This window comes from Miniopterus schreibersii (genome assembly GCF_964146895.1).
Source record: "Miniopterus schreibersii genome assembly, chromosome: 4".
In the NCBI taxonomy this organism is placed as follows: Eukaryota; Metazoa; Chordata; class Mammalia; order Chiroptera; family Miniopteridae; genus Miniopterus; species Miniopterus schreibersii.
In genome coordinates, this window is record NC_138105.1 from 13,611,366 (window position 1) to 13,728,932 (window position 117,567).

Below are 117,567 nucleotides of genomic sequence, written 5' to 3' on the forward strand. Positions count from 1 at the left end.
AGTCCTGTTAATTAGCAATTTTACAGGTTAAGACCCTAGTGAAATAATCAAATCCAGGTCATGACATACCAAGTCCATGTAAGTTTTATGGCATATAATGTGTTTGAGCTAAGCACTAAGTAACCCAGATGTGATTGTGTGTGTGATGCGTGTCTATGCATGTAACATAAACACAGATCGGCTGGTGTTCCCTCTTTTTAGCTTTGTTACAATCACAGTATGTGTAAGATTAACAGAAAAAATAGATTATACTCTTGACATGCACTTTTCTAAACATTTATTCATGTGGTACACTGACACCAGGACCCTATGAAGGAATGAGACAGGGATCTTTTTAAGCTGGGAGGTAAGAATGCAGAGCGGCTGGGGATCAGAGGTGAAGCTTCCCGGTGCAGTGCGCACGGCACGTTGAGAGGATGCCAGGAGCGTTAACTGTCAATATGTTCATATAAAAAGGCAAAAACAAGAAAATAAAAATCAGCTTCTTGCTACAAAGCAGAAAGATATTGCTGAGACTGAGCACCAACATGGTTCTTTACAAATCCCGGCCCTTTGACACTGCAAATAATTTATTATTATCTTCAAGTCTCAAAACTGTGATATTTAAGACTTAAAGTCAACTTTTTTTGGTATCAAATTACATTTGCTGCTGCTTTTAAGAACAGGTTTTTTAAAAGTTTTTATAAATTATGTAACATAATCATATACAATCCACATATAGAAAAAGGGCTGGTTTATTGTAGTTCAAATACATAAACTGAACATTCAAACATCTTAAAATTAAACTTTAGAAACAAAAGTTTAACATTCAAACAGGAGTACAGTTTACAGGGAACACCCAGGAAGGTCATCTGTTGCCTAATCCAGAATATCGATAAAGATCACTTAATGGTGAACGTGTTTAACCAGCAGTTCTAGTCTGGCCTACATGTTAGTTAGGCCGTGGTTCCATACCTGAGAAGAAATTCCTAATAAATCTTCTCTTAGGCTAAACAAGACTTGGCCTCTAATTCAGAGGGATAATCAAAGCACATACGTGAACAAATAAAACTAAAGTGTTCTTTAGAGACAAAGGTAAAAGTATGTCCATTATAATAATCTTAACCTCTGGAAGATAAGAATTCAATTTTCAGTGTTTTCTCTTTTACCCGCTTTAAAAAAACAAAATCAAAACAAACCCCAACTTAGGTTTTCTTGGAGTCTGTGGTGTTTGTATCTTGCAAGTTCAAACCACAAATGCTCTTACATCTTGCATGTATAACACTGCTAGAAGGAACGTCACCAAGTCACTGACTTCCACACCTCATAAAGGGATGATTTTTAGCTTCAGGAGTTTAGATTTACTAGAGACAGCCTATATTTGAGTATGTATGTCAATCATGCCACACAAAGAAAAGCATAAATATTTCCAAAGTGTTCTCTGTTCAGCAACTGTTCACGAATGCTTCTCCTTCTGTTCGTCAGATGGTTTTGCAATAGTTTGACTAATGCACATACATGTAAAAAACCTGAAAATTGGCTCATGCAAGCATTTTGAATTAATAGATACCCCTGTGGAAGAGTATGCAGAATTATTTTGTTGATCGCCTGGTGGGCTCTGACGCTGTGGGAGGTGGGGGTGGGCCCCGGCGGTCCAGGTCGTCCACATACGCCACGATCAGTTTCCGCCTCTCCTCCGGCACACAGTCTAGTACTAGATACCGTTTGTCGTTCTGCAAAATTTTTTCTACATCTTTCAGGTGCTGATCAGATTCCTGGATTAGCTTTTTGGATCTGAAATAAGAAAAGAAGTCCAAGAATTACTGACTGCTGTTCACAGGCCTTGAAGATATGAGCTGGAAATGTCCATCTAGTTCCTAATTGTGTTTCCACTTTTTTTTTTTTTTAAGAAAAATTTCACTGCAATGGTCACCTTTGTAAGTCACCTCAGCAAAGACTCCAAGGAGTGAAAGGGCCTCAGAAGCTGAATTACCCTCCCACCCCTACTGGTGGTCCCTCCAGACCAGGGCTGAGGGTGGGTGGGTGAATCTTGCCCGTGCTGTACCTGTTCTGTGGATGAACAGAGGACTTCAGTCTGCGGGGCTGCCAATCCCAGCATCTTTCACAAGCTTTCACTTTCACATCTTTCACTAAATTAACTACAAAAATGTAGAAAGAAGTCTTACTTCACATCTAATTTAAAAGCCCAAGCTGATGCAAAACATTAAGGATCCTGACCAAAAAATCCAATGACAAAATACCTAAAAACCACACCCTCAGCACTACCTAGCCTCCCGTGCGCATACCCTTCATTAAGATGCTTTGAATTTCTCTTAACGGAAGAAAAGCTGGAGCATGGACCAACAATGGTTTCCTGCACAGGTTACTACTCAACGTCAGATCACTCTCCTGATAAGAATCGCTGGGGAACGACGGGGTATGTTACAGAGAAATCTTGTTTTAAAGCTCTGAGTTTATAATCTAAAATTTTTACTTAAAACTATCCAGCAAACTGGTTTCCTCTGAGAAAAAAATGTTTCTGCTGAGCTTAGATGACTTCAAGCTTCAGAACGTTCAGCAACACTGAGCAGGCTCCAGAGGAGGCAAAGATAACTGATAGTGAAGGATTATTTAAAAGTCTCTTCACGAAACACAATCCTTACATAATTGGGGGCACTCCTAAAAAAGCACTGAAGTGAAAATAGAAGTCTGTTTAAAAAATGGATGGGTAACACAAAATAAGAACTGACATCTGGGCCCTTTCTTTAAAAAAAAAAACCAAAAAAAAAAAAACCAAAAAAAAAACCAGTAAGGTACAGGTGGGCTGGCCATCTTTGGCCTCTGATACAAGTTGGCTGCTGTTGCTGCTTCTTAAAAGTTAATAATGTCAACATGTGTGTGAATGCCAAGTACGCCTTGGCCATTAGCGTAAGGACTAGTAAAGACAGTGACTGCGGACATGAAACATCCCACTGCACACACCTGTATGTTATAAATTTGGTCTCTTTCAGAAGCGTCCTGAAGTCAGCTTTGGCAGTGATGTATTTGTCTCTGATGTATTCTTCGAATTCTCTTTGTTTTTTCTGAAAAAGACAATAAGATTAGAAAAAAAAAAAAAAGCCCACTAATTCCAAAATTAATATCAATCATTTATAAAACCAGTAATTTGTAAGTCACATCATAAACTAGAAAATTCTAAAAAAGCCAATAAGGCAAAAAGGTACATTTATCTGTGTTCAAATAACATTCATTAAAATACAAAATCTGCAATATACATTCGTAAGACAAAAAAGAAGAATGCAGAAGCATATAGAATAGTAGTTGCAGTTGAAACAGGGGCTTGCTCTAGGCTCCACAGTGCTGAGGGTTTGACAAGGCTTTTCCTTTTCATCTTCATAATAAGCTCAAGTAGTAGAAACTTTTATAAATAAAAAGATGTGCATTTCTTGTAGACTGTATTTCTATCTTCAAGCCCAAAGACACTAATGTGGTATAGCTTATGGACATACCAACTGTAACATTCAGAACTTAAGTTACACTGAGCATTTAGCTTTCCTAGTAATAGTTATGATAGGTATAAACTCTTCTGGGCTAAAAAAAAAAAGACTTCACTATCGATTCTAAACAATCAGAAAAGTTAGAAACTGAGACTGGATCTCTCAGCTATGAGCCCACCACTCCTAACCAAGACCCGTGTATTTCATGGTCCATGCATCTAAAACACAACTCAATAGCACTTGAGAAGAATACTAATCTGTGGGTTTCTGGGCTCTACTAAAGAAACCATCCAGGAAAGGAGGATGGTGGGGAAGAGAGCAAATGGAAAGCCGAGGGATAAGATGGATATAGTAAGCCATACTTTTCTTGACATCGCTCACTACTGCAGACCCTCATAGAGCTTGTTCCTACACAGGAGTCAGAGAGCACCAGAGCAGGGAGCAGCTCACAAACTCCATGCACGAGGCTCCTCCTCCCGAGTCTCAGGAGCACACGAGAACTAGAGATCACGCATGGTGTTCTGCTGGCGTAGCTTATGAGTCAGGCGCTTTGACAGCCTGGGACCAACGACCAGCCTGAACATACCCCTCTAGTGGAACCTGACTGTGCAATAAATTAAAGCCATGGCTTCATTAAATCTCTGAAATCCCAAAACACAGGTTTAACACCAAGGATTTTTTTTTTAAGTTTCCACTGTGCTGTACCGTTAACAAATCATGCAAGAAAAAAAATTATGAACTTAAAATCATCAGCTTAATTTTGCTGATTAAGCACCCAATTAATATTTATAAAGTGACAATAAAGCTCAGACAAAATCCTCTTACCCTGTCACTGGAGGAGAACTTAATGCACCGAGGATCTTCCTTGATGATTTTTTTTACTTCTTTCCATGTGGATGTTAAGGTAATCTTTGAAAAGACAAGACAATAAAAACATAAATACAGCTCATGTTTACGGAGGGGTCAGACTGCAGCAGGTATGGAACATAACATTACTCACTGCCCTGAGAGCCCCTGCAAGGCCAAAACGTAACTGGATTAGTTAGGGACAGGGAAGCAGCTTTAACTCCACAGGTTATTTTCATGGCCACACTTTCAAGGTGGTCTAAGACAATCTCCTACAATCCCTGTACCTCCAGGGGCCATACTATACCTTCTGAAGAAACCATCCCCCAAAGACAACAGGTAAACAGGAGCAAAACTTGGACAATAGAGTATACACACTGCCAAACACGGGGGATATGGCGCCACATTGAAAATGGAGCCAAAGAAGGAATTGATTAAATCTATTATCGGGAGGGATCCATGACCACACACAGCTAAGGACATTCTGAAGAGCCTCAGGAGCAGGTATGATCTTAACAACTACAAAAGGAAGTAATTTTTAAGTAGTAAAGATACCATCAACATTTTTACTTGGAAAAAAAAAAATCATAGAAGTGTCATAACCTATGAATTCCAGTAATGGATCTAAAGACCATGACACTAATCAGGTCAATGTTTTACTTTCTGGAATATTATTTTTAAATCCTCACCCAAGGATATTTTTTCCGTTGCTTTTCAGAGGGGTGGGGGGACAGGACGGACAGACAGACAGACATCCATGTGAGAGAGACACACTGATTGGGGATCGAGCCTGCAACTGAGGTACGTGCCCTTGGCTGGAACAGAACCCGGGACCCTTTAGTCCATGGGCCCATGCTCTAACCACTGAGCAAAACTGGCGAGGGCTACTTTCTGGAATTATTAACAAAGATCCGTGTAGATTAAAATAGGAAAAATAAGAGACTCTTACTGCGGAAGTTTCATCCAGAAGTTGCCTAAAGTGCTCCCTCTTCTTTTTGGTAAGTGCTTCAATGTGTTCGTTAAAAAGCTTCTCTTTCTCCTCTCTCTCCAACAAGGATCCGGACTCCCAGCGGTGATCTTTTCGGAGGGTCCTCCGAGTGTCCGACCAGGACACATCTGAAGAACGAACCTGAAACAGAGAACCGCAGCCATCACCAGACTTATCTTTTCAGACTTCAGCGATAAAGGCTCACTTGTTTAGGAACCAGACACTTAACAAAAGCAGCTGCTGGTGACTTCACCTTAGTTAAGGGTTCACTGAAAACCTGCTGCTTTAGGCCTCAATTCTCACCTCCCAGAGCTCACTAAGCTATCGAATACGAGTTCAGAGGTGAATGATGGAGAAGCACCTCATCAGCCATGGCCCCTCTCTCCACAGTACTCGGGCACGCTATTTAACATCTTATCAACTTCTAGAAGAGGTGGATACAAATAAACCAGGAAATACATTGTCTTATCGGAGCACCAAATAGCTCACAGGAGGGGAAACCCTTCTCAACAAATCGTGAGCTCAAATTTGTACTTATTAGCTACATGCTGAAGTGACACTTCCAGCACAAGCAAGAACTGCCTTGGTGATGACAACCAGGTAACAGACAACCAGCCAGGTCTAGCTGGCTCACCAGCCAGTGGAAAGGCATGCTTCACTGCTGGTAGCAGCATCAGCAGTAAGTCCCACTGCTGCCAATGCTAAGAAATATGGGAGCTAAAAAGACTGAAAGGTAAGAAAAAAGAAAAATGTCAGAACATATATTTAGCCAACATTTATCAAGCATCTGAATATGTGTCAGGTAAATACTATGCTGAGCACTGGGAATACAAAATAAGATGCTATCCCTTTCTTTAAAGGGCTCACGTTTTTAGGGAAGATAGGTATGTAAGTAAACAACGGCAATAACATGGAGTAAGTGCTGCAGATGTCTGTGCTGAGCGCAAGCGTAATAAAGCAACAGTGAGACCAGACCTGCCCAGATGGATCGGGATCAGCCTCACAGACAAGATACTTGAGTGTGCTCTTAAAGAACGAGGAAGTTTGCCGCAGTGGTGGGATGTTTCCAAGCATTCCAGGTGGAGGGACTGGCATGAGCAATGGCAGGACTTGTTAAATGTAAGTATGGTTCATTAAAAGTTAAGTTCAGCAAGGCTAGAGCCTAATCAGGGGACGAGAGAGGAAACCAAAGCAGATAAGGTAATATGAAGGTAGGGGAGGTCAAGGAACAAAGTCTTTTATATCATGCTAAGGAGACTGATTTGTTTTTTTGTTTTTTAAATTGGTTTCAGAGAGGAAGGGAGAGGGAGAGAAACATCAATGATGAGAGAAGACCAATGATCAATCGAATGCCTCCTGAACACCCCCTACTAGGGATTGAGCCCACAACTCGGGCATGTGCCCTGAAGGGATTAAACTGGTAACTTCTTGGTGCCTGTGACGATGCTCAACCACTGAGGAACACCAGCCGGGCTCAATTATTATTATTATTTTAAATATGCCTTTATTGATTTCAGAGAGAGGAAGGGAGAGGAAGAAACATCAATGATGAGAGAAGATCATTGATCAATCAGATGCCTCTTGCACACCGCCTACTAGGGATCGAGCCCACAACCCGGGCATGTGCCCTGACTAGAAATTAAACCATGATCTCCTTGGTTCATGCATCGACACTCAACCACTGGGAACCCCAGCCAGGCAAGGAGACTGATTTTATATGTTGGCAACTGCCAAGAGTAAGGAGGACCTTGACCTTCCACAAACACTAGGGAGAGTCACAAAATCAGATCTGCCTTTCACAAAGATTTCTGTTGCTGCAATAAAGATGAATTTGGGGAACATAAAGGCAGGGAGAGAAATGAGGAAATGGCTCCAGCTGTCCAGAGAAGAGAAAGAGGAAACTAAAAACTAATCAGCAGAAGCAAGGGAAAAAATCTGAAGACCCGACAGGAGTGATCTGAAGGCAAGCCCACTGACAGAAAAACAGTAGGAAAGATGACGACCAAGAAGTGGAAAAAACAAACAGAAGAGCAGGGCAGTCTGGGGTATTCACTGTAGGAACAACACACCCTACATATCTCAACAACCCTGGGTAATGCAGAAGTATTTCCAGGAAAGTTTCAGGGTATCTCCTGGGTTCAGCACCCTTCTAGTCCTACTTCTCAAACCATCTACATGGACAATAACTGGTTATTACAATTATGACCCTAAATCATCAACAAAAAGGGTAAATGATGCCCTGGTTTGTGTGGCTCAGCTGGTTGGAGCACTGTCCCAAGCACTGGAAGGTCACAGGTTCAATTCCTGGTCGGGGTGTGTATGGGAGGCAACCAATCGATCTCTCCCCCTCTCCCCCCTTCCACCCCTTTCCTTCCTCTCTAAAATTAAAAAAAGAAGGGAAGGGGAGTAATTGTGTTCAGCATACTTTGTTTCTTACTATGGCCTGGAAATGTCACTTTAAGATGACTTCCATCGAGACCAATAAAAATAAAACTCTGACACCAAATGATTACGAATTTTCATACATACAAATCATCTCACTTCTGAAAATGTTAAATAACTAGGGTTTGCCTATTTCAACAGGGCTAATGCCAAGTACTCAATTTTAAAATACTTTATAAATAACTTACCGAATTGTATCCCTCAGAGTCAATGTAAAGACTATTACAGTGTTCACTATGAGGTAATGTAACACGCAGTAGCACACAGCAAAAACAGAAGAGGAATGAATACCATGTCAGACAGAAGCGCCTTGAAGTTCTGGATCGCTTCTTCCCGTTTGTGCTGCTCTCTCTCACGGTCTATTTCTTTTGTTTGTTCTGACCGAGCCTTCTGAACCTCTCTCTCTCGTTCCCGAAGGCTGGCCTCAATGCGGGCTTGCCTTTCAAGCTCCTTTTCTTTTTCAGAGTCTAAATTCTGTAAAAATAAAATTATATTATCCTTTTTACCAACTGCATTAAAATGTTTCCACAAAATAACCAAGTTTGCCTAATACAAAATTCCAGACCGACTCTTTACCAAGAATACTGTATACCTAAACTCTGTACCTCACTTTCAAATCAACTACCAGACATTCTTACGTTATAAGAATATCAACAAGAAAAATTCCAAACCCCCAAACAGCAGTGAGTACCATTACAATGCAATTAAAGAATTTATTCCAAGGTTACAGGTCAAGTAAACCCAACAGTTGGTTACCTTGGCTATTTTTTCAATGTACTGCTTGAAAAGGTCCTCTCTCATCGATGAACTATCCACTGCTTTGTACCGTGGATCACCTTCCACTTTGTCTTTTACTTTGCTCCATCGAGACTGACTGTCCAGGTGATGATTAGACAATAGCTCAAAGAAATCCGATTTAATCTACATTTCACAACAAGATGAAGGGAAAACATTGAGAAATTCCTCATATCTAAATGCTTACAACTAAAAAAACCTGTTCACTTACCTTAAAAATGAGAATAACTGTTTAAAAGCACTTATTTAGGGTAGAATACGTTTTAGCAAAAGAGAATGTCAGAACTGCTCTTTCATGAGAAATATAAAAATCAGCACACATATAGGCTGTCATTTACAATTTACCAAAGTCAAGATAAACCATATTCCCTAATAAAATTCAAATATAGAAAAAAATTTTATGTTGTTTATAACATTTGATCTCAGAACTGCTAAGTTTTCAGAAGGAATATGAATTTGCATTTCTTTTCAGCTAAGAATCAGCTTATAAACTGACAGTTTATGTTAAAATACTTTAACATAAATCTGGTAAGAATGATTGATTTTTAAAAGTAGATGCATATGTCTGGCTGGGCATGACTCAGCGTTTGAGCATTGACCTAGGATCCAGGCGATCAGGGTTCGATTCCTGGTCAGGGCACATGCCCGGGTTGCGGGCTGATACCCAGTCGGGGGCGTGCAGCAGGCAGCCAATCAATGACTCTCTCATCATTGATGTTTCTATCTCTCTCTTTCCCTTCTCCTTTCCTCTCTCCGAAATCAATAAAGATATATTAAAAAATTAAAAAATAAAAATAGATGAATAAAATTTTTGTTAAAATCAACAGAGGAACTTAGAAATAGTTGAGCACAAAGAGCGAGTCTTATTCATTACAAACCTGAAACTACTGTCAAATGTCTAAAAACAAAAAAAATAAGTTAAATTTTTATATTTCAGTTTTTAAAGAGAGCAATGGTTTTTTTACCCTTATATACAAGAAAATTATAAAAATTATGTTGGTCATAATTAATTAATCATTACTTTAAAAAAAAAGCCTGCATTCAAATTTCCTGTATATTTTAGCCACTAAACATATATGCCTTTACCATTACACAACTCAGAATATGTTAATGAAAGAACATACTTAACAACTAAGTACCAAATTAGTAACACTATACCAAAGGTATTAAATATTAATCCTTTAGTATCAAAATATGCAATACTTAGAAACCCTCTCCCAAACTCTATTTATAAAAAATTTTTAGATAGGGAAAGAAAGGGATAAATGAGGCATTTATTTTTATGCACCTTTGAGGACTGTTTTAAAATTTAGTCTCATCTAAATTATTTTGTGCTCCTCCCAGGGAAGATACACAAGGCAGCCAAGGCAATTCTGCAGAGGATTCTGACCATGTCAAGAACCTCTTCTCCCCACAGAGATTAAACATGCTGCCTTCCCTCCAACCAAGGAAATGAGAAATTAGAATGGAATCAGAACTGTACATGTGTGGGAACAAAATAAATGAAATCATTCTTTCTGCCGATTCCAACCTGTCTCATTTCCTCCTATAACCTCATCTCTCCTATTAGAGGATTAAAAGGGAGGTTGATGTCCTTTCTGGAAAAAACACTTGTAAGGTTATAAGAAACCGTTCCTACCTTAGAGAATTTTTAAAATGACAAGAGCTAATTGGCTGTGGAGTTCTCTACTCAACTTGGCTCTTGTCTTTGTTTGGATTAATGAGAAATACTCATAAACTGAGCATCTGCAGACAGTGATAAAGAAACTACTTGATGTAGTGATATAAGGTAAATTTACTGTTCATCTTGTCCACTGTGTATCTGACATGAGGGACACCAAATTCCTAGATGTGTGTGATAACTAAAAGGCAAAATTTATAAAATTCATGTTAAATAAAAACATGCAAGATTTATCAAATAGGAATCTTTCTAAGCCATAGGAATTTATATTAACTTAAAATAATTTTCAAATATTAAACACAAAGCCTAATAAGTCAAAATTATCAAAGTTTTAAAAATGTGTGATGTATAGCCAAAGCAAACTTTAAATAAAACTCTTTCTCCAAATGTGAAAGTGCCTTACCATCTAGGCTGTTTAATTTAACAGGGAGAAAGAGTCTCCTTAGCCTTAACTACTATAACAAAAACACTCAAACTGTCCAACAGGAAATTTGAAAGAGGGAAGAGAGAAAAATGCCAATTTCATAAAAAAAACTTCATTATGTGCAACTCCAAGTGTGTTGTTCCAAAAGGTAATCTGAACCACAACTTTATAAAAATTGGTTAGAATAATAAATAAATTATAATAAACAAAAACTTTAGGGGAGCTACTTTGGCAAACAAAACAGTCTAATAAAAATAGAGTTTGGGGGGCATTTTTTTAATAAAATGGAAAATACCAGTGAAGGCTATATGAAAATAATTATACCCTTTAGCTTGAAAATGCCTACTGAAGGAAAACAAAGGATTTCACCAAAAGTCAATGTCCTCCACAGGCTTTTGGTTCAGCAAGTAGTTTAAACTTTTACTATGCAGCTAATGATTTGATTAGAGAATTGCAAAACAAGGAAACTCCAATATAACAGCATAATACCGGTACTGATCTTACTCTTCAATTATACACAGTTAAAATGGGATTAAAAAAACTAAACAAAAAAAACAACAGTATAAACAATATACTTCGTAAGAATATACAGTGAAAGTAATGAAGAATGGGATAAAACTTCACTGAACCAAAAACACTTCTCAGGATGTGAATATAAAATATACTATATTTAAACCCTTAAAGAGTTCTGCTTTCATGGCCTAGCTAGCGATTAATTTTGCATTCTTTAAATTGGCTTTGAAAGTTTTACTTTATTTTTAAATGTAGTAATGGTACAAAGCCAAACCTATAATTTAGAGAATTAAAATTTTACAACCAAAAGAAAATAAAGCTGAATATATTCGGGTTATTTAGATGTAATGTCTACTTAATTTCTTATTTTAATTAACACACTCTGGGCACAACTCTCATCACTTCATAGGGAAAAAGACTTAAAAAATGTAAAGTACCAGAACTGTGAGAGGCTAAAGTCACCACACAGAGAGATACCAATTCTTTCCTCACTATGGAATCCCATACTATGTTGCGTATCAGTGATTGACAGCTGTGAGACTGAACTGTCAGGCTGCACAGCACAAAACCGTAAAGTCTATCCACTTGTTATAAAACAGAATATATAAAATAGTTACATAAAAAAGTGTTTAGGGAGAAAAAAATTAGTTATAAATGCAAAGAGAAAAACATTCAACTGGTATAAAAGCAAGCACACAAATCATACAATCAGTATCAATCATCTATTTACTCGGTTTTCTTTAATCAAATAAGTTATTACTGAAGTCAAAAGCAGCAAACAGTTTATTAACATGTTTCTAATATACATACAGTGTTTAAGTAGGATTCAATTTTGCACATTTCCTCTGAAAGGCATAGTCATTTTACAAAATACAATGTTAACACTGAAATAATTCTGGAAAAATCTACTTCTGAAGCCCAATGAATCAGGAAATTTCAGATATTTCTGACAAAATTGTTTCATCTAATACTGTTGCTGTTTTCAGTGAAAGAGGATTCTTCCCAGCAAGAGTAGTATTACTTCCCTAACTATTTAATTGAATCTCTAATATTTTAACTTCCCGGAACAAGAGGCAATTCTAAATGTCAAGAATGATTAGGTTTCAGAGGTTTTCCCTCCATTCACGAAGCATGCGGGGACACTAAGGGCAACGGCTCACGCACCACTGGAGCCATCTCCCTACCCATCGGCCTCCCCAGTGGTGAGCTCCTCTCCACTCCCGACACTGCTATCAAATGACATTTGGAATTCATTAATCTTTAATCGCTGACCTTTAATTCTGATAAGCAATAATTTATATGTAAGACATGTTTACTAAAAGATTAGAAAGTCACTAAAATGCTTTTAGAGGGGGGGAAAAAAAGATAAAGAAGGTTTTGAAACTTAAATGTTACCACCTATAAAAAACCTTGAAATCTTAGCAGGCACTTAGCTGGCCAGGGACTAGACAGGCCTATCCAGTTCTGGGTTTACTGGACATCTCAGTATTAATAAAAATTTAAAGCAACCCTATGTAGTTTAGTGAAGCTACTAAAAATAAACATTATGGAAGTAAAGTGATAGACTATACACATATAAACAATTATAAAGCTGAACAGTAAATGTGGGTCCTGTTACTTATGCTCATGAGTGAGACTAGAAACACAGCACCAGCTATCTCTTCCCATTCACACTCCCATCGATCACGCCACTGGAACTAAAACCACCTTACCTTCTCACCTCTGGTCTTCGAATCTTCTTTCTCTTTCTTCCTTGCCGCTGCCACAAATTCATTAAACAAGGCTTCTCGATCTTTCATCTTTTCAATTGCTTTGAATCTTGAATCCTTAGCATGCTTGGCTGCAAATTCACTAAAAGTTGCTCTGTAACAAAATGGCAAGTGTGCTAACTGTGGTAGGGCAATTTCTGCTTGTAGAAGGTACAGCAGGAGATACTATTTTTCCAGCAAGAATGTGTGCCAAAGAGACACCGAGTCCCAGTATCTGCTTAAACAGTAAGAAATGAGCTACAGAAAGGAGGAAAAAGGTCTGAAGGGTGAGAACGTGGTTAGGGATTTGTTTACTATCAGAATGGTGGAAGAAGGCTCCACACATCAAGAGCAAAGAATATGTGTGCTTCAAGAGACTTAAGAGCTCATCTTGTTTCATCCTCAGATGAGGCTGAGTCCTGCTTCTAGCCATGATGGAATAACTTTTGTTGAATTAGCTCTACTTCCATAAGCAACTATAAAACAGGACAAAATACAGAAGGAAACTGATTTAAAGCAGTGGACAACAGGTAGAGTAAAACTGAGGTAAGCCCCACTGCCCTCTGTGTCAGGTCAATCTCCCAAGGTGCAGAGAGCTGCTGTCCAGAGTACGAAGGTCCCAATGAGCTAGAAGCAGCAAAGATCAGAGTTTGGGTGCTAAAATGCCAGAAAAAGAAGCCATAGAGAGGGTGCCCCAAAAGAAAACCACAGAGGGTTCCTCATGAGTCCACAGTCAAGGCTGAGCTGAACAAGAGCAAAAAAAGACCACCCCCTCTACCAAGCTGCTACATGGTTAAGGGCAAAAGAGAGAGCCCAGAGACTGAAAACTGCTGTGGGGAGAAAACAGTATTAGGACAACAAAGCTCAAAAGATCCAGAAGGGATGCCCAGCCGGGCGTGGCTCAGCAGTTGAACATCAGCCTAGGATCCAGGCGATCGGGGTTCGATTCCCGGTCAGGGCACATGCCCGGGTTGCGGGCTCAATCAATGACTCTTTCATCATTGATGTTTCTATCTCTCTCTCTCCCTCTTCTTTCCTCTCTGAAATCAATAAAGATATATTAAAAAATAAAAAATTTTTAAAAAATTAAAAAAAAAAAAAAAAAAAGATCCAGAAGGGAGAACAAAGTTGGAAGGTTAAGAGAAATACCCATGGATCCAGTTTCTGAGATCCACACTAACGAAACATAAAATCAAACCTAAAATTACTGTGATGAGCCAGTAACTGAACTGCCTGCTAAAACAAGAATTCACACTCTTTAGAGAAAGATAACAAACTCGAGTCTCTACCCATTATTCACAATTTCCAATATTCAATTAAAAATTACTAAACATACAAAGAAACAAGTGATCCATAGGGGAAAGAAAAAAAAACAAACAAACTTAAAAGCAAATAGAAACCAAACCCAAAATACCCACATGATGTTCTAGGTAGACAAATACTTTAAAACTATTTAATTACATTGAAAGAATTAAAGAAAAATAGGTTCAAAGAATTGAAAACATGGTCAATGAACAGGAGTTTGAGCAGAGATATGGAAAATATAAAAAAGAAACTGACAGTAAAAATTCACTTGGTGGGCTTAACATGAGAGCAGAGATAGTAGAATAGAGTCAGTAACTAGAAATTAGAGCAGTAACAATTATCTAATCAAAAGAGGACACATAAAAAAATATTGGAGCCGCCGGGCGGGTGTCGCTAAGTGGTTGAGCATCGACCTAGGATCCAGGAGACTATAGTTCGATTCCCGGTCAAGGCACATGCCCAGAGTGTGGGTTCACTCCCCCATAGGGGGTGTGCAGGAGACAGCCAATCAATGACACTCTCATCACTGATGTTTCTCTCTCTCCCTCTCCCTTCCTCTCTCTGAAATCAATAAAAATATATTTATAAAAATATATACATATTGAAGGAAGGGGGAGAACAGCCTCAGGAACATGTGAGATAATATCAAACACGTTAATATATGTTTAATTAGAATCCTAAATGAGAAAAAAGTGAATCAGGACAGAAAAAATACTAACCAAAAACTCCAAATTTAATGAAAAACATCAGTGTATAGATTCAAAAAGCTCAGCAAACACCAAGCAGGCTAAATACAAAGATGAGGTGTATGAGAGCTAATGAGGAAAGGTATAAAAAAAGAAGTTTCTCCATGAATAAAAGGCATTTACAAAGTTTTCATAAATTTGTCTATATTTTAGTATCTGAAGCTTTTACCTTATATAATAAGAACTTACTCTTATAATAAACATTCTTATATTTAGCATGTTTTTCGAGGGGACAAATAAAAGCAAATTAAACAAGATTATAGCCTTTAATTATAAAGAAAAACTGGCTGGTTAACTTCAGAATTTAAAACATCATCTGAAGCTTAGAAGTACCACTCACAGCTAGCATGGGCTATTTTTAAGCTTTGCTAACCAAAGTCAGATTCTAATAATCTTTTATAGGCAACTGATATTACTCACGATATCTAATTTCATTAAGTCAATATTTTTAATGATAGGACATATCACAAACCTAGTGTGAATATGTAACTATAATGAAATTCTAAGGTAAAATAAAAGTGTAGCCCAGAAAAGGCAGAGCATGTAGTCCATTAAATGTTTTCTTTTCATAATAAATCAAGCATTTTGCTTTATAATTTTAGGACAGAAAAAGTAATACTATGATTAAAGAAAAAATCTTTTTAAAAATGAAAAATTAATGTGTAAAAATGAGAATTCAAATTATTTTACACTTATTTATATTAATTATAATAAGTAAAATAATATGTTTTATCACAACAGACTAAAAGGAAGTTTTAGCATTAAGTGCCCATGGAGATGATTTATTTGACTCATCTCTTAACTCTAAAAATCACTACTTTGTAACAGACATGGTATAAGAGTCCTTTTTATTTTGCAGGGTAGGTGGATATTGGTTGGTGGTAAGGGATCGGGAAGATTACAATGATCAGGAATTGACCTGAAATTTCTATTAATAAAGAAAAAAGACACAGAAGAGACAGGCACTAAAGTTAAGTAATTCTCCCCAGTTATTCTTTCCCTTGGAATAAATTCCAGTGCTTTATATCTATAAAATATACTGAAGAATTTTGTGATAGTAGTCTTTTCCCAATTCAGAGAAATTTAGGTCAATGGACAGTATTTTCTCAATTTTAAGTTATTCCTCATTTTCTACTACTTACCAAAATTGGTCAAGTAATTCTCTCTATGCCAGCATTAAATATATCCATATAGCGATACACCACAATGCCCAAGTGCTAAGACTTCTAGTTATGTGCCTGATGGATTTATTTTCTGGAAGTAACCTGCAAAGTTCAGATCACTCTAACAATTCTATCTGCTCCAAAAGAACATCAGGAGGGCACTGAGATACAGCACAACTTAATTCGTCAAATCCACAAAAGGAAAACACCTTTGGAATCTCATTTATTCCCAGGTCCATAAAGCGTTTTAATAAATAGTTACATTTTGCTGAATCATTTGAAAATAAGCTGCAGACACCATGAGACTTCAGCTATAAGTATTTCAGCATGCATTTCTTGAGTAAATCCTTTCTCTCCATAACTACAATACTCAAGAAAAATTACTGATTCTCTAACATCCTGTAATAACAGTCCATGTTCGAATTTCATCAACTGCCTCCAAAAATGTCCTTTACAACCGAGTCTCGACCACTGTGACCCATGAACTCACCCTCTGGATTAAGAAAAAGCCCGAGCCCCACTGGAGGGATTGAAACTCTACAACCCCTGAATCAGGAGTATTACATTCTCCATAGCCACAACTCCTCTACTGGTTTTATTTTCTGAAATTTGTATTAATGCTACAGCAGGTTTCTATTCATATTTCAAATATCAAATGGTAACACTAAATATACTTTCTCAAACAACATAGTTCCACTGACAAAAATAACTGTTTAAACAAGATGAACGTTTATAAAAAGTACCACTTAACCCAGAGACTCCATGAGTCTACTCTATAGTTTTAGAAATTCTCCACATTCTGAGGTATTCACAACCACCTACTACCACAACTAAGGCATAAATAAAAGCACCTCTCCCTGCCTGGACTCTTCTGTGTAACATACAATCTAGCTGAAATTCCATATTCACTTGTTCAAGTTACCTAATTTGCTTATGTCATACTTTCCCTATCTGTAAAATAGGTTATGATATGGGTACCTCAATCATATTGGCTGTTTTAAATATTGAATGAGCTAATATGTGTGCATGTACATAGTTACACACACACACACACACACACACACAAGCACTACAGATGCATGCACCAAAAATACCCAATAATTGATGCTATTATTATTACTACAATGCTAGGCACATAAGTTTAAAATGTCTCCTTTTCTTCAGCTCATTACATATAATCAGCACTAACAACTGAAAACATCAGATAAAACCATAACCTAGACACTCAGAAAACTGAAAGGTCCTTCACTTCAATCAAAATAATGTCCCTGCTCCGCAATTTATCACGTGTAAAACTTTAGGAAGATGGGGATGGATTTTCTACGATCTGCCAGTTTCTAGAAAAGATTTGATCCCACAGAAACACATCTGAAACAAAGGTGCCCTTCTGAAAACCAATGCCTCTCACAGAGCCCCAGGGATTCCTCAAAGGAAATATATTGGGAATGAAGATTAGAAAGGCAGAAACCAGTGACCAGATGAGACTTTCACATCCAAATCGCCAAAAGATCATTTAAATATAGATATGTACGTTTTTAACTGATTTTAGGAGAACACACGCTGCGACAGCCAACAGTAAGAGAGTAAGGAAGCACGTACCTGGGATTAAATTTCGCTTCCTCCATCATCCTTTTGAAATCTTCCTTGGCTTGCATTATTTTGTTTTTCTTTTCCCTGCGTTCTTCCTCTGCCCTGGTCTTTACATACTGATCAAATACCTATCACAAAAATACACCAAGTTGGCAAGTTAGTCTTTCATGTAGGTAACTTAATTACCAAACTATGAAATCTATAAACCTATCATAGGAAAAACGTAGGTAATTCAATTATATGCACATTACCACTAGCAAGTCTCACTTTGAAGCTTCAGCTGACAGCATTACAGAAGCACACAACCCTCTGCTCAGGCTCCCAGGATAGAAAAAAGTTAAAAGCCCCTTTAATTTTTATTTTCCCCAATTACAAATTGAACATGTTTCTTTAAAAAATTTCAAGCAATTTATAAATGTTTATGAAATTGCAATCCTCCAAATCCCTTCTAGAAAAACATTAACAGTATGGAATCTTTAAATTTTATTTCTGTGCTTCTCTTTAAGATGTTATTTTCATTAAAATAACCACGCTTTACATCTATTCTATACTGTCTTCCCACTTAATGGTGTAAAGTCAAGGATAAACTGAATATGCACATCTATTTCCTGCCTTCTACAAACACTAAAAAAAAAAAAAAAAAATCACAGTAGAGGAATTTCTTTTTTAAAGTCACAATCAGAACATGGAAACAAGAAAAAGAGGAACAGTGACTCTGGACGTTGAAAAGCAGATGGACAAGTGGTAAAGGATTTGACATGAGAAAGCAGACCTTAAACCAGCAGTCAAGAAAAAAAAGGAATTAGGAACCATTTTTTTAAAGCTTAGTTTATGAATCCTCTCATGAAAAATCTGCACGATCACTGCAGATAAATTCACTGAAGAATATTTGCTGCTTCTGTTGTCCCACCACCAGCTCACTTTTTGCAGCACCAACACTGGCCTCTGCCGGGCGACTCTCTTCATCCTGTTCCTGCGCTCCTTTCTGTTTTCTTGAGGTCGTCGTCTTCTCATACAGGCCAGGACTTGCAAGTCTATGTTTGTGTTCACTTTTCTTTGCATAATCCAAGGAACTATAAATTATGCCAAAGCCAACTGTCCTGCCACCACCAAAATGGGTTTTGAATCCAAATGCAAATATGGCATCTGGTGTGGTCTTACACATTTTGGCTAGTTTTCCCTGAATTTCTGTCTTGGGTACTGTTGCCTTCCCAGGGTAAAGGATGTTGATCACCATTTGTTTCCACTGAAGTAGCCTGTTGGTGATGAATGTCCTGGTCGAGATAGTTCCTGTGCTATTCACGATGGAGGGTGATTTTCAAGCAGCCAGGGAGGAAAATGAACCATTTAATCAGAGAATCTTCAACAGCTCAGGAATTGGTGGCACCAGACGCCCATGGAAGTGAGAGTGGGGGTATCTCACCACAATAAGGCTGGCTAGGACGTGGTACAATCACTAGGTCCCCCTTGCCAGGTTTGGGTACCTGGGGGCAAGCACGTATTCTCTAAGGGCTGGCAAATCAGCTCTGCTGGCCAAATCTGGCCTGCTGCCTGTTTTTATACAGCCCAAGAATAGTTTCGACATTTTTTTCTTAATATATCTTTACTGATTTCAGAGAGAGGAAAGGAGAAGGAGAGAGAGAGAGAGAAACATCAATGATGAGAGAGTCATTGATCGAGCCCACAACCCGGGCATGTGCCTTGACCAGGAATCGAATCCCAATCGCCTGGATCCTAGGTCAAAGCTCAACCGCTGAGCCACACCCCGGCCAGGCAGTTTTGACATTTTTAAGTGGTTGGATAGAGAAATAGAAAATTTCATGATAAGAAAACTAAATGAAATCCAAAATTCAGTGTCCATGAAGCTTTATTTGAACAGTCATATTCCTTGCTTTACATATATCTACGGGTGCTTTCACACAACAGCAGTTACACAATTGTGACAGAGACCACATGGTCCACAGAGCCAAGATATTATGACTCTTTATGTTAAAAATTTGCTGATCCCCCTGGTGGGGTGGGCTCAGTTGGCTGGAGTGTCATCTCGTACACCAAAAGGCTGTAGATTAAATCCCCAGTAGGAGCGCGTACAGGAGGCAACTGGTGAATGTTTCTCGCCCCCTCCAAATCAATAAAAACAAATCCTTTGTGAGGATTAAAAAAAAAAAATTGCTGATCCCTGCTCTAGAAGGTATAACAGTATCTCTGAACTTGGGAGAACATCAATTAGAAAGGAGGCATACCACACTGAGAACATAGGTAATTAAGTAAACATTTACACGCCAAATATTACAACACACATCTCCCAGGACCAAAGCAGCAGGAACTGTGAGCTCCAGCCAGATAACTGGAAGTTCTTATCCAGAATCTGGCCAGCCCCAAAATTACTTGCTCCAGGGTATCCTTAACAGACCAGGCTGAATCACCCTACAACAACAAACTCGTAGAAACTAAAAGATGACAGAAGTAGTAAAAGATCTAATTAAAGGGTTAGACAATAAAGGTGAAAAAATCATCCAGAAAGTTCAAACAGAAAACAGAGGTAGAAAAAGAAAAGAAACTGAGGACTAGCCCAGAAAGGCACAATCTGTCCCAGAAGGAAAAAAAAAGGTTAGAAGCAAATAAAAAAAAAGAAATGCAAGAAAATCTTCCAGAATTGACAGGTATTGTTTCCACATTAAAAAAGCCAGCAAGTCCAGCACCACAGGACTTTCCACCCAGGTACATAACCACCGAGAAATTTCACACCACTGAAGACTAAGGAAAGATCCTACACGCTCACACAGAAGGAGAAATGAACAAACAAGTCCGTATACAAAGGAACAGGTCAAAACAACACTAAAAACTAGAAGTAAAGCAATGCCTTCAAAATTCTGAAGAAAAAAATTCCCAACCTCAAATTCCTTAGCCAGCCAAACAATTTCAAATAAGACTACAATAAACACGTTTTTAAATATGTTAAGGCCTCAAATATTTATTTCCTATACAACGGTCTCTCAAGAAGCTACTATAGGGATAGAATGCATTAAAACAGAGTAAACCAAGAAAGAAAAGACTTATGATGTAGGGAAGAGGTCAACTCCCCCACTTGCCCTCCCCAAAAAAACCAGCCAGGTGAAGGAAATTCCCCAAGATAATGGTAAAGAGCTGTCATCCTCAAAAATGGCAGCTGTACACCAGATGTGGACGGCAACCAGTCCAGATGGAAGCAAGTCAGAAGGCTCAGGAATATCTTCAGGAAGATTAAACTGGGGCAACACTAGTATTTTTCCTAATGTATCTCATAGAATTATCTGGCTCTTTAAATATGTACATACATGTGCATATCTCTGGAAAAGACAAAAAATGTTTCTTTAAAATACCTTAGACATCTTTCCAGGTCAGTGCATATATAACCACAAATTTCTAACAGCTACACAGAAATATCTGTAATTATCTCACCAGTCCCCTGCTAGGCATGTAGGTCACTTCCAATACCTTCTAAATACAGCACTGCAGTAAACGAGGAAGTATTTGCATGCTGATGGGAGAGCCGTTTCCAATCCCTCTCTCCTTTCTCAGCAAATACTTTCCTACTTGTAAAAAGTTCCTTTCAGAAGTTAGAGAAAAATTCACACCCCATACCAAAGTTAGGAATCATTCTCTGAGAACATCGCACAGAAAATCAGGTGTTCCGTTACGCTTCTAAATTTCTCCTAATTATGTGTCACGCCTCCCAATACACCTGGCTTTATGGTCTCCATTTTCAGCAGTTATTTTTGTAACATTAACTCATGAACAAAATGTTATAAAAGTCATTAAGTTTTAAAAACAATTCCTAATCTAAGTTCACATGTATAGGCATAATCAAAAAAATATGTACATACTAAAGAGCTATATTGTGTAATTCTCAAGGCAGCTTCTGGGGTACTGGTAATATTCCATTTTTTCTTTTTCTTAAAACCACTTTACCGAAGTATAACTGACCTACAAAAAGTTGTACATGTTTAACTTGATGAGTCTGGAAATAAATATACATCTGTGAAACCATCACCACAAGCTATGTCATAAACACACCCATCACCTCCAAAAGGTTCCCCCTTCCCTCATTATTTTGCATGTGATGACACTTAGCATAAATTCTATCCTCAGCAGAACTTTCAGTATACAATACAGGAGTAACTAAAGGCCATATGCTGTACAGAACTCTACAACTTAGTCACCTTGAATAACTGTTTTCCTTTCCTGAGCTAGGTAACTACATGGTATGTTCACTTTGGGACACTTCACTTATGATTTTTCAACTTTTCTATATGTATCCTTTTCTTCAAAGTATAAGTTTACAAAAATATGGGTGTGATACTGTCATATAATTTAAATATATATATATTTGGTCTTTGAACTGCTGACCATTGTTCCTAAAGACCCCTGCAATTTCCTAAGTGATTTTTTTTTCCTATTCCTGAGACAGATAAAGGTGAAAAGAATAGTCTTTTGGCCTGATCAGTGTTACTTAGTGGATAGAGCATTGGCCCTCGCACTGAAGGATCTCAGGTTCGATTCCCAGTCAAGGGCTTGTACCTGGGTAGCAGGTTTGATCCCCAGCCCAGACTGGGGCCAGTGCCGGAGGCAACCAATTGATATGTCTCTCTAATCTATGTTTCTCTCTCTCCCTCTCTCCCCTTGCCCCTCCCCTTCCACGCTCTCTAAGAAATCAATGGAGAAAATATCCTGGGGTGAGGATTCACAAGTCTTTGTTATTCATAACAAGTCCCTTTCCACCATACCTAAATTTATGTTAATGAAGTGATTTCCAGGAAGCCTATAGATAGCCACAGGATGGGGGCTGGTTGCTAGGAACTGACCCAGTGATCAGTGAGGTGAAACATTCAGTCCACCCTCAACTTCCTGGAAGGGGGAGGGGCTAAAGCAATAATGGTCAATGATTTAATCAATGGTGCCCATGTAATACCTCCACAAAAATCCTAACCAAAGGGGTTCAGAGAGCTCCTGGGTTCATGAACACATCAGGTTCTAGGAGGACGGCATACCTCCACTCCACAGGGGCAGATCTCACCCTTTGTTTCGCATCATCTATTGTTCATCTGTACCCTTATGATATCCTTTCATTATATAATGCTCCAGTCAACAGAACCAACCATTTCCCTGAGTTCTTTCAGCAAATTAACAAACCCAAAGAGAGGGTCCTGGGAACCTCTAAAATGTAGCCAAGTTAAACAGAAGTGTGGGTAAGCTAGGGACCTATTACTTGCAATTGGTGTCTAAAGCAGGGTCACTCTTGTGGGGCTGAGACCTTAATCTCTGAGATCTGATGCCAATGCCTGGTGGACAGTGTCAGAATTCAATTTAATTGCAGGACGTCCAACTGGTGTTGGAGAACTGGTTGGGCGGGGGGGAATGTACACACTTAATGTCCAAGTATTCAGTGTGTAGAGGAATTGTTTTTACTTTTCTGTAGGTCACCATTATTTGATTCTCACATCAATATAATTCAATTTACAATTTGATACTGACTCAGTAAACAGTGCCTAAACAGTTGCCAATCATGAGTAATTATATTGGTAATGTATTACCATACTGTAACAGTCAATCTTATACAGCTATGAACAATGTACACTATGGGAAAATACTTTTATTTTAAATTTTGAAAGTTAGCATTACTTCTCCCAAACTGGAGCTTAACATCCTGCATGGAAATAGTCTGGTTATTTTGAAAACTGTCACACATTTTAATTTGTCAAAACAAATAAAAATGTCACTGATCCAAGGTAAAATGAAATGATGGGAAGAGACTTTGCTCGGGCGATGGGTGCACAATACAGTGTGTAGATGGTGCTCTGAGTTGTACACCTGAAACCTGTATGGTTTTGTGAGCCAATGTTACCCCAATAAATTCTATGAAAAAGATTAAATAAGGAAAATCGTAAATTAAATCTTACGGTAACAACTATGCAAACATCCTTTATGATGATGTAAATGTATGTCTACAGGTAACTAAAAAAGGGCAAACCTGAGAGACAGTAGTTTACCGAGGCATTTCCAATGACACTGCTAATTTTTTAAAATCAAAGCGCAAATTTCAGATATGAAGTCATCAAATGCAAGTATGTAATCTAGCACTTAACTGGCTTCTCCTTGATTTTATACTCCCAAGAGAATACTTCACACAAAGTACTGAAAAGTATACATATTAAACTCAAATGTTAACTTCTTTCTCATTTCTTACACTCCACTTGTAAGAAAAGAATTCTAAGTAGAGTTTTTATCTAAAATAGAATAATACTGGCCCTGGCCGGTGGCTCAGTTGGTTGGAGCATCATCCTGTGCACGAGAAGGTTGTGGGTTCGAGTCCCAGTCGGGGCACGTGCCTGGGTTGCGGGTTCAACCTCCAGTCGGGGCCTGCAGGGGAAGCAACCGAAGTTTCTCTCTCACATCTATGTTTCTCTCTTTATCTCTCCCATCCTCTCTAGAATTGATAAAACATATCCTCAAGTGATTAAAAAAAATAGAATAACGCTTAATACTTTTTTGTTTTTAAGTGTAACTCTAGTAAAAAGGTAACACCATCAACTTACAAAATGTTTCCAAACTTGAGAATATGTATTTGTAATTTCACTCAGTCAGAAACTGTAACACTCAGTGCCATATATATATATATATATATATTTTAAATATATCTTTATTGATTTCAGAGAAAGGAAAGGAGAGGGAGAGAGATAGAAACATCAATGATGAGAGAGACACTGATCGAGCCCACAACCCGGGCATGTGCCCTGACCGGGAATCGAACCCCGATCGCCTGGATCCCAGGTCGACGCTCAACTGCTGAGCCACGCCCGGCCGGGCACCATAAATATTCTTAAGTCATAAAAATTTTGAGGTCTTCAAGGATATTTAGATTAAGCATTGTTCTAGGAACTACTTAGAGCAATGCACAAGACAAAGCTCCTCCCCTCACAAAATTTATATTCTGCAGAAGGAAGAGACAGATGGTAAGATAATTTTAGACAATAGGAACTATGAAAGCTATGAAGGTAGTAAAGAAGCAAAGAGACAGGTTAGAAGGAAAAACATTCCAGGCAGAGGAAACAGAAGGTAGCAGAATGTGCCTGACTGGCCTGTTCAAGGCATAAAAAGGCCAATGTGGCTAGAATTAATAAATTTAAGAAAAGAGCTTCAAAAAGTATACAGGCATAAGTGTATGTACAAGCCTACAGGCCATAATAGTTTCATTTTATCCAAAACAAAATGGAAGCACTGAACAGATTTTAAGCAAAAGAACACTGCCTTATTTTGTAACTTAAACTTCAAAATTAGTCTGGCTACTGTGTGGAAAAAGAACTTCACTTTGGAGGAGCAAAAATGGAAGACAGCAAGAGCAACTGGGGGCTACACAGACAACGAAAGCTGATCATGGTGGCTTGGAATAGGGTGTGAGTGGGTTAGATTTAGAGAAGTTTTTGGAGGTGGATTTCCTGATAGACTTGAAGTATACAGTGAGGACAGGTAAATAATTAAGGTTGATTTACGAATTTAAGAATTAAGGTTCTGATAGAGCCATAACTCAGGTTAGACTGAGTCCATCACACACTAATCGTTTGTGTTTTTGGTGTGTATTTTTTAAGACTACTGTGCTTGAAATGCAGATGATGCAGATATATTTGGAAAGTCATTTCTTTCTATTACAAGTACTAACATATATGTCTGGCACACTGTAAATTTCCTCCTCATAAGAAGTCTACAATTAGACCTACATGCAGAATGACACAAACTGTGTACGGAATTATTCCAACCATTAAATTATAAATATGGAAGATGGCACTACTGCTACCAAATGAAATCTTGTAGCTCAACAGCACTATAGCAAGTGATTCAATATCCTCATCGTTTTAGAGAGATCAGTGTTGGGGTAATCCAGGTAATTCAGAAATTATACAAATCGGAAGTGTGCAATGCTTTAGAGGAAGAAGCAATCACCACACGATGATATGTGTTACTGAATCATCATGGTAATAAATGGCAACAAAGCAACTCTAGATCAGCAGAAAACCGTAAGTGTCCATCATTTCTCTAAGTCTATGGCGAAAAGACATTTTAAGAGATGACACTCAGATGTGGACTTTGTGTGGAGTGTGTGAGAGACATAACCATGCCTTCAAGAATTTTCTATCCACAGCACAGATGCACTGATACGAAACGGTCAGGAAGGCTCTACACCAAAGTGCTCGGTGCTGGCTCTATCTGTTGGTTTGAACTGTAAGTGCTCTTTTTTCCCTTTTTATTCGTCTATACTTGGCTATTTTCCTACTCCAAATCGCATCATCTGTGTAATAAAAAACTTAATAAATGCATTGAAAATGAATTTTGAAACCTTCTTAGATATAACCTCAGTGTGTACGAGGCATAAGGATAAAATGTTCATGAGGCAAAGCTGCGTCCATAAGGGCAAAAATATGCAAGTCCTGAGGCAGAAGCGTCCACACGGGAAGGCTGACTGTGCTCTAAGATATGAGACTGTGTTTAAAGTACTGTGTTGGAAAAGAAAAGAGATACTTTAGTCCTTACAATTTAAACTTACACTGGCACGTGACACACGTTTCTTAAATAATGTTATTTTCCTTTTACCTGTTTCCGCTCTTTAGGGTTGAGAAGTAAGTACCGAGGATCAAAAACTATCTTGTGCAACTCCTTCTCCCACGTCGAAAATGCAGACACCTTTAACATAAAAAATGTATTGCCCTTCATAATTAAGTTGGCTTTAAAAACATAAAGGTCATATAATTTTGCTTGAAATCTACAGGACATCTGCTTAAAAAGGAGACATAATAAAAATCATCCTGAAGTTTCCATCACTAATAAATGACAAGCAGTGGGAGGTGAGCAAAAGCAAATTTCCACACTAATTGGCTCTGAACATTTCTATATTATATAGAAATAACACACACCTAATTACTCATTAACATAACCACTACTGTGTGACATTTTAAAATCAGTACATCAGAAAAAGCCTTGAAGATCTGTATTTTGCTTTCTCGTATTTGCTCCAATCTTGTGAACAATGCTGTGGTTTAAAATTGCACAATTTTACTTATTCAAACACGTCTGTAAATATAACCAAAAGGAATCCCTTCTCAATTAAGCTTCATTACTAGTAAGGTCATAAAGTGCCAGCTCTCCTTTACCAAAAGCCACTGTGGAGACAGTCAAGGAAGCATTGCATACGCCTTACCTACCCCGAGCAGTCAGCCACTCTGCAACATTAATACTCCTCTTACATTACTCACCAAGATTTAATGACCCAATAAATGTTAAATGTTATTTGTACTTAAAAGGACAGTAAATGGCATTAAGTTAAACAGTATATAATGAGCCAAGAAAATGGCTGTTTGAAAAGATACAGTAATCTGATAGGCTTCCCTTATCCCCACCCCACAACATAAGCACTAACCTTAGATTTGACCTTTTAGCAAGACATATTTATATTACTTATACAAAACAGAAATATCTCCCCCAAAGATTGTTTTCTGACCCCTCTCTCTAGCAGCATGTCCTTGAACTGCTTCATTCGGGCCTCCAGAGGGACAATGGCCCTTTCTCGGGCAGCTTTAATTTCAGCTTCCATTGCAGCTTCTTTGTCTGAATCAATGTCTTTATTATCGTCTCTCCTATAAAAAATAAAAGATAAGGCATCAACTGACAAAATATTAGTAAGAAATCTTACTAAAATCTTAAAATAAATGGAATATTCAAGACTCACTAGTGAGCAGCATATTTTTGGCAAAAACAAATTATACCGAGGGTATCAAATGAACTCTAAAGGACAGGCAACTTTCACTTTAATAATAAAGTTACAATAAGCTTCCAATGTTACAATGGCTACATTGTAAGAAAAAGTACATACTTTCACTCTCCCTGACAGTAGGTGATATACAAAATGAACTACCTTACTTAAAAAAAAGACACACACAAAAAAACACTTATCTCACATTGCAGTCAAACTCTACTTGTTAGAATTAAACAGTATAGAATATAATTTTTAGTTCTTGAAATGCTATAGGAAAAACAGTATTTTCTAAAATGTTTTATATTATAAATGCATAAAGTATTTTTAACTCTAATAAAAATTGGTATTAAGTCTTAGTAGTCTCAAATATTTATTTTGAAAATAAAATTAAAATATCTGCAAACTTGGCCAAGTGGATATGTGAGATATATATACCTTACCTACCTGACTTTTTTTTTACTCACTTTCTGGGTGATAAGTTGAGATTTAAGTTGAAGAACAGGTCCCAGAGAGCAACATAGGCCCAGGAGTAGTTAGGTGGAATTAGAACTGTTCATCAATGACTAAACTAATTCTCATTCCTCAAAAAATGCACCTCAGGGCTAAGGGCAACCCTGCTGCTGCATGGTACTTAAGGGAGATTGTGAACATGAAATTGAGTCACCTCTCAAACATCTACACTATGAAGAAAGCCCATTCATGTGAATAATTAAAAAAAAATTAAGTAATTCAATCATAGCTGGGTGTGTTTGAGCAGATCATCCTTCTTAAATATGATCTACTAAGTATAAAAATAATGGTTCAGATTTCCTACATAAACTTAAGGGAATTGGGAAAACAGAACATCAGAAAATTCCAAAGTGAAGATAGCCAAGGAGACTAAATGAAACTAAGGCTAACCCTCAAATAAGGTAAAGGAGAGGTAATTAACAACTTGGGGAATGAATCAAAAGCTCTAACAGAAGACATAATCCGTGACCTGCAGGAACTTAGCGAGATAGTCTGTGACCTACGATATGCACAAAACAAACAGGTAAAAGCAATTTGCCAAACAATATACCCTCTTATAATAATTTATTTAAGAACTATTTAAATAGTTAAAAAGTTAAAAGACATCCAAGAAATATAACTAATGAAAACAAATAACCTTTAGAGAATTACACGGAATGAAAATGTCACAATACAACTATCACTATCTATCTCAGTAAAAGAAATAAAGAGAAACTAAGCCAGGAAAAAGAGGCTTTTAGCTTTGTACCTAAATAGAGAAGCTCGGGCAATCCACATAAAGGACTTCTTTGACATTCTCCTGATAAAAGCAGTTAAAAACCTTACAGAGTTGTCTACAAGAACAAACAATTAAAAACAACCTAAAAGTTTAACATTGTAGGAACATCCAAAATTATGGTACATCAACAGAACGAATACAGTCATTATAATAACTAAGAAAACAAATATCTTATTCTAGATTTTTAAAAAGAGAACACAAAATCAGTTGATTACAACTAATAAAAATATTTATACATTTCGTCAAGAATTAAAAAGTCAACTGCAAAAATGAAAATAACTTACTATGGTTGATTATGAGTGACTTTCTTTAATACTTTAATTTCTTTAACGTTGTCAATAAAGACATTTTAAAAAAACATGCCCTTGATAGGGGCCGTGTTACTGGGGGTACGGGGGCATAATTTGGCTGCATTCAACCTGTCCTTTTCAGACAAGGGCTATGATAAACCAGTCCCTAATGCCTTCAAACTTTCCTTTCTGCTGCTAAATAATAGTCCCATTTCCCCCCACCCCCTTACACACACAAACACCCTAGAGCCCACCCTTCCACCCCGTAATTAGTAACATTCATATTTTACCCAACTCCAGAGCACTGGCCAAGCACTCCACTTAATAGCACCCTCTTTCTCTGAGAACACTTTCTAAGCTCATGAGTTCTCTCTTCATTAGGTAAAATGACCAGACTCCAGGACTAGGGAAGTGACAAGTACGTAAAAAGAGAGAGAAGTCTGTGTCTGTATTTATAATATTCCTGAAATGCTGTCTGTTGGGGTCTATTTTAGGGAAGAAATTTATTGTCTATAAAACACAGGCCCAATGAATGTCTGAAAATAACTTATCAACTAATTCCTAAAATGTCATGTGGCTTCATAATATGTATCTGAATAACCAAATCTTTTGCAAATCTAGCAACAGAAGGGACACCATTTCTACATTCTAAAGCAAAGCCTTTTAGTATCAGGCTTAAGACAGCATTCATTTCTGTCTGCTAACAACATACACATTACCTGTCCCCAACCATGAACTGACTGTGACCTAATCAGCTTTTAAAAGCTATAATCTAACTGAATTACATAAACTGTATTACTTACTTCCGTTTTTTGGCTTTAACTGGTTCATCTTCGTTAAGTTCTTCCATTAATTCTTGCTCTTCTTTAACTGTAAGGTAAAATTTAATTAACCTCTGTCAGAATACAAATAAGCAAGCAACAACTGAAATATTTAAGTGTGAGTCCTTCTGCTAACCACTACCAGAATACTTGTTCTAAGAGTTATTACAAAGAAGCTGCAATTGACAGTTAGTTCACTTACTTGCACTCATAGAGAACTGCCACTTTTGGATGGACAGCATTGTCGGAGTTGGGTGCCCTGGCAAAAGTATTTCAAATATTATGATAGTTATATGCATATATTACACAGTCTTCTTTAAAAAAATTACTGTTTATATAATATATCCATCCCCTAACATGCACTCCTTTATAAAACACAAAACAAAGCATGGTAATTCTATACTTTCTCTATTAATCCCACCTTTACATTAAATATTCACTTCATTTGAAATGAATCTCTGATGCACATACTTATCAAATAAATAGACTATTTGAAAACAGACTCATAAGAACTTTTTTGGCATGATTCAATACTATGGTTACAGTTATAAAGTATTGTCAATATCACAGCTATACAATAGATATTGCTGTAGGGGGAAAAGCTGATGTCTAGTATTCTTAGCACCAGATAGGATAGTTTGACCGATTTAGAAATCACTTGTAAGCAGAAAATGTTAGTACCACACACATACAATCCATGAAGACTTCTCCATCATCACAAATGACAGATATTAGGGGTTGCTTCATCTGAAGTATGTATTAAATGATTCATCTATCATGCTTCTACAGTACATGGGGGGATTCTATACAAACACAATTACATCAATACAAGAGCAAACTACCGATAAAATATATGCCATGAAAATTATTTACAAATATTTGTCTTCATTATATATACTGAAATGCTGTCTGACACAAGGTAGATGAAAGGCAATCTCTTCATAAGATTTACATGCCTCTATATTCTGGGTTATGTATAAGGCTTACCTTCCCCAAATTTCATCTACTTCAAGACTAATAACAAGCTTCTGTATTTTCACAAAATCTTGTGGTTTTGTATTTTGCAAAGTTTTAGTAAACAATAAAATATTTTAAAAATACAGAGTTTTGATTTCAGAAAATATATTACTTATCACAAAAGGTGCTAAAAGGCTCACTGAAGGTCTGTTTTAGCACTACCAGTAAATATGGAACAGCATCAGTGGCACCAACACATCCTGCATTAAATGAAATCTTGACATGGACAAAATGGAAAACAACTATGCATATATATATATATATATATATATATATATATATATATATATATCTTACAAAAAAGTAATTTAACCCAAATTCTGTTTTTTATCTCTATCACTGAACTCAAACTAGCATAGCAGTCTAATTTCCATTTCTCAAATTTCTTATGTCCCTTGAAAACAAAGATTTTTTTCTAAATGGCCTCACATCACCTGCTGAAATAGTAAAAGAAAGTTAACATTAGAGGATAAATTCCTCAATTGAAACTTACTTAGCTTCCTCAGCTCTTCCATTCCTCTTTTATGAGGCGGCTCCTGAATAATTTTGTCAACATCTGCCCTTCCAATGAGATCATCAGGCCGGTCCCACATAGAAAGACGGGTGGTAGGGTTATAAAAGAAGACCCGCTCATCACCAGTCCAAACAACACACCTAAGAATTGATTCAAGCACAAGCACCTTATGTTATGGAACACATTGTACAGCAAGATCTTTTACTGCCATCCTTTCAAAAGGGATGGTGGTGGTGAAGGGAAGGACACGTCTATATTACTAATAGTTATTTATAGGGAACCAAACATGGCTTTTAAGAGGAGAAGAGAGCTGACTGGCTACGGTTAAAACAGCAGTTTCATATATTGAGAAAACCAGGAAAAGCAAAACAATTTGTGATCAGTTTAAAATGCTCAGACACTTGGTCTGGCAAACTCAAATCGAGAATGCTACATTTGAAACTATCACAAAGGATGTGTTTCATGGCAACAATAATGCAAGTAAGCAGTTCTAAAGCTAAACAACATACCATAGCACCCAACCTATTACATACTTTTTAATATTTCTTACCAAACTAGAATTACTCAAATGCAACTTTCTATGAAGCCTTTATATCTGATTATATTTGGTATAAAAAATAAAGAGAAGCCCTTCACCATGGCTGCCTCCTCCACCTCTCCCCAGGAGAACCCTGGGCAGAACACAGTGGACAAAGACAGGAAAAGAGACCACAAGTAAGCAGCACATACAGCTATGGCGCTGCAGCCCACTACAGCTCGCCGGTCCTGTTAATTACAACCAGACACTCCGACAAAACAGAAAATAACAATTATGTGAGGACTGTAAAGTTTTTTTTAAAAAAAAGGACAGAAGTATGGAGGAGTCAAAATTTAGAGAAGCAACTGCAAGGATATAAACTTCCCACTTCTCTTCCCCCAAACCTCCGCCTGCGGGTGGCCCCTGGTCGCACAGTGGCATGAGGCAGCAGCACAGGCAGCTGAGGCTGCCATCGAAACCAGGTCTTTCAGGCCAGACAATCAAGTCAATCAACAGCTGCCAAGCCCAAGGTGACCTAGAAATTACCAAAAGCTCTCTGGTTGAAATAATCAAAGACTTTAAAGCAGCAATTATAATAATTAGGCTTCACGAGATAAAGAAAAACAAATTTGAAATGCGTGAAAAGATAGGCATTCTCAGCACAGAAGTGGAAACTGTAAAAGAAAAAGGAGAATAAGAATAGCCTGGCTGGGCGTGGCTCAGCGGTTGAGCATCAACCTAGGATCCAGGAGATCGAGGTTCGATTCCCAGTCAGGGCACATGCCCGGGTTGCGGGCTCCATCCCCAGTAGGGGGCGTGCAGGAGGCAGCCGATCAATGACTCATCATTGATGTCTCTGTCTCTCTCCCTCTCCCTTCCTCTCTCTGAAATCAATAAAGACATATTTAAAAAAAAAAAAACAGAAATGAACAGAAGTGAAATTAAATTTCTCTGGATTGGCTGAAGAGCAGAATGGTGATAACAGAGGAAACGATCAGTCAGCAAGCAGATCAATAATTACCCCATCTGAAGACCAGGACAAATGCACACTGTCTGGGGATAAATAGAGTCTCAGAAACCTACGGGACTACACCAAAATGCCACACACACACAGGACTGGGATCCCAGAAGGAGAGTAGGACAGTGAGCAGAAAAAGTTTCAAGGCATAATGGCCAAAAAAGCAGCTGCAAATCGGGTAAAGATCTAACTATTAAAAAGATGTGTGACCCCCAAACAGGGTGGTGCAACTGGAACTCTCATACACTGCTGATGGAAATTTCAAAATGGTAGGACCACTTTGGAAAGCAATTGGGCAGTTTCTTAGGAAGTTAAGCATATATACCAAACCAAGTAATTCAGGCACTGCATTCCCAGTTATTTACCTAAGAGAAAACAAAACCATATACCTACACAAAGACTTATACAAGAATGTTCATAGCAGTTTTAACTGTAATTAATTTGGGCTATATCCACTTTTTGGCTACTACGAACAGGCAACTATCTAGGCATGAAAGGGCTCAATATTGGAAACAACCCACATATGCATCAATAGGTGAATGGATAAACTGTGGCATATCCAAACAAAGGCATGCTACTCAGCAATAAAAAGGAACAAGCTATTGATATAGTCAACAACATGGATGAGTCTCAAAATCATTATTGCTCAGTGAAAGAAATCACACAAGTCAGTCACGAAGGCCACATATTATATGAAATGTCCAGAATAAGCAAATCTAGACAGAAAGCAGACTAGAGCCTAGGTCTGAGGGAGTTCACAGGAAATGGAAAGTGTTAATGAGCATTGGGTTTCCTTTTGGGGTAAAGCAAACATTCTAAAATTGATAATGGTTATGGCTGCACAACTCTATGAATATATTAAAAATTAAGTTGTACATTTTAAATGAATGAATTGTATGGGGTGAGAATTATCTTGATAAAGCTGTCATATTTTTAAAAAGAAACTGGGCAGAAAAAGTATATACTGTATGACTCCTGATATAAAATTCTATACAATGCAAAGTAATCTGTAATAGAAAGCAGAGAGATGCTTAGGGATGGGGGAAGAGGGAAGGAAGGACTACAAAGGGAAAGGGACACAAGAAAACTTTTGGGGATACTAGAAATGTTTATCATCTTTTTTAACATATCTTTACTGATTTCAGAGAGAGGAAAGGAGAGGGAGAGAGATAGAAGCATCAGTGATGAGAGAGTCATTGATCGGCTGCCTCCTGCACGCCCCCGACTGGGGATTGAGCCCGCAACCTGGGCATGTGCCCTGACCGGGAATCGAACCCGGATCGCCTGGATCCTAGGTCGACGATCAACCGCTTATCTTGATTATCAATGTTTATCTTGATTGTGGCAATAAACTTGAAATACGTGCAGTGTATTTTACTTCAACTATGCCTCAATGACAAATAAAAAGAGAAAATGTATAATGGACTACTAAACCAAAATCTTTTGTGGAAATAAACTACTTTTTGGTGTGTGTGTCATTAAACATAACCAAAAACTAAGGCTTACTGATTCTAAAGAATACAAAATGCTCCTTATTTTGATTCCTCTTTGCCCTTCATTTTAAAAGCAGGGGTGGGGGAGGCGAGTGTTATACCCTTTCATCCAAATATTCAATGCAGAATTCTTTTCAAGAGTTCCCATTACAATCATTCTGAGACACTTACGCCATTTTGTTAGATGTTTAACTTTATTGGGGAAGAAAACTAAGTCTAAGTTTTCCATGCAGTTTGATCCATACTAACAATGGTAACTACTTTAAGATGGAGATGCTCTTCTAACTCATGTGAGCTTCAAAATAAATAAGCATGCTAACAGTGCCAATGGTATTAGTGGTCAATATGGAGTATGAAGCTGTTAGGACACTTCAGAATTAATAGAAAAACTACGGACAAAGAATTCTTGTGTCACGAAACTGCCATGTGTTAATACGCATGATAAGGTGCTTAGGGGTGAAGTGTACCGATATGTGCAACTTTTAATGTATCAAAAAAATAAGACTGACTGGCAGATGCATTTAATGATGGACAGATAAGTCACAAAGTAAATATAAAGTATTAAATATAGGATCAGGGTAGTCAATATATAGTGTTCACTGTTCTAGAAACATTCTTTCAATGTTTCTGTACGTTTCGATTTTTTCATAATAAAATACTGAAAGTAAAATGCTTTGGAAAGAAAAATAACTATAGAAACAGCATAAAAGTAAATAAATACTCTGCCACTCTCAGTAAATATAAAACTGACTAGAAGTTCAAAGGTGAATTTTTCATAAGTTAAAACCCAACATAGACTACAGACAAAGCATGGCAAACACAGGCAGGCCACACTTTGTATGCGACTATAAAAGTAAATGCAAACTAAAGCAGTGTGATACAATTTTAGTAAGCAATGGAAAAAAATTACAATTGGTCTGTAACCTTTAAAAAAAAAAAGTAAAACTAGCCTGGCCAGTGTGGCTCAGCAGTTGAGCATCGATCTAGGATACAGAAGATCAAGGTTTGATTCCCGGTGAAGGCACATGCCTCGGTTGTGGACTCGACCCCCAGTAGGGGGCGTGTAGGAAGCAGCCAATCAATGACTCCCATCATTAATGTTTCTATCTCCCTCTCCTGCTCCCTTCCTGTCTCAGAAATCAATAAAGACGTACTTAAAAAAAAAAAAAAAGGTAAAACCAATGCCATGAAATGCCAGAAAAAAAAATCCCAACATAGGTAAGGGAAATAAAGTAACTTGAAGAGAAACATTTGAAGAGATCAAGAGATAGACTAATAAAAATTAGATTCTCCTAATGAAGTGGCATACCCTGCCTTAGCTGAACAATCTGTTTAGCTTCAAGTTAGCACTTACCCACTTTATAAGAAATAGCAAATAACTAGGGATTAAAGTCATACTGATAGTACAATCCACTGATAAAACCTGGAAAGTAACAGGGTCAAGTGATTGTTATCTTTCACGTACAAGTTTCCCCTGCTATTTGACAGTAGAGTGTTCCTATGAAACCTTTTATAAGCTGAAATTGTGTAAAACAAAGAAGCAATTATCAATAATTTTTATGGAAAAAATTTTGAGCATTCCTAGACCCAAAACTCAAGAGATGCCATGAGCAAAACACTTAATTACATCTAGTTTTACATGAAGTGTAACACCCTTATGAGCTCTCTTGGGCTTTTCTGATACCTTAGGACACAGCATGCTAACAGATGCACAAAACAAATAGAGCTAAAGTACAGGTGCTCACAGACACAGTTCAAAGCTACGGCAGCTTGATGCTGAGATGCTGACTGTATCTCCTGGGAAGAGCTTGACAGGGCCACTCTAGCTGCTGGTGGTGCACCCTGCCTCTGTAAGAACTTGCTGCAAAAAACCCCCACTATTTTTGCTTTTCACCTTTTTTCATAAAAACAAAAATCCTGTTCAGATTTCTTTCGGTTAGTGAAAACAGGTACTAATGTAGGTCTTTCCTAAAAGCAAAGTGGCATAAGATGAACTTTCAAAAAGTGGGGACTACCTGTATTTAGATGGACTGTAATAGCACTAAAAACATCTAGTTGCTTTTTGATGGGTGGGAGAGGAAATGGGGATGCTTCTAAGAAAGACACAGAACCTAGAAACTTATCAATAAAAAGATCAATAAATTTGCCCTCATCAAAATATACAATTTATGTATATAAAAAAAAAATCAACAGATAAAAGAGAAATTGTAATACATGTAAAAGTCTCCCATATATCAAGAAACCTAGGAATATATTTTTTTGAATACAGACTGTTTTCATTACTTTGACTTAGGAACCAACTAACTATTTTGCATAATTATTTTTTAAATGAGCCTGTGTATCGCTTGGCCGGGCGTGGTTCAGCGGTTGAACATCGACCTGGGATCCAGGCGATTGGGGTTTGATTCCCGGTCAGGGCACATGCCCAGGTCAGGGGCGTGCAGGAGGCAGCCGATCAATGACTCTCTCATCATTGATGTTTCTCTCTCTCTCCCCCTCTCCCTCTCTCTGAAATCAATAAAGATATATTTAAAAAAAATAAAAGTAAATGAGCCTGTGTATCAAATTGGTGAAATAACTATATAGAAAACAACTATTCCAAATGCCTTTAAAACACAATTTTACTATATATCCCTAGAGTAATATATCCTAAACATAAAAATAACAGAGAAAAAGCTTAAACTGTCTTCAGTAATAACAGTTAAGTGACGCTGTTGGTACTGTTATTCTGTGACTTGTGTGTGAAAAGCAAGTGAGTAATCAGAATTAAAATAGATGTTAAGCTTTAGCAAAAATCTTATAGTGCATCTGAATGAAAGTAATGGCATACACTTATGATGTACTGTATCTTTAAATGTATGTGTCTTCCACCCTGACCAGTGTGGCTCAGTTGGCTAAGCTTCATCCTGCGCACCAGAGGGTTGCCAATTCAATTTCCTAATCAGAGAACAAACCAACCCAGGTTGTGGATTTGGTCCCCAGTCAGGGTACCTACTGGAGGCAACCAGTCGATGTATCCCTCTCACACTGATGTATGTTTCTCTTTCTCCCTCCTTTTCTCTCCCTAAAAATAATCAATAAAAACATATTAAATAAGTAAATAAATGTATCTTCCATCTGTGTCTACCAAAGAGGTCACAAAATAATGACTAATTCAGTAAAGTAACAACTATCTCTAGATCCCACACTAGGCTTATAGATGCCACTTCCCACAAAAAGAAGCCAGGGCTCCTTGGAGAAAAGGTGAACCTAGGTCTGAGACAGGTGACACATGAGGTAAGCCAAGAACATTGCATAAGAGCAGAAAGCAAGGAAGGTACCCAAGACAGGGTGTGACAAAACAAAAAACCACAGGAGTCAATCTGAAGAGTCTTCACCTAACCAAAGATGAAAACAACTGAACATTACTAAGGATAATACCTGCAATAGGTAGAAAAATAAAACATATTTAAATCTGTGAATCTGTAATATTCAAACCAACTCATTCTTCTGAACACTGGTATATATCCTTTCTGTCTTTCCCATGCAGTTTGAACCTCTAAATAACCAATGTTAGTAAGGGGAAGTATCTCGTAAGTATTCCAGTGAATAAATAGAAAAAATGATAGAAATACATTACCGCCACTTTCAGTCCTTAAAGATTTATTTAATGGATCTAGGCCAGGCTTTGCAAGTTCAGCACTACTGACATTTTGAGCCAAATAACTCATTCTTGTAGGGAGCTGTCCTGTGCATGGTAGGATGTTCAGAAGTATCCCTGGCCTCTACCCACTAGATGTTAGATGCTATTAACTAACACCTTCCAAGTTACGACAAGTAAAAATGTCTCCAGGCATTACCAAACATCCACTGGCGAGGAGGGATGGGGGAAATCAGCAAAGTTACTCCTGGCTGAAAATCACTGATCTAGGCAACGAATAATCACAATGACTGCTAACATCACACAAACAAAGAAACACCTAGATGCAAACTGAAGGAAAGGTACATCATCACTTATGAACTAGTCTTGCCAAAGGATCAAACCTGAATCTGATCACATCTCAGTATCTGCTTGCTAGTTTGTAGGAAATTCAGAAATGGAGGACTCTCTTAATAAACAGTATCGTGGAGATGCAAATATAAAATCCAGACTGTAGAACTCTATAGAACAAACATGTTTATTTTTTCTATAACAAGGACAGAAAAGCAAGAAAAACAAGTTGGAGGGGAAGCTACAGATTATAAGTCAACTTGCTGCAGTGTGTGGATTATATATGGGTTAAATGAGCTGCAGCAGGAACAGAAGAGAAAGCACTGATGTGGGGAGATAAAGAAAAGGGAAACTAAACCAAAAAAAAAAAAAGTAGACTGACTATTCAACAATTAGATAAAAAGACACAATTTTACACAGTTCTAGAAACGTAATCACATGTACGTATATACACAAAAGCAAATTTTTAAAATGTTAAATAATAAACAGTAGATTCAGGATCTCACTGGTTCAAGTCCATACCTATGAACAGTAAACATTCATAGCACCATGATGGGAGGCAGACACCACAACAACTGAGTTTTAGGTTTCAACACCCAAAATACAACAAACAAAAACCAATATATTCAGTAGATTAAAATATATACTTGACATATACTTTTTCTTTCTACAGGATAAACCATGTAACAAAAAAGTATGGCAAATAAACAAACAAATAAATACTTCCTAATTAAACCAAGTACATACCACGGAGTGCCAGGAATAGGGGTAGTAGCTACTGGCTTTGCTTTCTGGGCAGCCTTTTCTTCTTCGGTCATCTCCTCTTCTTTGGGCTCCTATAGGAAATGATATTACTCCCATTTCATTAATATCGTAAAAGTGTACTAGAATGTTATCACTGCAAATACCTCAAAGGGCAAACAATATTAAGGTCTGTTGCTAGCACAGGGAGGGGAGACTCTGAGTAGAAAGTTCCAAATCATGGCCCTCTAGACAGAGGCAAATTCCACCAGAGCAGACCCTGGCAACAGCAGGTGGTCCTATCTTACAGATTCACTAACCATCTGCTTAGGAGCAGTAATGGGGAATACAGTATACAAAATTAAAGACCTCTTCGTTTAAGGTCACTTCTCCTTTTTTGCTAACTTCCTTACTAACAACACAACTACCACTATTCCCTCATTGAATAAAAGAGGCTTCCAAAAAGCAGAGCTCTTTTAGTGCTGTATGGAGCTCACTCCATGCCAGGACAGATGAAATATAATGACCATTCCCCAAATATGAATTTGTACTTATAATTTTAACACGTACCAGTCTGTGTAATTCAGGAGGTTGGAAATCAGGTTCAAGCTCTGGTCTAAGGCCCTTTCTTTCTAGAGGCCTTGATTTACTATAAGAAGTAATTTAATGAAACTTTCAAAGGAAAAACTGAATTAGAAACTTCAAAGAACCCTAAAATTTCAGAAATCAGATTTATAACATTTATCTAAAGCTATTTCAAATGGCTCTTCACCCAACCATCGCCACTGGCTCCCATGCTAACAGGCTGCAGCCCTTTACCTCCTTTATCTCCTTTATCGGCTCTTCTTTAGGGTCCTCCTCCTCCGTCTCCATTGGCAAAGGTTCTTCAGAAGGTTCTTTAATTGGCTCTTTAATCTTCTCTTCTAATTTTTCTATTTAAAAAGTTAAGATAATGTTACTCCATGGTTGTGATGTAATTTTCCAAAAACTTTCAGAGACTAAGCAGTTAAGATATTCCATTACTAGAAGTTACTAGCCACGAAGATAAAATGTTCTTCCTTGTAATATCACTAATTTGAATCCAATACAATGCTCAACTTCAAATACCTTGCTATGCCAATCAGGAAACTATCACTATAAAGAACCACTGATTCAGAGGGACATAAACTCTTTCAGTTCATTCATGTATCATTTGTAGCAATCATTCTTTTTGCAAAAAGGGACAAGATATTAAGATACTTAGGAACAGGCAGAGACTTGTGGTATAGAAAATTATGAGTTTTCATCATCCAAGACACCAAGGGCCTAAATTTTTTACTTCAGAATACATACAATATACACATTCCCTCCTGATCAGTACTATCAATCTTAACAAGGATACCAATAATTATGCAATTCCTGACAACAGTAAAAAGGTGTATTTGTATGTAGGTATAATTTAATTCCTCCAGATGGAAAGATGATGGGACAAAGATGGAGTAGATGAACTGGCTTTTTAAGTACGTACATACTTATCAATTCAGTAGGAATAAATAATCCAATTATGTAATTAGAAAATTCCTCAAACATGTTACAAAGGAATTAACTCAGGATTTCAAATAGCCTTCTATTTATAATATCATAGTTTACACTATGTCCCACCAAGTCATTAAACTATACCTTTTTCCTTCAGTTCTTGGGGTTTTTCCCATGTTGATTCTAACGTTCTATTATTATAATAATATGTCTTCCCATCTGCTGTTTTATATTCAGTCCACTCAGAAACAGCTGTTGCTCCAGCTAAGGTGGCAGGTGAAGCTGCAATAGCGACCTGGGGATGTATCATGGGGACAATGGGAGGGGCCATTCCTGGCAACACGCCTAAAGGAAGAAGAAGAAGGAAGAAGTCAGGCCCGGTGTCGAACTGCAATTCCAAGTACACTGAAGCATGAGCTGTCTTTCTACTAAGTGTGAACTAAAGAACGAGCCAGTTGGAACAAAAAATCATCCCAAATGTGATTTAATTACTCAACTCTACTCCCCTGGTGCAGTTCTAATGCCTAAATTCAATTAGATGCATAAATTCAACTCAAGAAGTACCTTAAGAACAGTCAGAAATCTGGGTCACACCTGTGATAAACTCCTAACATAATAAATTACAAAAGTCGGGGTATATTCTCTACTTATTAACAGAAATATATTTTATAAGTATTTCTCAAATTGTAACGAAATAAAGGCAATGAGCATATACTGAATATATTTCCTGAGGCAAAATTATGTTCTAGTTCTAAGGTACCTAAAAGGGTATGAATAAAATTCTCAGTTTAAAGTAAATGACTGAGTTTATCATCAAATCTACTTTAAATACTAAGTGGTTTAATCAAATAGCCCTGAAACATGTCAGTTTAGTCTTTTCCTTAAAAAAAAAAAAAAATAAGTTGTTTTAAAAGGTAAGCCAAAATTTATATTTTTTATATGATAGCTAAAAAATTTGATATTAAATAATTAAGAATATGTGAATTAAAACTGAAAAACCCTCAAATCCTATACTAGAATTTAAGTTATCTTCGGTAACTTTAAAATGTAAATTTATACTATACACACAAATATTCACACACACACATATACTCACTAGCATGCAAGCATAATCACATCACTTTACACATGGAAATGATTTTTTTATATTTAACTTAAAAACACACATCAAAAAATAAAATTCAATGTTATGAATATGAGAATGAAGTTGTTTACACTTAGTATACAAATTAAGATATAAAGTGATCTGACCTTATTTGCTTTTGTGAACCAAAGAAGCTAATACTACAGGCAATTGGGAAAATTAAGTGTTGGCCAAATATGACAACTGCATTTATACTGCTCATTAAAAAGAAAAATATAAAAAAATCCACTCACTTGGGCAAAAATAAATAAAAGGATAAACAACAACATTCACTACCATGCCAACTTACAGACAAAACAAACTAAGATGGTTTTAAAAATTACCGGTCTTGGTGGTAGCGACTGTCTTTACATACGGGCAGCTGACTATTTGCATCATTGCTACACCTGTAAAATGGATAAGCAAGCATACGTTGGAAAGCTGCCATTGTATGTCGGCTACCACTGGGATTCAGGAAAATAATTTACCACTACAATTTAGAATGCTATCTCCAATGAAAAAGACCAAGAATGGAATAAAATTTCTTTCTGTTTGACATTTTGTGGGAAGTGGCGCCAAATCCAATGATAACTAATTCTAAATTATAGCATCAATTACCTTTTTATCAAACCAGTTCTGATAATATTTGAAGGAGTCTCAAGAGTTTAAATTCAACAAAGGAAAGCCCCTTCGTTACATATACATAACAAGTTCTCATGTGGAACATTTTCTCACAGGATATCAAACCCATGCTGCTGTTGCTTAGATACCAGTGAAAGGCAGATGCAGCATGACACTGACAAGACACTTTCTCTGTGCTGCTTCTATGTGGGAACTACATGCAGAAGCTGAGGCCTGGAGCATAACCATGCAGAAATAGAAAAAGATAAGATAGGACAAAAAGGGTGGGAGGGAAAGGAAAATAAAGTCTGAGATGAATCCAAATATTCTACTGTAAGTGAAAGGCAAAGATGAAGAGTAGTACTCAACTAACAACAAAATATCCACGTTCGGTGCCTGCCCTATTCAGTGCCATGGGCTTGGAACACTGTGAAGGCAGGCAACCACGTTAAGAAACAGCCCTTTAATCTCATTAATGACTAAAGGGGGCTGATTTGCTTCAGAAATCTCTATCATTTAAGCCTGCTAAAGAGGTAGCACTTTATTAAAGAATGGAAATTATGTACAGTTCTTACAAGAATGAAGACTCATGATGCATTACAATGGTGATATGAAAAGGGAATGAAAGGAAAAGCTGAAAAACTAAGACTGATTGAGGAAATTCAAAATTAAGAGTGAATTAAAAAAAAATTATAAGGGAAAAGCTGAAGGATGAAGGAAAAAAGGTGGGGAATTAAATTTTATTTTCTGTTTCAGCTAAAAAAACAAACCTACTTTGGTACCAATAAAATTAAAAATAATAAACTATTTTCCCCACTAAAGTACAGGAAAAGAAATTTCTCCTAATTCAGAGACAAAAATTAAAATCAAACCCCTGGATTTGTATATAATGTACCTATGTTCACGCACACACACACAAAAATACTGCCTATTTTTTAAAAGTGCCTTTTTTTTATTACTATTTTAAATAAAGAACATTAAAGCTAAACTTTCTATTAACTCTGAGACTAAAACAAAAAGCACTGGGTCATAAAAACATGCTGAGTTATGTTGTATATATAGTTTTATTTTCCATTTAAAGAAAGCAATGGAAAAATTCATTTGGTTAAGAAAGTAACAGCATGTATTGAGTTTAAATTAGTATAAATGCTGCCATCTGCAGGACCTCTGAACCTATTAAGTCAGCACTAGAAATTCAATTCCCAGAATACAGGGGCAAAAGTAGGTTTACAGTTGTCATACAAATAAATAAGAGTAATACAAGAATAAACTGTTTCATGTACTCACAACTGTAAACCTACTTTTGCCCCACCCTGTATATAAACTTTATCCTCAAAGACTGTTCTCCAAAACCAACCCCCCAAAAGTAATTTTAACTATATGACTTAAACAGAAGAAAATCAAATCTCTTTGTATTTAGGCATAACTGTCATTGTTAAATATCAATTGGGGCAACATAGAACTCTTATATTTGACTATCAACATATAGACCACACTGAAAGTTCATTGTTTTTTTCTCATGCTAAAAGATAAACTTAAGGTTTTCTCTTTGGGTGATTATTACAAACATATCGTGAAGATTCACAAAATAACCACACATCTAAGTTTTTAACATTCTTTTTAAAGGGAGCATTTGTGCCCTGGCCAGGTAACTCCATTGGTTAGAGGGTTGTCCCAATATACCAAAGTTGTGGGTGCAATCCCATCAGGGCACATACAAGAATCAACCAATGAATGCAGGGATGGGTGGGACAACAAATTGATGTTTCTCTTTCCCTTCCTCTCTCTAAAAAAAAAAAAAAAAAAAAAAGAATTCAATCAATAATTTTTTTTAATCCATAAAAAAATAAAGGGAGCATTTGTTCAATTTAGCTACAACTCTTATCCTCAAATTATGTTGTATTCGGAAATCAGAAAATTCCATTTAGCATTTTGGATAATTCTCATATCGCTGACAATAAGTTTCTTAAAATTCCAAGTAAGATTTTATAGTCTTAGAAGTAGAAATCCTGCCCGGCCGGGCATGGCTCAGTGGTTGAGCGTTGACCTGGGATCCAGGGGATCGGGGTTTGATTCCCGGTCAGGGCACATGCCCGGGGTGCGGGCTCGATCAATGACTTTCTCATCATTGATGTTTCTCTTTCTCTCTCCCCCTCTCCTTTCCTCTCTCTGAGATCAATAAAGATATATTTAAAAAAAAAGTAGAAATCCTACTATCCCAATCCAACCTACTATGCCCATTTCCACCTAATGCCAATATTTTACCTAATTCTTTCACTCTTCCTCATCTTGTTTGACTATCCCTTCCTGCATCATCTCCATTAGAACCACACACTGCTATTTCAAATAGAATTTAAAGCTCCAAGATAAATTACATCCAAATCCCTCCTGTTCACCTTAATGCAAAATTAATATAATTACTATTACATACAATGAGAGACAGATCTCATTGTACATAAAATTATATACAATAAGAGACAGATCTCACTGTACATAAAACCAAAGATTTGGAAAAGAGAAAAGCAAGCCTTTTTCTTTTTCACTAAAGCACCCTGGAGGACCAAATTAAAGGGAAAATGACAAAATGAATGAACATTAACGTAAAAGATGCTTTACTATATAATATGAATACTACTTTCTATAAAACACTACCTGCCTCTCCAAAGAATCTTGCTATCTTGGACAAAATTTTACTCAATTTACAAAATTTAACTCAAATTCTATTCCAATTGACCTACAAAATGTCACTAGTGGCTTCCATTTCTTAAATGCCTTTTACTTCCAAATTTCATAGGTATCACCTCACTTGGTCAAATGGTCACCACCATCTGTTCTAACACATGGTAGGTAGGGTCAGAGAAGAAAGATCATGACATCAAAATGGAGCTGTAACTAAAGAAATTTTATTGGGACAAAACTCCACTTTCTATAGAAATCAATTTTGCTATTCTGTACTTTTCACCCATTGGTCCTATTAAAAACCTCTAAAGCAAAATGAAAGTCCTTTCATAGATGACAGGCTTCCAAATACTTCAGTGTTATGCTACCACTCAATCTTCTCTCTACAGAATCAACAATCCAGCTCCTTTACATCACTAAGAATCCAGGACCTGGTCTTAATACTATCCTTGACCCTAAAGCAGCCCAAGATTGCAAGATGTTATCAAGAATATCAAGCTATGAAAAAAATATGTATATATATCAAGCTATTCTCCATCAGTAAATTTTCTACAAAAAGTATGTCTAAAGAGGAAAGTATCCAGCTACTTGTCTTTAATTTAGAAAAAGGATAATTTCTACTATTAGAAAAAACATTTTTGGTTTTCTAAACATTATACTGGGGATTTAATTATCTAACACTACGTCAACGTGTAAAAAGCTTTTCTACAAAAAAACAAAACAAGAAAAACCAACAACCAATTCTTGAAATATTTCGGTTTCTTTCTTGCAAGGTGCAATATCTGAAAGTGTTCTTTTCAAAGTAGTCACAGGAAAAAGGCAATTAAAGCAATAGTGATAATTAAAATGTGGAAATCTAAGAAGCAGCTGTATCACAATCCTATTCTTACACAGAAGCTAGTACAGCAAAATTGCAATAATAGATAGTGAGCGAAATGTAAAATTGGGATACAAGAGGCCTAGCTTCTATTCATCTTTGTTACAAACTAGCCCAATATTTTCAACTACAACAGATACTTGTGGTAGAGAAAGTTTTCAACTGTAATACTAGAACAGACCTTGGATTTTTAAGGATTAAATGTGTTGGACAACAGCAAATGCATTCAAATTAGGATGCCCTACATTACCACTGCTAAATCCCTGCAAGAATTATATTCCACAATCTTTTCATTCCTCCTCTAGATGTAATGATTTCCTCTAAGACCAAAAAAAAAAAAAACACCACCCACGAATTCACCGTAACTGTCTAAATGTTTAAATGGGGCATGTTACACTTTACTTCACAATGTCACGGGGAATTTCTGGTTTCTATTTTAGATAATTCTTTACAGTTAAGTGACCCACACTTCCATTCCAATATAACATAGTCCTGAAGAGCACGGCATTTGGATCTGGAACGCCCAGGCTCAAATCTCAAGATCGCCACTTACGAGCTCTGTCACCATGGGCAAGTGACTTAACCTGTCTGTGTGCCTACCTCAAAAGATAGCTGCAAAAACTAAATGAATTACATTGTAAAGTGCTTCAGTTATAATGAATCACTCAACTTGTGTTACCTACCAACGACTTGTGACCTCTCAACTTCAGAGATTCAACCCCTTAAAAATATTGCATTTAGAACATATTTATACAAGATAATCATTTTTAATTCATTGAGGCCATTATCCAAAATAAGTGTAGCTTTAAATGTGGCTCTAATTTTAAGACATGTAAACAACAACAAAAAGGACATTTATCAAAACTGAAGAGAAAATATCGCAGTTAGCCATGAATCGTTCAAAACGTTTCAAACAGGTGAGATTCAAGGCAAATTTCAAATGCAACAGACACATGAGAACAAACTGACAGTATGAAAACATAGCTGGAAAGACTATTATAATCTATCGGTTTACCTGGAAGTGGAATTGGCATGCCAGGAAGGGGAACACGAAACGGAGGTACCATTACTGGTGGAAAAGCAGGTATCGCTGCTGCTGGCTGAGGTACTGAATGAGGGACAGCAGGAGGTAACGTCTGGGGGTGCGGCTGGGGAACGTTTTGCACAGGTGTGGCTGTAGGAGCAGGAGTTGAAACACTAACTGTAGGTGTAGCAACTGAAACAGCAGAACTTGGGGTCTGATCTTGTGTTGTGGGTGCTGATAAAAGATAAAACAAAAATATGTATCACTCCTTCATAAACCATTTTACTATATTCATTCATCATTCACTCATTCAGTAAGTATTTAAGGGCCCATTCCATGCACTGCAAGAAATTTGTAACAAGGTCTCTGTCTTTAAGAAGCTTGAAAATAGTTAAATAAAATACAAAAAATAACTAAAATACAAAGTGATATGGGATATATGTATAGGCATGTAAATCAAGACCCAAAGACCATTTTTAACAGTGAGCGGGTACAGAAAATTTTATGCTGTGATGACAGATCTTGAAAGATTAGGTAGGATTTCAACACAGAAAATGACAAAGTGGAAAGAGAAAATAAGCAAGTAGTAGGAAAAGTAAGTAAAAGCAAAGAGTAGGGAACAAGGAAGTGTTTAGAAAACAGAAGGCAAGCAACTAGCAAAACACTAGGTGTATCACCGGAACTAGTGAGTTATGGCTGGAAGGTAGGCCAGAGGCACAGAGTAGAAGGCCTTGAACAGAAGACTAAAGAGTATGCGCTTCACTAGTAGAGGAAGGGAAGAACTTATGTAAATGTAAGAATATGATCTAGAAGAATGTGCACCAAACATATTAACTCATTACATCTGTGTATGCCTTCACTTTTTACTACACATGCTTCATTAGAGTTTGCCTTTTTAACAAGAATGAATTCATGTGTAATTTGTAGGACTTTGTGAATGTAAAAGGGGTGTGGGGGAAGCTGAATTAAGGTTTCTGTATTGAAGAGTAATAATCAGTGTTCATTTGATGAATTAACTTGGCAGATGCACAGGAAGAAAAGAGAGAAGAGAGGTGGGAAAATCAATTTCAACATATCTGGAATTGTCGAAGCAAAAAAGAGCAGAGAGAAAAAGATATGTAATAACTAATGACTGACCGAATAGGGACAAATGGAATCAAAAACAACTTGGGTTTCTCTATAATTATTTCAAAAGAAAAAGAAAAAAAAGAAAAAAAATACTCAGGTTTCCAGTAAAAGAGACCAGGAAAATAAGAAATTGAGGATAATTATATTCAGCTAATACATTATTTTCAGGTATCAAAAGTAAAATATTTATCCCTAGTAATTACATTTAAAATCAAATTGTGACCTAAAAATAAAACTCATATTTCTTAAAGTTTCAGTTCTCAGATATTATAAAACATTTTTGTTACTTATTCATAACCCATATAATTCCAAAACAAAAATTCATTTTGGTGATCCAGTGGTAAGAAATACTTATCTTTTTCTTGTTGCAAAGAAAAATGTCAAATTCTGCCTATATTGAACTAAGAACGAATTTATCAAATTAAATAAAACAAAACAGTGCTTTCCCAATATTTATGCCAATTTTATTCTAAGGGAAAGCACAGAGTTTAATACAAACCACCCGGTACTCCAACTGACAACAGAATTCGTCAGTATCTTTTTTCAGTGCCTAATAATGAAAAACTCACTTAGGCTGGGAAGATGTGAGCAATTTCATACTTGTTAATGAGGGACTCACCTTGGCTAAATAGACAGCAGGGCCAAACAAGTATCTTCAGGGGCCCAGGAATGAATTGTTGGTCTAGCATAGACCTAGCCTTAGGGTACAGTATCATATTAATATAATTTTATAACAATGTGAAAAATACAAATTACATGCAACATTTGCCCAGTCCCATACACATACCATTAGCATTTGTCATCTATTGTAATGGCTGAGAATATATCTAGTTATTCTTCCCAACTTCCCTGAGAAGTAGGATTTATCAGCATTTTCCACAAACTTGCACAGGATAAAATGAGTTTATTATACTCAACTGGAGTTAAATATAAATATCTTAATTTTTTAGTCCCATTTACCCAGGTCTATACTGCAGTTCATAGAATTACATTTTAAAAAACTATTATGGTAATAGTATTTAGATATAATTACCAAAGTTTTGATACAAAGTACTGTAGTCAGGAAAAAACGTTACAAAGGCTTCGAATTTCAAGTGCAAAGGAATACCAATAGAGATGGCAAAAGCATTCATTCAACCCACTTCTCCTGTTGCACAGGATTTTCTGATTTGATTAGTGGCAATAAGTCATGAGAGGAAAAGAATACAGGCAATAAAAGAATTAAATGGAAACTGGGAAAATGGCAGCTAGGACTTTACAGTGGGTAAATTCCTACTAACTCCATTTGCTAAAATATCTAGTGAAACACTTGGCCACAAAATACACTACTAATCCAGCCTCAGAACTCAACTAAAAAAGACAAGTGACTATAACAGATGGAGAAATATTAAGATTGTAGCATGACAATACTTCATGACACTGAAATAAAACAGACATCAGGAATACTCAGAAAGATATCAAAACTGATGTTTAAAGGCAGTAAAAAGAACATGATTTTGCTATTCTGTCCCTGGAATAAAGGCCACCCAATAACTGAAGGGGAGTACGAAAAACGACAAATGGGAGTGTTCTGAATAGAAGAGTTGATAATCACAGACTATTGACCTGAAGACCACCCTGATATAGAATGGAATACATACAGGAAAATTAAAGTATTTGGCGACCCACATTTCTTAAAACAAAGTATTTCTCCTTCCTAAGAAGGCAGAAAACAAAACAGCACAGAGCCTACACATAGAACCACAATGCTTTTATTAATCCCCCTCTCCCATTACCATTACAGGTACCCCACAAAAACTGGCAGGCTTTAGAAGCACTAGCCTAAAAAAGGCAAAGACCCTCAACCAGCTAGCTGTCGACTTCTGTATCAGAATTCAGTTATATTTCCCTATCAGAATTTAGCTTAGGTACAAAAGAAAACACGACTTAGAAAGCATTTACATCTTCCTATTAAGTACCTTTTTGTCTAAAAAATATCAAGTAGGGCCTTTAAAAAACTGTCTCCATATTACACATACCTTACTTAAGTTACTTCTTGTATCAATAAAATAAAGTCAAATTTGAGTCTATTATAAAGAAATTTCTCTCACATACATATTCCTTACAATGTAATATAGACTAATAATTCCCAAGTCCCTGAAGTACTAGGGAAAGGGACACTTTAAATTTTCTTATTCTCATCTCTATTATCCATGTAGCAAAATAATTCAAATTATAATCACCATATGCATTTTCATAACAGTATCATAAATCAATAAAATCATTATTTATATTCTAGGGCTCAATCTCAGCCTGCAGAGTAAGTGGCAACAAATAAAAGTAGTAGTATAAATATTAATAACAATCTTTTAAGCAAATTATTATAGTCTTTTTTCTTCATCCCTGAAATCTATCAAGCACCTCTTATACTTTAGAAAAGAGCTAACCTTTAGGCCTCCGTGACCTTATACCTGAAAATTCTCTTATCTTTCTGCTTCTTTTTCAGCTCCTCATTTCATCTGCCTATGTCCCATTCCAGGATCTATCCACCTCTAAACAAGATTACTGAAAAGTTCTTAGTAAGTTTCCAATTTCTACACTACCCAAAAAAATGAGCACCCGAAAAATTTTCCAGAATACTGCGTTTCTACAGGTCGCCTAGTGCCTGACTCACCCATCTGCCTGGTTCTTAAAACTCTTCATAACCTGATCTCGCTTATTCAACTTATTAACCAACACAGACCTTCCCACCTCAAGAACACCTTAACACTCCCACAAGACATTTATCCTCAGTTCCTGAACTTTGAGTATGCTGCTCCCCTCTACTTGAAAGGCCTCTCCTTACTCTGAAGCTTCTCAAATTCTACCACAAATCCTTCATGATCAACCTCAATACCCATGTATTCCACCCACCTGTCTCTCCATTTTCTCGTATTGTTACATCTTCTATTTCCACTGTATAATTTTGCACACTATCTGTTTTACATGCATTATGCTGACCTCCCCAATTAGAAAAACTGGAAGCTCTGTAAAATAGGGACCAAGACTTCCACTGAATTTGCAAAGCCCACAGCACCCAGCATTACATTTAGCCAAGTTGAATAGCTAATGCTGTACTTTCCCAGTTTAGCTTCATGAATTGAAACTGGGCAAGTAATTTCTTCTACTAATGTAAATTTCTGTTCTTCTTTAACTCAAAGTCTTATGTCAAACTTGTTTTTTAAATAACATCAAGAAGAATACCTGAAACACCAGGATCATTTTGGAATGCAGTCCCTACTTGTCCATTTCCCTAGCCACTAGGAGAAAACACATGCTGACTGGTACTCACTTGATACTGTCTGCGAAACCGAAGAGGCAGTTGTCGTGGTAGAAGTGGTAGAGGACGGGGTGGATGATGATGTTGAAGTGGATACTGCAGGTGCTGGGCTACTGGTCGTAGGGGTGGAAGCTCCTACTGCTTGTGCTTGCACTTGCGCCTGGGCCTGAGCCTGTGCTTGAGCCTGGGCCTGAGCCTGAGCCTGTGCTTGAGCCTGGGCCTGGGCCTGGGCCTGGGCCTGTGCTTGAGCCTGGGCCTGGGCCTGGGCCTGAGCCTGGGCCTGGGCTTGAGCCTGGGCCTGGGCCTGTGCCTGAGCCTGTGCCTGGGCCTGGGCCTGGGCCTGCGCCTGGGCCTGAGCCTGGGCCTGCGCCTGGGCCTGGGCCTGAACCTGGGCCTGGGCTGCAAGCATAGGTGTCAGTTCTGACTGCTGAATAACCTTAACGCCATCTGGCTTGCTCCATGCAGATTCACGTGTCCGAGCATTATAATAATAAACCTGGAGAAGAAGCAAGATTACTGGTATCATAGAATCTGTAAACTGTCATTAAAAACCAATAATGCAACTATATTTTGTCTTAAAAGAAAAAACACATCAAAATTGCCTGTTCGTATATTATGATACTATAGGTAATTTTTCCCTCCTTTCTCCCCTTCCAATTTTCTATAATGAGCACACTATCTTTTAAAAACACACTTAAAAAGGAAAACCGGGATTTTTGTGCAGAAAGTTAACAGGCTTGACTGCTATCCTTAGAAAGCCCTGCTTGCAAAGCTGACCCCTGGCTGGAATCTGGGAACTTGGATTTAGGGAGGGATACCACCATTCCCTAACTGATAAAAAGGGCTCACTGTGCCTAAACTATTTACACAAACAGTGCTAAATGTCTGCTTTCCCCTCTGGGAGTGTGGAATTTTGGTGTGTGCTAGGCAGAGGGTGTCAGACCCCAATGAACACCCTTGAATACCCAGCTCAAGCAAGCTTCTCTGGTAGACAACCCTTCAATTATGCTGTCACAATTCCATGCTGGAGAAATTACACATTCTATGAGCTTCCACAGAATGGACTCTTGGGGAGTCCTTTTTCTCTCTGCTGGATTTGCTTTGCATCCTTTCACTGTAATTAGTCTCAGCTGTGGGTACAACTACATGCTGAGTCCTGCGAGTTCTCCTAGCAAACACTAAATCTGAGAGTTGTTTTGGGGACCCAGGACACATATTTAAAATACCAGCTTCCAGAACCACAGGTAAACGTATGTAAGCACTCCATTCTGTGCACAAGTCCAATCCAGTAAACCTTTCGAGTCCTACCCCACGCCCTGCTTACCCCAGGCTCATTCTTAATTGGCAAGAATACTGTCATTGATCTCAATCTGCCAGAACTCTTAAGTTTTACTCTTCTGTCACTAAGGAGTTAACAACCTAAATATATTTTCTAATTTACCTTCCCATCTGGAGTTTTATTTTCAACCCATATCTCCTCAGTAGGAGGCAGTGCTGGAGTACCAGGGGCAGTCACAGGAGGCATTCCTGGTGGAAACATCATACCCGGAGGAGGAGGCATGGTTCCCATGGGTGGAGGCATGAAAGGTGGTCTCTGTTAATTCACAAGAACAGTAATGGTCAGTTGTATTTATCTTTTTTCTTCAAATTATTACTAAATTCTCCCCAAAAGTAGAGCACTATAAGAGAAACCAAACTAGCTTTGCAGTCCATCCAAATACATTTACCTAGGACATATAAGCAAAGTTTCTCTCTAACAAAAATGATTACTAAACAGACTGGAAAGAAATACATCAACCTACAGTAGTTATCTCTGGGTAATAGCACTACGGGTGAATTCGGCTTTACTCTTTATACTCTAACTGTGTACTTCATACACTAGGCACTAAATTACTTTCAAAAGAAAATAAGTGACTTTCGTATCTTTTTTACCACCAGGCACATGCTTCCACATCTCACAATAAGAACCAACAAAACGAGAAACATTATTTTACAAGTAACATAGCAATAACTAAAAAAGAAAAATCGAATATAGCTAATCCTTCTTTTTCCTACAACAAAGAAAATATTAGCTAAGAAAATATTCATCATTTTCTATTTTTCAAATAATAGTAACAAGTAGCTCACCAATGACATAAACATCAGTAAATTTTAAAAGATACAGTAATTCCCGGCCAGTGTGGCTCAGCTGTTGAGCATCGACCTATGATCCAGGAGACTGTGGTTCAATTCCCCGTCAGGGCACATGCCCGGGTTGTGGGCTTGATCCCCAGTAAGGGGCATGCAGGAGGCAGCCGATCAATGACTCTCTCATCACTGATGTTTCCATCTCTCTCTCCCCCTCTCCTTTCCACTCTCTGAAATCAAAAAAGATATATATTTTTTTAAAAAGATACAGTAAAATAATTATCCATTTTACTTTTAGTGGAAAATAAGAATTTAAATGGTATATATTACAATTTTTTTTAAATTTCCTGGAGCAATACTAATTCAATCTTATCTCTGATAATCCTTCACTATCATTCTTCAATGGTTGCTGACACAACCTAAGATTCTGAGCCACACAATTCAACTGTAACTGCTATTACCTTACTTGCTAAAGCAGACAAGTGGTCTAACATTTTAACAACAGATTTTTGAACAGGAATTAAAAGGTGTCCTCTATAATATACAAGTAACAATAAAATTCAGTTTTCCAAAGCACCTTAATCTGGAGAATGCAACTGACACTATGCTAATAATGTGAAACCGCACTTCATTTTCTTTCCCATATTCCAGGTTTTTTAAAATTCAGTTTAGCGTCTTTCAAGCATCAGCACAGACCCATGTAGTATAAAATATCCACCCGAAATATGTCTCATGCACATTAGCTGGAAATCACTTGGATTTAATGTAAAACCACACAATTATCTATCAAGACCAAGAAAAGCATCACAACAGTGGAAAGTATCCCATTACAACATCAAATATATTTCCATTAGAGGTTACATTAGTCCATTACATTTTATAATATTCTGCAAGTAGGTTTAACTCTTAAAGGCACGAATTAGAATAAATTCAAATGTAACAAGTTATACCAGGGTCAGTACATCAGAAACCTATTTCTTATTCTAATCTTGAAGAAAACACAAAACTTTTTAACAATTTGTTTAAGGGAGTAGAGGCTAATTCATTACAAGAAAGGCAATAAAATTATCAAACAAAGCATTAAAACCTGTGTCTCTTCCATAAATATTACCCTATCTAAACAGTTAACATCACTCAAATAGTACTTTATTATCTTTTGCCATTTTTAGTGAGTTCGCTGTTGATTAAGCTAATGGAAGGCAGCATGATTCCACTATATTCATTTGGTTTCAGAACTGTATAGGCTGGATAAATTACAAAAACAGAGAGACATACTCAAACAAAAAGAGTACAATCTCAAAAGCAGACATTTGAGAGATGACATCTTCAAGACCTCATTTCAGACAATAACTGAGTCTATACATACTGGACAGGAGAATGTGCCTCAGGTTAAAATACCAGAAAAGTTTTTACTTAAAGAAATCCCACAATTCTAGTTCTAAAATTACAAAATAAACCATTTTTTTCCAGGGGAGAAAAAAACCCAATGTGTTTTAAAAATGTGCTTGTTCTAGGCTTCATTTGTGGCAAGAATTGCTCAGAATATATATTTATACTTAATGATAAAATGTACCACTGAAAATAAATAGCAATAACTAAAATAGTTATACATTTAAAATTCAAAGTTCATTTCCTATAAAGATGATGGATTACTAAAGACAATTCTCAGAGATAAAGGTGGGTAAGAAATACTCTATTTAATCCTAGTTTCCAATTAGTAAATTTTTCTATCTAAATTCCCATTCTGAATTTCTATTCGAATTAGTTATCACTGCTTTTCCAAGTTAATATATGAGTTGTATTTTCCTATAAAGTGAAACTAAGAACAGTTTTTAAGGCAAAACTGACATACAACACTGACACAAATGCCAATGAAGAAACGGAAACCTCTACAGCCTTTACCTGAAGGTGCGGAGGACCCATAGGGGGAGGAATCCCGCCTGGAGGAGGCATTGGAGGCATATTAGGATCAAAAGGAGGGCGTCCAAAGGGGGGCCGAGGTGGTGGAGGAGGGCCTCGCATCATACCAAAAGGTGGAGGAGGTCGCATGAGAGGTGGTGGGCCTCGCATCACGGCATTTGGTGGGGGAGCTGGGCCTCGAAACCGCAAGGCCTGCTGTTGAGCCATCCTGTGTGGGAAACAATGAACACATTTTTCTTTCTCAAAATTACGAAAATGTAGCTACTGATCTCTAATTACATGGAATTTAACAGGCCCTTAAGAGCAAGTGGAGCTGAAAAGTCATTTTGCAACCATCATGGTAAAAAGTACCTCAGTAAAAATAATCAACAGAAACCAAATCTAAGAGGGTATCTGGGTAGTCTTAAAATATCTCCCCACAAGCTGCTTAGGATTGCAAGTGAAGATTAAAAACACTATGCAATAGGGAAATCGTGCAATGCCTTGTCCAGGGGATCTACATTAATATCACCTAAAAAGCACAGATGGACATCGTGTGACTGAGAGGGACACACCACCTATTTCAGGCAAGAATGTGTAACCTCAAATTAATGAGGAACTATTAGACAAACACACACAAAAAAGAATGCTCTATTTAAAAGGGGGAAGCAGAGGCTATATTCTTCAGAAATGTGGATGTTATACATAAAAGACAAAGGCAGGCTATGGAAATGTTCTACATAAAAGGAAGTAAAGAGACACGACAACACAAAATTAATTCTAGACCAAATCCTATACTAGAGGGAAGAAAAAACATAAAAAACATTGGATTAATTGACAACACTAGAATACAAACAAAAGGTTAAGTATTGTATCATTGTAAATTTAGGAATTTGGTAACTGCGCTGTATTTAAGCAAAAGAATATCTCTATTCTTAGAAAATACACACGTAAGTATTTAAAAGTAAAGGGCCATGGTACATGTATCTTACCCTCAAATGGTTCAGAGTAACAGAGAGCATGCATGCGAGCAAATAATAAAGCAGAAGAGGTAAAATATTAACACTAAGTGTACTATCTTTATTTTTGCAACTTTTTGTATGTTTGAAATTACTTCCAAATACAAAGTTTTTACAGGGGTGGAGGATAACAGCTTAAGAGATCACTAGTATTCTCTACCTAAAGGGAAAGCCTTTCTCTACACTGCACCCTACCCCATCCTTCAATCTCTAGCTAAAACACCCTTGTTCAGTTTCTCCATGGTATTTAAGCAGATGCGTAGTATCAGTGATTTTTAAAAATATAAAAATTACTCTTAAAAGTAATTACCATGTGTCAGGCAGTGCTCTAAGCTCTTTTTAAGTCCTTTAACATCATAACAACCCTATGAGATAGATATTATCAACCTCATTTTACAGATGAGGACACTAAAGGCACACAGAAGTAAAATGACTTGCCCAAGGCCACACAGCTGGTTGAGTGAAAAAGCCAGGATTCAAGCACAAGTAAATAGCTCTTAAACACTGCCCCACGCTGTGTATGTAAGCCCCTTTAGAGTAGGAATTCTGTCTGTCCTGTTCGCCCTTACATTCCCAGTACATGGTTAGGTCCGCTCATAGTAGGCCTCAATAAGTATTTGTTGAATAAACCAATGAATACCTACTTAAGTGATACTGTACCTATGCTACCTCACAAGTAGGGTATGTAGTCTTATAAAAAGTATTTTTACTATAATTTGCCATAGCAATTTACTGAGCACCTATCAGTCCTCCCAGTAGCTACTATGAATCTCTTGATTACACATGAAATTCACATTTCTGTGCTTAATAAAAGATTAACAATTATATTCCTTACGTATATTTGAAGATAATCATTCTTATATTCTGTTCTCACCAGGATCTTCCAACTTTCCTACATTTTCAACCCTCTGCTTAAGATTACCCTTTGAACTTATTCTAAATTTTCCACATCACAATTCAATTCAGACACACACACAAAAATCCTAATAAAGAACCATTTTTCCTTCTAGAATACTGGGGTTGTAAACACATCCAGAGCTGTATATACCAACTGTATGTAACCAAATTTGCAAATGATCCTACACTCGAAGTCACAAACTATGAATTAAAAACAATGACTGCAAAGAGGAATATGGATTACATCAGAATAATAAGGTTTTTTCCAAATTATATGTACTCCCAAAGACACATGGCTACTGTTACTGAATATTTTAACCTTTAGCGCAGAAACAAAGCTAACTACCAAGGAAAGATATTCTGTTTCAGCCTTGAGTTAATACTGTACCTTAATCTTAGATTTCCTTTGAATCTGCCTCTCCACTTCCAAAAAAATCTACAGTACTTGTTTCTTCAGAATTTCACTCTTTCTAGTCATAGCTTGAAGCTAAGCATTTAGGCCCTAGAATTACTGAAAAAGTCCAACCAGAGCTCTGCCTTTTGCTGTCAGACTACTTATATAATTTTTGAGCCTGAGTATACTCAAATATAAATGAGCTGGGGAATAGAAATAAAACCTATCTCATATCCCTGTTCAATGAGATAATCCCCGTGAAACATTTAGGATAGTAACTCATACAGTAAACCACTTTATCACTACTTTCATTCCCCCAAAAACCTTGCACTGTGCTCTACCTATAAAAGGCACTTTGGCCCTGGCCAGTGTGGCTCAGCTGGATGAGAGTCGACCCATGCACCAAAAGGTCACCAGTTCAATTCCCAGTCAGGGTACATGCCTGGGTTTCAGGCTCGATCTCCAGTAGGGGGCATGCAGGAGGCAGCCGATTGATATCTCTCTCTCTCTCTCTAAAAATCAAAAAAACATAATTGTAAAAAGACTTAAAAAAAGGCACTTCGTTGTCAATTTGACTAGATGGCTTTCAATAGTCTGCCACTAAAATAGTGGCAAAATTCACATAATTTTCTGTCGACAGCTTAAAATTGCCATTTTCTGATGCCAGATAGGTATAGCACCTGTGCTGAGCTCTTCATCTACACTGCTTCATCACAACCAACTTACCAGAACCTGCAGTGAAGATTAAATGAGTTAATCAAGTCCTTGGAACAGCACCTAGAATATTAGTGCTCTCTAAGTACAGCTTTTATTAGTCACTGTAATATTAGTATAGTAATAGTATTAGTAAGTGTTAATGGTATTAATATTAATAATAGTGTTAACTATTACTATAATTACTATTATCAGGCTCTATATAATCTGCCCGGTGTTGACCTCCCTATAGTCTCCAGACTTCTTTTTGATCAAATACTTCATGTTCACTTACCTTGAAGCCTCTGCACTTGGTTCCCTCTGCCTGGAATGCTTTCCCCCAGATCTTTATATAACTGGCTCCTTTAAATGATCAGTCTCAGTTCAAACGTCACCTCAAACTCCTTTTCCACCACGAGCCTCTCCCAGACCCTCTCTGGCTCATTACCCAATCTGAGTTTTCAATTATGATAAATGCTAACACGAAATCTCTCACTGTTTACTTTTGTAATATACCCACCAGTATATAGCTCTCCCTTAGTACACTGCTGCATCCCAGTGCCCAGGATAGTGGGTGTTCAAATGTTCTTGTTTTGATGGTCAGAGGGAAGGGTAGAGGTGGGCAAAACTGGGGGGGGGGGGGGGGGAGTGAATGGGAACATCTGCAATAATGTCAACAATAAAAATAAAGTTTTTAAAAAAAGAAAAAGTTATTGTTTTAATAATGACAGTGAACACTGGGTATTTCCTATAATACCAAGCACAGTTACGTGGACATTATTTGTACTAATTCTTTTAATCCTCACAACAACACAAGTAAGTTTGGCACCATTTTTACAGAGGAAACTCTGGCACAGAAAAATAACTGTTTAAAGTATCTAGTCAGTGGTAACACCAGTGTAGTCTTATTTTTGCTTTACAGTTGAGGAAATTTAAACTGCAAGTCCCTTGTCATAAGGTATTAAAAAGTAAACTAAGGCCCTGGGTAAAGGATCTATACAAATATGACTCTAAAAGTTATCTTAATGGCAAGTATCTTGTCATAAGGTATTGACAGGTAAACTAAGGCCCTGGAGAAAGATCTATACAAATATGTCTCAAAGTTATCTTAATGGCCCTCAACCATAAAGGAATGAATGGCATTTGGATTTCCAAATAAAGACTATTGAAAGTTCTTCGCAATCCTACCACTTTTAACCTTTTCAGAAAAACAAGATTACCTGCAAAAATAGAAACAAATTTTTTTTATAAGAACAAATGTATTTCTCTAGAGGTACTCTATCCAACTTTGCAATCCCCCCAACGGTGAAGACAAGACCTCAAACACTTCAACAGGAGGTACAAAATGGAAAGATGCTGCTGATAGACAGGAGGCAAATCCAGACTGCCAGTTTACTCAGTGATCTTGTATAAGTCACTTCACACTTTCAGGTTGACTTCCTCATCTGATGTGGTTAGTTGAGTTCAGAATTTAGTGATTCTAATTAGCATGGATGCTCCTTGGGGACAAAGGATTTTGGTCTGGTTCAAGGCTCTACCACCAGTACCCAGGTCAGTGACTCTCACAGAGCACACACTCAATGAATGTGGGCCTAACAAGTGAGCCATCTCTAAATCGCCTCTATTTATAACCACGCAGCCACAGAACACCTTATTTGCCAGGTATGATAGGCAGACAGACACACCATGAAATACCTTCAGGAGACATATACAAAAACTAAGCCCCAATTTCTGCCATCAAAGAGACCACGTAAACAGCCCGTTTCTCTTTAAACCATGAAAAGTGCTAAAATAGTGGTCTGCACAAATGTACTCGGGCAGCCACTTCCAACCCCAAGGGGCTGGGTACAAAATACTTGCAACACAACACCTAACTTAAAGCCCTACTCAAATCAGTTCTGCATCCATGTCTCGACTAGACCGTTAATAAAAGTCTAAAAGGCTACTACTCCCTATAAAGCTCAAAAAAGATACTTTCTGAAATGCAAAGTAACAGCTGGCCTGCTCGTAAATAAATTCATGTGCGACTAAGTCTCCTCCCCTCGAGATGAGAATCAGGAATAAACCTTCCATCGCTCATGCTGAGGGACCCTGGCAATGCACTTGGATGACTCATTACCAAAGCGAACATACACACGGGGTTTATGTATATAAACTCTCTGAAATAAGACTTTATTCCTGCCAAAGGAAGGATTTGTGTGTGTGACCACTCAGAATCTAAAAAGACACGATGCTTCCCCCTAAAACCTTGAGCAGCAACCCCCATTTCCTGATGCGATTTCATCCTGAGCTCCAGGGACACTGGACGGCTCCTAACCTACGCGGACCTCGGCGCAGCTCAGAACGGGAGCCGGGCGTCTGCAACGACCACCTCAAGCTCAGGGCCCCTTCTTCCTCCCTAACCAAAGATTTTTTTTTTCCCCCCAAGACGCTCTGACTCTACAGAATCTCATTCACACATTCCACTGGCCGTGGGCCACCGGGAGGAGAAAGGTCACTGCACTCTGTAGGGCAAAGGCGTGGCCGGCGCCGCGGGCTCGGGAGCCCGGCGTCGGGGGTCCGGCCGCCGCCTCGGCCTCGGCGCCCTCGCCGTCCCCCCTCGCCTCTCGCCGGCTCGGCGGCCTCACCTGGAACACGCGCGAGCCACTTTAACTACAAAGGTGGCTCCGGGCTGCTGCCTGCAAAAGGAGAAAAGGCGCTGCTCTGAAGGGTGGCTGCGAGGACTAAAGGAGACAAACTCGCCGGCGCGGAGACGCGCGCGACCCGCGGCCGCCGCTATTGTTGTGAGTCACGAACGCGGGGTGAGAAGGTGAGAGGAAGGAAGAGAGGCCACAAGAAGTTAAACGAAAGCGAGCGACGTGGGGGAGGAGGAGCGGGGCAAACGTGGGGACCCCCACAGGGCCGCGGGGGCGTGGGGAAGCCGGGCCGGGAGCGGCGCGGGGCGCGGGGGCGCCCGGGGGAACCGGGCCCGCGGCGGCGACCAGCCTCCAGCCGGCAGCGGGGCTGAGGGCGGCCCAGGCGGGGCCCCGGGGCGGGAACGTCCGGCCGGGCCCAGGGGCCGCAGCCTCGGGGGGCGCCGGGCCCCGCGACAACCGCCGGGTGCGCCCCGAAAACGGGCAGGAGGCCGCGGCCCAGCCTCAGCCCGGCTCTCATTCAAGCCACCTTCCCCTTCCCCCTTCTCCACCCCACGCGGTCCGGGGCCCGAGCCGCCGCGGCTCCTCAGCCCACCCTCCGCCCGCACCGCCACCGCACGCCTCCCCCCGGGGCTCCAGCACGGCGAGAGGAAACCCAGAGCAGCGCCCTTTACCTGAGCTCCCCCGGGTTGAATCGCTCACCGTCCCCCCCGTCCCCGCCACGCTCCGCCATTACAGAAGACCGCGTTCCTCCACCCGCCGACCGGGCGTCTTCTATTGGCCGGACAGATCATCAATCTCGTGCGAGGGAGGCGGAGACAGCGGAGCTCTGCGAGATGAGTGGTGGAACTTTCCATCAATCCTCACGCTGAGGGCGGCATCTGGCTTCCTATTGGCGAAAGGGCCCGCCGACTTTGAAAGCGGTATGGAGACAGCCAGTTGATTGGTCGCTCGGAGGCTTTATGGGAAATAAGACTTCGGCAAAGAGGAACCGCCGGCGCCCTCTCGCGGTCGGCAGAGCTAGGTCCTCCCGCGGGCGGCCCGGCTGCGGGAGCCACGTGTCTGCCGCTTCCAGGAAGGCCAGCTGCGGAGCTGCGCCGGCCGCAGGCTGGGGAGACGGCCTCAGTCGCTGACTGTTGCCACTGCGCGAGCCAATCAAAAGCCGGCCTGAGTCGCACCGCAACCAATCATAGAGCTTCTGTGGAAATGAGCTATTTCCCAGCTTTTCAGCATCTGGAGTCTTACACCATCACCGGCTTCGAGCCGTGCTGTTAAATAAGATATTACTAACAACATGAATATCTTCTAAGTTGCATTAAATAATTAGCTGCAGGCTGATGAATGCATTAAGTTGGGGAGGCAAGCCCCTTCGCCATTGACATTTTCAAGCATCTGTTCTTCAATTTCAAAGTACACTTGTCTGAAATTAGCACATCCTGATACCCAGAAGGAATGCTGAATATGTATTTCTCTTTTTATTAAAGGGGGAGAAAAAAATCCTTTAGGTATTGGGTTTTGAAAGGTACAGTGAAGATGAATCCTATCAAGTCGCTCAAAATATTAAAATAACTTTTACCCAGACCTAACTGTATATACCAGGCACTGTCCTAAGTACTTTCCCTATATTATGTCTCTTAGGCCTCATAAACACTAAGAGGTGGGCGCTGTGTATAGCCAACTTATAGATGAGACTGAGGCACTGAGAAGTTAAGTAACTCGTTCAAGTTCACACAGCTTGTGACCAGAGCCTGGCTTTAAACCCAAGGCAGTGCGGAAGCATAGCTACATTTCTAAACACCATGATCCAAGAAAACTGGAAATGCGCATCCATGCACAAATTCATATACAAATATTCATGGAAGCATTATTCATAATAGCCAAAAAGTGAAATCAACCCAAACTATGCAAACAACTGATGAATGGATTAAAAATGTGGCCTGCCTCTACAAAGGAATATTATTCGGCCATAAAAAAGAATGAAGTACTGATATATGCTACAATATAGAGCCTTGAAAACATTCTAAGTGAAGGAAGCCAGACACAAAAGGCTACATGTTGGATGATTCCATTTCTCGGAAATGTTCAGAACAGGCAAATCCCTAGAGACAGAGAACAGATCAGTGGTTTCCAAGAGATGGGGAGAGTGACTGTTAATGCGTATGGGATTTCTTTTTGGTTGATGATAATGTTCTGGAAGTAGTGGTGATGATTGCACAAGTTGGTAAGTATACTAAAACCCACTGAATTGTGTACTTTAAAGGATGAATTTTATTGCATGTGAGTTATATTTCAATAAACACTATGCTATACTGAATCCCAGTTCAATATTCAAAGTTAATTATGATAATATGTCATAAGGACCAAACACAATTTTGAGCATGACCAACCAGAAAAGGAAAGAATGGTTGAAATTTCACTAAATATGTGACATTCAAACAAACTGGAGTCTGACTGAGAGTAGGAGCTTAGATCCCTTCCTCAACATCAGCGTACATCCCCAAGTCCTGGCAAACTATTACAAAAATAATACTGGTGTAGATGGCTCATGACAACTAATCCCCAGTGCTGGGGGAAAAAATCCAAATTGGATACTTTAGAGAAATCAAGTCACTGGCATGTATGAAAGACGAAAACAAACTGTCCGTTTGAATGAATGGAAGAAACTCCTTGCAGGTTTAATAAAAGGTTTGTTATTTGATAGTTTTATTGTATTATTCATATACATATATATATATTAAGATATTTATGTCTTGCCCTAGCCAGTTGGGCTCAGTGATTACAGAGTCAGCCCAGGAACTGAAGGGTCACAGGTTTGATTCTGGTCAAGGGCACATACCTCAGTTGCAAGTTTGATCCCCGGCCCCGGTCAGGGCACGTGCAGGAGGCAACTAATCGAGGTGTCTCTCTCACATTCATATTTCTCTCTCTCTGTACCTCCACCTCCCTTCCACTCTTTCTAAAAAATGAATAAAAAAAAAATCCTTGAGTGAAGATTAACAAAAAATAAAATAAAATATATTTATATCTTATTGTATTATCTTTAAATATATAGAGCAGGTATATATACATTTATATGTATCATGTGTATGATTATACATATATATATATATATATATATATATATATATAACCATTTTATTATTTTATTGCTATAGCTTATTCACATAAACATGCCCTTAAAAGTCAGGTATTTTGTACTAAATAGCTACATAAAAATACTGCAGATATGTGATCTGAGCTGTGTCTACAGTGAACCATTTTATTGAATCACTATAAAAACTGAATTAAAGAGATTCAGTGTATCTTTTAAGAAACCAAATGGATTTCCCTATCGTCAAAGCTTGATAACTCTTAGGATACTAAAAAGAATGCATAGCTGTACAGAACAGAAAAACAAATACCATCCTTGCCCAACTGGCAGTAATTGAATTTTAGATTCTAAAACTTGGTATATCAAAGTGAGGTGAAGAAACAGTGTTGGCTTAAGGCTACTAATTAATATCATCGTGGCCATGAAGTCACTCTTCAGAAGAGACTCCTGAGAAGTGGTTCCAATGCAGAATTGGGCTTTTCATTTTAATGACTACCATGTTTGAACACCTATCTTAAACCCATGGTAGATGCTTTACATACACTATTTTTATTCCCCTGAGCAGCCCTACAAAGCAGACGTATTGTCCCCATTTTACATAGGGGGAAATGGAGTCTCAGAGATTACGCGACTGGTGCAAGGTGACATCACACAGCTGATAAGAGGTGAGGCCAGGACTCAAGCACAGGTGTATCTCACACCACAGCCAGGTGGGGACTTAAATCCCAAGTCTTCCCCACGTCGGCAAGATAGCATAGCTAATGTATCTTTTTTTCCCCTTGTCTCTAGACTGTAAATACTTTAAAAGACTCTCTTTTTCTCACTGAATCCCAGACCCTAGTGGCACATTCACTATAAGGCCAGCAAGGTCTATTGCACTGTGCAGCTGTGTCATTCCTTCCTAGATAGATGGTCTTTGAAACATCCAAAGGGATCTCAGAAATGGAGAACGCCTGGCTGGAGATACTTGCTGGCTTCCTCACGGTGTGGATAGCAGCTGCTGACAGATTTTGGAGTCAGTGAGATCGGGAGTCTAGTCCTGGATCTCCTCACTACGGCCTGTATAATCCTGGGCAAGTGGGTTGCTTGATTTCTCACAGCTTCGGCTTCTTTATTGGAAAATAAAGAGGTGCTGTGAGGTTTTATAAGTAACCACTTACCATGGCCTAGATAGCAACTAACAGCCTCAAAAAAATAGCATTTGTTAACTGAATTGATTTGGGACATTTTGCTAGCTAGTGCTTTAACTAAAAGGTCAAAATCATGATAGTTTCCAATTCTTTGCATACATATCTGTGAAGACAATGAGGTTTCAGCCCAGAAATTAGAACTACATAATATTAATTATGAATAGGAGAGATCATACTAAATCAGCATATGGGATCAGAGCAGAAAATATTGATAGTAGCTTACATTTGTTGAGTCCCTACTATGCCAAACACACTACATAAGCATCTCATTTATTAAGTAACATTTACTGACTATTTCTTATGTGCTAGGCACTGTTTTAGGCACCTTAAATGTCTCAAAACATTTGAACATTTCTAAAAGCCCTATGAAGTAAGCATTGTTATTATTTCTATTTTACAGATAACAAAAGCACAGAGAGATTAAGTAATGCCCCCTGAGTCACACAGCTAGTAAGCGGTAAAGCTGAGATTCAAACTCATTCTGCCAAGCTACAGAATCCATGCTCATAACCAACCACTGTGCTCTCCTCGAAACCAGAAATTATAGTATAAAGTCTCCCCTGGACTGCTGCTATCCTGGGCACACATCTCGGGGCAGCAGGCACTAATTTTCCAGACAGCACCTCCATTGTGTCTACCTTCTAACGGTCACTTCATCATCCTGTGACCGAATTATGGAACCTGAACAGGAGGTCCTCATCTCCACTCCATCTCAGGGTATGAGAAACTCAGAAATTATTGTTGTATATTCAACTAGTGTGTAGTATCAGCATTTGGGCTGCCCGGATGGGGCTGAAAACACCTGAAAGGAAATAAGTGCATCTTTATGAATAATATTGAGCCCAAAGATGTGTCCTCAGTAATATGCAAGTATCTGGAACAGCAGAAGACAGAGCATTTGTAGTCTTTACCCACACATATGTTTTCTTTAACCTATAGAGATCAAATTATCTGTTCAATCATGGCGCAGAAATCTGTTCGAGTCAAGACCTTTTTGGGTTGCAAGGAAAACAATGCTACTAATCCATGGGTAGGAAGGCTAGATGCCCTGACCTTCCCAGGGACTGAAAAGCTTCAAGGACCGGAGGAGCTGCCCTCCCTGTTTCATTCCTTCTCGGGAGCCACATGTCTTCTCCTTTCCAAATATCTTTGCCCATTTGTTCTAGTTTCTTCTTTCTACAAACCCGCTTCCTCCTCTCACTCAGTCTAGTCACCAAGCACATAAAGGCAACGCCCTGGCCCACCTCCCCCCTGGAGTCCCAACGCCCGGCATCGCTGGCCGTCGAGTCTCTGGCTGCCTGCAGATTCAAATTCTTTGGAGAGAAAATCTGATTTATCCCTGGCCAGCCAGTCCGGTGGTGTTGATGCATATGTCCATCCCTGCACCGGTTTTGTGTGACCAGAGTAAAGCCACAGAGCAGTGCGGACCTTTTCAGAGCCCTAGCTGAGAATGGCAACGGCATCCGTTTGCTCTAACCACACCTGGATGGTTCTGCTCTCGCCCTGGATTAGCTTCTCCCCTTGCCCCCTCTATTTTATTATCTGTGAAACATCCAAATGAAGCTTCTAAAAAATGTCCTTCACTTTCTCATTGCCTTTAGGATAAAGGGCAGACATGATAACAGAAACCTCAAGTTTGACCTTAGGTTGGAAAGCTGACAATGGTGGTTTGTGTGATTTATTTTTTTTTAATGCCAAAACTTACATAAAATCTGATGACTACCAAAGGAAGGCGAAAAGAAACCTGTGAATCTATATTCTAGAAGAAAAGAGACTCTCCAGAGGAGTTATCCAAGTTGACCAAGTTGAGGAGCCAGGCCACCAAACGCACTGCGGTGCAAATAGGTATCCACTAAAAATATTGTTTTGAATAAATGTAGAAGGAATGGGGAAAACAGGAAATCACCATTAGAACACCGCAATAATCACCGCTGCCGCAGAGTCTACTGACGCATGCTAACGTCAGTGGGTGAACCTTCTAGGAAAAACAGGATATTGCCTAGGCTCGAAATATCCCCGCCCCAAATCTATAAAATACCGTGGTGGTTTTAACATATGCCCACGAACTCTTTGATGTTCCTTCTTCCAAAAGGTAGAGCTTCATTTCCCTCGGCTTGAGTATGAGTTTAAATTGGTGTCTGAGATCTAATTTCTCATGGGGGGGAGGGCCCTACACCAACAATTCTCAGGCACTAGCAGGGTGTCCAAGAATTCAACTCCGTTCTGACACTATCTACCCGGGGGTCCCAAACTAAACCTGACGAGCTCAGGGGAAGCCTGCATGGTGGGTCTTACAATCTCAGAGTCCTAAAGTAACCACATAGGATGGTCTCAAATGGAAACTTCTTAACTAAAAGCAGGACATGGAGGATAGTCATGTCCTAGGCAGGTATTTTCCTGGACAAAAGGCCAATCTTTACCTTGAGTGAGCCTGTCTATTGTCTTTTTGCATCTAAGGTAACATATCTTTGGAATATTAGAGTAATCCCCTTTTTTTTCCAGGCCCCTCTGGGCACAGCCTCCCACCCGAGTACAGACCATGGAGCCCCTCACTGTTATCTCGTTCCCCACATACCACCTCCATGTGCTGTAAATGTCAATTATTAACTAACCTGTAGTCACCAATGTAAAAGAAATACATGCCTCTCCCTTGTACTTTTCACCCAATCCCAGAGATGTACCTGGTTTGCCTTTTCCTGCCCCCTCAACCTACCAATGGATTTCATGTAACCCTCCTTATGTCTCCTCCATTGATTGCAATGTATGAAATAAACTGCAAAACTGCCCTTCTCTGGAGCATTTATCTCAATCCATTGAGATTTTTGCTTCTGGGCAATTGTCAGTTTGGCAAAAATAAACTCATAAAAATTTCCTACAGGTTTTTATGTTTCTTATGTTGACACTGGGTAATAGCATGAAGTTCCACAGGTTAAGGAATCTGTCCTGTAAGGTAGCCCCCCCCCCCCAATACACACACATACTTCAGACACCAGCTGCAAGCCCCAGTCTCTGGGTGCTTCTGAACAACTGCCTACAGATTGGAGATTCCAACAACTCCTTCCAACGCAGAATGCTACTTGCAAATCCAGGTTGTTACCTGCACCTCTGACCAACTGGCTATAAATCAGAAGTTCCCACAAGCCCCTCCTTGGGTCGGTCTGATTCATTTGCTGAAGTGGCTCACAGGAATCAAAGAAACATGTTACTTACTAGGTCATGGGTTTATTGCAAAAGGATATAACTCAGAAACGGCCAGATGCCCGAGATGCCTAAGGCATGGTATGTGGGAGGGGTGCAGAGATTCCATGCTCTCTTGCACTGCTTTCCCAGTATTTCCACATGGTCACCAACCCAGAAGGTCTCTGAACCCCAACCACTTGGATTTTTATGGAGGCTTCATTACACAGTCAACATTGATTAAATCATTGGCTGTTGGCTCAACCTCTAGCCTCTCTCCCCTGTCTGGAGGTTGGGGGATTGGACTGGAAGTTCCAACCCTCTAATGACACGTGGTCAGTCCCATTGGCAACCAGCCTCCCTCCCTAAGTGTTTCCCAAAAGTTGCCTCATTAGCATAACAAAAGACACCTTTTTCACTCTCTGCACTTTAGGAAATTCCAAGAGTTCCAGCGTGAGCCAGTTAGAAATGAAACATATATTTTGGTCGTCTTGTCAAACTCAAATTGACAGAGGCTTTGTTGAAAAAAAATTAATAGATATTTGTTCAAGGGTCTTGGAGTCTGCAAACTGGGAACACAGCTAGGCAAAAACCCAGAAGAAAGAAAAGTTAAAAATTCTTAGAGTAAAAAGTATAATTTTGAGAATTATCAGTACTGATTCTTAGCCCTAGGGTTGGTCCAGGACTGTTATCAATCAAATATTAGGCAGTGAGGATGATGGATGCCAGGTGGTCCAGAAGATGGGTACTAGGAGATCCTGTAATGTCCTGATGGTCTAGATAAAGGATGTCAGGTGGGTATGTATGTGAGTCCTTCGGGGGTTACCTGGAGGCCCAGATGTATATCCAGGTATAGTCTGCAGTTAGACAGACATGAGCAGAGCAAGGACAATAGGCCAGGTACAGAAGTTCACGGGTCAGAAAGCACTGGCTGCCTAGCAACAGGCAAAACTGGGCAAACAAGGACCTCTCCCCCAGCGTAACTTTTCCTTCCCTAGCCTATCACTGGTCATGTGGTTTGGAACCCCCCTAACCTTTCATATCACTGGTCATGCGGTTCAGACCCTCCCGTGCCTTTTCCTCCCCTGGCGTGTTGCTAGTCATGTGAGTTAGACCCCCATAGAGGGGGAATAAACAAGGGGGCCAGAGAATAGCCCTTAAGCATTAAGCCCCCAGGACAATGAGGTTCCAACCTGCATCAAATACATCTAGGCCTCAGTTGTGTTTCAGCTCCAGACCCAGAAAAGCAGCAAAACCTGATAAGGGATGCCATGGCTGATGACCCCCTGCCCTGGTGCTGACCACAGGACCCACCTGGAAAGCTGGTGAGTATTCTATTGAGATCCTCCCCCTGGGTCCTCCCCTAAAATCCCCACCCTTAAAAGCCCTAAGGGCGCAGGACGCAGCTAACTCTCCCTCCCAGGAGCACACCCCTGCCTTGCCCCTCCCCCTCTTCTTCCCTCTAGGGCTTTCCTAGCCCAAATGTCACAGATTCGAGGTGGCCCATGGAATTATCTTATCTTAAGATAATTCCATGGGCCACCTCGAATCTGTGAACCGGAAAGTAGAGTACACTGCTCTAAGATGACCTTCTATGTTTTGTTATCACAATTTTATCCCAAGAGAATACCATATGATTATATCCAATAGGATATTACCTTTACCTTTGTCTCTCCTAAGTTCCAAGGGCCCTTCTTTTGCCTACATAACTTGTTTTCTGAGCCCATTGCTTCTAGCACTCACTTCTTCTACCTCTGTGACTTTCTAAATAAACTTTCTCGTACAGTTTGAGTCTTGGCTCTGAATTCTTTCCTAGCCAAAAGGTCACAGATTCGAGGTGGCCCATGGAATTATCTTACAGATCTGCAAAGTCTTAAGATAATTCCATGGGCCACCTCGAATCTGTGAACTGGAAAGTAGAGTACACTGCTCTAAGATGACCTTCTATGTTTTGTTATCACAATTTTATCCCAAGAGAATACCATATGATTATATCCAATAGGATATTACATTCCCTAAGAATACCCTAATTTAGATTTGTCCTGTTCTGGAATAATCAACCACACATTTGCAGATATTTGGTTTATTAACATAGATGACTATATCTATGTCCATTGTGTGTACGTTTTACTAGTTTAACTCTCAGAAACTTTGTACTTGTCCCAAAATAACTAATAAGACATTTGCAATCTCTTCATTTATTGACGTAAACAGTTATCAGATCCATTGTGTAAAGTCAACACTATTCCTTTTTTATTTTATCAACAAGTATGTCTTTTATAGTTCATTCCAGCTCTCAAATTATTCTGTTTCTCAAAATTAAAACAACATCATCTCAGGAACCCTTATGTAGAGGTAATGTTTAATAATTATAATGCAAATGTTTCTTATACTACCTTTGTATACGATCTCCCCAAATTACCACCCTGAGAAGTTACAAAGGAAGTTGATTGGAGAGCTGAAAGGACTCTTCAAGACCATCCGGTCCAACATTCTTTGTCCACAGATAAGGAAACAGAGACCCTGAGAGTTTGATTATTAACTTTCTCACAGTCACATATCTAGTTAGTGGCAGAGACAGGACTAGAACCTCAGTTAAATTTGACTGAAAGCTCTGAAAGCTCTGTCTCTTAAAATTTACAAGCTCCACAATTTGTCTTTTTTTTTAACCCTTACCCGAGGATCTGTTTTCCATTGATTTTTTTAGAGAGAGTAGAAGGGAGGGAGGAGGGAGGAAGAGAGGGTGGGGGAGAGAAACATCGACGTGAGAGATACATCGATCTGTTGCCTCCCACTCCCACCCAGGCCAGGGACTGACATGCCCTTGACTGGAATCGAACCCAAAACCCTTCCGTCCGCAGGCCAGTGCTCTAACCACTGAGCAAACCGGCCAGGGCTGTAGTATGTCATTGTGCACCGCAGCAGTCTCAGGACCTGGGGTGACGTAATCATTTTTTATTGCTATCGCAATAACTCACCATTTTAGAAGCTACTCGAACTCGGCTCCATTATATAAATGTATCAGACCAAGTGTTCTAATTTGGGGTTCAGAGGTCATTCATTTGTCCATTGGCAAATCCATTCACTTGTCCATACAGTAAACATTTAATGAACACCAGTTCTGTGCCAGGAACTGTCCTAGTTGCTAAAGACACAAAGAGTCACTGTCACGGTGTACACAGTCTAGAAGACAAACCAAATATTAGCCAAGGCCAATGACTAGTGTTTACTAAGTGATTAGCGCGTATAAGCATTTTACAGGAAACTTCTCATTTAACTCCTCATGACAATTATATATGTTAGCTACTAATTATCCTCTCACAGATGAAGTAACTGGGGATTAGAAAACTTAAGCAAGTTGCCTAAACCCATGCCACTTCATGCTAGTCAGGCAAGCCCACCTTATGGCATTTACTCTGAATCTTTATGCCATACTGCCTGAAACTCAAGCAGAAACTCAGGAATGACTGTGTTTGGAAGAAGACTCCGGTAGGGAGGTAGAAACTGAGGAAGCAAACAAGGGCCAGGAAAGGATGCATTAGGGATGACGTCTTGGAATTAATTTTAGGAACTATACGTCTAAAGTACAGGGGAATGGCAGGAGATGGGGTTAGAAAAATGGGTGGGGTTATACTTTATTCTGTAGGTGATAAGAAGTTATTTAAGGATTTCGAGGTAAGGATTTAAAGATTTAAGGATTTAAGGATCAGTTTTGCTTTTAAAATGATGTCTCTGGCTATGGTGAGACTGATGCTTGCAATTAGGGAGACAGTAGAAAGCTACTGAGATGGACCAGATGAGACCTTGAGCTAAGACAACGACAGTGAGACTAGAGAAGAGGGGACAGGTCAGGAGCTAAAAGGTAGACTCAACAAAGCAAGATGATTGATTGGGTTTGAGTATGGAGTAGGTGGGAGATTCAGGCAACATTAAAATTTTACTCGGGGAGCTTGGGTTAATACATTGGGATTACTTGTTAAAGTTATCGATCAAGTTTATAGTTATAATCACAGATGTATATTCTAGATGGACTCATTCTGCTTTTGGAGTTTGGTTTACCCTGCACCATATCCAAATTCCCTTGCTAATAACCTCTGTATCACCACATACTCTAGGATTTTTAGAACAAAATAGAAAACGGAGGAATGTGGAAACTGAATGATTTATCTACATCCCAGTCACTTGCATTAGAACATCAAAACCTCATGGGCTTTGAATTAGGAAGTTTCTAGAACTGCCAAGAAAGGTCACAAGTCCGTTTATGCCGAAGAACTTGTTAAGCCAATGCAAATAGTAAGGTAAATCACTATTAGTGGAATTCATGATTAGTGAAATGACACAGCCCTTCATTCAAGAATTTCCGTAGCCCTTTCGAATTTGCACTGGTCCCATACTAAGAAATGGAAACAATATACTAACACCCGACTCCTGCCCTAAGGAGTTTATGGTCTAATGAGGCAGACTAATAAGCAAAAATGGAAACGCAGATTATAAGATCCAAGCAGGGATTAGCTCGGATGCTTGGAGGCCCAGCAGAGAACCAGGAGACCCAGCCTGTGGGCCATGGGCCCCCCCCCCTCCTAGAGGTCAGGCCAGCTCCCCAAAGAAGTGCCTATGATTGTGTCAGGACAGTGGACCTGGGAGGGCATTTCAGGCAGGAGAAAGTCATGGGATAGAAGAAGGACAGTTGATTTACCTTTTCATTTTGTTCCAGACGATGCTTTGGTGCTGTAATGTCAAGAAGTGAGCAGTCAATATACACGGACAGCCACAGCGTCTCTGTCACAGGCCACCTGGGTTTGAATCCTGGATCTGCCTCTTACCAGCTATGTGATTTGGGACAATTTATTTCCAGTCTTTGTACCACAGTTTCCCCATCTTAAAATGGAAATAATAATTGTGTCTCTGCAAAGAATTGTTGTGAGGGTTAAATGAATATAAGCCCATTTAAGGTGTTTAGGACAGGACTTATAGTCAATGCTCAATAAACATTAGCTATTACCATTACAATAAATATATATTTTCCTCTTATTATTTGATCTCCTTTTGCTATCTGTATCTCTCCACGTCTGAATCTTTTGTCTGTGTTTTACATAACCCCTCTTTTTTGCATAAAGTGCTCCCCATTTTCTCATTGGTTAGCTAAGAAATAAATACAAACTATTAATCTGCTGTCCAACTCACAATGGGTATTTCGGGGGGAAATCATCACCACAAATTAAAACTGAAAATAGCTGTGATTGCATGTGGTAAAATGTGGTATTAACTAAAAATGGACTGAAGGTCAAATTTTGAAGTGCAGATCTGCAAAACTTGACCAAAGTTGGTTTGGTGGAAATAACAGTCATTAAGGAAACCTCACACAAACAATGTAAAAACCTGTAAAACTTGATGCAGACAGTCCTGCTGGATGATTCAAATCTTCACCCTAAAATTTAAGCAAATAATTAATTCTGACAGAAATAATTTTAGTAAATAAAAAAATGAAGAGCAAAAATTTTTTATTTTTATTTTTTAAACATATCTTTATTGATTTCAGAGAGAGGAAAGAAGAGGGAGAGAGAGAGATAGAAACATCAATGATGAGAGAGTCATTGATCGAGCCCACAACCAGGGCATGTTCCCTGACCGGGAATCGAACCCCGATTGCCTGGATGCTCAGTCGACGCTCAACCACTGAGCCACGCCCGGCCGGGCAAGACCAAAAATTTTTTTAAATTATAATATAAAAAACTGATACTTGGAAACTATATAATTTTATTAATCAATGTGACCCCAATAAATTCAATAAAGTGAATAATAAAATTGATCCAAATATATATTGGTGTTTGGGGGGTTAAGTATTTATTAAGATTTATTGGAGGTCGTTGGGGTTATTGGCATTTGCCCTTGACAGTGCTTTCCCAGTGAACATGTAGCAATGTTGCTATTGTTCTGATTCAATGTCAAAGTGACATTAAGGCCACAGGATCAGGGTCAGGATGGGGGTAATGGATCAGGCTGTGTGTGTGTGTGTGTGTGTGTGTGTGTGTGTGTGTGTGTGTCAGGGAGGGACAGAGACAGAGACAGAGACAGAGAGAATTTAGACAAACAAAAGGCAGCATGGCCTCAGAACCGAGAGCAGCGTGCAGAATACCCCCCACTTCCCTGCTATCAGGAACCTCATGTTATCCTAATAATAGGCCAGAGGCAGAGATGCCCACAGGCAGGATCAAGACCAGGCCGACTCGTTTTGAGAAAGGGTTCTAGCACTCACGAGCTGTGTCACCTGCAAATTCTCCACCTCCTGGAGCCTCAGCTTCCTCATCTGAAAATGAGCAGCAACAGCACTCACCCCAAGGGGTTATCATGAGGCCACCTGAGCCTGTGGCCTGGGCCAGTGCCGGGCATGAGGCCACCATTATCTGTTACTGTTCTGCTCTCCTGGTGCGTATGTGCTCCCAGAAGTCACCGACCACCAGGGTGGATGCGTCACATTTTCTGAGTAGGGCCTTCCTATCTTATTTCTCTGGCCCCGGCCCAGTCTCCAGGACCCCAGCACAAGGCCACGCTTGGCATCCGATCCCAGTGATCTTCAGCTGCATGTTGAGTGTGTGTTAGGGAGATAGAGAAATAAAAGGGGACAGAGAAAGGGAGTTGGGGTCGAGGCTGTTAGACATATGGGGTGCGTCAAAGGGGTGCCAGACAGCTGGTGAGCAGGAGAGTACACCTGGGGCCATGTACTGATTAGCTGACAGGTGGGGTCAAGGCCAGGAAAGGTGGCAAACAGCATGTTGTTTACTCCCTAAACCCAGGGGCAGCCTGAGGCCAGGTTCCCCAGCACCCCTACTCCGCCCCTCCCGCCTGAGTTAGTGCAAGTAACCAATACGCTCCCCATCACCTGGAAGAAGCCCTGGGCCAGGCGAAGGGAAGCTTTGCCGAGGCATTTGATAGCTGAGCCTTGCGAGAACGGCTCCGAGCCACCCTGGCCTCAGCTAGCACTCTGCTTCCTCTGGTCATGTCTTCCCTGGAACTAAAATACAGCTGGAAAGTCAGCCCGGTGCCCTCGCCGTCGCTGTGGCTTCCTCAAGCCACGACACGCTCGCTCTTTTATGAGCCTGCGGGGCTGTAATTCTCATCACCTGACATTTATGGGAGGCTTCACATTAGCAAGAGGCTTTACAGCCATTTTTATGAGGGATGCCTCGCAGAGACCTGTCAGATGTAATCACCCAGGCTGCACAGGCCCCCAGGCGCACGGCCCTCACCAGCTGGCCTGCGAGGACTCGGGGACAGGGCTGCAGGGGCCACTTCTCCTCAACCACATGTCAGAGCCGATGTTCTTGCCCTTGGAGCCTTGACAGCTGTCTCCCCACCTTCCACATCCAACCCACCAGAGGGTCCTGAAGGTGCACCTCCCAGAGGCACCTCAGTCCATCCATTTCGGTGCGTCTGCACCGCATCACCTGGCCCAGCCCGAATCCCGCACAGCCCCGCCTGTCGCCTGGTCCTGTCCCGTGACCTACCTTCCTTCATCCACACAGGAGACAAAGGAGTCCTCTACATGTTTACTTATTTATTTAATATATGCACCTTTTTATTTATTGTTTTATTGATTTTTAGAGAGAGGAAGGGAGAGAAAGAGAGAGGGAAACATAGATCGGTTGCCTCCCTCACGTGTCCCAACTGAGAATCAAACCTTCCACCCTTTGGTACAAAGGGTGACCCTCCAACCAACCGAGCCACACTGGCCAGGGCTAATGTATGCACCTTTTTAAACTCTCTGATATTTCTGGAAGTTTTTTTTTATTGCTGTCCTATAGCAAATAGGTATTTTTGAAAAGAATAATATTTTAAAAACAAAACTAGCAACACTTCAATAGCTTCTTCTGAGTAGGTTTATCCAGAATAAAATCCAAGCTTATTAGCAGGCTGCAGAGTCCCCCTGTGACCCGGCCCCTGCCCGCCTCCCTGGCCTTCCCTCCACACGGGCCCCTGCCCCGGCGCTGCATTCAGGGCCCACCAAGCTCTTTTCTGCCTCCACAGTTGACACCCGCTTCTCCATCTGCCTGCAAAGCCCTTGGCCCTGCTCTCAGGACAGCTGGCTTTGTCTCACCTTTCCAGTCTCAGCTCACATGTCACCGTCCAGCCCTCCCAATCGTAAAGTGCCCCCCTCTCCCATATTACCGTGTTAATTGCCATCAAAGCACTTGGAACAATCTTAAAATACACAGTCTGTGTCTTTAGCTAGAATGTACGTCCCATGAGAACAGGGCCTTGTCTGTACGTTCACCACTGTATGTAACGCCGAGCACAGCATCGGCACAGGGATAAACTCAGGAAATGTGCGATGAACAAAGTAAACGGAGGACTGAAGCGATCCGCTGAGAATCTCTCCTTCGCTCAAAGCCCCTGCTAGTCTCCGTTATCATCAGCAGAGGGCAGCAAAGATCCTGAGCTATCTAACTCCCGGGATTTATGCCAGGAAACTAAATCCCCTTTGCCAAGCAGCAGGATCAGGATTATCAGGAATTTCAGGGAAATCGCCAGCCTTACAAACTCTCTCTCTCCTTGTTCCCGAAGGCTTCCCCTCTCTGAACCATTTACAGATTTTTAAAAAAATTTTTTTTAAAGATTTGAGGCGTGCAATGCTCCTTAGAAAATAAAAGCAGATGTTGTGTTGACTAAGCCAAAAAACCCCAAAGGCCTGGAGCCTGTACCCTCCTGCCTGATGAGTTGGTATGGAAAAAAAGGACACTCCTAACATAGCCCGCAGCTGCTTGGGACCCGAGCACCCACAGCCCTCCCTTATGGTGTGCGGGCCAGCAGGCACCACTAGGCAGCTGTTGGTGCTTTCAGCACTTGCAAGAACAAGTTGTGTGTGTGTGTGTGTGTGTGTGTTGACAGTTCTGTCTTCTGCTTGTATCTGTCCCTGCTTATTCCACCCTCTCTCTGTGTTTACCGTTCCCCCACCCAGGGCAGAACTTCGTCAGGCCATCTGCCTTTGTGGGGTCCCTCCCCGAGAGCGCACACGAGCCCGGGCCATCACAGTGCAGTCAGCATCCCCACACTCCCAGAGTGGGGCTCCATTCACTCTCTGCCCAACAAATAGGGGTCCTGAGTCCCGTGACTTACCGGGCCTGGGCCTGTGCCCTGTGGGTAAAGAGGACCCGTTTGATTGAAAGAACAGTTACTAGAGTCAAAAGGCAGGCAGGGTTTCTCAGGCTCAGCGCTATTGATATTTTGCACTAAAAAGTTCTTTGTCATGGGCCCTGCTGGGATGTTCAGCGACATCCCTGGTTTCTACCCATTAGATGCACGTAGTGCCCTTTCCCTAAGTTGTGGTAACTGAAAGTGTGTTTAGACATTGCTAAATGTCTAAAATGGGAATTTGTCCCTCCCCATCTCCAATCCTTTTTTTTTTAAATGATTAATTTTAAAGAGAGTGGAAGGGGGAGTGAGAGAGAGAGAGAGAAATATCAATTGGTTGTTCCACTTATTTATTCAGTCATTGGTTGATCCTTGTATGTACCCTAACCAGAGATCAAACCTGAAACGTTGGCATATCTGGACTACGCTCTAACCAATTGAGCTACCTGGCCAGGGCCCCCATCCCCAATCTTGAAAACCACTATTTTAACAATCATCATGGATACCTTCTGAGGTCTTTCCAGCCTTGAGTCAATGACCCCTTTCTCCTGGCCCGTGCTTCTGTGTTGTGACCTGAAGCCTATGGATCTGGTAGACTGGACATCTGACCTAACTTGGGCCTCTCAGCTTCTTTCTTCTGGGAATTTGGTTTCGTATATTTTTTTTTCTTGCTATATTTTCATTTTTTAAATTTTCTTAATTTTTTTCTTTATTTTTCTTCTTCTGGGAATCTGAAACTAGGACTGGGAGAGTAACTACGTGTGTTCTTTGTGGGGCCAAAACGTTGAGGCAAATTTAGAAGGCGTGGGCATCTAGATGTATGGTAACCTGGGGACCAGGAGGCAGTGACATCCTACTGCAGAGGTAAGAATGAACCAGACTATAGAGAAATGAGAATGAAGTAGACACAGGGGAAGAGGCAGAGACAAGTCACCTGGTTCTAGCACCTTCCGGTTCTAGGACTCCCCCAAAACAAGCTAAACCTCCTGCCTTGGGTAGTTTAAGGCATTCCTGTACTGTACATTTATAACCAATTCCTTTTTTATGTGCTAGGGCAGTTTGGGTTTCTTTTAATGTTATTGGCAAATGCATTCTAACTGGTACATCCTCTGTGGCCTGGAACTGAAATTACAGGCAGAAAAAAACCCGGGATCCAGGCAGTCGAAGGAGCAGTTTTTAACCCTCAAGGAAGCTCCAGCCACCTCCGCACAAGCATGCCACTCCCCTTCCTCTACCAAATGCCCCCCCCCCCAGCATTTTTCTTCTCTTAACCTCGGCTTGCACCTGGCAGGGGTGCCATGGCCTCAACTCCTCTTCTTGTAGCTCACTCAGCATCAGCTTGGCTGCTAATGGCAAACCCAGGCCAGGTTTCTTGGCTCAGGTTTCTGAGCAAGTGAGTGTCATTGGCTCCTGCTGCAAACCCTGCTGGCTGCCTCCCTCCCAACCAGCTTTGTTCAGGTGAGACCCCGGGTGGTGAAGCAGAATCGGTTGACAAGGGCAATGAGATGTAAAAGGAACCTTGGGGGTGGGGGTAGGGGGTTTATGAGAAAGACTTTTCTCCTTGATTCAAGGCGGCAAAGTCTGAGGAGGAGCTGGCCCATCCCTCTCCCGCCTGCTTTGGGTATGTCATGTGAGGACATGATACGAGAAGCTGTGGCAGCCTTTTGGCAACCATGAAGCCAAGGGAACCACAGAGAAACTGAGCGAAGAGGGCCATGCCGTCCTGGAGCTGACGAACTAACCAACCCTGGAGCCATTTCCCTTTAGACTTCTTGTTACATGAGATAATTAGGTGTCCTTACGATTTAGGCTACTTTGACTCAGGTATCCTGTTACTTGAAGCCAAAAAGGATCCTGACCGATATAGTATAGCTCATCTTTTCAGGCCAGGTCACTCAGGCCCCGGGTCACTAGCTTGACTACGGGCAGATTGATTGCCTTGGAATCATGCCCCTGCGGTCCATGCGTTCATTCCCCTCCCCGAGCTATTATGAAATATTTTAAAACTGCAGAACAGTTGAGAAAACAGTGCAAAGAACACTCAAGCCCGGCCGGGTGTGGCTCAGCGGCTGAGCGTCGACCTAGGATCCAGGCGATCGGGGTTCGATTCCCGGTCAGGGCACATGCCCAGGTTGCGGGCTTGATCCCCAGTCGGGGGCGTGCAGGAGGCAGCCGATCAATGACTTTTTCATTATTGATGTTTCTATTTCTCTCTCCCTCTACCTTCCTCTCTCTGAAATCAATAAAGATATATTTTAAAAAACACACAAAGAACACTCAAATATCCTTCAGCTACATTCATCGATTGTTAACATTTAATTACCTATGTAACTAATGAGCATTTAGTTATGTGTTCGCTGTGCATGTTCCCCTATATGTGGAGGTATTTTTTTAAAGATTTTTAAAATCGATATTTAGAGACAGAGGAAGGGAGAAAGAGAAACATCAATGTGAAACGTCGACTGACTGCCTCCTGCACACCCCCAACCAGGGAGGGAGCCCCCAACCCGGGCACGTGCCCTGACCGGGAATCGGACCACAACCTTTTGGTACCAGGGACGATGCCCGACCAACTGAGCCACGCTGGCCAGGGTGGTAGCAGGAGTTTTAACAATTATTTTTTCCAGTTTTATTGAGATATAATTGACATAGAACATTGCCTAAGTTTAAGATGTACAGCGTAATGATTTGATGTATGTACATAATGTGAGACCATTACCACAATAAGTTTCATTAACACCCAGCACAAAAATTTGGGCTGATTAACAAATTCGGGTGTCATCTTTTTGCAGGGTCCATGCTCATTTTCTCTACGCCATTCCAATGTCAGTCTATGTGCTGCAGAAGCAAGCACTAATTTAGTTTTTTGAAAATGTAAAACTACTGTTTAAAAGTCAAAAAGAATATGAAAGGTAACTTAGAGAGATTTTCATTAACCCCTGTACAGGATCAATTTTATTAGTTTCTGGTTTATCCTTTCTTATTTGCAAAAATTAGCAACTATATATATATATATGCATATACACATGTATTCTTATTTTACCTTCTTTTTTATCCAAATGGTAGTATTCTATGTATAGTCCTTTGCACCTTATTTCTTTCATTTCATATTATTTTATGTTATACATATACAAGTCTTTTAGAGCACTAGTTTTTCTAGTTTCTCACTATGTGATCTATTTTATTTGTTCTCTCAAATAAATTTGCTATTTAGGAAGATTTATACTAATGCTAATATACTAATAACCTTAGTCCCCTCCCCCTCGTATTATATTTGTTTTTTTCTATAAGCTACCCAACAATATTGAAATTAGTTAATTATTGCTTCTTTCTTCTCCTTACCCACCCGAATCTCATTTGAATAACTATCCTTTTACCCTACCAGTAACTATAAAACAGCCAACAAGTATATATATATACATATAATATATATTTTTTATATTTTTTATTTCAGGGAGAGGAAAAGAGAGGGAGAGAGAGAAATATCCGTGATGAGAAACATTGATCGGCTGCCTCCCGCATGCCCCCTGCTGGGGATCGAGCCCGCCGCCCGGGCATGTGCCCTGACCGGGAATTGAACCCCGATCACCTGGATCCTAGGTTGACGCTCAAGCGCTGAGCCATGCCGGCCGGGCCTTTGGTTCTTTCATGTGCAGAATTTTTCGCATTGTTGGCTAGATATAAAATCCTTGGTTCGTATTTTTCTTTCCTTGAATATCTCCAATATGTTACTCCACTTCTGGAATAAAGTCCAAAGGCCATCTTATTTCCTTTCCCATTTAGGTGACTTGCTATTTGGACTAGATGCCTAAATGATTTTTTTCTTTTTCTTTTTTTTTTTGGTAAAGTCTAGAAGGTTTTTTTCAGACTATATATTCACATTGATTACTCTGGATTGATTTTCCTAGGTACTGGTGTCAAATCTCTTTTTATTTCCAGGAAGTTTTTTTAAATGTTAGCTTTTCAAATTTAAATTACTTTTAAGTTTCCATTGCTCTTTATTTTCTTCTGAGGGCCTTATAGATATGTAGCATATAATATAGTATATTATCAAATTACATATTATATATAAGAAATTATAACATATAATAATTATAAATTATAGTAAACAATATATAATTATATTCATTTTATATTTACTATACAATATTTATTATACTATACTGTCATATGTAATTATTTTATAACTTATAAAACTTTTAATTATATACTATACATAATATAATGATAATATAAACTATAATTTATAATTTAATCTATAATTCTTTTTAGGTATAAAGTTAAATGAGTTTTGATGAATGTATACACAGTGGAGTAACCACTAACACAATCAAGATATAGAATATTTCCATCTCTCCAAAAAGATGCCTTGTGCCACTCTACAGTTACCTCGTCTCTTACCCCCAGCCGCCACTGACCTGATTTCTGCCCCTGTGATGATCCCTTTTAGGGAATGTCATATAAATGGAACCAAATTGATGAGTAACTTTTTGAGCCAGACTTCTTTCACTCAGCATAGCGCTCTTGTGAGCTCTTGTGATTCGGTCCTGTCATTGCACACATCAGCAATCTGGTACTTTTTATTGCTGAGTTCTATTCCATTTAACACAATGAAAAGGTAAATTAATTAAAGAACCTATGGGCTCAGGTGCCCATTGCTGACACAGAGCAGCCATAACCCTAGACATCTATCTACACTGGTGACGAACACCGCTCAGGCCACCAGAAATGCCTCTCCCCATCTCTTGTCCTCGGTCCTGCAAACAAAAGGTGACTTTATCCCAAAGGAGATGAAGAATTCTGGCTGTCCTGCTGCCAACCTCATGGAAGGACACTGCTTAGGAGGGTGAGGAGAATTTGAGCTGTGGAAGCATTTAGGCAAGAGAAAGGACAAATTAATTAACTTGTCAAATCCTTCCTCTCAGATGTCATGAATGCTATAGATTCTTGCATAATAAAGTATAATTTCCCAGGAGTGCTGAGCATCTATTTTCTTGCTTTCTCTGAGTGCCACTCTGTGGAGTTATAAGTATTCACAGAGTACTGCAGAATTTGCAATAGTTACCCATGGCAGTCCAAGGGCATTCTGCTATATTAAACAATTTTTTTGTCTTTTTATATATAGTCTAGACATAGAATGCTTGAAGCATGAAGCATGATATCAATATTTTTGCATTAGCAATGAGTGAACACTGAATGCAAGAATTGCAAACAAGTTTATGTTTATAAGACTATTTTATAAAGTATAATTAAATTTAAAAACTAAATGACAGCTTTATTTGACCATATTTTTGTTTAAATTTTAATGTGTGTTTATTATTATTTCTATTTTGCTCTTCAATTTTAATAGGTACTTTTGGATATTTTAGAAAAAAATAACTTTTTGAGACCGTATCAGAAAAATAATTTTAATTTTTCAATATTTTTAACATTTACTTTAATTACATTTTTAGTGATGTATATGCAAATTTTGGAATATGGTTCCATTTTATCTTTTCATTATTAGGAATGAGAATAAGTTGAGAGTAGACTAGAGCCACAAAATATTAAAATGGAGCCCAGAAAGGTAAGGGCTGAAAAGAAAAAAGTAGAACATATACAAGGGGTGATTAGCATCAATTTTTAAAAAATATGTCTTTATTGATTTCAAAGAGAGGAAGGGAGACGGAGGGAGAGAGAGAAACATCAATGATAGAGTCACTGATGGGCTGCCTCCTGCAAGCCCCCTGCTGGGGACCGAGCCTGAAACCCGGGCATGTGCCCTGCTCAGGAATCGAACCCCTGTCTCCTGGATCCTAGGTTGATGCTCAACCGCTGAGCCACGCCTGCCGGGCAGCTTCAATTTTTTTTTTTAATTGCAGCAAATGAAAGTAAGCACACTTCTGCTAAATATGACTGACATGCAATTCACGAACAGGCATTAAAATTCTTAGTTTAATGAAGATGTGGTTACTGAACAAAACAATGAAAATAAGGAACAAAAGTAGTCTTAGCAAATCCACAACCTGAATAGGTCAGATAAAACGCCTGTAACTTTTTGTTCTTTCCCAATGAAGTTCTTTTCTGGACCACAAAACATTCTGATCAAGTTCTTTCAAGTCTTGTGCTGTTTCTTTAAAATCATGCACATACTTTCCCCTCCCTCATTCTCTCTCTTTCTCTCTCTCTCTCTCTCTCTCTCTCTCTCTCTCTCTCTCTCTATATATATATATATATATATATATATATATATATATATATATATATTTTTTTTTTCCCCCTCACTCCACATTTTCAAATAAAAATGATGCTTCAGCCCCGCAGGCGTGGCTCAGCGGTTGAGCATCGACCTAGGATCCAGGCGATCGGGGTTCGATTCCCGGTCAGGGCACATGCCCGGGTTGCAGGTTCGATCCCCAGTCGGGGGTGTGCAGCAGGCAGCCGACCAGTGACTCTCATCATTGATGTTTCTCTCTCTTTCTCTCCCTCTCCCTTCCTCTCTCTGAAATCAATAAAGATTTTTTTTAAAAAAAAAAAAATAATGCCTCAGAAGAGATTGCAAGTTCCCCTTAAAAGTTCAAGCACTAGTCCTCTGGTATTAAAGGCAGAGCCTTAAATGGCTGTTAGTGGCCGCCTTGGGGGGTTATTGACCCTAGGGCGAGATCAAGGACCTAGAGAAAAATGGGAAGCTGGATTTACCACTTCCCAGTTTAGTGCAGGACCTGCCCTCTTTGTCTCTTATTTTCCTCCCCTTCCTTAGTCATTTCTGACCGTTTCAAAGGGAGTGACCTACCCGTCACTAGAAGTGTGCGAGCAGACTGAACATTGCTTGAGTGGACAGCTATTAGGGGCAGGGCATCAAGCAATGAATGGAGGAAACTCCCTCATTTGACAGCCTATGATCCTCCTGAATTATCTAAGTCCTCCGCAGCAGTAATTTCAAGAGAAACTGACTGTAGTCAATAAATATTTATTCAGCACTGTTCTAAGTGCCAGATACTATACTGGGCAGTGGTGGGCAGGGTGGTCTTCTTAAGACTCTGTTTGGTGGGGAGAGATACAAACAAGAAGGTGACTATAACACGGCCTAAGGGCTCTTGCAGGAAAGCACAGACGTTATGGGAGCTCAGAGGAGGGGCACCAAGCCTGGAACAGTGGAGATGGATCCTGGTGGGCTTCCAGGAAGAGATGACGTCTAAACTAATGCTTGAGGAATGAGTTTGCTCAGGTCCTTCCGCAAGGCCTTGTGGCTGGGTTTAATGTCAGCTAGTTTCAGTTCCCTTCTCTGCCCTGCTACATCTTGTTCGTGCTGACCTTTTAATTATCAAGTGTAACCGGGGAGGGGTAGAGGGAATAAGTGGTCCACCCCATTTTATAAAACTACATCTGTCAGGGGGACCAGACTCCAGGTTTTGGGCGTTGAAGTTCCTGGGCAGGTCCCAAACTCAAGATTCGCAGCTGTTTAACCAAGGGGAAGGGAGGGGGTGAGCCATGCTGCATTTGCCTCCTGGGCTGTGAACACAAAGGAAAGAAAATATTGTTCAGGGAAGAGGCGGGCTCCTCCTCGAGGTAGTATGTTTTTTGGTCCTGGCGCAGAAGATGGCAGAGCCAATCATGCAGTCTGCAAAATCGCCAGCTAACAAAACCAAACCCTTTGAAGTAGCTAATGAATACGCGCTTTTTAACTTCCTCCCATCTCGTCGCTGAGAGCTGAGCAGTTGCTCCTGGGCAGAAGTTTCACTAATGTGGGCACGTTGACTGGCCACCGCATCAAATATTTATGAAGTCACAGATGGGAATCTACAAAGAGTTTGCAGAGAGGGTTGGTGCATTTCTTTGGTTCTAGGGGCTGCACTTCCACAATGCAAAACGCAGGTCCACAAAGACACGTCTTTGAGCTTATGCGTGTGGTTGCCGACCCATTTTAAACAGGTTAAATGGAGCCCGATTTAGAGAGATCACTTCTTTTCCTTAAAGCAAAAGTAGTACATTTTTGCTGTTGACATTTGTAGGAAGTGCCTTTGCACTCAAAGGAAAAAGTGAACTCGCCCCTGATGTTCCATCCAGATGTGGTACGCCAGCCCTTCAATAAAAATCCAGTCGTGCCCGGCCAGGCGTGGCTCAGCAGTTGAGCATCGACCTAGGATCCAGGTGATCAGGGTTCGATTCCCGGTCAGGGCACATGCCTGGGTTGTGGGCTCGATCCCCAGTGGGGGGCGTGCAGGAGGCAGCCGATCAATGACTCTCTCATCATTGACGTTTCAATCTCTCTCTCTCCCTTTCCTTTCCTCTCTCTGAAATCAATAAAGATACATATTTTTTTAAAAATAAAAATTAAAAAAAAATAAAAATCCAGTCGTACTGTATCCAGCGTTCCGTGTGTTTCACTCTCTCGCTTTTCTCATTTAACAGTAGATTCTTAACGTCTTTACCTGACATGGAGTGTTTTTCTACAGCAGCGTTTATGGATTTACACAGTATTCTAGAGTATCAGTGTGCCATGATTTACCCAATCTCTTGGATGTTTAAGTTGTATCTAGCTTTTTCAGTACTATAAGTGATGTTTTTGATGAGCACCCTTTAATTAATTATTTGCACCCCGTGATTCTCAGGCAAATGGGTGGAAAACGAATTGCTAGGTCAAAGAGTTAGCCCGCTCATACCAGTTTACATTTCCACGGTCAGGGTCTGGAGAGGGTGGGGCTGTCATTTTTAACCGGCTGTCAGCTGGCCCATCTCAAGTGAGACGGGCTGTGAGGTCACTGAGAGCTATACATTGGTCTAGGGGCTTGGGGGTTGGTTGGTTTGCATATTTCTTTGTTTTTGTAACAGCCTCCTTGAAACTTGAACTTTTTTCCACTTTAATTTAACAGCTATCTTATTTCACTAATCTCCCGTCTTTATTTAGTTACACTGGAGAGAAAGAAGGATCTCTTCAATGACAAACAGCAGTGCCTGGGTTCAATAAGGATTTATGGCTTGCTGTTCCAAATTGCTACTAACCGCAGTTATAATGCTGGGCCTATCAATACCTTTTTCCTCTAGCAATAGAAGGAGAGCTGTTTCCTGCAATTGAAGTCTCCTAGAAAGGAGGTTCAGTGATATATAGGAAAAAAAAATAGAGGAGGGGGTTGTTAAGATTGCCACCTATTTGTTTTTCCAAGTAAAGATATTGGAACAACCCAATAAGCAATGGCCATCTACTTTAATCAAGTAATCCCTCAAAAAAAGAGCACTTATTTATTTATTTATTCATTCATTCATTCATTTTCAATTACAGTTTACTGTCAATATTATTTTATATTGGTTTCAGGTGTACAGCATAGTGATTGGACAAGCACCTACTTTACAAAGTGCTCCCCATGATATTTCCAGTCCCGATCTGGCACCATACATAGTTATCACAATATTATTATTGACTACATTCCTATGCTGTACTCTACATCCCTGTGACTATATTGTAACTACCAATCTGTACTTCTTAATCCCTTCACCTTAAAGAATGATCATTTTAGCACACACCAAAAAACAGAAGATGATTCCAGAATAAAGGTCATTCTTAGGTAAGCAAGAACAGTTGGCGTTCTTGCACCGACATACGCATTGACCTTGTAGTTCTCTGACGAAGGATTTGGAAACAGCATTCTGGACTGGCATCAGCCTGTGGACCCTGACTTGAGAACTGCTGTGACAGGCTCGTGACCACACCTTCTACCTGCGGCAGGGTCTGAGGTAGGCCACGTCCTCCCTGGGCACGAGAGAAGGCGAGGAACCTTCTACCCCTTCCGGGAGTCTCTTCCTACTCATGTGGTCAGCACAGTGCTCCCAGGTTGCAGTCTTTTGGGTACTGTTTTCATGATTTGCACATACCAGCAAACCACCTATATTATTATTTCTTTAGTGTTTGTTCTAAATCAACATTTCTTACTTCAAAAACGCATTTATTTCAAAGGTAAAAGTCATATCTCAAGCATAAGTGGAAAAAAACAGTATCACTTGTCATAATAAAGCAAGACAATGTTATTAGATTCTAGACCTAGTTTACCTGCCAAAGGTTCTTAGACTGAGTCCTGCACTTGCAAAATTGAGAGAGAGAGGAGAGACAGAGAGACAGAGAGAGGGATTAGTAAGTGAAAGATATTAAAGATATACTTGAGGAAATGAAAGGATTGAAGGGGAAATGAGGTGGAAATAAACTTCTCACTGTGTGAGGTTATTTATTCTGATGTTCTTACTGCTGGGGTCCCACGCTTTGGAACGTACCAGTAAAGAGGAAAGAGAACTGGACTTGGCCACCCACTGCTTATAAATCCTCAGGCAAATCACTTCTCTTCTTCTTAAAACCTCAGCTTCCCCAGCTGTAAAGTGAGATGATAATAATCTCTAATCGGGCATAGTGTGAGGAATAAATGAGAATAGTTAAAGCATTTTGTAACCTCTAAAGTGGAACACACGTCCTGAAGGCTTTTCCTCGTTTGTCGGAGTAATTTTACTTATAAGTATCAGATCTTTTCTCCAGGGGCCCAGAAAATACTTCCAGGCCAAACATCTCACTAGAACTTAAAGTAAATAAGTGGATTAAAGCCTTTAAAAATGAATTACTGGATCCCATAACACGTGGGATAGGTCCTGGAAGGACTGAACTGAGCATTCTTAAAAATTCTAATTATTTGATTAATGGCTGTAATTATAAGAAGGGCAGGAACCATGGCTGATTTTTTCACTTCTGCCTTCCTGGCAGTTAGTTCAGTGTGTGGCACATCAGAGATGCTCAACAAATATTGAGTAAATGAATGAGTGAATAAACGAACGGCTAAGTGAACAACATCCTTATAATAGACCTTGACCTTTGTAGTCGATATCTGTGGCTTTTTGTCAACCAGTACTGTATTAATCGTGTTTTTAATTTTCCATTTTTTATGATGCTTTTACATCTTGGGGCCTTGTGGGCCTGGGGAAGGAATGCCCTTCCCAGGGGTTGCTAATTCCTAGAAATAGCAAACAGCTAGTCTGTGTGCACACCTTTAATACGCAAACCGATCAATCCTGAATCCATACTTCCCATCCACCCCCTTTTATCAGGCTCCTGCAGTCCTGGACACTATCCCCCTGCCCAAATCACCCCAGGGCCATGTACCAGACAACTAGGGACCATTCCTATAACCCAGAGCCTACTGAAATTATTCAAATTATTCAAACTATCCAATCTTAAACCTTCTCAGCTCTGTACCCTTCCTCATCCATTCCTTCCCACGAAAACAATAAAGGGTTTTGCCCATGCTTCCTCCTCTGTCTCCTGGTGCTTCTCCATGTGGCCCTGCATGGTATGGCAGGTCCCCTACTCTTGAGAATTAGGGTAACAAACCATCTTTTCAATGGCTATCATTTCCTGATGTGTTGGCCCGGCCATACCCAAATAAAAACAAAATCCAAGCTACATTTTAAAACAAGTATCAACCCTGAGAACTCATACCAACTCCAATCTCAATTCACGATTAAAGGGGAGTTGTTCTCACCTCCAGCTCAGGGAGGAGTACACAGCTCACGTCTCAGACAATCAACTTATCACATCACGATTGTCTCAGAGATGGGCACATGAGCACGTTAAAGTTGCAACAGCCTTTTGTGCAGACAAATACTCTTAAATCTTTTCCTGCTGGATTAGAAACTGGGAAAGTTTTAGGTCTGGAACTATGCGACCATTTTTGCTAGCGAGAGGCAAAAAGCCTGTTTGAAGTGGGGTCCACCGGAGCAAACAGCTCCAAGAGGTAGAGGGAGATAAATTAGTTCCTGGAGGCATCAGTTGAGCCAAACCCTACTCCCAGACTTTCCAGTTAACCTGTGTTAAAGCCAATTTAGGTTGGGTTTTCTATACTTTCAAACAACAGAATCCTAACCTATAAGGTCTTCTTTCCCCTTTCCCTGATGCCCACACCACATTTGGAGTATTTAAAGCTGCAACTTGAATTAATTCAGTTCCACACTTAGTTTGTACCAGGCACTGTGCTGGGCCCTAGTGATACGACATCTAATAAGACCCTCGAAGAGCTTTCGTGTGTATGGGAAGACAGACATGCAAACAACCGGGGGAGCATGGAATAAGAGCTTTCATCGAGGTCCAAGCAAAGGCTGTGGGCTGGGGAAGGAGTCGCATCGGCCTGGAGGGTCTCCCTCTTCAATCCTGTATTAGTCACAGCCGTGACTCAGCCTGCAGGGTGTCTCTCCCATTTCAAGGACCATCAACAGTACTGGGTGCTAACCTTCAGTGAGGGCTTCCTGTGGAACCGTGCCCACGTGTATTCCATTCTCTCAGCTCCTTTACCAGGCAGATATCACTACCCCTGAAGAGAGGAATAGAGGATTCCTCTAGTCAGAGGCTTCGTGAGCATAAACTATGCTTCTCAACTCCGCAGTAAAACCTGAACTCCGGCGTAGCGGGTCCGACTCCAGAGGCCGCCCCTCCTTGCTAAGCCACTCCCCAGCCTTTGCTGAGCGCGCCTTGTGTGCCGGACTCCATCCCATAACTGTAGAAGCAAGGAGATTTCCAAAAGCACTTTCCAGCAGAATTTGCCGTCGGTTTCTTTTACCGTAGAGTATCCGGAAAACGGTAGCCAACTTTTAACACACAAGCCTTTTTGAGGACCGCAGCTAGCGAGCAAACTGAAGGGCCCCCGTGGGTGTGCAGCCTCGCGCAGGGCCCGGCTCTCACTTGAGATGTCTGCACCTGCAGGTCCTCAGAGAGGAGGGGCAGCCACACGCAGCACGAAGCAGAAAAGGACCTCCCGGGTCCCGAGGTCAGAACTGTCTGCGGTGGGAAGGGGCCTGGCGAGGTCTCTGAGGGACACCGGTCAGCGCGTTACGCCTTCGCTTCCCGCCGAGCCCGGGGGCTCCTGAGAGTTTCCTCGAGCCCGCTGGAGGCCCCGGGGGCAGCCTGCGCCCCGGGCGCAGCGCCTCCTCGGCAGATTTCCTTTGTAAGCTTTATGCTGGCTTGTCAACCCCGTCATCCCAAGCTAGCTAAACAAACAATTTATTAGGCTGGCAGCCCCTCTGGATGCTGCAACTTTTATTTAAGGGACTGCTGGCTTTTCCATTTTCAATGGCGTTTTTTTGTTTTGTTTTGTTTTGTTTTAATATATCTTTATTGATTTCAGAGAGAGGAAAGGAGAGGGAGAGAGAGAGAGAAATATCAATGATGAGAGAGTCATTGATCGAGCCCACAACTGGGCATGTGCCCTGACCGGGAATCGAACCCCGATCGCCTGGATCCCAGGTGGACGCTCAACCCCCGAGCCACACCCGGCCGGGCTCAATGGTGTTTTAATGATTTTCCTTTCCAGAGGGAAAAGGGTGCATCTTTCAGCTGGAATATGAAGTGTGTTACATGGATGTGGACAAGTAGTTCTTATACTGGTTATGAATATTCATAGGCTCTCTTAGACATAGCACGTCAACTCTGTGTGAGGGAGCAAGGATTTCACTTTAAAATCAAAGCTGAATAGTATGCTTTTAAACCATCATTAGGTTTTTATTATAAATGAATAAATTTGGATTCGAATTAGATACAATTCACACCGTACATAATTAGATAACTCGCTTTCTTCCCTTAATGTATTTCTCAAAGACCTTTTTATGATCATTTAATTTTGAGTCTTTTGAAATAGATGTGAACAGACACGTTGGATTTTGTAACACATTACTGCCTCCTTTATTTCTAAATTACTATTTTAGGTTTCTTGACAACTAAGAATGGCCTTTTTTTTTCTGACACTTTTTTCAATGACTGGTCAGGAAAACTGGGATTTTACCTCCCTGTTGTGTTTTATTTTTACTTTTTTTCTTCACAGATCTTCTTGGATTTCGGTTTTTATTGCTGTAAAATCCTGAATCTGTTCTTCATTTGTCATAAGAAACATACAAGTCTTACTAATGACAGTACCTGCCATTTGCCAGGACTTACTCTGTGCCATTCGCCGAGCTTACATCATAGCTTGTGCCAACCTCGGAACAAGCCTAGGGGGCAGATGCTAACTTTTCCCTCGCTTTATAGCTGAGGATCCTAAAGCTCAGAAGGCTCAAGATATTTTGCCCGAGAAACCTGACTTGTACTGTTCTGAACACGGGAGAGACAGTGAGGAAAAGAACAGACAGAGCCCCCTGTTCTCAAGTAGCCTGCAATGCCCCCAGCTCCCGATCGGGCTCGAATCACAGACCTGGGCTCCCACCCACAGATGCGATGGAAGGTCCCGTCTTCGGCATAACGGGGCCCTGAGCTGGTTTCCACTTCTGAGCATGTCTCAGTTTGGGGCTAGGGTTTATTTCAGTGTCTGCATCATTCTAAGTTCTTAATGAATATCTGTCGTTATCTGGCATTTAGATCTCCAAAGACAGAGGGGGAGGATTGCTTCAGATAAAAAACACTCCATGTAAATACCCCCCCCAAGTGTTCCTGCTTTGATTTCCCCCTGGTCCTTCCCCTGCAAGTGCCTGACATACTCTAAGGGTGATGCAGGAGGGACTGACATCTCACGCCCCAAGCAAGCATTTCTCTCCTATCCGAGGACCAGAGCCAGGCTCCCCAGGGCCAGGTCCCCCGCTTCTGGAGGCTGCAACCTTCCTAACAGTTGGAGTCTGGCTGGCTTCCCACTGCGAGGCCCCATAAAAGCAACAGGGAGGGTGGAAAGAGGGTCGCTACCGCTCAGCCCCTTGCCGTCAGATTCCCGGCGCCTGCCTCTTGATCAGCAAACGGAGGGGGCGGGCGATGAAAAAGACCCGTGAGCCCCGCCCGCTCTCTCCTGGCTCTGTCAGAACCGCTTCTCCAGCCTCCGAAGCATTTGGAGCTTTTTTGCGGCAGGAAACGAAAATGCTTTTTTCCCAGACATGATAGCATAGGCCCTCCCCAAGCAGCGGGACCTGTCTGTCTTCCATTGGAATCTTTCATCTTCGTTTACGTTCCTCCTTCCAGAGCTTCTTCAATAATTGATGGGGTTCTGAGTGGCACATCGGTGGCATCTGCGTGGTTGGATCAGGGTGGGAAGGATGGGGAAGGGGAAGGTGGCACCGCTGGGATCCCTGCCTCAGCGAGGCTTCTGGTCTGTTCCCCATCCCCCTCCTCCCTCTCCCATGCCCAACACGGTGTCTGCGCAGCAGGCTGGTCTTAGGTCAGCTCTCCAGATACAGAGGCTAAGATGGGAATTCTTGTGCAGCTGTTTTATTGAGGAAAGGCCCTCTGAGGAAACCTGTGCTTGGAGGGGGGCACAGAAGAGGGGGAGAAGGGAGACAGGGCAGGAGAAGAAGCTGGGCGAAGATGGGGTTTAGGGAAAGCCTGGCCTAGATCCCACGGGTAGCTCAGCAGGATAAACGCATCTCAGAGGTGGCCTGCCCAGGTAAAGGGGCTGGGCTGGGCTGCTCCCTCACCAGTCAGCCAAATGCCACGCCATGCCCACCGCTGGGATGAGGTGGAGCCTCCTGGGCGTCTCCCACCAAGACTCTCTCTGCAGCCAAGAATAAGCCTTCAGGGAAGAATACAAGTTTGAGAACTGGTGGCTGCCAACATCTGCAGCAGCCGGAAAGAGAGGTTCTCGTGTTCTAAGGACTGATGCAAGGTCAGAGATGAGTGGGGAATGTGACATGGCCCGGACGATGCCGAGCCTTGGAGGCCATGGGAAGGAGCCTAGATCTAGTTTACCCGCCACTGGAAACCTTACTCAGTGCGTTCAGATGTGTAAAGGAAATGCAGTCTCTACTTGGTCACGTGGCTCCAGTCTCCAACTGTTCCTAAGTCCGACAGAAACGTGCCTTTTCAGTGTTTGTGTTTCAGCTGCAGAAAATGCCAGGAGGACTGGGCCGTTTTCCTCCCCAAGATGGCCTGTGGGGTTTGGGGAGCTTATATGTGAATCCTTGTGGTGGCCAGGGGAGGTCCTTAGACCTACAGGTGGGTCCTTGTGAGGGTGTCAGGGTCCTTCCCAATCCTGCGGCAGGAATGAGCCCTTGCTCTTTTCTCACCACTTCCCTGCTGTAGAAAATTGTAACCGCTGAGCGTGCCTGTGTTATTCTCAGTGGCGTTCCCCGACTTCCAACAGCCCAGCCCGCTGGCTGCCCCAAGCTTTATCTTGCTGGTGCTGCAGACCCACAGCCTGCCCTTGACTCCCATCCATTCAACCCTGGGCTTGGGGGTCAGCCTTGCGGTCCTCAGCTTTCCCACGGTCAGCAGGCTTTCTGCTCCGACCCTCCACAGAGCGCAGGGGAACTTCCACGCTGTAAGGGGCCAAGGGCAGATGTTTGGTGATCTAACTCTACTCAGGTCCTGCCATCAGTTTTGCCCTGATGTGGCTGTTTCACATTTGCCTGGATGGAACCTCCCAGAGTCCAAATCAGAATCAGAAAGCCAGGGAATTGTCTCCCCTCAATGGGCCTAATGGGGGCAATGGGGTGCATGCATGGTTCATCTTGCTTGTCTCCTAACCCTCCCCAGCCCCCTAGAGTGGAGAGGTCGGTCTCCCTCAGCCCCTGATGTGGACGCCCTGCATCACTTTCCCTTCTTCGAGGGATGACATCACCATTCACTCTTACCAGAGGTTGCAGTGGTAGATCAGCTGCTTGAGACTCATTTGTTTAATATTTTAAAATTATGATTATTATTCTGGTTACAAATGGTATAAAAAGCTCACTGCAGTTTCAGTGTGGAAATTGAAGGGGCCTAGGATGGAAGCAGAGATGGTCGGAAGCTGGTTTATAGCCGTCCGTGGGAGACATGAGCTGCGTGAACCAGACTTGCAGGGCAGTGGAGAGAAGCAGACAGATTTGAAGGCATACTTTGGATGTAGATTTGGCCAACGGTCTATTTAACAAGCATTAAGCACATGCTCTGAGCGAGGTCCTGGAAAGACACAAAGGTGAGGGGGACATGGTCCCAGCACTCAAAATGCTCACAAAATAATAGGTAAGAAAAGACGTAAACAACGAATCTCACGCCAGGTTAGCACGAGAATTGTGTATAAGAGAGACAAGTAGGAATTACCAAAGGCAGACTTCCTAGGTCTAGAAACACTTAATGGGTTTCGATACCATCATCCCCACAATAGCTGTGTGACCTTGGGTAAGTTACTTACATTGAAGCTTAGGCCTCGATTTCCTCAAGCCAAAAAACCCTGAAATGATGCACTAATCGAGTCTACTTCACGGGGTTGCGTGAGGACCCAATGAGATTATATATAACCCACTTAGGCTATGCACTGGCTCCTAACATATATTTTTTATCATCCAGCAATTTAATTGGAGCACCTGTATTAGCCACATGCCCTTACTTCCCTTCCCTGAAATGCATCCCCCTTGACTAATACACTTCTCTGCATCGACAGAAAGGCTTCCAACCCGTACGGTCTCCCATGGCAAAGACAAGGTCCAAAGGCGCCAGTATCCACCCAGCACTGTCTGCCAACACTTGCTCAGAGGACGGGAGCTGGCCCACACTCCGCGGAATCTCTGATCTGACCGGAAAGGCAAGGCCTGAACGTGTGAATAAAGAACGACACAAGGCAGCATTCGACTTAGTGATTCGTTCAACAACCAACCACTGAAGGTCTAGAGGGTGGTAACAGGCTTATTCAACCCTCAAAACGACTCCCCCCACCCCCGATGGAGGCATTATCAATCCACAGATAAAGAAACTGAGGCACAGAGAGGTAAGAAACTTACCCAAGATCACACAGCTAGTAAATGGTAGATGCTGGATTGACTCCAAAGCACGCACTTGTGTGTAAGCGTTATCAGCCAATTAATAGCTACCTGTTGAGTGTCAGCTGTGTATTAAGACACCGTTCTGAGCCCCGGGTTCTCAGTTTGCGCTGGTTTCAGGTTGTGATATGAACGTGCAGAAGACGGAAGTTTAAATGGGTGCCTCTGTGGCTGGGAGAAGCATTGGGCATCTAAGCGCACAGAGCAGCATGATTCTGGAGGTGGGAAACAGCCTGGCTGAGGGGCAAGGCTTTGGAGTCAGACAAACCTGGGGTAAATTCTAGCTCCACCACTTAGCTAGCTGCCCGCCTATGGGCAAGTTTATTTCACGTCTCTATGCCTCAGTTTCCCCGTCTGAAAATGGGAGGGAAAATCTACTTCTTAGGGTAACCAAGAGCATCAAATGAGATGATGTATGTGAAGTGCTTTGTCAGTGCCTGACGCAGGGTCGATGCTTTAAAATGATAGTTGCTGCTGTGATATTGGCTAAAATTGGGCATAGATGATGCTGAGATTGACAGATTGCAGCATTTCCATGTTTCTTGGTGCATCCCCCTGACCCCATGAAAACTTATATAACCATTTTGTTGAACAAGCACCTCTCATGGACTGTCACCAGAAGGCAATTTAATTTTTGCTCCTTCTGTCCATTTAAATCTTCCCTGTGGGCAGAGTTCTGCCACTGGTTGAAAGTTAGGCAGATCCCATGACTTCTCAGTTGACTTTTAAGTCACTTTTATTCACCTTAATTCGTAAAACATTGTCTCAGTTTGGTAATTAAGATGCCCCGTCACCGTGTAATGATATATCTCATACGACTTCAAGTGAAATGTTTGCTGCCCCCGCCTTGGACCTGAAGTTGGAAAATGGCTTGTACTTGGCTTCTGTGAGTATCTCTAATTCTCCAGCCCCACCCCACACTCCTGCAGGGCTGGGCTGGCTGAGGGAGAAGAGGTGACAGGAGCAGTGGGGTTCTCACTCAGCAGTGCTACTGTTAGACCTGGCAGAAGAGTGAGGCTGACGCTTTCTTTTCTCGGGTTCTTTGGAGACCCCCATCAATGTAAATGGCTCCTTCAGTTTCCTTGACAGGAATGAATGAATTTCTGTTCTGGCAAATTATTAGCTCATGGCTCCACCCTTAGCCTCTGAGCATCTTGGATTCCACTTCTAGTTTTTTCTGCCAAGGTCCCCTTGCCTCCTCTGCTGGTTCTCTTGGGCAGAATCTAAGGCAGCTCCACCCTGACACATGGCTCACATCTGGTCATGGCAAAGAAACGCTCATGGATTCTTCTCGAGAACAATTCTTTCCCACGTTTCAGCCTTCCGGGCAGCACCAGCGGCCACTCCAGCCAGTGTCACGCTCCTGAGATTTCTCAAACACAGCTTACACCTGTCCACTGGACGCCAGGGACAGCAACGGACTCGTTTTAAGCTCTTGGAGTGATCTCCTTGACGTGGTTTTCCTTGGGCTTGGGGTAAAGTACAGCCCCCACCTCTCCCCTTGGGGTGAAGAAATCCTCTTCGAAAATCCTCTAATCTCCAGCTAATGGCCCCTTTATACCCTTGAGGGGAGCGAGGGGTTTCTGAGCCACCTACTTTGAAAATGCCTGTATCTCGTTCCAGCACCTCACTTTAGAATGTGCCTCGGCCAAGCTTCCCTTTTAATGTCCTATTACACTTACAACTAGTGAACGAGCTAATGACTCACTCTCCCTGGGGGGGCGGGAAGGCGCCCTTAAACAGCCATTACCAGCCCGTGGCTCTCCCCCTAACCTCAGGCCAGTTCCTCCAGGTGACCTTGGAGCGGCCCCCTCGTTGCTCCGGGTCTCAGCCTCTCCTCTCAGTGAGATGGAAATCAAAGCCCTGTTCTCGCCCTCTCTCCAGGGAGGTGCTGTGAGGAAAAATAAGGCAATGCCTATAAAGTGCTTTAAGTACTTCGGGGAAAGACGTTGGCCTGATACCAAATGATAATAATAACACGGCCATCATCGCATGCATTATTATTCATGGGTTGAGAGGAGAAAGGGTTGCTGATGGTGTCTCTGCTCTGTGGGAAGGAGGACCTCAGGCCCCAGGATGTTCTATCAATAAGGCAAAGCCAATAAATACCGAGCAGTGGAAGTGGAAGTTATCTGGCCATAAAGGCTGCATGTGCGTGCCCATTTGTATCTGAAAAGCCAACAACCGACTCCATTTCTCAGTTTTTATTTTTTATAGTTAGTGCTCAGAGCAGCTAGAATCGAGGGGAAATTGCATCCCATTCCTGGGAGATGGGGGAGCAAACGGATTAATTTTTTTTAAACGTCTCAGATTTTACTACCCACCCCTCTCTTCTTAGCATACTTTTCCATCTGTATTTCCCTCACCTCTACCCTCCATGCCACTCATTTCTGGGCCGCAGTTCTAATCGGCACTCAGGGTGTCCGCCTGGTAGGAGGTGAGGGGCAGAGAGGGGCGCGGGTGAGCCACGTGGAGAACCAGGCTCAGAGCCTGGGCTGAGGAAGGGCGGCTGTCCCTCCCCTAAAGCTCTGATTCAAACTCATTCACTCTTTTGCTCGTCAAAAAAGAGTGTCACACTGTGTCAAGCGCCTCCTAGGTGCCAGAGCTAAACTTAGAACAAGAGACAGCCCCTGCCAAGATTTCAGTCCCTGAAAACCCTGCCAAATCTTCACCCAAGGCCAGTAGGACAGCACAGTTCAATGGACATCAATGGATCTTTCTCCAGCAATGCAGCTGACAGGGGTTGCTAGTGTATCACCTTCAGAAGCCTTTGCCCCAAAGCATGCCCAAGTTTACACTTCTGGTTCTGGAGGGCAGTTTCCTCACCTCCCAAACTGAGCGGTGAAGGCCAGGAGTTCACAGAGCCCTTCCCGCGTGCCCACACATCTTAAAGTGGGGGCAGGAAATGCCATGGACTTCCAATCCGCAGACAGGGCTTCAGTCCGAGTCTACTGCTTGGAACCCCTAAATATCTCTGAACCCCAGTTTCTTTCTATGTCAATTGAGGAAAAATGGCTGCTCAGTATTCTTCCCAAGGGTGCTGTGGGGGTCAGAGACCATGAAAGCAACCGTCACCTGTGAAGCTCTCAATACTAAACTCCTGCTCACAGTGAGCCCAACACTGTGCTGGGTGAACCAGCGTAACCACACAGAAACTTCATTTCTTTAACGTGGCCTTTTCTCCTGTCTTTCCTTTTTTTTTTTAATTTTTTTTTTTTTTTTAAATATATCTTTATTGATTTCAGAGAGAGGAAGGGAGAGGGAGAGGGAGAGACAGAGACAGAAACATCAATGATGAGAGAGTCATTGATCGAGCCTGCAACCCGGGTATGTGCCCCGACCGGGAATCAAACCCCGATCGCCTGGATCCTAAGTCGACGCTCAACAGTTGAGCCACGCCCGGCCGGGCATCTCCTGTCTTTCCTTTGATTCAAGCTGGCCTCACCCAGCACCCCGACTCATCTCCCTTGCACAGCCACTCCCTTAATCATTAAGCCCTCAGGACAATGAAGATCTGATTGGCATCAAATAATCTTAGCAACAAAGCCTGGGGTCTGTTGTCCCCAGAGACAGAGTTTCTGTCGAACTAAAGACCGCAGCTAGGCCTCAGTTGTGTTTCAGCTCCAGGCTCAGAAAAGGCTCGAAACCAGATGAAGCGATGCCAGGCTGACATCAGGACCAGATGCAATGACCAAGGATCCCCTGCCCCGGTGCAGACCAATCAGTAGAGACCATGACCCTCATCATGATCTTACCTCCCTTAGTCACCATGATTAATGATTTCCCCCTATATAACCCATCCCCTGGAAGGCATCGGGGAGCCGGCTCTTCAGCATTAGCTCACCTGTGACACCGGGCGTGGGCCACTTCCTAAAAATAAACCTTTATTTTCTTTGCTGCAAACTCCTGTTCTGTGTTATTGGGTTCTGATGCTCGCAGGAAAACAGACCCCCCTAGTCAGGTAACACTAGCTCCCAGCGCTCTGTAGCTGGGGATCTGAGCACTAAGCCACCAGCCCGGGCATTGGAGGACTTGCTGTTTGTTGTTTTGGAGTCTGTGGGCACTGAGGGAATAGGAACTCAGCTTGGTTATCTTTTGTATTTTCAAATTTTATACAGATCGCATTTTTATGGTTATAAAAGTAATACACTGGGTCTTTGCAAAAAAATAAAAATAAAAAAATCAGACAATAGCGAAAGCTATAAAGAAGAATTAAAAACTGTCTGCAGTCTTAGATCTATGAGTCTCAGGGGTTAACCTTTCAACTTTTTGCTGTGCCTTCACACACATATTTTTTCCAAAGATGGGGCCTTTTATATATGTTGTTTTGCAACCTGCCCTATTGACTGAAAAATATATCCTGGACAGCTTTCTACCTGCCTTCGTTTAAAAGGCTCTCTGAACAGAGTGGAAATCTCTTCTTGAGACATAGCCTCCCCTTCGAGCTCTTCCAGCATCCCTTAGGGTCCCTTGAACGGGTGCAGTCACTTTCGGTGGCCACAAAGAACAAGAAGCTTCCCCCAGCTCAGAGCCGCGCAGACTGGGTACATTCACAAGCCCTGCTTGCTGGGTTCCAAGACATTGACATCTTGTCATTTCCCCCCCTTTTCAAATTTCAAGTTGAAGTTTGATGTTGAATTAAAAATGTTGCCAGAGGCTGCCTGCAGGGCCCTCAGGCTAAAAGAGTGGCACCATCTGCCAGGGGAGACCCCCAGGTCCTTCCTCGGACCATGGCAACGCGCAGCTGGCATCTGAGCCCAGCCGAGGAGAGACGTGCGTGTGAAGGAAAATTCAAGGATCGCTACTTTTTAAAAAGCCAACCTTGGCAAGTGCTTACGGGTTTTATGCGGGGTTTATGACTAAACGCGGGGGATGCTTTGTGTTCGGATTTTTTCAGTGTTGGGGGAGGGGAGCAGCTACTTTTGGGAGGAACATCAGACCTCTTTAAACGGCTCAGGACCCTGACTCAGTGCTGGGAAGGGGACAAGCTTAGCGCCGATCAGCAAATTCCTTCCGTGAGGCTGAGCTGTTTGTTGAGAGGATCAGAAGAGAAGACGCATGTGGGTGTGCCCGGGAAAGAGGAAAATGCTCTGCGGTCCTGAACTTTACCACAGGCCTGTTGAAGCAGAGAACTGCAAGGCCACGCACAGAACTGGAGGCAGGAGCCGCCTCTAGAACAATGACCTGGATGACTGGGGGACAGGAGAGGGAGGCAGACCTATGTTTTTTGCTTTTTAAAAATATATCTTTATTGATTTCAGAGAGAGGAAGGGAGAGGGAGAGAGAGAGAGAAGCATCAATGATGAGAGAGTCATTGATCGGCTGCCTCCTGCACGCCCCTGACTGGGAATCGAGCCCGCAACCCGGGCATGTGCCCTGACCGGGAATCGAACCGCGATCTCCTGGATCCTAGGTCGATGCTCGAGCGCTGAGCCATGCCGGCCGGGCCAGACTTACTTTTTACTCTCGATCCTTTTGCTGTTTGGTTGTTGTTGTTGTTTTAAAATTTTGTACTATGTGCATGATTTACCTTTCAACGTAATAAACAAACAAACAGACTCAAAGGAACCCTGGCTCCTGGGACATATCCTCCAGAAAAAATACTCTTTGCTCATGGTGGCCATCCCTTCTCCCCCGACTCATCGAAGCCCACTGAGTCTTCTCACTGAACAGAACTGATGGCCTCATTTTTTCCTACAGCGTATTTAGCCTTTAAAAACACAACAGACCATTCAAATCAAAGAACCAGCAAGTCTTAAATTGTCATTGTCTTTCCAATTGGTGTGCTATATATTTTCTGGTTGTGGAAAAGAAGTGATAGCCTCAGATGGCCTATGTAGCTGTCAATTGATGAGACTGACTTCTGCATGGGCCCTATGATTGCACTATTACATATAAGTAATGTTATATATAATATACTTATAATATATTTAAGTTAATATACTTATTACATCATTCCAGCTCATTCTCAGTGCCAGCTGTCCTGCCTTGGACATTTACTAGCTGTGCTACAAATGACTTAACCTCTCTGAGCCTCAGTTTCTTCATATGTAGAATGGGGGCTAACAGTAAGACCTGCCTCACAAGGTTGCTATGAATTAAATGGTAGTACATAGGACTTGCCACATAAGTGCTCAACAAACATTATTATTATTATTTTTTTAAATATATTTTTTTACTGAGTTGTTAGAGAGATGGGGAGGGAGAGGGAGAGAGAGATAGAAACATTGACATTGCCTGGCCAGGCTCAGCAGTTGAGCATCGACCTAGGATCCAGGAGATCGCAGTTGATTCCCGGTCAGGGCACATGCCCGGGTTTTGGGCTCGATCCCCAGTGGGGGGCGTGCAGGAGGCAGCTGATCAATGACTCTCATCATTGATGTTTCTCTCTCTCTCCCTCTCCCTTCCTCTCTCTGAAATCAATAAAGATATATTTTAAAAATAAATAAATAAAACACACCCATGTGTGTAAATATGTTAAAAAAAGAAAAAAAGAAAGAAACATCTGCATCAACATCAATAGGCCGCCTCCTGCATGCCCCCTGCTGGGGGTCATGCCTGCAACCCAGGCATGTGCCCAGAAAGGAACCCAACTGGGACCTCCTGGCGCATGTGTGGAGGCCCAGCTGCTGAGCCACACCGGCCAGGCAACAAACATTATTCTTGTTATTAATATGATTTTTATTGCTACTATCCTTGGAGAAGACAAGATGCTGACGCCTTAAACCGACTCACAGGTATATTGAGGAAGAAAGTTGGCTGCAAAAGGAAATGGAAGCAGCATGGAGAAATGGTCCGGGTCCCCAGGTCTATATATCCTACCAAGCAAATCCATATAACTCTCGTAAGCAATACCTTCCTAGGCAGCATGCCCCCCAGCGTCTTTATTCTGATGCCTAATTTTTATTTTACTTCCCTTTACTTCACACCTTTCTCTCCCACAAGTTGCCTTGCACAAAAACAATAAAGGGGACTGTCACCATGTCCTACGAGCACCTGAGCAGCTTTTACTGCTCTCGGGTGAAGGCAGCTCCTGGTGACGGGTGTGGCAAATTATAAATGTTGGGGAATCCATGAAGAGTAGGCGCACCTAAAATTGCTCATTCATTTGTTTTCTTTCTTTCTTTCAACAAATAATTATTGAATGCCTTCCAGGGGCAGACAACTTTCTAGAACTGTTGTTCTACACTGGGGACTATTTTGCCCCCCAGAGGACATGTAGCAATGTCCGGAGACACTATGGAGAGCTACTGGCAATAGTAGCTAACCATCGACAATGCACAGACCAGGCCCCATCACGAAGAATTACGCAGCTTGAAGGTCAAGGGTGCTGAGGATGAGCCTGGCCGGTGTGGCTCAGTGGTTGAGCGTCGACCCAGGCACCAGGAGTTCTCCTACTTGATGCCGGTCAGGGCACAGACTTGGGTTTCAGGCTCGATCCCCAGCAGGCGGTGTGTGGGAGGCAGCCAATCAATATTGATATTTCTCATCAATGTTTCCATCTCTCTCTCCCCCTCTCTTCCTCTTCTCTCTAAAATCAATTAAAAAAATTTTTTTTAAAAGAATGCAGAAGATGAGAAATCCTGTTGTAGAGACCTGGGAAAGTCAGATCCCAAAACAGACAAAGATCCCTGCTCTTGTAGAATATACAAATGTATAAATTTATATTCTACAAGGAGTCAGGAAATAGACTAAAAATAATACGTAAATTAGAAAATAATAGATACTATCAAAAAAAGACAAAGTTAAAGAGGGTCAGGAGAATGAAGAACACTGCATGGGGAGTAACGGTTAGAATGGTCAGAAGGTGAGTGGGTGAGTAAGGTTTGAGCAAATATTTAAGGGAGGGGAGGGAGAGAGGCAGATCGTTATCTGTGGGAAAAGCATCCCAAGCAGAGGGAACGGCTACAGTAAAGACCCTAAGGCAGAGTGGCCTGGGATGGTCATGCAACAGCAGGGAGGCCAGAGGTGGAACAGAGTGAGCCAGGGCTGAGCAGTAGCAGGTAAGGTCAGAGAGGGAGGGGGTCTAGGTCATGTGCGGCCTTGGGAGCTGTGGCACAGACTGCCTTTTATATTTACCCTAAGGAAATCGTTTTGAGCATAGATGTGACATGATCTGACTTATCCTCTTTGTTGAGAATAGACAAGTGAGAGGCAAATAGCCTCCCATTTGTTGGGAGGCCACTCTAAGAGAGGATGACAACTGGGTTAGAGCGGTAGCCATGAGGACAGTGAGAACTGGGCAGATCAGCTGAAGGAAGCTAACAGGATTTGTGAATGAGCTGAACTGATGAAGGCTTCTGAGAGTTTGGGCCTGAGCAACTTTCGGAGGAATGGAGTGAAGCTGTCCAGTTAGCAGTGGCATATGCAAGCCTTACGTTCAGGAGAGAGGTGAGGCTGGAAATGGACGTGTGTGATCAACAGGACGGGGACGGGATCGGGTGAGAGGAACAGCAGCGCGTGTGGAGATGGAGAAGAGGTCCCAGGGCTGAGCCTGTGGCCCTACAGCTAGGAGCTCAGAGGAAAAAAAGGGAGAACTTTGCGAAGGGGAACGTGAAGGATTACCAGTGAGACAGGAGAAAGCCCAAAGAACGTGCCATCCTGAAAGCAAAGTGGAAAAGTGTACCAAAGAGAGGGGAGAGATCAACTGGTCAGCTACTCCTAAGAGGTTCAGGATGCTGAGGACGGTTACTAACCACTGGGTGTGGCCAAGTGGAGGTTCTTGATAAACATGACAGAGCAGTCTGGGCGGTGTTTGACTGAATTGAGTTCAAGAGAAATCAAGAGGAGAGGAATTGAAGACAGGGGGCTTAGACAATTCTTCAGAAGTTTTTTTTTTAATGTTTGGGTTTTTTTAAATTTATTTCAGAGAGAGGAAGGGAGAGGGAGAGAGATAGAAACATCAATGATGAGAGTCATTGATCAGCTGCCTCCTGCACACCCCCTTCTGGGGACTGAACCCAAAACCCAGGCATGTGCCATGACCTCCTGGTTCATAGGTTGATGCTCCACCACAGGGCCACCCCGGCCAGGCAAGAGAAAATATTTGCAAGAAAACAATCTGCTGTAGAGAGCAAAAAAATGGTATGTGCGGAGAGAAGACAGATTTGCTGGAGTCAGGTCTTGATGTGAGAGGAGAAAGGATTTAGTACAGAAGCAAAGATACTGGCTTCAAGAGTGTAGAAAGTTCATTCACGATAAGAAGGAAGGAAGGCAGAGGAGGTGGGTACAGGTTTGGGAGGGTTGGGTTTGGTTCCTGATTAGCACTTCTTACCAGTTGAAAATGAGGATTGTGGAGGAGATATTAGAGATGAAGTAATTGTCTAGGACGTAAGAGGATGAGTGAACCGAAGGCAAGTAATATGATTGCCTGATAGGGGCCACTTGAGTTTCAAAGTCATTCTTTCAAGGTGAGACCAGTCAATGTTGTTATGGGCTTTCTCCAGGACATTCAGCTGCATGGACACAGGTTCAGGGTAGGTAAGTGATTGAACCAGAGCTATGGTCCTCATCAAGTATGATGGAATGAAAGAAGAACAAAGGAGGTGAGAATATATGAGAATAATTACAATAATTCCTCTCAGAATTGAAGCTATTCATCTTTTAAATAATGTACATTTTCATAAGGTGTAATCTTGTAACATAGAAATGGGTAAAGAGCACTTTGTTGAGTCAGCCAAATCCCAAATTGGGCAAGCTTTTCATGAATTCATAGGACCAACACAGGTCTGGGGACGTCACTTAGTCCCTTCTTCTGTCTGCTTTCCTGAGCAGGGGAGACCCTCTTGTATCTTGTATCTCCCAAGGAGATGCCACCATTCCCACAGAGAAAGCAAGACTAACATTTAGTAACCCAAGCTTACAGAAATATTTCCCAAATAGCTTAATCACACTTCCCTCCTTCCACTTAAATATTTTCCCTTCTTGCATTCTTGGTAGTAATACGGAGTAACTTGCTAACTTTTCTTATATTCTTATATGTTATTAATGAATTCATTCAAGAGATACACCATGAGTACTAACTATGAACTAGGCACTGGGTATAGAATAGTGGGAAACCATGGTCCTTTACCTTCCAACTATACAGCCCTGTGCTAAATACAAGTGATTTCAACATGTTGTGATAGGGGATGTGATTGGAGAGGAATAGAACCTTATATGAACACACGACACTGAGTCAGAGGCAGGAACTCAGTGGATGGGGCATGGGGGGAGGGGAAGCCCATGAAAGACTTCAGAAAGAGATGGGGAAGTTGGGTGACAAGCAGGAGGGACAAAAAGCATTCCAGGTACAGTGAATGTGTGTGAAAGGCTGGTGGAGAGAGGGAGCAGGATGTGAGAAGTTCAATGTGCCAGGACCATAGGGAGGCAGGAGAAAACAAAGATGAGGCTGGAGAGGCTGGCAAGAGAGTGTTAGGAAGGGCTGGCCATTTCTACCAAGAATTGGGGCTTTATCTTAAGGGCAGTGGAAGCGGTGATGGGATGTAAACAGAGGCGTGAGACCATTCATTTGTACTGTGAAAGGCTCACTCTGGCTGCCTGGCGTGGGTAAGGAGATAGAGGACAGCAGAGCTAGATGCAAGGCTGTTGCAGGTTGGAGTGAGAGGTGGCCGGTGGCCTGAGCTAGGAATGTGGCTATGGAGCCAGGGAAACATGATGCATTTAAGAGGTGTTTTCATTGGTTGAATCGGCTTTGGAGAATCAAAGAAAAGGCAGATTCAAAGAGAATGCTTCAGTTTCTGATTTTGAAAACTGGTGACTGGTGATGCCATTTGCTGAACGACACACAAGGGAATAAATCAGTTTTGAAAATGTTGGGTTGAAGTGCTCATGATGTATCCAGAAGCATATTCTTGAGGGCTGTTTTACATAGGACCTGGCACTCAGGGAGTCAGAGAAAGAGAGGGGGAGAAATGCACATTTAAGAATTCTCTGCAGATAGGTAGTAACTGAAGTCATGGGAATGGATAAAACAACCCATCATCTGTGTGCAGTGTGAAGACAGGAAGACCTGAGCTGACCCCCTGAAGAACACAGTGTTGAAAGGATCAGCCAGAGAAGTAGGAGGAAAAACTCGGGAGAATGGGAACCATAGAAGCCAAGGCAAGAGGGCTCTGAAGAAAGGAAGGCGTGGTGCCCGGCCCGCGTGGCTCAGCGGTTGAGCGTCAACCTAGGATCCAGGAGATCGCAGTTAGATCCCCTGTCAGGGCACATACAAGAATCAACCAATGAATGCATAAATAAGTGGAACAACAAATCGATGTCTCTCTCTCTCAGATCAATAGATTTAAAAAATGGAGAATTGGGTGCAAATCTTCACACGATTATCTCTTAAAAGACACGTTGGTCTTAGGTGTCAAAGTATCTCAGGGGAACGTTTTCACATGAGTTTCCAAGATAATTTCCTCAACTCTCCAGCTTGTATGAGAGAATAAACTCAGCCAGAGACAGTTGTTCTAACTCAGCTCCAGTTTCCTTTCTTGGGGCAAAATTGTTTCTTTACATGAGTACCACAAATCTATCCCCTGCTAATCACTTTTGTGACTGTCCTCAGAATGCTTTCCAAATTCTTCAAGTTGCTCTTTAACCACTGAAGCATCATGAGATGGAAAGTTACACAGTAGGGACTCGCCATCTAGGTAAAAGAAACTGCTTAACTTAATAATAAAAAAGAGGAGAGTGTATCCAAAGGCTATGAAGGAGCTCTCACAAAAACACAAGCTAATGAACCAGAAAGGACAGAAACCAATGCATCTTGGGGCATCTATGTGGCAGGAACTAAAAAGAACTATTCCTTGAAGGTAGCACTCTTGGGGTACAATGTGCCCATTCACAAACCTACCTTTGGCCAGGAGACAGAAGAACACCTTGGTTGACAGTCCCATCGAGAGGACTGGATGACCCCCAAAGAAAACTGAGATGCCAGAACAGGTGCTGGGCATTTGCCAGAGCCCCTAGGAGAGTCAAGTCCTGGAGCACCTAGCTGCATGCAAGACCTCATGCGGCTGAGCCTTGAATAAGTCATTCAGACCAAGATTCCCTGCAGTGCGCGCTCCTCACCAGCAACGCCCCTTCTTGGGCTGCGATTTCTACCTGCCTCTTCCTTCTCTGTCCCCTTGCTAGGCTTAAACACATAGACAATCTCCCTGCACTACAGCAGGACATGCTGTTGCCACCTTTCTGGTCAATCTTTCCTCCAAATTAGAGTTGTTGTTTTTTTTAAAATATATCTTTATTGATTTCACAGAGAGGAAAGGAGAGGGAGAGAGAGTGATAGAAACATCAATGATGAGAGAGTCATTGATCAAGCCCACAACGGGGCATGTGCCCTGACCGGGAATCGAACCCCGATCGCCTGGATCCTAGGTCCACGCTCAACCGCTGAGCCACGCCCAGCCGGGCCAAATTAGAGTTTTGAATCCCCAAATTTCAGCCTGGGACGTTGATGGGTGGAGCATCTGAGCTCCACACCCCCCTGGCCTGGCTCATTTGATTAGTGGAGACAGCTGAAATGGAAAATTCACACCCCCAGAGTATGTTTTGAGGCTGGATGATTCCATTTGGCTGAATCCCCAGACAGAGGAACTGGAGAGCTATCAAATACCCACTCTCCTTTGTGCTGGGCGCACGCAGCGAGCCGAGAATCCCAATGCTCTTGTAGGAAATAACCTCACACCCTCCACTGCTATCCCAGACTACAACTGCCCTTTACGCATCCCAGTCATCACTTAATTGTGTTTAAAGAGAAACGTCAAGATCGTTCCTATTTTAACTCAATCGTGGAGAAACAGTTGCTGAGCAAAAAGGTTAGAGGCCAATATGACTCTTCTTAAACAGGAGTCTTATTTTGCAAAACAGATGTGTTTCTGGAAAGATACATGCACATGATCTGGGGAGTTGTTTTGTACTGTTATCAGATTAACTAATAGCCATCGTTCCCATTGGCTAACGTGTTGAAAATGGCATTATTTCTGCCTAAACTTCTAAGTCTCTAGAAGCATGACCATATGACAATAAAATGTCCTGGCCTTTGAAGTAGCCAGCCTGAGTTAGAATTCAACTCCACTTTTTACTAGTTATATTCCCTTGAGTACACTACTTACTATTCTTGTATCCCATTTTCTACATTTATAAAGCAGAGTTTGTCTCCTTGCCTTAGAGACCAATGCACAGCAATGCACGGTGTTAGCACAAAGCCAACAGCCAATGAATGCCAGCAGTTATATTACTTTGAGCTCTTGTTTGAATTTCTGGGCTCTCCAGCTATGTCAAACACCACTTGAAAACAACTCTTTTTAAAAATGTTTTTATTGCAAGCAAAATCAGAAAATGTTTACTGTTGAAAATTCTGAAAAAGTGAAGAAAAACACCAAAAAAATGACCCCTCACCCCACCTCTGAGAGAGAGCCATCCTTAACATAACACTATACTTACAGCTTGTGTTTTGTCTTTTTTAGCTCAGTGGATGGAGTCCTTCGATTTCCTTTGATCTTAAAACATTTGTACAGCCATTTTGTGATTAGCTATTATTCATATAACCAGGAGCATTAACCTTTTCCCTGCTACTATGTAAGATTACTTTTCCAGTTCTGGAATTCAGTGACTCAGGCTGCTGAGAGGGGAGGTATCTTATTGGGCTTAAGAGACATCCTTGATTCCGAGGAGTTCCTGGATTCAAGGGGAAACCCTTGGAGAAAAACTCGTCTACAGGAAGTGTGTGGGAAGAAAATATTGGTCAAGGACCTTTCTTTTCTACTTGGTATGCCTAAGACGTGTTGATCCGGTGGGAAAGGTACTTCCAGGGCCATGGTGTAGGCTCCTTACTAGAAAGCCAAGTGGAAAGTCCATAAAAGAAAGAATGGACGGAAAGTCAGAGAGAACGAGAGCTATGAATAAAGCAATGGAATTGGAGTGGCCTGATGATTAGATATTTTGAATAGCAACTGAAGAATGAAAAATCAGCTATGGGATTCTGTACAACAGTCATAAATGAACCGGAACTACATGTAGCAACATGGACAATTCTTTAAAAACCATGAGTTGTTTAAGGGCACTTAAATAGCAAAAACAATTTTTTAAAAAAATAATTTTTTATTGACTTCAGAGAGCGGAAGGGAGAGGGAGAGAGAAACATCAATGATGAGAGAGTCATTGATCAGCTGCCTCCTGCACGCCCCCAATTGGGGATCGAGCCCGGGACCCGGGCAGGTGCCCTGACCTGGAATAGAACCTCGATCGCCGGGATCCTAGGTCGATGCTCAACCACTGCACACACTGGCCAGGTGCAAAAACAAATTTTTAAAGTGCATGAGTAAAATAACCATAAATTTAGCATAGTGGTTACTTCTGGGAGACTGTGAGTAGCAGAGAGAAAAAAATAAGACTGAATTTGGAAACACTTGGAAAATGTTAAGCTTCGTGCTAACAGCCTCATATTCTGTTACATGAGTTTACAGACATTATCTCCAAATCCTCCCAATAGCCTCAAAAGGTAGATAATTTTATTATCTCCATTTTACAAGTGAAGAAACTGAGGCACAGACAGAGTAAGTACGTTTCCAAGATCTCACCCCTGGTGAGTTCAAGCTCCAGAGCCTGTGCTCTTAAAACCTGCACTTCAGGGTCTCCTACAAATGTTGGAAATCCTAAATTGCTGGTGATAGTACCACAACAGATACCGCAAGCGAACAGAGCCAGTTTCGATTCTTCTGCTAGAAACTCCTTTAAAACAGCAGGCAGCTTTTCTGGAAGGATCAGATGGCCGCTTGAACCTCAGATATTACGCTGGGTTTACAGGACAGCCAAGCTCTCCATAAAGCTGGAGAGCAGGGATAAATGGTAGCATTTAGCTTTTGTGACTGAACCTAGGGGGCCTTGGAACCCTTCCACCCACTTGAAAAACGGTCACCCATCTGACATTAATAGAAAAAGACCATTAAAAAGCTTTATGCTATTCTGTTCTCCTGGTTCTGGTCCCTCTCTGCCTTTGTTGCTGCTGGCATTTTATAAATTATGGATGCGCCTAGGTGCTGCTGCGCCCCCGCTTCCTCTGTAGTGCCGCGCTCCCCGGGCCTGCGTGGCATCCTTCCTCTGAGCAGCGCCCGCACGGCCCAGGCCCCGCATCAGGGTAATTAGCGCGCTGCACGCAGCTCGGGTGTCAGGACCGCTTCCACTCACTGCCAGGCCTGCGCCAGCCCCTGTCACTCACGCGAAAGTCAGCCGGGCGGCAGCAAGGCCAGCGGGGCAGGCCCTGGCAGGCGAGAGGGGATGCTCAGGGTGGAAACTCGGGGTCCCCCCGCTGCCAGCTTGGGTCTAGGGACAACTCGGGTTTGGCAGCAGCCCCAGACAATGCCTGGTCACAAAGGCAAATGATGCGGAAAGGAGGGACACTCATACCCGCCCTCGACTGGCTGCAGAGGAGGGGTGAATGGAAGGGGTGGAAAACTCCTCAGGAGCCTAGGGCTGGGTAGGTTTTGGGGGAACCACCAGGCCCGGGTTTCCCCACGGATGCTGCTGGTGAGAAGCATAGTTGGGTGGTAACGGAGAGTTCGTGGGTGGTGTACTAAGGAGCACTTCTTTTAATGGATTAGTATTTATTTTAAAGTTGCTAGATATGGGTATGGATATAGATGATTATAGGTATAGAAATAGATATAGATATACAGATATAGATAGACATATACATATAATCTTTTAAAATATATATATCTTTATTGATTTCAGAGAGGAAGGGAGAGGGAGAGAGAGAGAGAGAGAGAGAGAGAGAGAGAGAAACATCAATGATGAGAGAGTCATTGATCGGCTGCCTCCTGCACGCCCCCTACTGGGGATCAAGCCCGCAACCCGGGCATGTGCCCTGACCGGGAATCGAACCTCGATCTCCTGGATCATAGATCAATGCTCAACCGCTGAGCCACGCCACCGGGCAAGGATTCTTAATTGTTTGGGGGCTCATAGATCCCTATAAGAACTTGAGGAAAGCAGACAACTTACCTTTCCCCTCACAAAAATATACATACAAATTTAGGGTGCAAATGCAAGGGTTTTGTGGGTGCCCTGAAGGCCATACCTTGACCTCTAAGAGATACACAGACCCCAGATTGAGACCCTCTGAGCTATATACTGTGAGCTCCTCAAGGGGAGGGCCTGAGCCTTTCTCTTCCCTATATCCCAGGCACACAGGAGATGCTCAGAAAAGTTTGCCCAAGAAATCAATGAACTGTAGTTCAAATCCTCATTTTTTTTCCTGAGGGCCCCTGAGAGATCAATGGACTTGTTCAAGATCACAAATCCAAGGCAAAAACTCATGTCTCCCGACTCCCATCTACCCCACTCAATGTCCCTGTCTCCCACCCGCCTTTGTCTCTTACCCCACAAATTCTTCTGCCTCTTGCCTGTATCTCTGCCCAAGAATCCAGGATTTTGGGGTTCCAGAGGCAGAAGGGAAAGTAGAAGGTGAGGAGGAAAGGCAATAAAGGATCAAAGACCATGTCCCCGACTCCTGACACTCCCACCCCAGCCTCCCCTAAGCACCCGTAGAAGAGCTGCTCTGGTCAATAAAAGAGATAGAGGGAGGCAGGTGACCCCAAGGCCACTCTCTGCACCATTGGTCAGGGAAGACCTGGAGGAAGGAGATGGGTATATAGATTTAATTTGCTTGGAGTGTCCCATCCAAGCGCCTTTCCCAGATGGCTATGAGAGGCACAAAGTTTACATAAGAGGCCTGTTAATGCTTCATCTCTGGGGTTAATATTTAATTAGACAAATTTTTAAAAAATGCATACTATTGCCAGGGAGACTGCTTCAGTGCCTGTCTCCTTCCTCTGGGCTGCAGCGTGCAGACACAGAATGCCAAGCCCCTCATAGTTCCCACGGAAACCCTCACCGCTGGTGACTCCAGACCAGGAAGACCCCAGGTGTAGAAGCCTTAAGAAACTGTTGAATCTCCTCCAAGGGGTTAGCCAGAGATCACCCGGGTGACTGCATACGTCCAATGTCAGGGACCTCACTATTCCGAGGCAGCCTATCCAATTTTTGGACCATTCTGATGGTGCCAGAGACTTTCTGTAGATTAAGATCACATCACTAGCTTCTAGTGGTCTTGGTTCAACAACGTGGGGCCACCGAGACTAAGTCTAATTCCTCTATTATGTAAGTTTGCAGCTATCATACTTATTTGAGCACATGTGGGTAGGTTCTGTGCTAAGCAATTTACATACACATCTCATCTAATCCACAAACGACCATGTGATGAAGGTATCGTTAATGTTCTCATTTTACAAATGATCTGATGGCCCTGACCGGTGTTGCTCAGTGGTTAGAGCGTCGGCCTGCGGACTGAAGGGTCCTGGGTTTGATTCCGGCCAAGGGCATGTACCTCGGTTGCAGGCTCCACCCCCGGCCCATCAGGCCCATCAGGCATGTGCGGGAGGCAACCAATGGATGTGTCTCTCACATCGATGTTTCTCTCCCTCTCTCTCTCTCTCTATCCTCCCCCCCCCTTCCACTCTCTCTGAAAAGCAATGGAAAAAATATCCTCGGGTGAGGATTGAAAAACAAATAAACAAAAAACAAATGACCCAAAGAAGGCTATCCTGCAAGGAATCCTGGGAGTGGGATCCCAGCACTCCAGGTGTGTCTGACTCCGTATCCCACGGTCTCCGCTATAAGGCCACACAGACTCTCACTGCTTTCCCTAAAGGGCCCTCGAGATCTGGAAGCAAGCACTCAATTCCCCTTCCCCTCCAGGCTCCCAGAGGATTCTCTTTGTAGGCTAAACCTCTTCAGTCCCTCTAGCCCAAAGTACATGATTCTGCCTCCCCATCACTAGGGCCCAACACCGGTGATACTCCTGTACCCACGTTCCACTTGCTCTGTGCCCCACTCCCAGGGGGTGCCCATAACCCCACCTGGCATTTCTACTGTCTGGTCCAGAGCACTGTGGGCCTTTCACTGCCCCGCTCAGTGAGACGGAATGCAGTTTCTGTTGGTTCACATTTTATGTTTAGGCTTAACTCAAACCCATGAGTATTTTGTTGCATGCCATTTTCTTTTGTTAAGCCATGTTTTCCAATCCTTTCCCTTTGCAATTGTGTGTTTGGAACTATGTATCTATTTTAATTTGCATTTCTCTCTATTTAAATTCCATCTTTAAATCTGGCCCATCATTCCAACCTCTTGAGACCTTTCAGAACTTGGCACTCATAGCATTTGTTCTCGAACCTCCCAGTTTTGCGATGTTTCCAAACGGGATAAGTCTGCCTTCGAGGTTTCGGAGGTATTGATAAGCACTGAAGTGAGGAGAGGGCCCTGAAGTGAGACGTACTTGTCTATTGCGGGGGTTTCGTGTGTCCCACCCATGCCTTCTGTCCCCCCGAGCTCAGTGCAGCGGTGCGCAGCTGGGTGCTCACAGTCAGCACCTAGTGGCCCCCTCTGTCTGCTTTTCTGCCTCCAGGCTTCCTCCAAGGCCATGGCACAGCACATCCTGAAGTTGGGGAGCATTAAAGCTTCTAAGAGCAATCCCCAATCAATGGGGTGTAGGATTCAATGGATGAATGCCCAGCTCCCGTCCCACAGAGGGACAGTTCAGCTGAGGCACAGGTTCCACGGCTCCTCAGTGGGCTCCTAGGGAGGCTGAGCCCCAACTGCTCAGTGTAAGTGCTCATGAATGCGCCCTGAATGGATTAGCTTTCCTTCACCGGGTCTCATTTCCCTCCTTTCAGTCAGCCTTCCTGGGATCACCTCCCAAAGAAAATGCCTGCACCCATGTTTTTGTCTCGGTTTTTGATCTCAGGAAATCCAGATACGAAGCTGGGGTAGCAAAGAGATAGGCGGTGGAGCATTTCTGTTTGATTTCAGGGCATCCTTTAAAAGTATTTTATGTTTAAATTTTTCAGTAAGGAAATAATACATAAAGAAGGGAAAATTTGGAAACTAGAGAACTAAAGGGGGAAATGTAGCCATAATACCACCACCTTAACAAAATTGCCAGCCACCATTTTTATGTACTGTATTTCTTTTCAGTCTTTTTCTAGGCATAGTTTAATACTAAGGGAATTACACTCTATGTGCCACTTTATATCTTACATTTTTAACATAATGCCTCCTCTTCTTTCGATGTTATCAAAAAGTCCTAAAACCATTCCTTTCAATAGTACTGTTTAATAATTAACTCTTTATTTGTCAGTCTCCCAAGGGCCCCTATGTCCTGTTTGTCTTGCTCCGTGCCTGGCACACAGAAGTGTTCAGTAAGGCTCATTACATCGATGGGCGAACACACCACAGTTTACTTTGGCATTTGTGTGTGGCTCCATGTGAATTAGTTGCAGATTTGCAAGACCCTCATTCATGCTGCTGTGAACATATGGCATGTGGAACATCTTAGAGCCCCCAGCACCCCTCCTCTCCCTGCATCTAGGTCGGTGTTATATACATAAGGAACTTGCGCGATCCAGTTCGTGTGAAAAGTGGTGGAGCAAACAACTTGGAACATGTCAACTATTCCACTGGCTCTGTAGCTTTCCAGCAGGAGAACTCCAACTTGGATCAACAAACCAGGCAGGTAACCCTAAACTTGCCATTCTTATTGGAAATTTCCACTCAGGTTATTCCATGCCAAGTAGTACTCCATGGGTTCCTGGAGAGAGGGCACATTTTAATTTCTTCCACTGATCACAGGCCTGAGCATGTCCAATTTATTTACCCGCTGACATCACCTGGTTTCAAACAGCTTCTAAACGTTATGCCAATGAACAAATGATGATTCAATAATAGCAATAATAGATTAAATTTCTTTTCACCTTTAATGTGGCAGATACTTTGCCTATGTCATCAATCACATGTCATTGTCACGGTACAACTCTCTGAGGTAGCTCCCACTATTATCCCCACTGAATAAATGTAGAAATGGGGACTCAGAGAGGTTAAGCAACTTGCCTGGTATTACACAGAAGAATATAGAGCAAAATATGTTTCATTTTATAGAATAAAATTATTTTTTAACCCATAATTAAATATTAACTGTCAGAACTGGTTCTGTGCATAGGTGGAAAAGTCACCTGCTTGAATGGTATGACCCAAGGGATATTAAAATACTGTCCCGACTCAAACTTTATCTGTTACTTTATCCAGCTATGGAGCCTGGAAATGTCATCATGAACTTACTTTTTGAACTATGGCAAACAGTCCTTGTGAAAGAGAAATAAAATTGCCCTCGTTGAGGCAGTACATTAGCACATTGGCACCCTTTTACTTACCAACTTAACTTAGCTTGTCAAATTAGATAACCTTGTGGTTCTCCACTCTGGCTGCACATTATAATTACTGTTTCTGGAGAGCTTTAAAAAATACTGCTTCCCAGACCTCGCCCATGCCCTCTGAGATTCTGATTCAATTGAGCTGAGCTGAGGCCCAGGCAGGCTTGAGCATCCCTAAGGCATTTTATTAGACCCTGAAAAGAAAAATGAGATGTACAATAAGTCAGGTTGGCTGAGAATGTGTATTATGATCCCAAGTAAAAAGGCAACTCCCAAGTTCCATATGTACCTGGAAAATAAACAGCAAAACGGGGGTGGGAAGACCCTGAAGATAAACTTTTTCTCTATGTTTGCCTTAGACCAACCTGTTTCTTAGAACTTTACATTGGAATTCTCTTCCATCTTCTACCTAATTTTATATATATTTATTTTTTAAATCCTCACCTGAGGATATTTTTTCCATTGCTTTTCAGAGAGAGTGGAAGGGAGGGAGGGGGAGAGAGAGAGAAACATGGATGTGAGAGAGACACATGGATTGGTCACCTCCTGCATGTGCCCTGACTGGGGTTGAGCCTGCAACCAGGGTACATGCCTTTGGCCAGAATCAAACCCCAGACCCTTCACTCCATGGGTTGACACTCTAACCACTGAACCAAACCAGCTAGGGCTATTTATATTTTTTAATGATGACAAGTGGGGTCTTAAAGGGCTCCATGCTTACTTAGTACAGGGTCCCAAGGCCTGGTTGGGTATGATGTGGGAACAGTACTGGTCAGAGACGAAACTGAGATCAAGCCAAGCAATTCGTTCTGCTCAGGTTTCACCATGGGAAGGGCAAGCAGAGAATCAGAAATTTATCCTGAAACAACAGGATGGGAACTGTGGAGTCCAGGATAGAGGGGATGAGTTTTGAATGCAGGAGAGAAGGAATGGCATAGAAAGGTTCCCTAAAGTACTGGCACATGACAAGGAAGGCTTTTATAGGCACTTGTGCTATGACCTCAGGTAGAGAAGAAGCCATTGAGGCCAGTGAGGACACTTAGCCAGAAGGAGATTTCTCCCATCCTCGCAGGAAAATTGGACTGGCATCTGAAGAAAGAATGATTCCCTCTGGGATGGGAGAGTGGATGGGGGGAGATTAATCAAAGAACGTATATGTTTATAACCATAACCCATGGACACAGACATTGATATGGGGAAGGCCTGGGGGTGTGGTGAATGTGGGGTGAAGGGGATCAACGAGGGAAAAAGGGGGGCATCTGTAATACTTTCAACAATAAAGATAAAAGATAAAAATTTTAAAGAGTGATTCCCTCTATTTATTTTTAGAAGACGAAGTACTGAATTCCACTGTAATAGTAGTGTTAAAAATAATTGATCGATTGCCTATTTTTTCTAGATAGTGTTAAAACTATTTATCTTATTTAACCCCCATAATAACTCTGTCACATAGATACTACCATTTTCTACGTTGATATGGTCAGTGGGTACTCAATATCAATCTCCATCCTCTTTGAGGTGTACGTTCCTGTTTTCGAGAGAATTGAAAGCCAACCATTTCCTTCCAGACTCCCTTGCTGCTAGGATTCTAGCGGTGAGATAAATTTCATGAAGAAGATGCACTCGGGTAAGATTTAGATGACAGAAACTGAGGGAAGGGCAATTTCCTGCTATGTTTGCTATTTTCACCTGGCAAGAAAAAAAATATACAGATACTGATGTCTCATCTCCAGCTTCCAGAGGCAGTTGTCGTAGTAGTGACAGCTGGTCTCAATGGTCCGGTGTCCAGACAATTACACTGGCAAATGATACTTTCCTCATCTCTGGATAACAGCCAAGATGGTAAGTTCTGGACCTCAGTTGGACCAGTGGTGAGCTGCTGATTACTCAATAGTGACAAAGGTTATAGCTCTCAT

At 41.3% G+C, this 117,567-nt stretch overlaps 1 protein-coding gene across 12 annotated transcripts; it reads right to left on the bottom strand.

Moving 5' to 3' along the window:
* Window positions 1–716: 716 nt before the first annotated feature.
* On the bottom strand, window positions 717–61,876 carry TCERG1 (transcription elongation regulator 1). Of its 12 annotated transcripts, none has more exons than XR_013998588.1 (24): window positions 61,772–61,876; window positions 55,465–55,690; window positions 52,877–53,029; window positions 51,448–51,931; window positions 47,001–47,243; window positions 42,153–42,215; window positions 40,830–41,030; window positions 39,990–40,102; window positions 39,177–39,265; window positions 31,411–31,571; window positions 30,103–30,159; window positions 29,883–29,949; window positions 28,760–28,810; window positions 27,247–27,382; window positions 26,343–26,432; window positions 17,727–17,845; window positions 12,878–13,028; window positions 8,509–8,673; window positions 8,044–8,226; window positions 5,272–5,451; window positions 4,302–4,385; window positions 2,962–3,062; window positions 2,045–2,138; window positions 717–1,773 (listed from the first exon to the last, which is right to left on the bottom strand). XR_013998588.1 is itself a non-coding variant. In XM_081134136.1 (24 exons), exons 1-24 carry the CDS (start codon window positions 61,828–61,830, stop codon window positions 1,572–1,574), a joined length of 3,282 nt encoding a protein of 1,093 aa, XP_080990262.1. In that variant the 5' UTR covers window positions 61,831–61,876; the 3' UTR covers window positions 717–1,571. The 12 variants fall into 12 exon arrangements, 9 of the variants coding, with proteins under 9 accessions (XP_080990262.1, XP_080990261.1, XP_080990257.1 ...); XM_081134136.1 differs by lacking the exon at window positions 2,045–2,138 and having other exon boundaries at window positions 51,448–51,595; window positions 51,692–51,931; XR_013998587.1 differs by lacking the exon at window positions 28,760–28,810.
* Between the last annotated feature and the right edge of the window lie 55,691 nt (window positions 61,877–117,567).

Excerpts from the sequence above, each read along its gene's own strand:
- TCERG1 (XM_081134131.1), bottom strand. The coding sequence starts at position 61,830 with ATGGCGGAGCGTGGCGGGGACGGGGGGGACGGTGAGCGATTCAACCCG. Across the intron at positions 42,216-47,000 it reads CATGCCAATTCCACTTCCAG|GTGTAGCAATGATGCAAATA; the intron begins GTAAACCGATAG and ends TCCATTTTACAG. Across the intron at positions 31,572-39,176 it reads CCTATTCCTGGCACTCCGTG|GTGTGTTGTTTGGACTGGTG; the intron begins GTATGTACTTGG and ends ATCAATTCTTAG.